At 46.6% G+C, this 144,179-nt stretch overlaps 2 protein-coding genes across 4 annotated transcripts; one reads left to right on the forward strand and one right to left on the reverse strand.

Moving 5' to 3' along the window:
• Positions 1-41,334: 41,334 nt before the first annotated feature.
• LOC139277528 (serine incorporator 1-like) lies at positions 41,335-62,843 on the forward strand. 2 transcript variants are annotated; one of them, XM_070896093.1, is made up of 10 exons: positions 41,335-41,515; positions 43,544-43,705; positions 48,584-48,777; positions 49,364-49,443; positions 51,303-51,440; positions 54,516-54,685; positions 56,620-56,710; positions 57,201-57,384; positions 60,148-60,378; positions 61,923-62,843. In XM_070896093.1, the coding sequence occupies exons 1-10, from the start codon at positions 41,477-41,479 to the stop codon at positions 62,059-62,061; spliced, it is 1,428 nt and encodes a 475-aa protein (XP_070752194.1). In that variant the 5' UTR covers positions 41,335-41,476; the 3' UTR covers positions 62,062-62,843. The 2 variants fall into 2 exon arrangements, with proteins under 2 accessions (XP_070752194.1, XP_070752193.1); XM_070896092.1 differs by lacking the exon at positions 41,335-41,515 and adding an exon at positions 41,724-41,813.
• A 3,717-nt stretch (positions 62,844-66,560) lies between these two features.
• On the reverse strand, positions 66,561-97,898 carry ttpal (tocopherol (alpha) transfer protein-like). 2 transcript variants are annotated; one of them, XM_070896095.1, is made up of 5 exons: positions 97,776-97,898; positions 84,574-85,051; positions 83,364-83,557; positions 73,758-73,868; positions 66,561-71,516 (listed from the first exon to the last, which is right to left on the reverse strand). In XM_070896095.1, the coding sequence occupies exons 2-5, from the start codon at positions 85,040-85,042 to the stop codon at positions 71,238-71,240; spliced, it is 1,053 nt and encodes a 350-aa protein (XP_070752196.1). In that variant the 5' UTR covers positions 85,043-85,051; positions 97,776-97,898; the 3' UTR covers positions 66,561-71,237. The 2 variants fall into 2 exon arrangements, with proteins under 2 accessions (XP_070752196.1, XP_070752195.1); XM_070896094.1 differs by lacking the exon at positions 97,776-97,898 and adding an exon at positions 97,680-97,769.
• Positions 97,899-144,179: the final 46,281 nt, after the last annotated feature.

The raw sequence follows: 144,179 nt of genomic DNA on the forward strand, positions 1-144,179 counted from the left end.
ATGATGACCATCTCTAACAAGAGAAAGCTCAACCATCCCCCCTGACCTTCAATGACACCATCATTGCTGACTACCCTACCATCAAATCTTGAAAGTCATCATTGGAACCTTAACCAAACCAGCCATCTCAACACTGTGAGTTCAAGAGCAGAAGCTGGGCACTCTGTGACAAGTAGCTTACCTCCTGAAAAGGTGAGGGAGACACTCATCTTTGCCTTGCTCCATTCCTGGTACCAGTATGTTTTTTCCTCCTTTGCAGCCCTATCAAGCATTGCACAAAGCCAAAATTCTAACTGCTGCACCCTCTGGGAAGTACCATTTTATACATTGTGCATATCCATTGCTTTTTTGTGAATGCTCTTTTGTTATGCCTAAGCAGTGTGGTACACTTTTATAGCAGGTGGAGGTGATAGCTGAGTAACAGCAGACAGATGCACCAATGCTATTGGGTTTATCAGTGAGCTCAAATGGACTGCTTTGTCCTGGATTCACCCATCCAGGTGAATGGAGAGTATTCCATCAGACTCCTGACTTGGGCTTTGTAGATTCTTCTTTTTCAGTTATCTTAGCCCTACTTTCTGGAATTCACTCATTAAATTCCTTAATTTCACTTCCTCTGTTCAAATGCTTTCTCAAATTCTATCTATTCAATCACACCGTTGGTCTCCTCTCTAAAACCCCCATTTATGCCCAATGCCTTTGACCCTTATGAAGCACCTTGGGACATTTTATCATGTTAAAAACACTATATAAATGCAAGTTTGTAATGTTAATTTTTTTTTGCATGATCTTCAGCAATTCAATGACTATATTGCTTGCATGTACAAATGTTTACTGACCAGATATAGTATCTTGCAAGACAACAAATATTGAGGAGGTGATTAGTTTGCAAAGCTATATGATTGTTTTCAGTTATAAATATTTTAAGAACTTTCCAAAATCTTTCATTCATTAAATATTCATTACAATATATCAATGCATAATATATTCATCTAGAGCAAGATTACATACATATGAACAATGATGTATATTTGCCACCAAGATTCAAATAAATTGGAATTAATTAAATTAAACTCTAGCACTGAAGTTGTTAACACATCAGCGTGTCAGTGAACTGTCCTGAATGCAAGATGGGCCCAGTTACGATATGAACTGACATCTTGTGGAATATTACTGTATTACAGTGGTAGCATGGATATGAAATTGGCTAACAACAACAACTTGTATTTATATAGCGCCTTTAACGTAGTGAAAAGTCCCAAGGCACTTCACAGGAGTATTATGAGATAAAAAAATTTGACAACGAGCTGCATAAGGAGAAATTAGGGCAGGTGGTCAAAAGAGGTAGGTTTTAAGGAGTGTCTTGAAGGAAGAAAGAGAGGTGGAGAGGCGGAGAGATTTAGGCAGAGAATTCCAGAGCTTATGGCCTAGGCAACACAAGGCACGGCCACGAATGGTTGAGTGATTGTAATCAGGGATTCAAAAGAGGGTTTCTATAATATAATTGCTATTTCACCAAGAGAAACCTTTAATTATCTTTGATTCTCTACCATTGAGCACTAGCTAATTCCTCCATTCTACAGAAACCTTATTTAAAAATTACTATTTACCCAGATAATTTCCTTTTGCAGGACTAACTGTTGTCCTTGCATTCATTCTATAGAATCATAGATTGGTTACAGCACGGAAGGCCATTCAGTCCATCTTTTTGATTACAGCTGCATGAAAATTAAAAAACAGTCATCATCATCATCATCATCATAGGCAATCCCTCGGAATCGAGGAAGACTTGCTCTCACTCCAAAAATGAGTCCTTAGGCGGCTGAACAGTCCAATATGAGAACCACAGTCCCTGTCACAGGTGGGACAGATAGTCGTTGAGGGAAAGGGTGGGTGGGACAGGTTTGCCACACGTTCTTTCCGCTGCCTGCGCTTGGTTTCTGCATACTCCCGCCGATGAGACTCGAGGTGCTCAGCGCCTTCCTGGATGCACTTCCTCCACTTAGGGCGGTCTTGGGCCAGGGACCCCCAGGTGTCAGTGGGGATGTTGCACTTTATCAGGGAGGCTGTCCTTGTAACATTTCCTCTGCCTATCTTTGGCTCGTTTGCCGTGAAGGAGTTCTGAGTAGAGCGCTTGCTTTGGGAGTCTCGTGCCTACATGCGAACAATGTGGCCCACCCAGCGGAGCTGATCAAGTGTGGTCAGTGCTGCAATGCTGGGGATGTTGGCCTGGTCGAGGACACTAATGTTGGTGTGTCTGTCCTCCCAGGGGATTTGCAGGATCTTGCGGAGACATGGTTGGTGATATTTCTGCAGCGACTTGAGGTGTCTACTGTACATAGTCCATGTCTCTGAGCCATACAGGAGGGCGGGTATTACTATAGCCCTGTAGGCCATGAGCTTGGTGGCAGATTTGGGGGCCTGGTCTTCAAACACTGTTTTCCTCAGGCGGCTGAAGGCTGCATTGGCGCACTGGAGGCAGTGTTGAATCTTATGGTCAATGTCTGCACTTGCCAATTAACTTCTCTCATTTGCAGGTGATTACTTCATAATAAAAGCTGTCGGTGGTGCAAGGTCAATCTCAGTTCAAAAGTTCAGTGGTCACTACTTCAGACTTGAAACATATTTAACAAACCTATTTAACAAACCCAGGCTAAAGGCTTAAAAAAAAATCAATTCCCGTATTACATTAACACACTTCAAGTCAGTCTAATTAACCCTTTCCTTACAACTTTGTTAAAACAGAAAACTTAGCAATTCCAGGCACCCAGTTGGAAAACATAATATGCTACACTTGAGTTAAATCTTACTTTCAAGGGGTTAAATTCACAGGACAGTGTGGCTGGGAAATATCAATTAACATTCAAGTGAATTGTCTGAATCTGCGTCTTTCTGACGATGAAAGTTAGTTTGGACATTTTAGTAATTGCTAATACCTATTTTGGTTGTGATGATTTAATTCATTTGAGCCCAGCAGGGTAGTTGTTAGGGTAGTCTGGTGAGTCTTCTTCCTTGGGTCAGAATTAATAAAAAGGAGAGGGTCAGTTGGGTCCAGCAAAAAAAACAGGTTAGCTGGGAATTAAGATACAGTAGGCACAAGCCAGGAATGTGATGGAATACTCAGCACTTGCCTGGATGAGTGCAGCTCCAACAGCACTCAAGAAGCTCAAATCATCCAGGACAAAGCAGTCTGCTTGATAGCTATCCCATCCACCACTTTAAACATTCACTCCCTCCACCACCGGCGCACCGTGGATGCAGTGTGTACCATCTACAAGATGCACTGCAGCAATTTGCCAAGGCTTCTTTGACAGCACCTCCCAAACCCGCTACCTCTACCATCTAGAAGGACAAGAGCAGCAGGCACATGTGAACACCATCACCTGCAAGTTCCCCTCCAAGTCACACACCATCCTGATTTGGAAATATATCGCCGTTCCTTCATCATCGCTGGGTCAAAATCCCTAATAGCACTGTGGGAGCAGGGAGGGATTAAGAGTGCCTCGGGCCCTGGGCTGTACCCTGGCCATGGGCCCCCTACTCCCATTTACATCCTGCAGTAAAAGACATTGGGGAGCTAAGTCACAGGGCATTATACTGAGTATGCATCAGGTCAAGGTCAGGTCAGGTCTACCTCCCAGGTTGTGTTTTCATTGATACTATGACGACACTCATTTAATATTTTATTATGTTTCCGAACAATCAAACCAATACATTGATGAAACCCTGTATAAACAGTAAACAACAACGCTTTAAAAAAAAGTCTTTACATTTTGAAACTAAATCGACAATGATAACAATTTAGAACAAGACAGCGCAATTATTTTGGAAGACCATCATTTGTCATTTGCATTCCATTTTCTCCACAGAGGCAACTACAATTTTAACAGTACATTGGTCTTTTCATAGATTTTTGTCAGCTAAATTCATCAATGTATTAGCATGGATCGATAATTGGCTGGCTAACAGAAAGCAGAGAGTCGGGATAAATGGGTCCTTTTTGGGTTGGAAATCGGTGGTTAGTGGTGTGCCACAGGGATCGATGCTGGGACCACAACTGTTTACAATATACATAGATAACCTGGAAGAGGGGACAGAGTGTACTGTAACAACATTTGCAGATGACACAAGGATTAGCGGGAAAGCGGGTTGTGTAGAGGACACAGAGAGGCTGCAAAGAGATTTAGATAGGTTAAGCAAATGGGCTAAGGTTTGGCAAATGGAATACAATGTCGGAAAATGTGAGGTCATCCACCTTGGAAAAAAAAACAGTAAAAGGGAATTACATTTGAATGGGGAGAAATTACAACATGCTGCGGTGCAGAGGGACCTGGGGGATCCTTGTGCATGAAACTCTTTTTGGAGTTTATCTGAAAACATAAAACATTAATCCGTGCCACCCGACCTGGATGACACACCAGACATTTACAAGGCCCTTTTTTTCCTTTTTTGTGTTTTTTTTTTATGTTTTTCTTTTTTTTTTTTTTTTTTTGGGCACTAAAATCAAATTTTTTTTTTTCCAGTGCCCCCTATAAAAGGGGAGGGGGACACTAAAAGCACCGGCAATTAAAACAAATTAAACTTTAAAACGTAAAATCAAATTAAAATTTGGTTGCCGGGCGTGATGATGCACTCCAGTCCCTCCGGTGCCCACCTCTCGCGGAAGGCCGCGAGCGTACTGGTGGACACCGCGTGCTCCATCTCCAAATACACCCTGGACCGGATGTAAGAGTGGAAGAGAGGCAGGCAGTCTGGTTGAACAACCCCCTCGACTGCCCGCTGCCTGGACCGGCTGATGGCACCCTTGACCGTGCCCAGGAGCAGTCCTACGAGGAGGCCCTCGGACCTACCCGCTCCCCTCCGCACAGGGTGCCCAAAGATCAGGAGAGTGGGACTGAAGTGCAGCCAGAATTTCAGGAGCAGCCCCTGTAAATAATAAAACAGGGGCTGCAACCTCGTGCACTCAATAAAAACATAGAACACGGACTCCTCCTTGTGCATGAAACTCTTTTTGGAGTTTATCTGAAAAACATAAAACATTAAACCGTGCCACCCGACCTGGATGACACACCAGACATTTACAAGGCCCTTTTTTTCCTTTTTTGTGTTTTTTTTTTGTGTTTTTCTTTTTTTGGGGGTTTTTTTTTGGGCACTAAAATCACATTTTTCCAGTGCCCCCTATAAAAGGGGAGGGGGACACTAAAAGCACCGGCAATTAAAACAAATTAAACTTTAAAACATAAAATCAAATTAAAATTTGGTTGCCGGGCGTGACGATGCACTCCAGTCCCTCCGGTGCCAACCTCTCGCGGAAGTCCGCGAGCGTACCGGTGGACACCGCGTGCTCCATCTCCAAGGACACCCTGGACCGGATGTAAGAGCGGAAGAGAGGCAGGCAGTCAGGTTGAACGACCCCCTCGGCCGCCCGCTGCCTGGACCGGCTGATGGCACCCTTGGCCGTGCCCAGGAGCAGTCCTACGAGGAGTCCCTCGGACCTACCCGCTCCCCTTCGCACAGGGTGCCCAAAGATCAGGAGAGTGGGACTGAAGTGCAGCCAGAATTTCAGGAGCAGCCCCTTTAAATAATAAAACAGGGGCTGCAACCTCGTGCACTCAATAAAAACATGGAACACGGACTCCTCCTTGTGCATGAAACTCTTTTAGAGTTTATCTGTAAAACAAAACATTAAACCGTGCCACCTGACCTGGAAGACACACCAGACATTTACAAGGCCCTTTTTTTTTTTTCCTTTTTTTTTTTGTGTTTTTCTTTTTTTTGGTTTTTTTTTTGGGCACTAAAATCAAATTTTTCCCCAGTGCCCCCTATAAAAGGGAAGGGGGACACTAAAAGCACCGGCAATTAAAGCAAATTAAACTTTAAAACGTAAAATCAAATTAAAATTTGGTTGCCGGGCGTGATGATGCACTCCAGTCCCTCCGGTGCCCACCTCTCGCGGAAGGCCGCGAGCGTACCGGTGGACACCGCGTGCTCCATCTCCAAATACACCCTGGACCGGATGCAAGAGTGGAAGAGAGGCAGGCAGTCAGGTTGAACGACCCCCTCGACCGCCCGCTGCCTGGACCGGCTGATGGCACCCTTGGCCGTGCCCAGGAGCAGTCCTACGAGGAGTCCCTCGGACCTACCCGCTCCCCTCCGCACAGGGTGCCCAAAGATCAGGAGAGTGGGACTGAAGTGCAGCCAGAATTTCAGGAGCAGCCCCTTTAAATAATAAAACAGGGGCTGCAACCTCGTGCACTCAATAAAAACATGGAACACAGACTCCTCCTTGTGCATGAAACTCTTTTGAGTTTACCTGCGAAAACATAAAACATGTATCCGTGCCACCCGACCTGGATGACACACACAAGACATTTACAAGGCCCTTTTTTTTTTTTTTGTGGTTTTTTTTTTTTGGGCACTAAAATCAAATTTTTCCTTTTTTCCAGTGCCCCCTATAAAAGGAGAGGGGGACACTAAAAGCACCGGCAATTAAAACAAATTAAACTTAAAAAAAACGTAAAATCAAATTAAAATTTGGTTGCCGGGCGTGATGATGCACTCCAGTCCCTCCGGTGCCCACCTCTCGCGGAAGGCCGCGAGCGTACCGGTGGACACCGCGTGCTCCATCTCCAAGGACACCCTGGACCGGATGTAAGAGCGGAAGAGAGGCAGGCAGTCAGGTTGAACGACCCCCTCGACCGCCCGCTGCCTGGACTGGCTGATGGCACCCTTGGCCATGCCCAGGAGCAGTCCTACGAGGAGGCCTTCGGACCTACCCGCTCCCCTCCGCACAGGGTGCCCAAAGATCAGGAGAGTGGGACTGAAGTGCAGCCAGAATTTCAGGAGCAGCCCCTTCAAATAGTGGAACAGGGGCTGCAACCTTGTGCATTCAATAAAAACATGGAACACGGACTCCTCCAGACCGCAGAAATTGCAGGCGGCCTGGGAGTCCGTGAACCGGCTTAAAAATTTGTTGCACGGCACTGCTCCGTGCACCACCCTCCAGGCCAAGACCCCGATGAATAGTGGGAGGACCCCTGCGTAGAGTGCCCTCCATCGGGGACCCCCGCCTCCTCCGGACGGCAAGATGGTACGCCATGGCGTGTCCGGACGGCCGGCGAGGATGGCAAAGTTGAGGGTGTGCAGGAGCAGCCCGTACAGGAAACCCCTCCGCGCGGAACTGAAAGGCACGGAGGGGATTTCCCCGAGGCGGCTCAAGTTGTGAGGCGCCGGCCCCCGAGGGAGGTTCCGAGGTTTGGCGCCGATGAGGAATTCCGTCCGGACGGGGGTCAGTTCGGACGGGATCTCCCCACGTGCTTGAGCCTCCTCGATGCACCTAGTCAGGGCCCAGAGCTGTTTTTAGCGACTCCTTGTGCATGAAACTCTTTTGAGTTAACCTGCAGAAACATAAAACATTAAAACCATGCCACCCGACCTGGGTGACACAGCAGACATTTTCAAGGCCCCTTTTTTTTTTTTTTTTTTTTTTTTTTTGGGGCACTAAAATCAAATTTTTCCTTTTTCCAGTGCCCCCTATAAAAGGAGAGGGGGACACTAAAAGCACCGGCAATTAAAACAAATTAAACTTAAAAACGTAAAATCAAATTAAAATTTGGTTGCCGGGCGTGATGATGCACTCCAGTCCCTCCGGTGCCCACCTCTCGCGGAAGGCCGCGAGCGTACCGGTAGACACCGCGTGCTCCATCTCCAAGGACACCCTGGACCGGATGTAAGAGCGGAAGAGAGGCAGGCAGTCAGGTTGAACGACCCCCTCGACCGCCCGCTGCCTGGACCGGCTGATGGCACCCTTGGCCGTGCCCAGGAGCAGTCCTACGAGGAGGCCTTCGGACCTACCCGCTCCCCTCCGCACAGGGTGCCCAAAGATCAGGAGTGTGGGACTGAAGTGCAGCCAGAATTTCAGGAGCAGCCCCTTCAAATAATGGAACAGGGGCTGCAACCTCGTGCACTCAATAAAAACATGGAACACGGACTCCTCCAGACCGCAGAAATTGCAGGCGGCCTGGGAGTCCGTGAACCGGCTTAAAAATTTATTGCACGGCACTGCTCCGTGCACCACCCTCCAGGCCAAGTCCCCGATGAATAATGGGAGGACCCCTGCGTAGAGTGCCCTCCATCGGGGACCCCCGCCTCCTCCGGACGGCAAGATGGTACGCCATGGCGTGTCCGGACGGCCGGCGAGGATGGCAAAGTTGAGGGTGTGCAGGAGCAGCCCGTACAGGAAACCCCTCCGCGCGGAACTGAAAGGCACAGAGGGGATTTCCCCGAGGCGGCTCAAGTTGTGAGGCGCCGGCCCCCGAGGGAGGTTCCGGGGTTTGGCGCCGATGAGGAATTCCGTCCGGACGGGGGTCAGTTCGGACGGGATCTCCCCACGTGCTTGAGCCTCCTCGATACACCTAACGGAGTCAGGGCCCAGAGCTGTTTTTAGCGACTCGATGGCATCGGCCGCGTGGCGGACGTTGGCAGAATTTAGGCGCCGCGCCAGCGTGTCTGGCGCCATCCAGCCCGCTCCTCCGCCATCGAGCAGGTCCCTGACCCTGGTCACCTCACCAGCCACAGCCCTCTCTTCCGACCGCCACATAAAGCCTCGGCCGTGGAGGTACGGATTCCCGAGCAGCGGTTCCTGCAGGACGGCCGCCACTCCAGCCGGCGGAGAGCTGCGCTTGGTGGAGACTTTGTTCCAGACCCTGATGAGTTCCCTGTAAAAGACAGGCAGCTCCCGGAGGGCGGTCCTGGCACCCCCCAAGTTCACAAACAGGAGCTGCGTGTCATAATTGAGGTCGAGCTGCTGGCGGAAGAAATACCTCGCCAGAGCACACCACCTAGGAGGGGGCTCGACGTAAAGGTATCTCTGCAGGGTCTGAAGACGGAAAGTCGCGAGCTGGGCGCTGACGCACACCAATGACTGACCGCCCTCCTCAAGCGGGAGACTCAAGACCGCGGCAGAGACCCAGTGCTTCCTGTTGTTCCAGAAGAAGTCCACCAGCTTCTTCTGTATCTTGGCGACAAACGCAGGGGGAGGGGTCAAAGTGACCAGCCGGTACCACAGCATTGCGGCCACCAGCTGGTTTATGACTAGCGCTCGACCCCTGTAGGACAGCACTCGGAGCAGTCCTGTCCAGCGCCCTAGGCGAGCGGCGACCTTGGCCTCCAGCTCCTGCCAGTTCGCCGGCCAGGCTCCCTCGTCGGGGCTAAGGTAGACTCCCAGATAGAGGAGATGGGTCGTGCTCCAGGCAAAAGGCCTGAGCTCCTCCGGCAGGGAGTCCACCCGCCACTGACCCACCAGGAGTCCGGAACATTTCTCCCAGTTGATCCTGGCGGAGGACGCGGCCGAGTAAATCTCCTGGCACTCACGCATCCTCCGCAGGTCAGCGGGATCCTCTATCGCGAGGAGCACGTCATCGGCGTAAGCCGAGAGGACGACCTCCACGCCCGGCCCTTGCAGAGCCAGTCCCGTCAACCTCGTCCGCAAGAGGCGCAGGAAAGGCTCCACGCAAACGGCGTATAACTGGCCGGACATGGGGCATCCCTGGCGCACCCCTCTCCTAAAGCGAAGGGGCGCCGTCAAGGACCCGTTAACCTTAATCAGACACTCCGCGGCGGCGTACAAAAGTCGGATCCGGGCGACGAAATGCGTCCCGAACCCGAAAGCGCGCAGAGTTCCGAGCAGATAGTCGTGATCCACCCTGTCGAACGCCTTCTCTTGGTCGAGGGATAGGAAGGCGACCGACAGACCAGCCTCCTGGGAACAATGGATGAGGTCCCGGACCAGATGGATGTTATCGTGGATTGTCCGGCCCGGGACCGTGTATGACTGGTCGGGGTGGATCATGTGGTCCAGCACGGCACCAAGGCGAGCAGACATCGCCCTGGCGAAGATTTTGTAGTCCGTGCTGAGGAGGGAGACCGGGCGCCAGTTCTTAAGGAGGCGGAGATCGCCCTTAGGCAGCAGGATGATGACTGCCCTGCGCCAAGAGAGGGGCATCTCCCCGGTCGCCAGACTTTCCCCCAGGACCCGCGCGTAGTCGCTCCCCAGGACGTCCCAGAACGCCCTGTGGAACTCCACGGTCAGCCCGTCCAGCCCCGGGGATTTTCCCCTCGAGAGCCGGGCGAGGGCACCGGTCAGCTCCGCCAGGCTTAGCGGAGCTTCCAGATTTTCGGCGCCCTCCGGGCCGACCTTCGGCAGGTCCTCCCACAAAACTCTACGCGCTTCCTCGCTGGACGGATCCGGAGAGAACAGAGCCCCGTAATATTCACGGACCCTGTTGTTGACGCCCTCCGGATCCGAGACGAGAGAGCCGTCGTCGGCCAGCAGCGTCAAGAGCTGCATACGGACACTCTGCCTTTTTTCCAGCGAGTGGGAGAAGGGGGAGCCGCGGTCCAGATCCCGCAGGAACCGGATCCGCGACCTCACAAACGCGCCTCGGGACCCGACGAGCTGCAGGTCCTTCAGCGCGGCCTTCTTCGCTTCGTACACCGTCCGCAGGGCCGGGTCCTGGACGACTTGACCGAGACGGGCTTCCAGGTCGAGCACCTCTTTTTCTAGGCGCCCGACTCTGGCCGCCCGCCTCTTGGTCGACCCCCTCGCGTACTCTTGACAGAAGACGCGGACGTGAGCCTTGCCCACGTCCCACCATAGCCTCAAGGAGGGGAAGCCTCCCTGCTTCCTTCTCCAGTCGGACCAGAATCGACGGAACGAGTCCTGGAACCGCACGTCCTCCAGCAGCCGGTTGTTAAAGTGCCAGTACGCGGACCCCGTCCTCGAGCGAAGCGAGCTCCGCCCACACCAGGTGGTGGTCCGAACACGGCACCGGCCGCATGGAGGCCGCCGGGACGCAGGAAACGTACGCCCGAGACACGTAAAGGCGGTCGACTCTAGACCATCCAACTCCAGGCCTCACCCAAGTAAAGGCGCTGGAGTCGGGGTGGAGATTTCGCCAGACGTCCACCAAGTCGAAGGACCCGACCAGGTCCCTCAACTTCTCCATCGCCGTCATGCACTGCGGGGCACCGGAGCGGTCCCTCGCCTCGAGGGTGCAGTTAAAATCCCCCCCGAGGACAATGCAGTCGCCGACGTCGACGGAGCCAAGAAGAGCGGACACCTCTTCAAAGAAGCGCGTTTGCTGCGGGCCGGGCTGAGGGGCGTACACGTTCACGAGATGGAGCGGCACGTCCCCCAGGCGAACCGTTACGTGCAGCAAGCGGCCTGGCACGGGCTCCTCGACCCCCAAGATCTCCGGCTGAAAATGCGGGCCCAGCAAGATGGCCACCCCACTAGAAATAGCGGTGAGGTGGCTCATGCGGACCTCTCCTTGCCATTCCAGGAGCCACGTGGCTTCGTCTCCCGGAACGGTGTGGGTTTCTTGCAGGAAGCACACCGCATATTTCCCCTCCCGCAGGAGCGAAAAATTGTCAAATCTACGGCGTGCCCCTCTGCCGCCGTTGATGTTGAGGCTGGCTATGGTTATCTTCATGGCAAAAGCATAGTGCAACCTCTACCTTAACCTATTGTGGGGGAGGGAGCGGAGTCTTTTGTTGAACTCCGCTCCCTCCGCAGCCCAGCGAGGAGTCCCTCGAGCTCACGCAGCTCAAGGTGTTGCGCCTTTGTCAGGGGCCCGCCCGCGGCCAAGGTTTTGACGGCGGCGCGGACGGACGCCTTGATCAGCTCTGGCTCGGACCATTTTTCCAGGGCCAGTCGGGCTTGGTCGCAGCGACCCCGGCTCTGGGCCAAAAAGTCCCGGAGTTCCTTTGCAGGAGTGAGGATGGTCTCGGCGGCGGCCGCGAGCAGATCCACCGCCTCGCTGGCGGTGGTCTCTAGGTCTTCAGCCGCGTCCCCCACCGAGTCCCCGTCCTCCTCCGGGAGGTGGCCGCCAGCAGCCGGCCCATCGACCGCACAAGGTACGGCAAATGAACCGGCCGCTCCAACCGGCCCTGGCACTGCCCCGATCCCACCCCCAGGATCGTCGGCAGAGGAGTCCCCACTGGGCTCTTTTAAAAATGGTGCTGGGTCGGGAAATGACAGCGGAAGGGGTTCCCCCCCCGCCCCAGGAACCGGAGAACAAGGAGAGACCCGGCCATAGGAAATCCCCAGGCTCTCCAAGTGCTCCAGCTCCACAGCAAGAGGCGAGGGTGGGTGTTCCTCCCCCTCCCCGCTGCCACCCCCCGGCCCAGCATTTACAGTGTCATATTTAATAGTTTGTGTTTCCGCCGGGTCGAGCGACTCCCGGGGGAAGTTGGGTATTGGCCGGGCGGGCTCAGGTTCGGCCTTTTCGGCCTCGCCCGCCTCAGTCCCCGGGACGCCCGGCCCGGCGGCTACGCATTCCTCCGCGGTCCCCACGCCCCCCACGACAGGCAGATCTTCCACTCCATCCCCGGGAGGCAGAGGCTGGGCAGCCTCAACTGTTTCACCCTCCCCGGGGACAGACTCCTCCCGCCTACGGCGCTGCTTGGGGGCGCTGGCTGGGGACGCGGGACACGCGGCGGGCACCAACTCCTCCACGGAGGGATGTTGTTCCCCCTCCGTCTCATCGGAGCCGTGCCTCCTTTTGTTCCTGGGGGCGCGCGGAGGCAGGGAGACCCCCATGTCTGCCGAGGCCTCCCGCTCCGCCCCCCCCTTTTTCTTTTCTTGCCCGCGCCTGGGCCCCTCTGTGGTGTTATTCAAGGGCCCGGGCACGGGCTCGGGGCACCCCGCGCTCGCCGGTGACTGTGTTGGGCTGAGCGCGGTGGTCAAACTTTCCGGCGCACCGAGGGGACCCGCCTCTAGATGTTTCTCCTTCTTCCGCGCCTTCTTTCCGCTCGGACGCTCTCCCTCCGCCCCGCCGGAGGCCCTGAAAACAAAGGCCTCCGACGATGCCCGCGCACCCATGGCTCCCGGCACGCGGACGCAACTAGGGGGAGGGGTGGCGGCGGCGCCAGCCTTGGCCGCCTTCGGTGGTTTGGCGGCCTTGGAGGCGGGGCAGTTCTTGCGAACGTGCCCCACCTCCCTGCAGGCATGGCACCGCACGCCGTCCGACGTCCAAAAGACGCGGTAGGCAGTCCCCTCGTGCACCACATTAAAGTTCCCCTCCGTCGTCTCCTCCCGCGCCAGCCGGACAAAGAGCTGGCGGCGGAAGGAGAACACGTGGCGCAGGCTGTTCTCCCTGAGGCCGAGCGGTATGGGGTTGATCCCCGACCTTACCTCCCCCAGTTGGTGTAGGTGAGGGAGGAGGAGCTCAGCGGGAGCAAAGGGCGGGACGTTTGAAATGATGACCCTCTGCGCGGTGGCCTCGAGAGGGTCCACCGGCAGGAACGTCCCGCCCACCGTGAGCCCCTTTTCAAACATAGAAACATAGAAACATAGAAAATAGGTGCAGGAGTAGGCCATTCGGCCCTTCTCGCCTGCACCGCCATTCAATGAGTTCATGGCTGAACATTCAACTTCAGTACCCCATTCCTGCTTTCTCGCCATACCCCTTGATCCCCCTAGCAGTAAGGACCTCATCTAACTCCTTTTTGAATATATTTAGTGAATTGGCCTCAACAACTTTCTGTGGTAGAGAATTCCACAGGTTCACCACTCTCTGGGTGAAGAAGTTCCTCCGCATCTCGGTCCTAAATGGCTTACCCCTTATCCTTAGACTGTGACCCCTGGTTCTGGACTTCCCCAACATTGGGAACATTCTTCCTGCATCTAACCTGTCTAACCCCGTCAGAATTTTATATGTTTCTATGAGGTCCCCTCTCATTCTTCTGAACTCCAGTGAATACAAGCCCAGTTGATCCAGTCTTTCTTGATAGGTCAGTCCCGCCATCCCGGGAATCAGTCTGGTGAACCTTCGCTGCACTCCCTCAATAGCAAGAATGTCCTTCCTCAGGTTAGGAGACCAAAACTGTACACAATACTCCAGGTGTGGCCTCACCAATGCCCTGTACAACTGTAGCAACACCTCCCTGCCCCTGTACTCAAATCCCCTTGCTATGAAGGCCAACATGCCATTTGCTTTCTTAACCGCCTGCTGCACCTGCATGCCAACCTTCAATGACTGATGTACCATGACACCCAGGTCTCTTTGCACCTCCCCTTTTCCTAATCTGTCACCATTCAGATAATAGTCTGTCTCTCTGTTTTTACCACCAAAGTGGATAACCTCACATTTATCCACATTATACTTCATCTGCCATGCATTTGCCCACTCACCTAACCTATCCAAGTCGCTCTGCAGCCTCACAGCATCCTCCTCGCAGCTCACACTGCCACCCAACTTAGTGTCATCCGCAAATTTGGAGATACTACATTTAATCCCCTCATCTAAATCATTAATGTACAGTGTAAACAGCTGGGGCCCCAGCACAGAACCTTGCGGTACCCCACTAGTCACTGCCTGCCATTCTGAAAAGTACCCATTTACTCCTACTCTTTGCTTCCTGTCTGACAACTAGTTCTCAATCCATGTCAGTACACTACCCCTAATCCCATGTGCTCTAACTTTGCACATCAATCTCTTGTGTGGGACCTTGTCGAACGCCTTCTGAAAGTCCAAATATACCACATCAAGGGCCAGGGACACCGCCCGCTCCGACCCCAGGAAGAACACGGCCTTCCCAGACATCTTGGAGGCTGCGACAATGGCCGAGGGGCCGACTACCCCAGCCATCGCCCACACGCACTCCTCGATGGTCATTGTGGGGTGAGTGTAGCTCTTGACCCCGTGTTTTTTAGTAATTAATCTAAATGGTGGCAGGGCAGCGGGTGGCGCAGGAGGTGCCGTGGATGTGGACACCGCCTGCGCATACGTCCTTGCTGGCCCTGCCACCGGCGTGGATGGGGTCGCCATCACGGGGTCCCTTTAAGGGCTACACCCACCCCAAAGTCACAGGCCTTAATGGTCTTAATTAGGCCTCTTATCTAAAAGACTGAAGCAGAGGAGCTCTTAACGAGGTACCTCTCCCCTAGTTGGCAATTGGGGAGGGGCCTTGCTCCCTCTGCTCAGTTGTCTTAATTGGGTTTTTTTTTAAATTAAATTTGGAAGGAAGGGCTCTCAGAGAGAGAGGGGAGAAACAGTGTAACAGAGAAAGAGAGAGGGGGGTGGGAAGGGGGGGGGGGGACTGCGAGGGCAGGTCTCCCCTCGCAGCTGTGGGTGGGTGCACTCCCCAGATGGCAAAACAAAAAGTCTTTGGGGTGGTCTTCAGGTGGGGGGAGAAGATGTCTTCACCTGGGGTAGCTGGAGCCACCAGGCACACACTACTAACGATCTTTAATTGGGTGATTAAGAAAACAATCTTCAGCCTGGTAGCTCCAGCTATCCCAGGCTAGGCAAATGTGGAGGGTGGGGGGGGTTCCAATTGTGGGGGGGGCCTAGTTGTAAGCACGGCCCTCAGTGGTCTTCTTTCCTCCCCCCACCGATACAACAAAGTCTTTTTGGGAAATGCACCAACACCCACCTGTTGAAATGTAGAGTCTCCCTCCTTCCACACTGGATGTTGTTTGTCTTTTCCCCCTCTCTCCAACTCCTTGCAGAAATGATAAAGATGTTAAATGTTTTCTGTTCTCCTCCTCTCCCTCTGGATAGAAGTTGTGGTGAAGCCCCTTTCTTCCTTCTCTTCCTGGGCTGGTCTCAGGGCTCTCCAGGCAGGAGCTCAAGTTGCTAGCAGCTTCTCTCACTGCTCACAGCTCCAACTGAGCAGGACACGCCTCCACTGCTCTACCATTGGTTCCTTGTGCATGAAACTCTTTTGAGTTTACCTGCGAAAACATAAAACATGTATCCGTGCCACCCGACCTGGATGACACACACAAGACATTTACAAGGCCCTTTTTTGTTTTTTTGGGGGGTTTTTTTGTGGGTTTTTTTTTTGGGCACTAAAATCAAATTTTTCCTTTTTTTCCAGTGCCCCCTATAAAAGGAGAGGGGGACACTAAAAGCACCGGCAATTAAAACAAATTAAACTTAAAAAACGTAAAATCAAATTAAAATTTGGTTGCCGGGCGTGATGATGCACTCCAGTCCCTCCGGTGCCCACCTCTCGCGGAAGGCCGCGAGCGTACCGGTGGACACCGCGTGCTATATCTCCAAGGACACCCTGGACCGGATGTAAGAGCGGAAGAGAGGCAGGCAGTCAGGTTGAACGACCCCCTCGACCGCCCGCTGCCTGGACCGGCTGATGGCACCCTTGGCCGTGCCCAGGAGCAGTCCTACGAGGAGGCCTTCGGACCTACCCGCTCCCCTCCGCACAGGGTGCCCAAAGATCAGGAGAGTGGGACTGAAGTGCAGCCAGAATTTCAGGAGCAGCCCCTTCAAATAGTGGAACAGGGGCTGCAACCTTGTGCATTCAATAAAAACATGGAACACGGACTCCTCCAGACCGCAGAAATTGCAGGCGGCCTGGGAGTCCGTGAACCGGCTTAAAAATTTATTGCACGGCACTGCTCCGTGCACCACCCTCCAGGCCAAGTCCCCGATGAATAGTGGGAGGACCCCTGCGTAGAGTGCCCTCCATCGGGGACCCCCGCCTCCTCCGGACGGCAAGATGGTACGCCATGGCGTGTCCGGACGGCCGGCGAGGATGGCAAAGTTGAGGGTGTGCAGGAGCAGCCCGTACAGGAAACCCCTCCGCGCGGAACTGAAAGGCACGGAGGGGATTTCCACGAGGCGGCTCAAGTTGTGAGGCGCCGGCCCCCGAGGGAGGTTCCGGGGTTTGGCGCCGATGAGGAATTCCGTCCGGACGGGGGTCAGTTCGGACGGGATCTCCCCACGTGCCCGAGCCTCCTCGATGCACCTAACGGAGTCAGGGCCCAGAGCTGTTTTTAGCGACTCGATGTCATCGGCCGCGTGGCGGACGTTGGCAGAATTTAGGCACCGCGCCAGCGTGTCTGGCGCCATCCAGCCCGCTCCTCCGCCATCGAGCAGGTCCCTGACCCTGGTCACCTCACCAGCCACAGCCCTCTCTTCCGACCGCCACATAAAGCCTCGGCCGTGGAGGTACGGATTCCCGAGCAGCGGTTCCTGCAGGACGGCCGCCACTCCAGCCGGCGGAGAGCTGCGCTTGGTGGAGACTTTGTTCCAGACCCTGATGAGTTCCCTGTAAAAGACAGGCAGCTCCCGGAGGGCGGTCCTGGCACCCCCCAAGTTCACAAACAGGAGCTGCGTGTCATAATTGAGGTCGAGCTGCTGGCGGAAGAAATACCTCGCCAGAGCACACCACCTAGGAGGGGGCTCGACGTAAAGGTATCTCTGCAGGGTCTGAAGACGGAAAGTCGCGAGCTGGGCGCTGACGCACACCAACGACTGACCGCCCTCCTCAAGCGGGAGACTCAAGACCGCAGCAGAGACCCAGTGCTTCCTGTTGTTCCAGAAGAAGTCCACCAGCTTCTTCTGTATCTTGGCGACAAACGCAGGGGGAGGGGTCAAAGTGACCAGCCGGTACCACAGCATTGCGGCCACCAGCTGGTTTATGACTAGCGCTCGACCCCTGTAGGACAGCACTCGGAGCAGTCCTGTCCAGCGCCCTAGGCGAGCGGCGACCTTGGCCTCCAGCTCCTGCCAGTTCGCCGGCCAGGCTCCCTCGTCGGGGCTAAGGTAGACTCCCAGATAGAGGAGATGGGTCGTGCTCCAGGCAAAAGGCCTGAGCTCCTCCGGCAGGGAGTCCACCCGCCACTGACCCACCAGGAGTCCGGAACATTTCTCCCAGTTGATCCTGGCGGAGGACGCGGCCGAGTAAATCTCCTGGCACTCACGCATCCTCCGCAGGTCAGCGGGATCCTCTACCGCGAGGAGCACGTCATCGGCGTAAGCCGAGAGGATGACCTCCACGCCCGGCCCTTGCAGAGCCAGTCCCGTCAACCTCGTCCGCAAGAGGCGCAGGAAAGGCTCCACGCAAACAGCATATAACTGGCCGGACATGGGGCATCCCTGGCGCACCCCTCTCCTAAAGCGAAGGGGCGCCGTCAAGGACCCGTTAACCTTAATCAGACACTCCGCGGCGGCGTACAAAAGTCGGATCCGGGCGACGAAATGCGTCCCGAACCCGAAAGCGCGCAGAGTTCCGAGCAGATAGTCGTGATCCACCCTGTCGAACGCCTTCTCTTGGTCGAGGGATAGGAAGGCGACCGACAGACCAGCCTCCTGGGAACAATGGATGAGGTCCCGGACCAGATGGATGTTATCGTGGATTGTCCGGCCCGGGACCGTGTATGACTGGTCGGGGTGGATCATGTGGTCCAGCACGGCACCAAGGCGAGCAGACATCGCCCTGGCGAAGATTTTGTAGTCCGTGCTGAGGAGGGAGACCGGGCGCCAGTTCTTAAGGAGGCGGAGATCGCCCTTCTTAGGCAGCAGGACGATGACTGCCCTGCGCCAAGAGAGGGGCATCTCCCCGGTCGCCAGACTTTCCCCCAGGACCCGCGCGTAGTCGCTCCCCAGGACGTCCCAGAACGCCCTGTGGAACTCCACGGTCAGCCCGTCCAGCCCCGGGGATTTTCCCCTCGAGAGCCGGGCGAGGGCACCGGTCAGCTCCGCCAGGCTTAGCGGAGCTTCCAGATTTTCGGCGCCCTCCGGGCTGACCTTCGGCAGGTCCTCCCACAAAACTCTACGCGCTTCCTCGCTGGACGGATCCGGAGAGAACAGAGCCCCGTAATATTCACGGACCCTGTTGTTGACGCCCTCCGGATCCGAGACGAGAGAGCCGTCGTCGGCCAGCAGCGTCAAGAGCTGCTTACGGACACTCTGCCTTTTTTCCAGCGAGTAGAAGAAGGGGGAGCCGCGGTCCAGATCCCGCAGGAACCGGATCCGCGACCTCACGAACGCGCCTCGGGACCCGACGAGCTGCAGGTCCTTCAGCGCGGCCTTCTTCGCTTCGTACACCGTCCGCAGGGCCGGGTCCTGGACAACTTGACCGAGACGGGCTTCCAGGTCGAGCACCTCTTTTTCTAGGCGCCCGACTCTGGCCGCCCACCTCTTGGTCGACCCCCTCGCGTACTCTTGACAGAAGACGCGGACGTGAGCCTTGCCCACGTCCCACCATAGCCTCAAGGAGGGGAAGCCCCCCTGCTTCCTTCTCCAGTCGGACCAGAATCGACGGAACGAGTCCCGGAACTGCACGTCCTCCAGCAGCCGGTTGTTAAAGTGCCAGTACGCGGACCCCGTCCTCGCGCGGAGCGAAGCGAGCTCCGCCTACACCAGGTGGTGGTCCGAACACGGCACCGGCCGCATGGAGGCCGCCGGGACGCAGGAAACGTACGCCCGAGACACGTAAAGGCGGTCGACTCTAGACCATCCAACTCCAGGCCTCACCCAAGTAAAGGCGCTGGAGTCGGGGTGGAGATTTCGCCAGACGTCCACCAAGTCGAAGGACCCGACCAGGTCCCTCAACTTCTCCATCGCCGTCATGCACTGCGGGGCACCGGAGCGGTCCCTCGCCTCGAGGGTGCAGTTAAAATCCCCCCCGAGGACAATGCAGTCGCCGACGTCGACGGAGCCAAGAAGAGCGGACACCTCTTCAAAGAAGCGCGTTTGCTGCGGGCCGGGATGAGGGGCGTACATGTTCACGAGATGGAGCGGCACGTCCCCCAGGCGAACCGTTACGTGCAGCAAGCGGCCTGGCACGGGCTCCTCGACCCCCAAGATCTCCGGCTGAAAATGCGGGCCCAGCAAGATGGCCACCCCACTAGAAATGGCGGTGAGGTGGCTCATGCGGACCTCTCCTTGCCATTCCAGGAGCCACGTGGCTTCGTCTCCCGGAACGGTGTGGGTTTCTTGCAGGAAGCACACCGCATATTTCCCCTCCCGCAGGAGCGAAAAATTGTCAAATCTACGGCGTGCCCCTCTGCCGCCGTTGATGTTGAGGCTGGCTATGGTTATCTTCATGGCAAAAGCATAGTGCAACCTCTACCTTAACCTATTGTGGGGGAGGGAGCGGAGTCTTTTGTTGAACTCCGCTCCTTCCGCAGCCCAGCGAGGAGTCCCTCGAGCTCGCGCAGCTCAAGGTGTTGCGCCTTTGTCAGGGGCCTGCCCGCGGCCAAGGTTTTGACGGCGGCGCGGACGGACGCCTTGATCAACTCTGGCTCAGACCATTTTTCCAGGGCCAGTCGGGCTTGGTTGCAGCGACCCCGGCTCTGGGCCAAAAAGTCCCGGAGTTCCTTTGCAGGAATGAGGATGGTCTCGGCGGCGGCCGCGAGCAGATCCACCGCCTCGCTGGCGGTGGTCTCTAGGTCTTCACCCGCGTCCCCCACCGAGTCCCCGTCCTCCTCCGGGAGGTGGCCGCCAGCAGCCAGCCCATCGACCGCACAAGGTACGGCAAATGAACCGGCCGCTCCAACCGGCCCTGGCACTGCCCCGATCCCACCCCCAGGATCGTCGGCAGAGGAGTCCCCACTGGGCTCTTTTAAAAATGGTGCTGGGTCGGGAAATGACAGCGGAAGGGGTTCCCCCCCCGCCCCAGGAACCGGAGAACAAGGAGAGACCCGGCCATAGGAAATCCCCAGGCTCTCCAAGTGCTCCAGCTCCACAGCAAGAGGCGAGGGTGGGTGTTCCTCCCCCTCCCCGCTGCCACCCCCCGGCCCAGCATTTACAGTGTCATATTTAATAGTTTGTGTTTCTGCCGGGTCGAGCGACTCCCGGGGGAAGTTGGGTATTGGCTGGGCGGGCTCAGGTTCGGCCTTTTCGGCCTCGCCCGCCTCAGTCCCCGGGACGCCCGGCCCGGCGGCTACGCATTCCTCCGCGGTCCCCACGCCCCCCACGACAGGCAGATCTTCCACTCCATCCCCGGGAGGCAGAGGCTGGGCAGCCTCAACTGTTTCACCCTCCCCGGGGACAGACTCCTCCCGCTTACGGCACTGCTTGGGGGCGCTGGTTGGGGACGCGGGACACGCGGTGGGCACCAACTCCTCCACGGAGGGATGTTGTTCCCCCTCCGTCTCATCGGAGCCGTGCCTCCTTTTGTTCCTGGGGGCGCGCGGAGGCAGGGAGACCCCCATGTCTGCCGAGGCCTCCCGCTCCGCCCCCCCCTTTTTCTTTTCTTGCCCGCGCCTGGGCCCCTCTGTGGTGTTATTCAAGGGCCCGGGCACGGGCTCGGGGCACCCCGCGCTCGCCGGTGACTGGGTTGGGCTGAGCGCGGTGGTCAAACTTTCCGGCGCACCGAGGGGACCCGCCTCTAGATGTTTCTCCTTCTTCCGCGCCTTCTTTCCGCTCGGACGCTCTCCCTCCCCCCCCGCCGGAGGCCCTGAAAACAAAGGCCTCCGACGATGCCCGCGCACCCATGGCTCCCGGCACGCGGACGCAACTAGGGGGAGGGGTGGCGGCGGCGCCAGCCTTGGCCGCCTTCGGTGGTTTGGCGGCCTTGGAGGCGGGGCAGTTCTTGCGAACGTGCCCCACCTCCCTGCAGGCATGGCACCGCACGCCGTCCGACGTCCAAAAGACGCGGTAGGCAGTCCCCTCGTGCACCACATTAAAGTTCCCCTCCGTCGTCTCCTCCCGCGCCAGCCGGACAAAGAGCTGGCGGCGGAAGGAGAACACGTGGCGCAGGCTGTTCTCCCTGAGGCCGAGCGGTATGGGGTTGATCCCCGACCTTACCTCCCCCAGTTGGTGTAGGTGAGGGAGGAGGAGCTCAGCGGGAACAAAGGGCGGGACGTTTGAAATGATGACCCTCTGCGCGGTGGCCTCGAGAGGGTCCACCGGCAGGAACGTCCCGCCCACCGTGAGCCCCTTTTCAAGGGCCAGGGACACCGCCCGCTCCGACCCCAGGAAGAACACGGCCTTCCCAGACATCTTGGAGGCTGCGACAATGGCCGAGGGGCCGACTACCCCAGCCATCGCCCGCACGCACTCCTCGATGGTCATTGTGGGGTGAGTGTAGCTCTTGACCCCGTGTTTTTTAGTAATTAATCTAAATGGTGGCAGGGCAGCGGGTGGCGCAGGAGGTGCTGTGGATGTGGACACCGCCTGCGCATACGTCCTTGCTGGCCCTGCCACCGGCGTGGATGGGGTCGCCATCACGGGGTCCCTTTAAGGGCTACACCCACCCCAAAGTCACAGGCCTTAATGGTCTTAATTAGGCCTCTTATCTAAAAGACTGAAGCAGAGGAGCTCTTAACGAGGTACCTCTCCCCTAGTTGGCAATTGGGGAGGGGCCTTGCTCCCTCTGCTCAGTTGTCTTAATTGTTTTTTTTTTTAATTAAATTTGGAAGGAAGGGCTCTCAGAGAGAGAGGGGAGAAACAGTGTAACAGAGAAAGAGAGAGGGGGGTGGGAAGGGGGGGGGGGACTGCGAGGGCAGGTCTCCCCTCGCAGCTGTGGGTGGGTGCACTCCCCAGATGGCAAAACAAAAAGTCTTTGGGGTGGTCTTCAGGTGGGGGGAGAAGATGTCTTCACCTGGGGTAGCTGGAGCCACCAGGCACACACTACTAACGATCTTTAATTGGGTGATTAAGAAAACAATCTTCAGCCTGGTAGCTCCAGCTATCCCAGGCTGGGCAAATGTGGGGGGTGGGGGGGGTTCCAATTGTGGGGGGGGCCTAGTTGTAAGCACGGCCCCCACGCACACTACCACACACACACACACACCCCCCGCGATGTTCCGGCCCTCAGTGGTCTTCTTTCCTCCCCCCACCGATACAACAAAGTCTTTTTGGGAAATGCACCAACACCCACCTGTTGAAATGTAGAGTCTCCCTCCTTCCACACTGGATGTTGTTTGTCTTTTCCCCCTCTCTCCAACTCCTTGCAGAAATGATAAAGATGTTAAATGTTTTCTGTTCTCCTCCTCTCCCTCTGGATAGAAGTTGTGGTGAAGCCCCTTTCTTCCTTCTCTTCCTGGGCTGGTCTCAGGGCTCTCCAGGCAGGAGCTCAAGTTGCTAGCAGCTTCTCTCACTGCTCACAGCTCCAACTGAGCAGGACACGCCTCCACTGCTCTACCATTGGTTCCTTGTGCATGAAACTCTTTTGAGTTTACCTGCGAAAACATAAAACATGTATCCGTGCCACCCGACCTGGATGACACACACAAGACATTTACAAGGCCCTTTTTTTTTTTTTTTTTTGTGGTTTTTTTTTTTGGGCACTAAAATCAAATTTTTCCTTTTTTCCAGTGCCCCCTATAAAAGGAGAGGGGGACACTAAAAGCACCGGCAATTAAAACAAATTAAACTTAAAAAACGTAAAATCAAATTAAAATTTGGTTGCCGGGCGTGATGATGCACTCCAGTCCCTCCGGTGCCCACCTCTCGCAGAAGGCCGCGAGCGGACCGGTGGACACCGCGTGCTCCATCTCCAAGGACACCCTGGACCGGATGTAAGAGCGGAAGAGAGGCAGGCAGTCAGGTTGAACGACCCCCTCGACCGCCCGCTGCCTGGACCGGCTGATGGCACCCTTGGCCGTGCCCAGGAGCAGTCCTACGAGGAGGCCTTCGGACCTACCCGCTCCCCTCCGCACAGGGTGCCCAAAGATCAGGAGAGTGGGACTGAAGTGCAGCCAGAATTTCAGGAGCAGCCCCTTCAAATAGTGGAACAGGGGCTGCAACCTTGTGCATTCAATAAAAACATGGAACACGGACTCCTCCAGACCGCAGAAATTGCAGGCGGCCTGGGAGTCCGTGAACCGGCTTAAAAATTTATTGCACGGCACTGCTCCGTGCACCACCCTCCAGGCCAAGTCCCCGATGAATAGTGGGAGGACCCCTGCGTAGAGTGCCCTCCATCGGGGACCCCCGCCTCCTCCGGACGGCAAGATGGTACGCCATGGCGTGTCCGGACGGCCGGCGAGGATGGCAAAGTTGAGGGTGTGCGGAACTGAAAGGCACGGAGGGGATTTCCCCGAGGCGGCTCAAGTTGTGAGGCGCCGGCCCCCGAGGGAGGTTCCGGGGTTTGGCGCCGATGAGGAATTCCGTCCGGACGGGGGTCAGTTCGGACGGGATCTCCCCACGTGCCCGAGCCTCCTCGATGCACCTAACGGAGTCAGGGCCCAGAGCTGTTTTTAGCGACTCGATGGCATCGGCCGCGTGGCGGACGTTGGCAGAATTTAGGCGCCGCGCCAGCGTGTCTGGCGCCATCCAGCCCGCTCCTCCGCCATCGAGCAGGTCCCTGACCCTGGTCACCTCACCAGCCACAGCCCTCTCTTCCGACCGCCACATAAAGCCTCGGCCGTGGAGGTACGGATTCCCGAGCAGCGGTTCCTGCAGGACGGCCGCCACTCCAGCCGGCGGAGAGCTGCGCTTGGTGGAGACTTTGTTCCAGACCCTGATGAGTTCCCTGTAAAAGACAGGCAGCTCCCGGAGGGCGGTCCTGGCACCCCCCAAGTTCACAAACAGGAGCTGCGTGTCATAATTGAGGTCGAGCTGCTGGCGGAAGAAATACCTCGCCAGAGCACACCACCTAGGAGGGGGCTCGACGTAAAGGTATCTCTGCAGGGTCTGAAGACGGAAAGTCGCGAGCTGGGCGCTGACGCACACCAACGACTGACCGCCCTCCTCAAGCGGGAGACTCAAGACCGCAGCAGAGACCCAGTGCTTCCTGTTGTTCCAGAAGAAGTCCACCAGCTTCTTCTGTATCTTCCTTGTGCATGAAACTCTTTTGAGTTCACCTGTGAAAACATAAAAAACAATAAACGGTGCCACCCGACCTGGGTGACACTCCAGACATTTTCAAGGCCCTTTTTTTCCCCCCTTTTTTTGTTTTTTTTTTGTGTTTTTCTTTTTTTTTTTGGTTTTTTTTTGGGCACTAAAATCACAATTTTCCCCAGTGCCCCCTATAAAAGGGAAGGGGGACACTAAAAGCACCGGCAATTAAAACAAATTAAACTTTAAAACGTAAAATCAAATTAAAATTTGGTTGCCGGGCGTGATGATGCACTCCAGTCCCTCCGGTGCCCACCTCTCGCGGAAGGCCGCGAGCGTACCGGTGGACACCGCGTGCTCCATCTCCAAGGACACCCTGGACCGGATGTAAGAGCGGAAGAGAGGCAGGCAGTCAGGTTGAACGACCCCCTCGACCGCCCGCTGCCTGGACCGGCTGATGGCACCCTTGGCCGTGCCCAGGAGCAGTCCTACGAGGAGGCCTTCGGACCTACCCGCTCCCCTCCGCACAGGGTGCCCAAAGATCAGGAGAGTGGGACTGAAGTGCAGCCAGAATTTCAGGAGCAGCCCCTTCAAATAGTGGAACAGGGGCTGCAACCTCGTGCATTCAATAAAAACATGGAACACGGACTCCTCCAGACCGCAGAAATTGCAGGCGGCCTGGGAGTCCGTGAACCGGCTTAAAAATTTATTGCACGGCACTGCTCCGTGCACCACCCTCCAGGCCAAGTCCCCGATGAATAGTGGGAGGACCCATGCGTAGAGTGCCCTCCATCGGGGACCCCCGCCTCCTCCGGACGGCAAGATGGTGCGCCATGGCGTGTCCGGACGGCCGGCGAGGATGGCAAAGTTGAGGGTGTGCAGGAGCAGCCCGTACAGGAAACCCCTCCGCGCGGAACTGAAAGGCACGGAGGGGATTTCCCCGAGGCGGCTCAAGTTGTGAGGCGCCGGCCCCCGAGGGAGGTTCCGGGGTTTGGCGCCGATGAGGAATTCCGTCCGGACGGGGGTCAGTTCGGACGGGATCTCCCCACGTGCTTGAGCCTCCTCGATACACCTAACGGAGTCAGGGCCCAGAGCTGTTTTTAGCGACTCGATGGCATCGGCCGCGTGGCGGACGTTGGCAGAATTTAGGCGCCGCGCCAGCGTGACTGGCGCCATCCAGCCCGCTCCTCCGCCATCGAGCAGGTCCCTGACCCTGGTCACCTCACCAGCCACAGCCCTCTCTTCCGACCGCCACATGAAGCCTCGGCCGTGGAGGTACGGATTCCCGAGCAGCGGCTCCTGCAGGACGGCCGCCACTCCAGCCGGCGGAGAGCTGCGCTTGGTGGAGACTTTGTTCCAGACCCTGATGAGTTCCCTGTAAAAGACAGGCAGCTCCCGGAGGGCGGTCCTGGCACCCCCCAAGTTCACAAACAGGAGCTGCGTGTCATAATTGAGGTCGAGCTGCTGGCGGAAGAAATACCTCGCCAGAGCGCACCACCTAGGAGGGGGCTCGACGTAAAGGTATCTCTGCAGGGTCTGAAGACGGAAAGTCGCGAGCTGGGCGCTGACGCACACCAACGACTGACCGCCCTCCTCAAGCGGGAGACTCAAGACCGCGGCAGAGACCCAGTGCTTCCTGTTGTTCCAGAAGAAGTCCACCAGCTTCTTCTGTATCTTGGCGACAAACGCAGGGGGAGGGATCAAAGTGACCAGCCGGTACCACAGCATTGCGGCCACCAGCTGGTTTATAACTAGCGCTCGACCCCTGTAGGACAGCACTCGGAGCAGTCCTGTCCAGCGCCCTAGGCGAGCGGCGACCTTGGCCTCCAGCTCCTGCCAGTTCGCCGGCCAGGCTCCCTCGTCGGGGCTAAGGTAGACTCCCAGATAGAGGAGATGGGTCGTGCTCCAGGCAAAAGGCCTGAGCTCCTCCGGCAGGGAGTCCACCCGCCACTGACCCACCAGGAGTCCGGAACATTTCTCCCAGTTGATCCTGGCGGAGGACGCGGCCGAGTAAATCTCCTGGCACTCATGCATCCTCCGCAGGTCAGCGGGATCCTCTACCGCGAGGAGCACGTCATCGGCGTAAGCCGAGAGGACGACCTCCACGCCCGGCCCTTGCAGAGCCAGTCCCGTCAACCTCGTCCGCAAGAGGCGCAGGAAAGGCTCCACGCAAACGGCGTATAACTGGCCGGACATGGGGCATCCCTGGCGCACCCCTCTCCTAAAGCGAAGGGGCGCCGTCAAGGACCCGTTAACCTTAATCAGACACTCCGCGGCGGCGTACAAAAGTCGGATCCGGGCGACGAAATGCGTCCCGAACCCGAAAGCGCGCAGAGTTCCGAGCAGATAGTCGTGATCCACCCTGTCGAACGCCTTCTCTTGGTCGAGGGATAGGAAGGCGACCGACAGACCAGCCTCCTGGGAGCAATGGATGAGGTCCCAGATCAGATGGATGTTGTCGTGGATCGTCCGGCCCGGGACCGTGTATGACTGGTCGGGGTGGATCATGTGGTCCAGCACGGCACCAAGGCGAGCAGACATCGCCCTGGCGAAGATTTTGTAGTCCGTGCTGAGGAGGGAGACCGAGCGCCAGTTCTTAAGGAGGCGGAGATCGCCCTTCTTAGGCAGCAGGACGATGACTGCCCTGCGCCAAGAGAGGGGCATCTCCCCGGTCGCCAGACTTTCCCCCAGGACCCGCGCGTAGTCGCTCCCCAGGACGTCCCAGAACGCCCTGTGGAACTCCACGGTCAGCCCGTCCAGCCCCGGGGATTTTCCCCTCGAGAGCCGGGCGAGGGCACCGGTCAGCTCCGCCAGGCTTAGCGGAGCTTCCAGATTTTCGGCGCCCTCCGGGCCGACCTTCGGCAGGTCCTCCCACAAAACTCTACGCGCTTCCTCGCTGGACGGATCCGGAGAGAACAGAGCCCCGTAATATTCACGGACCCTGTTGTTGACGCCCTCCGGATCCGAGACGAGAGAGCCGTCGTCGGCCAGCAGCGTCAAGAGCTGCTTACGGACACTCTGCCTTTTTTCCAGCGAGTAGAAGAAGGGGGAGCCGCGGTCCAGATCCCGCAGGAACCGGATCCGCGACCTCACGAACGCGCCTCGGGACCCGACGAGCTGCAGGTCCTTCAGCGCGGCCTTCTTCGCTTCGTACACCGTCCGCAGGGCCGGGTCCTGGACGACTTGACCGAGACGGGCTTCCAGGTCGAGCACCTCTTTTTCTAGGCGCCCGACTCTGGCCGCCCGCCTCTTGGTCGACCCCCTCGCGTACTCTTGACAGAAGACGCGGACGTGAGCCTTGCCCACGTCCCACCATAGCCTCAAGGAGGGGAAGCCCCCCTGCTTCCTTCTCCAGTCGGACCAGAATCGACGGAACGAGTCCTGGAACCGCACGTCCTCCAGCAGCCGGTTGTTAAAGTGCCAGTACGCGGACCCCGTCCTCGCGCGGAGCGAAGCGAGCTCCGCCCACACCAGGTGGTGGTCCGAACACGGCACCGGCCGCATGGAGGCCGCCGGGACGCAGGAAACGTACGCCCGAGACACGTAAAGGCGGTCGACTCTAGACCATCCAACTCCAGGCCTCACCCAAGTAAAGGCGCTGGAGTCGGGGTGGAGATTTCGCCAGACGTCCACCAAGTCGAAGGACCCGACCAGGTCCCTCAACTTCTCCATCGCCGTCATGCACTGCGGGGCACCGGAGCGGTCCCTCGCCTCGAGGGTGCAGTTAAAATCCCCCCCGAGGACAATGCAGTCGCCGACGTCGACGGAGCCAAGAAGAGCGGACACCTCTTCAAAGAAGCGCGTCTGCTGCGGGCCGGGATGAGGGGCGTACACGTTCACGAGATGGAGCGGCACGTCCCCCAGGCGAACCGTTACGTGCAGCAAGCGGCCTGGCACGGGCTCCTCGACCCCCAAGATCTCCGGCTGAAAATGCGGGCCCAGCAAGATGGCCACCCCACTAGAAATGGCGGTGAGGTGGCTCATGCGGACCTCTCCTTGCCATTCCAGGAGCCACGTGGCTTCGTCTCCCGGAACGGTGTGGGTTTCTTGCAGGAAGCACACCGCATATTTCCCCTCCCGCAGGAGCGAAAAATTGTCAAATCTACGGCGTGCCCCTCTGCCGCCGTTGATGTTGAGGCTGGCTATGGTTATCTTCATGGCAAAAGCATAGTGCAACCTCTACCTTAACCTATTGTGGGGGAGGGAGCGGAGTCTTTTGTTGAACTCCGCTCCCTCCGCAGCCCAGCGAGGAGTCCCTCGAGCTCGCGCAGCTCAAGGTGCTGCTCCTTTGTCAAGGGCCCGCCCGCGGCCAAGGTTTTAACGGCGGCGCGGACGGACCCCTTGATCAGCTCCGGCTCGGACCATTTTTCCAGGGCCAGTCGGGCTTGGTCGCGGCGACCCCGGCTCTGGGCCAAAAAGTCCCGGAGTTCCTTTGCAGGAATGAGGAGGGCCTCAGCGGCGGCCGCGAGCAGATCCACCGCCTCCCTGGCGGTGGTCTCTAGTTCTTCTCCCGCGTCCCCCACCGAGTCCCCGTCCTCCTCCGGGAGGTGGCCGCCAGCAGCCGGCCCATCGACCGCACAAGGTACGGCAAATGAACCGGCCGCTCCAACCGGCCCTGGCTCTGCCCCGATCCCACCCCCAGGATCGTCGGCAGAGGAGTCCCCACTGGGCTCTTTTAAAATTGGTGCTGGGTCGGGAAATGACAGCGGAAGGGGTTCCCCCTCCGCCCCAGGAACCGGGGAACAAGGAGAGACCCGGCCATAGGAAATCCCCAGGCCCTCCAAGTGCACCAGCTCCAAAGTAAGGGGCGAGGGTGGGTGTTCCTCCCCCTCCCCGCTGCCACCCCCCGGCCCAGCATCTACAGTTTCATTAAAATCAATATATTGTGTTTCTGCCGGGTCGAGCAACTCCCGGGGGAAGTTGGGTAATAGCTGGGCGGGCTCAGGTTCGGCCTTTTCGGCCTCGCCCGCCTCAGTCCCCGGGACGCCCGGCCCGGCGGCTACGCATTCCTCCGCGGTCCCCACGCCCCCCACGACAGGCAGATCTTCCACTCCATCCCCGGGAGGCAGAGGCTGGGCAGCCTCAACTGTCTCACCCTCCCCGGGGAAAGACTCCTTGCGCCTGCAGCGCAATTTGGGGGCGCTGGTGGGGGACGCGGGACACGCGGCGGGCACCGACTCCTCCGCGGAGGGATGTTGTTCCCCCTCCGCGTCATTGGGGCGGTGCCTCTTTTTGTTCCTGGGGGCGCGCGGAGTCAGGGAGACCTCCATGTCTGCCGAGGCCTCCCGCTCCGCCCCCCCCTTTTCCTTTTCTTGCCCGCGCCCGGGCCCCTCTGTGGTGTTGTTCAAGGGCTCGGGCACGGGCTCGGGGCACCCCGCGCTCGCCGGTGACGGGGTTGGGCTGAGCGCGGTGGTCAAATTATCCGGCGCACTGAGGGGACCCGCCTCTTGATGTTTTGTCTTCTTCCGCGCCTTCTTTCCGGTCGGACGCTCTCCCTCCCCCCCGCCGGAGGCCCTGAAAACAAAGGCCTCCGACGATGCCCGCGCACCCATGGCTCCCGGCACGCGGACGCAACTAGGGGGAGGGGTGGCGGCGGGGCCAGCTATGGCCGCCTTAGGTGGTTTGGCGGCCTTGGAGGCGGGGCAGTTCTTGCGAACGTGCCCCACCTCCCTGCAGGCATGGCACCGCACGCCGTCCGACGTCCAGAAGACGCGGTAGGCAGTCCCCTCGTGCACCACATTAAAGTGCCCTTCTGTCATGTCCTCCCGCGCCAGCCGGACAAAGAGCTGGCGGCGGAAGGAGAACACGTGGCGCAGGCTGTTCTCCCTGAGGCCGAGCGGTATGGGGTTGATCCCCGACCTTACCTCCCCCAGTTGGTGTAGGTGAGGGAGGAGGAGCTCAGCGGGAACAAAGGGCGGGACGTTTGAAATGATGACCCTCTGCGCGGTGGCCTCGAGAGGGTCCACCGGCAGGAACGTCCCGCCCACCGTGAGCCCCTTTTCAAGGGCCAGGGACACCGCCCGCTCCGACCCCAGGAAGAACACGGCCTTCCCAGACATCTTGGAGGCTGCGACAATGGCCGAGGGGCCGACTACCCCAGCCATCGCCCGCACGCACTCCTCGATGGTCATTGTGGGGTGAGTGTAGCTCTTGACCCCGTGTTTTTTAGTAATTAATCTAAATGGTGGCAGGGCAGCGGGTGGCGCAGGAGGTGCCGTGGATGTGGACACCGCCTGCGCATACGTCCTTGCTGGCCCTGCCACCGGCGTGGATGGGGTCGCCATCACGGGGTCCCTTTAAGGGCTACACCCACCCCAAAGTCACAGGCCTTAATGGTCTTAATTAGGCCTCTTATCTAAAAGACTGAAGCAGAGGAGCTCTTAACGAGGTACCTCTCCCCTAGTTGGCAATTGGGGAGGGGCCTTGCTCCCTCTGCTCAGTTGTCTTAATTGTTTTTTTTTTAAATTAAATTTGGAAGGAAGGGCTCTCAGAGAGAGAGGGGAGAAACAGTGTAACAGAGAAAGAGAGAGGGGGGTGGGAAGGGGGGGGGGGACTGCGAGGGCAGGTCTCCCCTCGCAGCTGTGGGTGGGTGCACTCCCCAGATGGCAAAACAAAAAGTCTTTGGGGTGGTCTTCAGGTGGGGGGAGAAGATGTCTTCACCTGGGGTAGCTGGAGCCACCAGGCACACACTACTAACGATCTTTAATTGGGTGATTAAGAAAACAATCTTCAGCCTGGTAGCTCCAGCTATCCCAGGCTAGGCAAATGTGGGGGGTGGGGGGGGTTCCAATTGTGGGGGGTGCCTAGTTGTAAGCACGGCCCCCACGCACACTACCACACACACACACACACCCCCCGCGATGTTCCGGCCCTCAGTGGTCTTCTTTCCTCCCCCCACCGATACAACAAAGTCTTTTTGGGAAATGCACCAACACCCACCTGTTGAAATGTAGAGTCTCCCTCCTTCCACACTGGATGTTGTTTGTCTTTTCCCCCTCTCTCCAACTCCTTGCAGAAATGATAAAGATGTTAAATGTTTTCTGTTCTCCTCCTCTCCCTCTGGATAGAAGTTGTGGTGAAGCCCCTTTCTTCCTTCTCTTCCTGGGCTGGTCTCAGGGCTCTCCAGGCAGGAGCTCAAGTTGCTAGCAGCTTCTCTCACTGCTCACAGCTCCAACTGAGCAGGACACGCCTCCACTGCTCTACCATTGGTTCCTTGTGCATGAAACTCTTTTGAGTTTACCTGCGAAAACATAAAACATGTATCCGTGCCACCCGACCTGGATGACACACACAAGACATTTACAAGGCCCTTTTTTGTTTTTTTTTGGTTTTTTTTTTTTTGTGGTTTTTTTTTTTGGGCACTAAAATCAAATTTTTCCTTTTTTCCAGTGCCCCCTATAAAAGGAGAGGGGGACACTAAAAGCACCGGCAATTAAAACAAATTAAACTTAAAAAACGTAAAATCAAATTAAAATTTGGTTGCCGGGCGTGATGATGCACTCCAGTCCCTCCGGTGCCCACCTCTCGCGGAAGGCCGCGAGCGTACCGGTGGACACCGCGTGCTCCATCTCCAAGGACACCCTGGACCGGATGTAAGAGCGGAAGAGAGGCAGGCAGTCAGGTTGAACGACCCCCTCGACCGCCCGCTGCCTGGACCGGCTGATGGCACCCTTGGCCGTGCCCAGGAGCAGTCCTACGAGGAGGCCTTCGGACCTACCCGCTCCCCTCCGCACAGGGTGCCCAAAGATCAGGAGAGTGGGACTGAAGTGCAGCCAGAATTTCAGGAGCAGCCCCTTCAAATAGTGGAACAGGGGCTGCAACCTTGTGCATTCAATAAAAACATGGAACACGGACTCCTCCAGACCGCAGAAATTGCAGGCGGCCTGGGAGTCCGTGAACCGGCTTAAAAATTTATTGCACGGCACTGCTCCGTGCACCACCCTCCAGGCCAAGTCCCCGATGAATAGTGGGAGGACCCCTGCGTAGAGTGCCCTCCATCGGGGACCCCCGCCTCCTCCGGACGGCAAGATGGTACGCCATGGCGTGTCCGGACGGCCGGCGAGGATGGCAAAGTTGAGGGTGTGCAGGAGCAGCCCTTACAGGAAACCCCTCCGCGCGGAACTGAAAGGCACGGAGGGGATTTCCCCGAGGCGGCTCAAGTTGTGAGGCGCCGGCCCCCGAGGGAGGTTCCGGGGTTTGGCGCCGATGAGGAATTCCGTCCGGACGGGGGTCAGTTCGGACGGGATCTCCCCACGTGCCCGAGCCTCCTCGATGCACCTAACGGAGTCAGGGCCCAGAGCTGTTTTTAGCGACTCGATGGCATCGGCCGCGTGGCGGACGTTGGCAGAATTTAGGCGCCGCGCCAGCGTGTCTGGCGCCATCCAGCCCGCTCCTCCGCCATCGAGCAGGTCCCTGACCCTGGTCCCCTCACCAGCCACAGCCCTCTCTTCCGACCGCCACATAAAGCCTCGGCCGTGGAGGTACGGATTCCCGAGCAGCGGTTCCTGCAGGACGGCCGCCACTCCAGCCGGCGGAGAGCTGCGCTTGGTGGAGACTTTGTTCCAGACCCTGATGAGTTCCCTGTAAAAGACAGGCAGCTCCCGGAGGGCGGTCCTGGCACCCCCCAAGTTCACAAACAGGAGCTGCGTGTCATAATTGAGGTCGAGCTGCTGGCGGAAGAAATACCTCGCCAGAGCACACCACCTAGGAGGGGGCTCGACGTAAAGGTATCTCTGCAGGGTCTGAAGACGGAAAGTCGCGAGCTGGGCGCTGACGCACACCAACGACTGACCGCCCTCCTCAAGCGGGAGACTCAAGGCCGCAGCAGAGACCCAGTGCTTCCTGTTGTTCCAGAAGAAGTCCACCAGCTTCTTCTGTATCTTCCTTGTGCATGAATCCCAAAAAGTTAGTTTGCAGGTGAAGCAGGTAATCAGGAAGGTGAATGGAATGTTGGCCTTCATTGCGAGAGTGATGGAGTACAAAAGCAGGGAGGTCCTGCTGCAACTGTACAGGGTTTTGCATGCAGTTTTGGTCACCTTACTTAAGGAAGAATATACTGGCTTTGGAGGGGGTACAGAGACGATTCACTAGGCTGATTCCGGAGATGAGGGGGTTACCTTATGATGATAGATTGAGTAGACTGGGTCTTTACTCATTGGAGTTCAGAAGGATGAGGGGTGATCTTATAGAAACATTTAAAATAATGAAAGGGATAGACAAGATAGAGGCAGAGAGGTTGTTTCCACTGGTCGGGGAGACTAGAACTAGGGGGCACAGCCTCAAAATACAGGGGGAGCCAATTAAAAACTGAGTTGAAAAGCAATTTCTTCTCCCAGAGCATTGTGAATCTGTGGAATTCTCTGCCCAGGGAAGCAGTTGAGGCTAGCTCATTGAATGTATTCAAATCACAGATAGATTTTTAACCAATAAGGGAATTAAGGGTTAGTGGAGCGGGCGGGTAAGTGGAGCTGAGTCCACGGCCAGATCAGCCATGATCTTGTTGAGTGGCGGAGCAGGCTCGAGGGGCTAGATGGCCTACTCCTGTTCCTAATTCTTATGTTCTTATGTTTATGTTTTGTTCAATGATTTTCAAGTCCTCTCAGTATTTCGCTCTCGATGCTCATGATTGAAAGAGTATTAAGTCAATCTTGTCCCATTCAGTTCCTGACCTCATACTTAATACATTTTAGTTGCGAGAAGGACCGCTCACCACTGCAATTTGATATCATCATCGACAGCTATATCCGAACAGCTATTTCAATGTGTGAGGGCGTGTGTATGGAGGAATTGGTACATTCTCAGCTCTGCTGACTTAGATGGTTTGACACAAATTGAGTTTGAAGCTCTGTTGAGGATGCCACCAAGCTAGCAAACTGGATTAATTCACTTTCAATCATAGGATCCAGATCTTTGGGATTGGAGCAGGCAAGATTTGCTTTATCTTATGAGTCGAAAGAACGGCTTGCTTGGACAGGAATCCAAACTTACAGTTGATTTCCTTGTACGCTTCAAGGCAGTGTTTCAAGGTACTGGTTAGTTGATCAATGATGACAAGGAACACTTCAGTTTTGAATTTCTCCTTGGGTGACAGCACATTGTTTTCAGCATCTCCATCGTCATAGTGGTGGTTGCGTACCTGGATGCACCTCTGAGCTGAATTGTACTCGTTCTAGCCACATAGTATAATCCCTAGGTTTTCCGTTGGGTCTTAACAAAATCGACAAGGAACTTGAGTAAGAACACCATGATATTCAGATTCAGACTCTTGAAGCGAGAGATTGGTCAGCTGAAAGCGCTTCAAGACTATGGGGTCAAGTTTCGGCCTGAGTTGCTCCTATTTTTTTGGAGCAACTAGTTTAGAATGGAGTATCTTAGAAATTGCAATTCTCGGCATTTAATTTGCTCCAGTTCTAGTGAGTTAGAACAGTTTCATTTTAGAACAGATTTTTTTTTTCAAAAGGCGGTGTGTCCGGCCACTTACGCCTGTTTTGCAAGGTTAGGCAGCGAAAACTTACTCCAAACTAACTTAGAATGGAGTAAGTGTAGATTTTTGTACGCTCAGAAAAACCTTGCCTAAATCAGGCGTAAGGAAGAGAGATGGGGGGAGAAGGGGGGTTTATAAACATTAAATACTTCACTTTTACAAATAAAGAGCCATCATCAATAATAAATGATAAATAAATCAATAAATCAACCAATAAATCAATTAAAAAAAAAAGAAAAAAAAATGTAAAAAATCAATAAATAAAAAATTACATTTCTATTTACTGACTGCAGCACCGGGAGCCCTCCAACAGCGTGCTGGGATGCCCCCCCCCCCCAGTGTGTCCCTCTCTCTCTGTCTCTGTCAGTATCTCTCTCTCTCTCTGTCTGTCTGTGTCTCTGTGTTTCTGACAGCGAGGGGTGGGGGGAGGAAGGGGGAAGGGGGAAGGAAGGGGGGAGGGGGGAGGGGGGAGAAAGGGGGGGAGGAAGGGGGATGAGGAGGGGGGAGAGAGAAAGGAGGGGGGAAGGGAGAGGAGCGGGAGAGAGGAGAGGGAGGGAGAGGAGGGGGAGGGAGGAGAGAGACTGGGGAGGAAAGGGAGAGGAAAAGAGAGGGAGGGTAGGAGGGAGATGAAAGGGAGAGAGGGGGGAAGGAGAGGGAGGAGAGGGAGGGGGAGAGGAGAGGGAGGGGGGGGAAGGAGAGGGAGGGAGGGGGAGAGGAAAGGGAGGGAGGGGAGAGAGGAGAGGGAGGGGAGAGGAGAGGGAGGGGAGAGGAGAGGGAGGGAGGGGGAAGAGGAAAGAGAGGGAGGGGGAAGAGGAGAGGGAGGGAGGAGAGGGGAGGGAGGGAGGGAGGAGAAGAGAGGAGAGGGAGGGAGGGAGAGGGGGAGAGGAGAGGGAGGGGGAGAGGAGAAGAGAGGAGTGGGAGGGAGCAGGGAGAGGAGAGTGAGGGAGGGGGAGAGGAGAGGGAGGGGGCGAGAGGAGGGGGGGGAAGAGGAGGGGGGGAGAGGAGAGGGAGGGAGGGGGGGAGGCTGAATGGGCCAGGTCGAAGACTTCAGGCGGGGCCCGCCCCCAGCAAGATGCTGGCGGGCGGGCTCCGACGAAGACGTGGGGTGTGGGGAGCGGACCGGACTGGACCTGAAGGGGGGAGGGAGCTGGAGCGGAGCGGGAGCTGAAGGGGAGGGGGGAGGGGGCGGATGCGGGAGAGAGCTGGATGGGAGCAGGAGCGGGTGCTGTGGGGGAGAATGCGGGAGAGAGCCGGACCGGGAGCGGGAGCTGAATGGCGGGGGGGGGGGGGCGGGGGCCGGAGCAGGAGCTTAAGAGGAGGTAGGTCCAGTCGATCTTCGCCGCCCCACTGAGCCCATTCGGCCAGGACTGGGACGGTGTGCTTCGGGGCCCTCCCACGCAGCCTCGGGCGCCTGGAGCTACTGCACCTGAGCACACACTCTAGCGCACATATGCAGAAGTCCCGGCACTGTTTTCAACGCCGGGACCTGGCTCCGCCCCTACAGCTTGTGCTGCGCTGTGCCGAGGGCCTGGAACGTTCCAGCAGCGGGGAGAATACCAAGGTCAGTTTTAGGCGCGGTTTTGAGCGTGGAAATCAGGCGTGGCTCACGGGGCTGGGGGGTGGCCCGAAACTTGACCCCTATGTTCCAAATATTAATGAGAATAGCTGAATCAACTGAGCTTCATTTCGGCATTCAACTTTCTGTTCCACGTCAGTTGCCAGAGATTCCAACTCTTCGCATTTGGGAGTGTTTGAGTGTATGACACTGCTTCATACCTTGCTGACCATCGAGTAGCAGAAAGTTGTTTGACAACAGACAGCCCTAAAGGCTTTAGTTTTTCATAATGCAGTCACCAGTGATACGTTGATGCAGATAGAAAAGTGTACAACTTTTGTACAGTGTAAAAAATCTGACGATCACTGGGTTGCATTCGGCATGATTTTCCCCACAAGGTTGAGTGAGTGCGCTGCGCATGGTATAAAAGTTGTATATGGGCATTGCTCTTTGATGATAGTTTGGACACCAATGTATTTCCCACTCATATTTGAAGCATTATTATAAGATTGTCCATGACAATTTTATATGTCGATCCCATTCTCATCCAGAAAGGCCAGTATTATTTCTACTATTTCTTGTCCAGTATGACCAATTATCAGCAAGAACTTTAGGGACCTTTTCTCAGGATTGTCGATAGAACATAGTGCATGACAAATATCAGCTAATCTGTCTAGTGCACAGTACTACCATGGCTTCTCTATGCTGGTGGCTGTTTTCATGAGATGAAATCCTCTCATTTCCATGCTTCCAGTCATTAAACCCATGATTAAAGTGGCTACTTGTTCGTGCTGTGACCTTGCAAGCAAAGCAGTATACTCTACTGTTTGAAGGTGAATAACAGCCACGTTCGTTCCACATGTTCCCTTGTGTGAAGAAGGGCTTCGAGCAGTATTGGCGACATCCCAAAGCAAGCATTCTACTCGGAACTCCTACATGGCAAGCGAGCCCCAGGTGGGCTGAGGAAACATTTCAAGGACACCTTTAAAGCTTCCTTGATTAAGTGCAACATCCCCACCAACACCTGGGAGTCCCTGGCCAAAGACCGCCCTAAGTGAAGGAAGAGCATCCGGGAGGGTGCTGAGCACCTCAAGTCTCATCGCCGAGAGCATGCAGAAAACAAGCGCAGGCAGTGGAAGGAGCGTGCGGCAAACCAGACTTCCCACCCACCCTTTCCTCCAATGACTGTCTGTCCTACCTGTGACAGAGACTGTAGTTCCAATATTCAGCTATACAGGTTGGGGGGGAGTCACCTGAGAACTCACTTTTAGAGTGGAAGCAAGTCTTCCTTGATTTCGAGGGACTGCTTATGATGATGATGATAACACGCGGTACCATGTGTACCGAAATAGGAGTATAGAACAAATATATGTGTGGCTGGAATGATGGTGCAGGAGGGAGGGTTTCAGATTCCTGAAGAATTGGGGACGGTTCTGAGGGAGCTGGGACCTGTACAGACCAGACGGGTTGTACCTCAATAGAGCTGTTATCAATATCCTCGCAGGGAGGTTTGCTACTGATGTTGAGGAAGATTTAAATTATGTTGGCAGGGGGTTGGGCACCAGGCTGTAGCATTAGAAAGGAGAAACAAAGGGAACAAAGGATTGGGAGAGACAGATTGCACTAAAGCAAGAAACAGCAAGGTATAAGGTGGGGTCAGACTAAGGGAGAACACAGGATGGTCTAAGATAGGTCTACAGTGTGTGTGTGTGAACGCACGAAGCATAGTAAACAAGGTTGGTGAGCTGCAGGCGCAAATAGCCACATGGGAATATGATGTCGTAGCAATAACAAAGACCTGGCTCAAAAACGGGCAGGATTGGATATGAAATTTTCCTGGATATAAGATGTTCAGGAAAGATAGGGAAGAAAACATAGGAGGTGGTGTGGCAGCATTGGTTAAGGAGAATGTTACAGTGCTGGAGAAAGAGGAGATCCTGGAGGGATCAAGAACAGAATCTATATGCCTAGAATTAAGAAATAATAGCGGTGCCATTACACTACTATAGGCCACCAACGTGAGAAAAATATGGAGGAGCAAATTAGCAAAGAAATTACAGAGAGATACAAAGACTATAGAGTAGTGATAATGGGGGACTTCAATTATCCTAATGTAGATTGGGATAATAATAGTGTAAAGGGCAGAGAGGGGGAAGAATTTCTGAAGTGTGTTCAGGAGAAATTTCCAGCCTAATGAGGAAGGAGGCATTGCTGGATCTGGTTCTGGGGAATGAGGTAGGTCAAGTCAAGCAAGTGTCAGTAGGTGAACATTTAGGGAACAGTGATCATAGTATAAGGTTTAGATTAGCTATGGAAAAGGACAGGAAGCAATCTAGAGTTAAAAATACTTAATTGGAGGAAGGCACATTTCAGAGGGATGAGAACGGATCTGGCCCGGGTAAATTGGAATCAAAGATTGTAGTGGAACAATGGGCTGCCTTTAAAGAGGAAATAGTTCGGGTGCAGTCAAGGTACATTCCCACTAGGGGGAAAGGTAGGGCAACTAAAGTCAGAGCTCCCTAGATGACAAAGGAGATAGAAAGATGAAGCAGAAAAAAAGCACGTATGACACACGTCAGGTCGAGAATACATCTAAGAATCAGGCTAAATATAGAAAGTTCAGAGGAGAAGTGAAAAAGAAAATAAGGGGCAAAGAGAGGGTATGAGAATAGAATGGCAGCTAACACAAAAGGTAATCTAAAAGTCTTCTATAGGCATATAAATAGTAAATGGATAGTAAGAGGAGAGGTGGGGCAGATTAGGGATCAAAAAGGAGAGCTTCGCATGGAGGCAGAGGGTATGGCTGAGGTACTACATGAGTACTTTGCATCTCTCTTCACCAAGGATGCTGCCATAGACATAATAAAGCAGGAGGTAGAGGAGATACTGGATGGGATAAGAATTGATAAAGATGAGGTACTAGAAAGGCTGGCTGTACTTAAAGTAGATAAGTCACCAGGACCAGATGGGATGCATCCTAGGATACGTAGGGAAGTTTGAAAAAGGTTGTAAAGATAAACCCAACAATTATAGGCTAATCAATTTAACCTCAGTAGTGGGGAAGCTTTTACAAACAATAATCAAGGACAAAACAATCACTTGGACAAGTGTGGATTAATTAAGGAAAGCCAGCACAGATCTGTTAAAGACAAATCATGTTTAATCAACTCAATCGAGTTTTTTGATGAGGTAACAGAGAGGTTGATGTGGGCAATGTGGTTGATGTGGTGTACATGGATTTCCAAAAGGTGTTGACAAAGTACCACATAAGGGCTTTCTAGCAAAATGGAAGCCCATGGAATAAAATGGACAGTGACAACATGGATACAAAATTGGCTAAGTGACAGGTGAACGGTTGGTTTTTGAGCTGAAGAAAGGTATACAGTGGTGTTTCTCAGGGGTCGGTTCTAAGATCACTGTTTTTCTTGATATATATTAATTACTTGGATGTGGGTGTACAAGGCACACTTTCAAAATTATAGTGAACAGTGAGGAGGAGAGTGATAGACTTCAAGAAGACATAGACTGGTGGAATGGGCGGTCACGTGGCACATAAAATTTATCGCAGAAAAGTGTGAAGTGATACCTTCTTGTAGAATCAGGAGAGGAATTATAAACTAGAGGGTATAATCCTAAAGAGGATGCATGAACAGAGAGACCTAGGGGTCTATGTGCCCAAATCGTTGGAGGTGGTAGGGCAAGTTTAGAAAGCAGTTAAAGAAGCTTATGGGATCCTGGGCTTCATGAATAGAGGTATAGACTTCAAAAGCATGGAAATTATGATTACCCTCTATAAAACACTGGCTCAGCCTGAACTGGAGTATTGTGTCCAATTCTGGGCATCGTACTTTAGGAAGGATGTGAAGGCTTCAGAGAGGGTGCAGAAAAGATTTACGAGAATGAATCCAGGGATAAGTGACTTCAATTATGTCGATAGACTGGAGTAAGCTGGGGTTGTTCTCCTTAGAGCAGAGAAAATTGGGATATTTGACAGAGGTGTTTAAAGTCATGAAGGGTCTGGACAGAGTAGAGAATCTGTTCCCATTTGCAGAAGGGTCGAGAACCAGAGGACACAGATTTAAGGTGATTAGCAAAAAAAACAAAGGTGACGTAAGAAAAAATTATTTTACGCGCGTGGTTAGGATCGGGAATGCACTGCCTGAAAGAGTGGTGGAGGCACCTAACTGTGGCTTTGAAAAGGGAGTTGCGTAAGTACCAGAAAGAAAATAATTTGCAGGGCTATGGGGAAAGGGCAGAGGAATGGGACTAGCTGAAGCGCTCTTGCAGAGAGCCAGCATGGACTCGATGGGCCGAATGGCCTTCCGTGCTGTAATCATTCTATGATTCTATGGGCAGTGTGAGTCAACTCTGGAGCTTGAGGAGTGTGGAATCCACTTACAATATGCCTTTGAAGTGTAGTCACTTTTGTATTGTGGGTGTGACTGATACCACTGAATCCATAAGGTATCTATGGCAGACCCTAAAACCTGTATTCAATATTTGCTTTGCACTTGCCTCACTGGTAACTAAATTTTACCCAGGTGTAGTAACAAAACATATTAATAGAGATAGGCGTAAATATGCAATATTATTTCCAACAATAGATGTTGAACCACGGGATCTCACACACGGGCATATGATAACCGCGCTCTGGACAAGCACCTCTGTCGCACCACCGCCCGTCAAAGCGCAGGAATGCGCAGAATCTTCCTCCGCGCCGTCTCGCGCACGACACAATTACGTGTCTGTACGCGATGACGTAAGGGGTGGTGCCACTTGCTCGCCGCTTCTGGCTGCCTGGTAACGCCGCTGTCATTTCGAAGAGGGGGAAAAGAGGCTGCTTGTCACGGCGGAGCGACGACGACTTTGGATTGTTGTCTTTCGGTAACGACGCAGACCATGGGTTCTGTTTTAGGAGTCTGCTCTCTCGCCAGCTTGGTAAGGACAGAATGTGAGCGGCGACGCCTCGGGTTTGGGGGCCGGGGCCCTGTCGGTAGGTCTGCCTCCGCCCAGCTCAGCAGGAGGTGTTTGCAGTGTCCGTGTCTGCCTCACACTTGGTGCTTGCGATAAGGTTTAATTTCCGGTGATGAATACGACAGCAGCCACCGCCCGTGCTTCCCTCCCGCCCCCCCCCAGCGTTTGTTCACTCGCCGATCACAGAGCTGCCGCGGGCGGATTTTGCAATTCCAGAAGTTTCGGATTGATGCCTCAAACCGCCTGGAAATTCAGAATGAAGGTGTGGCGGTGGCTGCTAGTTTACTCCTTCAAAGTCTATGTTTAACCAGCTACACACACCCTGCCAGCTGTCTGGACACACGCTTGTCATTATCCACATCTGAGCCTGTACTGACTGAGGAAGAAACGAACCCCCCCCCACCACGCTACAAATCATAGTCATTGCACAAGTATTTCCTGGTATCGTCTATGATCATGTGATGTTTGTAAGCTTGATCGAATTAAGCACCCAGTCGTAAGAAATGCGAGATTCGTTTGGCAAATATTTACAATTTGAAATATTTCCGGCTAAAAACCGTCTGCAAAAGCAGTGACATTGGGAGCAAGATGTTACCAGAATTACTACGAAAGCTGCAAATGACACTTTTTGAGAAATAATTGCATTTATATAGTGCTTTTCATAAATAGCTGCAAAATGTTCTGAAGTTAAGTACTTTTGAAGTGTAGTCACTGTTGTAATGTAGGAAACACGGCAGCCAATTTGTGTACAGCAAGATCCCACAAACAGCAATGAGATAAGGACCAGATAATCTGTTTTAGTGATATTTGAAGGATAAGTATTAGCTAGGATGCCAGGTATACCTCCACTGCTCTTTGAAGTAGTGCATGGGATATTTAAAATGAACCTCAGAGGGCATCTCCGTTTAATGTCTCATTTGAAAGATGGCATCCCTGACAGTGTAGCACTCCCTAAGACTGCACATGGAATGTCAGTCTAGACTTTGTGGATACACTGATCACAATAATTGGTAGGACCAGTAAATATATGTTTAAATGTATGAAAATTTAAAGCTTCAATAATAATTAGTGAGAAATGCATTTTTAATTTCATTTTAAATTTCAGTTACACTAACAAAACGGAACTGTTCCTAGTCTTAAATAAGCCCTCAAAGTATAACATGTGTCTTCATAGACATTTTCTTCAATGTTTTGAAGGTATAAATATATCGACCCAGAATTTGCTGGAATGGTGGTGCATTTGGCCCCAAACGCTGTTAGACAGGAGTGCCCTGATCCTCCACTGGTGAATTTATGTTAAACTTTGCTGGAGAACTCATGAGAATATGCCACACTTCCGCCACAGGTGGGCAGTGCAGGTATTGGAGTGTGTACTGGACATGGGTGGAAACATTATTTAAATTGTGAAGATTCCTTTGTCTTTTTTTATGATTTAGGTTTTACTAGTTGTGCCCCTCTACAAAGAAGGCACTTTTATTGGTCACCATCGCCAATCTGGTTGGGTCCTTAAGTGGCAGTGGCAATCACATCAGCATTAATACAGCAAATTGGATATCGGCATTGATTTTATAAGGGGTGGCGGAGATATGAAAAACAAATTTTCACTGTTAGCGAGGCTCACAGCACAAAAGGTGCCACGAAATTTTTATGTGGCATAAGTAATGCTTGACTTGCTCACGCCATAATTTTCTGTATCTCATCATCATATGATGCACCATTACTACTGTTTTCAGCAACTTCTGGACCATAATCACCATAAGCAGCAATTTAGGCCATGAGTTCATTGAAGCTTCAATATGCTGAGGTAGGATCTGAATTTGAGAGTTTGATCTCTGCAACCTGAGTTAGTTATTTCAGCTTTAAACGCTGTGTAACGTGCAGATGCATATCTTGATTGTCAAACTTGCTTTCTAAATTAATGTTGCAATTACTATAAGGGAATTATTGTCTTTAGACATTTGTAATATTTCTGTTTGTCATATTCCCCCATAGGTACCATGTCTCTGCAGCAGCGCTCCTTGTTTGTTATGCACCTGCTGCCCCAACAGCAGGAATTCCACAGTGACCAGATTAATCTATGCATTCATTCTGCTTCTGGGTACCATTGTGGCTTGTATTATGCTGGCACCTGGAATGGAAATCCAACTGAAAAAGGTATGTTTTATGTAATGAATCCTAAGTAGATGGAACTAGAAGGGAATAGCGCTGCAACCTCTTTTGATGGAAAGTCTTCATTTTTCCTTTTTACTACAGGTATTCATCTCCAAATGAATAATTACATTCACATCATCATTGTTTGGCAGATAAATATAATTTTAGTAGCCTAAGTTTAAATGTCCTTGGCATTCTTAGTTCCTTCACACAGGTTAAACATTAATTTGATATCTATAGTTAATCTCATTTGTGATAAAAATGTGAAATAGTATATCTTAAAGTTTGCTATAGATTAAATACATAATGATGAATTAATTATATCATTCATATCAATAACTTTTCTGGGTGCAGGTCTAAACACACAATGTAACACATTCCAAAAACTGACTAGTAATTGGATAATAAACTAGTGCGCTCCATTTTGGGAAGACCACCAAAGATGGGAATGGTATTCTGACTAGAAACATTAGTGAATATATGCGCTTGTAGTTTAGAATTCAGCTAATTCCAACAATGTATTTATTGCAAATTGTCCGGAAGCACACAAGTTACCCTTTTCCTCAGGAATTTAACATCGAATTGACAATATCAAACATGACGGTCCTTTAGTAACTCACTTGACAAAATCACAATATGGGTAGACCGTCTGAAAAATAAGAATCTACAAACCCTCATCCTGCCATTCAGTAGGCTCCTGAATGGCAAACGTTTTTACCTCTACTATTTGAAACTTATTCCAAGTGTTGATTACTCCTCCTATGAAGAAATACTTCTTGACATCAATATTAAATTTGCATTTCAGTTTGAACCTATGTCCCCATGTCTTACTCTTTGGTTTACCCTGAAATAAAGTCCCGAATAACCTTTCCTACATTGTTTAACGTGTATACTTTTATAAGGTTTCTTCGGTTATGTTGCTTCAAAGCTAAAGAGTCTTGTTGGTCTTTCTAAACTGCCTCCAAAGCCTATATATTTTGGTGTCTTCGTGTCCGAAAACTAGACACAGTACTCAAATGTGCAGTTTGAATAGAGTACTGTATCATTTTAGCTTAACCGCCTTTGATATTCCCTGCTGATTTGGCAATATAGTTCTGCAGTCTGTTTGCTTTATTTGTTGTTGCTCAGTTCCCTGACATGTTATGTACTGAATCTAATAATACCCATAGATCTCTTTTAACCTTGCCTTGAGCAAACTTTACAGCATTCATAGAGTATGTATATCAATTTTATTTTCCCTCTAATACCTTGTACTTCTCTCTCAAATTGAATGTGCCACTGTCCTGTCCATTTACAGATTCTCTAACTCTATAGGTGCGGGCTGCAGTCCTTGACACAAGTACATTGACCATTTTGGGTTGCGTTTGAATCCAGGTTCTGGATGTACATTAGAAAGAGTAAGGTCCTAGCTCTGGGTCCTGAGGCACTCCTCTTGGTAGTCGTTCTCCCCCTGCCCCCATTTCCACCCACTCCCAATATCACTTCCCTAACGAGCACTCACTGTTCCTTTCTTTCAGCCAGTTTCTTATCCATTTGCACGTTTTGCATTGAATGCCAACTGCCTGTACAAGAGCCTTTACAGCACTAAAGAAGACATTTCAACCTTTTCTCAATACGACACTTCTAGATTTCCATGCTCTAATGACCCTCTATGTGGAAAAAAAATCTAACTTCCCCTTAGTTCTTTTAGTAATAATCCTCATCTACGCCTCTTGTTATCTATTTGCCAACCAGTAGAATCAATTTTTCACTATTTACCCTCTCAAAAACTTTAATTAATCTCTGTTAGATCTCTAACTTTCACTGTTCCAGTTAAAAAATGTGTTCACATCTCTCTCTGTTGAACTGCATTTGCCACCTAACTGTTTACTCTGTTAACTTGTCTTTGTCCCCTTCCTGCAACTCCTGCATCCTTTTTCAGTTTGTCATGCCCCCTGATTTGGTGGTGTAAGCAAATTTCGATTTTGTTCCTTTTGTGCTAGTGTCCAAGTTATTTATATAAATGGAATACAAACATGGTCTCTGCACCATGATCCACATCCTCCCAATTTAAAAACATTATTTACCTCTATTTGCCTTTTGTTGCTTGGACATCACTCTATCCATATGGCTGCATTCCCTTTAATACCATGTGACTTAAATTTCATGTCTTTTATGAGCATGTTAATCAAACGGCTTCTGAAAATCCATACTTACAACATCCATTACATTCTCTTTATATACACTGTGATATCCTTGGAAAATGTCATTTAAAGTAATCAAGATGACATTGAGCTGGTTGAGAGTCTGGGTATTCTGAACATAAGAACATAAGAACATAAGAAATAGGAGCAGGAGTAGGCCATAAGGTCCCTCGAGCCTGCTCCGCCATTCAATAAGATCATGGCTGATCTGATCATAGACTCAGCTCCACTTCCCTGCCCACTCCCCATAACCCCCTTTCCCCTTATCGTTTAAGAAACTGTCTATTTCTGTCATAAATTTATTTAATGTCCCAGCTTCTACAGCTCTCTGAGGCAGAGAATTCCACAGATTCACAACCCTCAGAGAAAAAATTTCTCCTCATCTCAGTTCTAAATGGGCGGCCCCTTTTTCTAAGATCATGCCTCTGGTTCTAGTCTCCCCCACCAGTGGAAACATCCTCTCTGCATCCATCTTGTCAAGCCTCCTCATAATTTTATACGTTTCGATAAGATCACCTTATTTCAATGAGTAGAGGCCCAACCTACTCAACCTTTCCTCATAAGTCAACCCCCTCATTCCCGGGATTAACCTAGTGAACCTTCTCTGAACTGTCTCCACAGCAAGTATATATTTTTGTAAATATGGAAACCAAAACTGCACGCAGTATTCCAGGTGTAGCCTCACCAATGTCCTGTACAGCTGTAACAAGACTTCCCTGCTTTTATACTCCATCCCCTTTGCAATAAAGGCCAAGATTCCATTGGCCTTCCTGATCACTTGCTGTACCTGCATATTATCCTTTTGTGTTTCATGCACAAGTACCCCCAGGTCCCACTGTACTGCAGCACTTTGCAATCTTTCTCCATTTAAATAATAACTTGCTCTTTGATTATTTTCTGCCAAAGTGCATGACCTCACACTTTCCAACATTATACTCCATCTGCCAAATTCTTGTCCACTCACTTAGCCTGTCTATGTCCTCCTGCAGCCTCTATGTCCTCCTCACACATTGCCCTTCCTCCCATCTTTGTATCGCCAGCACTGATCCCTGCAGCACCCCACTCGTTACTGATTGCCAACCAGAGAATGCACCATTTATCCCGACTCTCTGTTTTCTGTTCGTCAGACAATCTTCTATCCATGCTAATATATCAACCCCAACTCTGTGAACTTTTATCTTGTGCAGTAACCTTTTGTGTGGCACCTTGTCAAATGTTTTCTGGAAGTCCAAATACACCACATCCACTGGTTCCCCTTTATCCACCCTGTTTGTTTCATCCTCAAAGAATTCAAGCAAATTTGTCAAACATGACTTCCCCTTCATAAATCCATGCTGACTTTGTCTGACCAAATTTTGCTTTTCCAAATGTCCTGTTACTGCCTCTTTAATAATAGACTCCAACATTTTCCCTTTTTGGCATCCAGTTTTGGGGAGAGTGGGGTGGAGGTGAGGGAAATGAATGGAGGCTTAATAGTCATGTGAGTGATTGGAGCAAAAGGGAGGGGAGGGTATAGGGATTGAGTGGATAGTTCAAAGAAACGGTAGGGATAGTGATGGGAGTGAGGGGATGATGTGAAGAGGAATGGATAGTGAAGAGGTAGGAGATGTAATGAGCGAAGGGTTCAGGCAGAAGATGTGAAGAGGAACACATTTTACCTGTAATCCTCACCCTAAATGCAGCCTACAACCATTAGTGGTTCCTTTTTCTGCCACACAATGTCATACCGCCCAGTCCCACCACCATCTACTCGGAAGGAAAGAAAAAGAGATGGAAGCAGAAAAGGATGCAGAGAGGAGCAGAATGAAGTGAGAAACAGCAAAGGAGAGAAATAGAGAGCTAGAAACAGAGAATCAGCAGCATGAAGGCTTCGCAGATAAGAGAATGACCATTAAAGCGGCATAACTAAAATCGTCTTTTTCCCCCTCCATAACATTGCCCGCCTCCGCCCCTGCCTCAGCTGCTGCTGAAACCTACAATCATGCCTTTGTTACTTCTAGACTTGACTACTCCAACTCACTCCTGGCCGGCCTTCCACATTCCACACTACGTAAACTTGAAGTCATCCAAAACTCAGCAGCCTGTGTACTAACCCGCACCAATCAAGATCACCCATCACCCCTGTGCTTTCTGACCTACATTGGCTCCCAGTTAAACAACGCCTCAATTTCAAAATTCTCATCCTTGTTTACAAATCACTCCATGGACTTGCCCCTCCCTATCTCTGTAATCTTTTACAGCCTCACAATCCCACAAGATGTCTTCACTCCTCAAATTCTGGCCTCTTGGAATATCCCTCATTATAACTGCTCAACCATCGGTGGACGTGCCTTCAGCTGCCTGGGCCCGAAGCTCTGGAACTCCTTCCTTAAACCTCTACGCCTCTCTACCTTTTCTTTCCTCCTTTTAAGATGCTTGTTAAAACCTACCTCTTGAAACAAACTTTTGATCATCTGCCTTAATTTCTTCTGTGGCTCGGTGTCAAATTTATTTGTTTGTTTGTAACACTGTTGTGAAGCGCCTTAGGACGTTTTACTACGTTAACAGTGCTATATAAATAAAAGCTATTATTTATTATTATTGTCTCATAATCTATGCAAAGCCATGGGAGATTGACTAGTATAATGAAAAATATGTAGAAGGAAAAAGATTCGGTTAACTTGTAATTTAGGTATAATTTGATCCTTTTTCTTGATAGATTCCAGGCTTCTGTGAAGATGGCTTTGGTACCCAGCTTCCAAATGTTCGTGGGTCCGTGAACTGTGATGTGTTAGTTAGTTACAAGTCAGTTTATCGTATCTGCTTTGGATTGGCTGTCTTCTTCTTTCTTTTCTCTTTGCTTTTGATCAATGTGAAATCCAGCAGGGATCCCAGAGCTGCAATACATAATGGGTAGGTGCTGTAAGTAATATATGTTGTTTGTTCAGAGTTTAGAAGTGAAGTAAAATTGAGATTGATAATGTCTTCAAATTGTTGCAGTTTTAGTGATCAGTTCTGCTGATCCAATTCCCAGCCTTGCAACTGCTAAAACTGTCTTGTTTAAATTACATCTTAAAACCGCCAGGGTCGAGGACCTGGTTTTAAACAAAAAAAAAAAAAAAAATATTTCCCAGGTTGACCCCCTCGAGGGGATCCGATCCCCAAACCCGGGAGCGAGGGGATCTGATGGTGCGGGGTGCTGGGGGAAGCACTTGTCTTCTCCACGAAGCAGGTGAAATCAGAGACTGCCAGCCCCTGGTTAGTTGCTCGCCCCTAGTCGCCCCTCCGTTAAACCCGGGAGTGGGCGATTTGGGACGGGTTTGAGATTTTTAAACTTTTAACATCTCATTGACCCTAACCCAACTAGTTTTGGAGTTAAGATTCAGTTCTTTGACTCTGCAAGATGTGATTGGGTTTGTCCATATGGTTTATCTGTATATTTTCAAAGTTGCTTTATTGGAAAGTTTTTTAATTGTTGACATCTTTTTGCTTTTGACAGATTCTGGTTCTTTAAAATAGCTGCCATCATAGCTATTACAGTAGGAGCCTTTTACATCCCTGAAGGACCTTTTACACGAGGTAGTGTAGCAAATTGTCTTTAAGGGAAAGAATACTGGTCATTGTGTATATAATTTTTCTTATCTCTGTCTCTGCCCTTGCCTCAGCTCATCCGCTGCTGAAGCCCTCATCCATGCCTTTGTTGCCTCTAGACTTGACTATTCCAATGCATTCCTGGCCTCCCGCATTCTATCCTACATAAATTAGAGGTGACCCAAAACTCGACTGCCTGTGTTCTAACTCGCACCAAGTCCTGCTTATCCATCACCCCTGTGCTCGCTGACCTACATTGGCTCCCGTTAAGCAATGCCTTGATTTCAAAATTCTCATCCCTCTGCCCTCGCCGCTCCCTATCTCTGTAATTTCCTTCCGCCCCAAAACTCCGAGATGTCTACGCTCCTCTAATTCTGCCCTCTTGAATTTCCCTGATTATAATCGCTGAACCACTGATGGCTGTGCCTTCTGCTGCCTAGGCCCTAAGCTCTGGAATTCCCTGCCTTAACCTCCCTGCCTTTCTTCCTCTCTTTACTCCTTCAAGACACTCCTTAAAACCTACCTCTTTGACTAAGCTTTTGGTCACCTGCCCTAATTTCTCCTTATGTGCCTTGGTGTCAAATTATTTGTCTTCTAATACTCCTGTGAAGTGCTTTGGGAGTTTCACTACGTTAAAGGCGCTATATAAATACAAATTGTTGTTAAAACAGATTTTAAGATGAACAAAAGAATGTTGTCTGAGAGTAGAAAGAACCTTAATATTTGACAATGCAGAACAGTACTGCTTGTGTTTAATCATTTGACTCGCTTGCAGTTGAAATGAGTTTGAGCCACAATTTTTGAAATAGATGTTTGTAAAATATTTCTTATTTATTGTTTGGAATTACAAACAACTGAATTTTCCTGTTTTGCTGGGGAACACATAATGATCAAAATCAGTGGAGTAACTGAGTTGTATTACAATCGACATTGCCACATAATTGCATGTTTTCCAATCTTTTGGTAAAATTTCTACACACTCTTGTTCCCTTTTTCTCTTCCCTTCTTGTTCTCAACAGGGAGAGCAGGAACATTCAAATTCAACTGTGGTGTTCCACTCCTCCAGTTGGATAAATCCTTCAGTTTTGTAGCTGGCAATTTGAAACTTATACATTCACCACCTAATCTGATCTCTTCCCCTGCACCATTCCCCCTCCCCCTAGAAAACTACTGGCAGAAATGTTATTCATCAGAATACATGGCTGATCTTTCTTTCTGGCTGATCCTTGTTATTATCTCTTCCCGCCCCCCCCACCTCTGATCCTGATTCTTCTTGTTAATCTTGTATATGCGCTCCTTGTTTTCCTCTTTTACTTTCCTCCTCTCTCGATCGATCTCATTTGCCCCTCTCTCTCACCCCCACCTCGCTCTGTTTTGCTTTGACCCTATTTACTCATTGTGATATTTTTCTGCTCCATACCTGTCTAATAATCTTTTTGACACTTAAAAAACAAATCTCTGGTTTGCTTCTAATCTCTGACTGATTGTTCTGTCACATACCCTGCTGACTTGTTATTGCCCAGAATGTCATTCATAGTGATCTGTAAACAACACGAGCCCAGTTGAGCCAGAAACCTGTCTTCATGTTTCACTGTGCAGATGCTTGTATGCAGGATGGTCCCTGTGGATCTGACTTTTGAAATTTATATGCAGAAGTGTAAGAATAGAGAAGAAAATGAAAACAAAAATGTAAGAGCAAGGAAGGGAAAGAGGAAGTAAGTAAGAGTAGAAGAGAAAGGAAAGTGCTGCCAAGTGAGAGGGTGACAGCAGGGGAGAGATGGAGTAGGGTTTTTTTTTAGATATTAAACATTCAGTTTGCTAAATTGTGTTCGTTTTTCCCCCATTAGCCTTGTTTGCCATTGGTACAGCTGGTGCATTCTGCTTCATCCTAATCCAGTTGGTTTTGCTGGTTGATTTTGCTCATTCTTGGAATGAGTCGTGGGTGGGAAAGATGGAGGATGGAAATTCCAAATGCTGGTATGCAGGTGAGTAGGAAATAAAAATATGTGCTTACAGCAAAAGTTATTAGCAAATACTCAGCAACTTTTACATCATGCTAGAGTATTTTTAGGAAGCATAATCAGTTCAATACAGTGTGTTTTCATAGAGAACTCTTTTCAAAAGTACCAGTTCATCACTAAGATTATGAATTGAAATCTGCTTAATCTATTTGTAACATTTTTGTTAATTTTAATTTCTGATAGCATAAATCTTTACAGGAAAATGTTTGATTTTTGTACATCATTTCCTACAATGTGCCCTGGTTTATTTAGATAATGCGCCATTCTTCAATAGCAAGAATAAGTCAAGATTTGAGCTGGCATATTTTTTTGTACATGGGTTATGGAAGTATTTTAGCTAAGGACATTGTTTGAGTATTATAAATGTTTATTGAAGTATGATTTTTTTAATCCAAAAAGGCTATCAAATAAGTTCTCCATGGGACACTATTAGAATGAAAGATACTGAATAACTACTTCTCACTGTACTTGATATAGAAAGCTCCAAAAGTGTTACTGGACGTGAAACTGAAACTCAGTTGAAGTCTCCTATTTAAGCATTAAAAAAAAATCAAATTCTGAAACTGAAACACTTTTTTTAAAGGAGTTGTGCAGAATGTTTTGAAATGTAGTCACTGCTGTGGTTAGGAAGGATACATATTGCAGCATAACTAATTATGTGCTTACTGCAAGAAAAGACACTTTTAATCAGTCTCTTGGACAGGTTTGAGCTCGGCTTAGATGCCAGTAACCTGCTGACACTCATTATCTAGGCTCTCGTGTGAAACATGGCCACTATGATCAGGCACCAGCTGTCGACCAGCAAGGAGTCCACGACCGAGATTGTGCGTGGCATTAGCGGGCAGGATCAGTGGCGGGTCGGGTGGGAAATGTTTTTTTTTTAACAGCGGATCGGGAAACCGCTGCAAAGCACTTTTCCCAATGTCGGGTCTGTCAGCGCTGAGCAGACCCGACCAGCAGTGGCGGGGGACCCAATTAAAATGATTAGCATCTAGTTGACAGATGCTTAACAGGCTTTTTTTATAATACCTTTTGACTTTAACTGCATGACCACGGGAACCACGCATTTTGGATACCACGGCTGTCAACCTGAGGCATGAGTTCAGTGGCCATTGCTCCAGCTGATTACTTGAAGGCTTCAAATGTACAGTAAAAGCTCCCATCTGACAGATCATCACTTTCCTCAGCCACAAGTTGTTTCTCAGTCCATTTAAAGCACAGATTCTGCAGGTTTTCCACTTTCCACTCTTACCTCATTGGAAGAACTCTCGCCATTGACGGAATGCTTCAGTGATCTCTACTTCACCTGCCATCTATTCCATCAACATGGATGCTGTTTATACTGTTTCACCTTGGTCCTCAGAATCTGACCACGATCAGCACCAGCAGCACCAGCAATAGCACCAACCTTCTCTGCAATCCTCTGAAGCTGCATAAGGTGGATGCAGAGAGGATGTTTCCACTGATGGGGGAGAATAGAACTAGAGGGCATGATCTTAGAATAAGGGGCCACCCATTTAAAACAGATGAGGAGAAATTTCTCCTGAGGGTTGTAAATTTGTGGAATTCGCTGCCTCAGAGAGCTGTGGAAGCTGGGACAATGAATAAATTTAAGACAGAAATAGACAGTTTCTTAAACGATAAGGGGTTATGGGGAGCAGGCGGGGAAGTGGAGCTGAGTCCATGATCAGATCAGCCATGATCTTATTGAATGGTGGAGCAGGCTCGAGGGGCCATATGGCCGACTCCTGTTCCTATTTCTTATGTTCTTGTGTAGGACAGAGGACAGCAGCACCCAAGCACATTACTGCCATGTTTTACATGAGTGTCGCAGGTTACTGCTTGTTGAGCATCTCAGCTGAGGTCAGTCCTGTCCAAAAGACTGATTAAAAGTGTCTCTCCTTACAGTAGGCACATAGTTAATTATACTGCAGTATATATCCTTCCCAACGATAGCAGTGATTACACTTCAATACAAGTCTCCAGAAACTGTGCTACGGCTTCATGATTCCTGTTGTAGCAGCATGCTTAGAAAACAGGGTTCAATAAAGATATATTTCCACTAGAAATGTTGCAAAAATGACCAACCGGACTGATCCCAAGTGTGAAAGGGATAAGCAAGGAAAGAGTAGAGATACTTAAGCTTTGCAGAGTTGAAAAGTGATGGCTAAGTGGGGTGGGGGTTGCGGGGTTTTCATTGATGTGTATATAAAATACTGTTAAGTGGTATAGTTAAGATAAACCCAAATCATTATTTCAAAGTACAGGAAGAAAATCAAATCAGACATCAGGAAAAAAGGCTTTAGAGTAAAATGTATTTTAAATAATGTACCAAAGAATGTAATAAAGGGTAAGATATGGTGGTTATTAAATTGAATGCCATCATGGGAGAAGCTAATTTACTTCTGGATGGAGCCTTGATGGGCTAATAGCCTTTTCTCATCCCTGACTTGTCATGTTCTTAACTTCAAACTCAGATGGGTCTAATAAAATAAGAGTTCTCTTTGACACTTTGTACCAGCCAAATGGACACACAGAATTGGTCAACTCTTTAAATTGTACAGGTGGAATTTATTTAAAGCCATTTGATGATAAGTGGGCTTAGAATAAGAATTGAGAAATAATTTTTTTTTGGTGCAAGCCTTCTAAAGGCCCTCTTCCTTGACAGCACTGTCAAATCCATTGTCTTTTTTCTCCTTCCTGCTCCGTGAACTATTCTGTCTACCACCCTGAAAAGTGCTCCCATGCCTCTCTAATTGAGGAGCACTATAGAAATATAAGTTGTCATAGTGCAGTTGCAGGATTTCAAGTTTGCAACAAACTATACAGCACACACTATGATTTCAAAATTGTTTCACAGTAGTTTAGCTTGCCAGAGAATATTGTGGCTTTTTCTTTTACTTAATTGACTAGAAGTATGGTGTTCAAAAAAACGGTTTGCTCTCCGAGATTAGCTTGCACCTTAGATACCTTAACTCATTGTTGGAGTTTATATTTTAAATTATAATACAGATTTATCTTTTTTGATTTCTTTTGCAGCCTTGATCTCCATCACTAGCCTGAATTACATTTTATCTTTCATAGCAATTGTGCTTTTCTATGTGTTTTACACCAAGACTGAAGGATGTGTTGAGAACAAGTTCTTCATTAGTTTCAACATGATCCTTTGCATTGCTGTGTCTATTACTTCTATTCTTCCAAAAATACAGGTAAGAATGAACAGTGTCTGTTTTCCTGATATTTTTGTTCCCATGCCATATACTAATCTAAGAGCATAGACTAAGTCCAAGTTCTCTTGAACCGGCTGCTTGGATACTCTTATGAGTGCCTAGATTGCCCATTTTTTCCTTATTTTCATCTCTCGTTTGAGAAATGTGTTTAAATTGAGAAATAATTTTAACTTAATGGGATGCATCCACAAGTCAAATAGTCCTGGAAAGCAAGGCAATGTTGTTCACAGTAAATACACCATCTACATGTAGTGTGCTTTTAGAAGCATTTTTTAATAGCGAAGAGGAAACTAGTGTGAATTTTGAAGCTTAACTACAAAGAGGAGTCACTACACACAATAACTAGTTAAAACAGTTTCCCAAAGTTCCTGTAACAGATTGGATTTTGCCTGAGCTGAACTTTTAAATATGTGTTTCTGTAATGCTAGTTTTGCCTTTAAAGGGTTTCTGTGCTAGATATTCTCTTGGGGTTCAGTGTCACCAGCACTCTCACAAGCTGATTTTAGGTTACCTAAGATCTGGAGTACACATTTCACTGCCTATTTCTAGTCAAATGATAGAATGACCCAGGGATTGTAACACAGAACCTTTGCTCCATATACTGAAATGTATCCATGTGCTGCCAAGTGAATTCTATTTATTACGAAAGGTGGATTGAAAAATACTCATTGAGTTGAGGCAGAACTTCAAATCAACAATTCCATTATTTTACATAAAATACACAAATGAGCTGCTTCACAATGAGAACAGCCAATTTCCCTGTGCTTCTTTGTTATGAAAAATAAAGATGCAACTTATTACTTCATTATGGCCGCTCATCTCCAGCTAAACTTTTCAAAGCCGAACTGGTTCAGACTTTTAAAACACTGATTGCTGCTGCAAGAATACTGCTAGAGAGAGAGGGAGAGATGGAGGGGCTTGGTTGCAACTTGGGTGAATTCCTATCATCTGATGTGTTAACAGCAGGTTTCCAAAGGTCTGTCTCAGCAATGTGATTGGAATGGAATGATTTATCACAAAGTGTGATCTGCTTGCAATAGCCTGAAATATTGGATATTCTAAATAACAGTCTTACCATTGTATAACTATTTAACACCTCCTGTGAGCTGAATGAATTTTCAAGATACTGCCTTATGTTTGAGAAAAATACTGCACGCAACACCTTCGGAGTTAAATCCTTATAAACTGGATCTAACATTACAGAAAAATTAAAATTAAAAATATCAACTCGGGCAAAATCCAGCCTATGACAGAAATGGTTGGGCAACTTTCCTGGCTTTGTCAGGATGTTGTTGTTAGTAATTCCACTTTTTAGTTAAGCTTCAAAATCTACCGTGGGAGTATTTGAAAATACTCCAGGGCAGGCTAATAAAGATCATATTTGGGAGTCTTACCCCAGTAACTCTAAATTTAGGAACTAAAATTAATTATTACCAGCTTTTATCTTTATGTGGCTTCCCTTCACACATGAGTACATTTTTGACTTCTGTAATATACAGCCTGTTACAATCTTGGGTTAAGTCAGACCATTGCAGCTGGGAAGTTACACTCGCTGACAGACTATAGGGGGAAGGTGCAGAAAGGAACTTGGAAAAAGAAGAATTTCTAATTTCAATGCATGGAAAAACAAAGCAACTTGGCTGCATTTGTTTAAATTATGTTTGTTCCTCTATCTCACATTTTCATGTTCATTCATGTTCATTCTCTGCTTTCTTGTTAATTGTAAACATTTTGTGACCTGTTGATGATCTTCCCACTCCACTGACTAATTTCTTCCAGTGTAGGATTTATTTGTTTTGGTTCCAGTAACTTTTATTTAAAAAAAAAAGTGAGAAGTTATTCTGTTGGGTTTAAAATGTTTAAGCACTGTTAGAATTATTTTTTCTAAACTATTTTGAATGTTTTATTTATAGGAAGCGCAACCTCGGTCTGGTCTCCTTCAGTCTTCAATCATCACGCTGTATACTATGTATCTCACGTGGTCTGCAATGTCTAATGAACCCGGTAAGCCCTCGCACGTTTTACAGAAGGGTGGCTAAATGTGATATGTGTTTGGTGTGTGGACTTAGTTTGTGACACTAAATTTGATATTTTTAAATAAAGCTGGTCTTTTAGAGTTGATATCACCATTCAAATGAAATAAAATTCCTAATTGCAAAATGGATTATGTGAATATTTTTCCAATAAAAAAAATGACCTTTATTGAAGCGGAGATCTAATTTTGCCTTTAAAGCATTGCTATAGAGACCATGTATGTAATGTCAATTTTTACACTTTTTTTCAGACCAGATAACTTGCCAAATATATTCTTTCTATAGAAAAGTTTTCTAGGGTGTTGATCATTGGAGCTCCTAACTAATGAAACCTAAACTGTAGAAGCTGAATAATCAGCTGTAAAAGCATTGCTCATGTGCACATCCACCTAAAATTAAAATAATTTGTAGACCAAGACATTGCAGTGTTTTAAACTAAGATCTCGTGCTTTATTTTTCAGACCGACAATGCAATCCTAGCCTTCTGAACCTTATTCAACAAATAGCCTCTCCTACATTGAGTCCAGCCAATAGAAGTGAACCTTTAGTACATGTAACGCCTTCACCTCCAACCTCAATGCAGTGGTGGGATGCACAGAGTATTGTTGGACTCGCCCTCTTCATTCTGTGCCTACTATATTCCAGGTATAGTCTGAACAGGAATGCTTCAGCCACATTATTATTGGAGATTGTTTATACTAGGCAGATTATTTCATATGTTAACTTATTTTTCATTCAGTTGTTTAATAGTATATGTGACTAGAATTGGGTTGGATGCGTTATGCAATTGGCCCTTGACTTGAAGCAATCTAAATTTCCCAATTCTTAGCGATGATCATTTAGCTCAAAACCTTTGGTTGCAGGGATTCCAGCTGTGGCAGAACATGAAGGAAAGATATGTTCACACCAATAGGCCTGTAGTTACCTGGTTTCTCTCCCACCGTTTAAAAATAATGGAGAGATATTAACAAATTTCCAATCTAATGGCACAATTTCCGTATCAAGAGAGCTTTCAAAGATCATGACTAACTCTTCTGAAATCTCTTCACCTGCTTATTATAGAGCCTGGGGTGGAAACCATCAGATCCTGGAGATTTATCTGTCCAAAGTCCAATTTATTTTCTCCATTATCATTTTTTTACTTTTATTAAATCCAGTTAGTTCCTCGCCTTGGTTTATTTTTAGTTTCCCTTCTATCACTGATATTTTATCCTCTTCCTCTATTGTGAAAATGGATATACAAAATATTTGTTTAATAAATCTTCCATTACCAGGTCTATTACGGTATCACCCGCATCTCTGTCTTTGATGGGCCCATATCTCCCTCAGCCACTCTTACTCTTAATATATTCATTAAAACTTTACTATTAGCTTTGATAGTACTTGTGTTTTTTTATATTCCCTTTTTGTAGCTCTTAATATTTTCTTTGTGTCCCTTTGTTGATTTTTAGATTTCTTCCAGTCTGCTGGATTACCACTTTTCTTGTCATTTGTGTAAGCCACTTCCTTTAACTTTATACCGTGTCTGTTTTTCTGTAGGTTTATCTGTTAACAACTCAGCCAAGTTTAATGTGTTCAGTTTACGGCTCATTTCTTCAATGTCACTCTTATTTATGTTTAAAACCTTGGTTTGTATGTGATCTTTCCCCATCTCAAACTAAATGTCAAATTCTTAGCATGTTATGGTCACTGTTTGCAAGATGCTCCCTTATTGTCACATTATTAATTAACTCTGGCTCATTGCTCTTTACTAAATCTAGCATGGCTTGTTCCATCCCTTGTTAATTCTAAAACATATTGGTCTTGATATTTAAGGGGTGGAGGGAAACTTGGAAATCCTGGGAATGAAGAGGTCTTGCCAAATTTAGCAGCAGAACCTCATTATCATTTTTTTTACTCCCTTTTTCTACCTGGCATCCAGCCGGATTGACAGGTGGGCCAGCTGCTGGGCGGGAAAGCCAACAGTAGAAGACTGCAGCTGCAGACCGTCCCCAATGGCAAAGATCGCCGGGTTGGTTGGTGGGTGGGATGGGACCAGCAATCTGGAGGGAGGAAGCCTCGGGAAAGATTGTGGGCTTGGAGGGTTGGTTAGACAGGCGATTGCAGGTTTGGAAGAGTGGGGGGAGCGGTGTCATGACGGGAGATTTGTTTGAGGGGCTGGGAAAATCAATCCTGCTACTCCTGGCCCACAAGCTATAAAAAAGCCCTTGCCTGCTGGATCCGGCGCCTCCAGCCTCCCTTTAGCTGCCAGGTTTTCCAAGCCCTGGGTAAATTTAAATCACCGCCACAGAGCCTCATTTAAATGTAATTGCAGAGCGTGTTGGACGCCCTGAAACCCAACGCGGTCAAAGCAGAAACAGGAAGTTGGTGGCGTGTTACCGAATGTGACGATTTAACTGCTCTTTTCCCCCCCACCCCCAATTCTCTCCATCCCATTGTAGAGGGGCTAAAATTTCCCCTCATGGTTTCAGAAAACTGTCCTGGATATGCTCTAGAAATTCTTGCCTTTGCGACTTGAGCTATTGAGCATCTCCCAGTCTGTGAAAATTAAAATCTGTTGCTGCGGCATGTACTCTGGAGATGGAGGGGTGAATATTGAGGTGAGTAGCAGGGCACCAGTCAGGCAAACTGTTCTTTCCTGGATGATGTTGAATTTCTTGAGTGGTTTCAGTTGTACCCATCCATGCCATTGATGAATATTCCATCCACTTTTGACTTGAGTCTTATAGCTCGTGGAGATGCTTTGGAGATTAGGGGATGAGCCATTCATTAGAGAGTATCCAGCTTATGTCCTTGTAACTACAGTGTTGACATGGCTGGTCCAATTAAGCTTCTGGTCAATGGTGACTCCCAGGAATTGATGATGTTGGACTTGGCAATGATGGTGCTGTTGAAGGTCGGGGGAACTAGTTGGGTCTTCTCTTGATAGAGATGGGCATTGTCTGACACTTGCGTTACATGCTACCTGGAACTTGTCAGCCCATACTGGATGTTACCTGTCCTGCTGTAGGCCGCCATGGAATGCTTCATTATTTGAATGGAGCTGAACACTGGATCATCGGCAAACAGCCCCACTCCTGACCTATGATGGAGGTATGAGGAAACAGCTGAAGATGGTTGGACTGATCCCTGAGAAACTCCTGCAGAGATTTCCTGGGACTGCAGTAGTTGGCCTCTGACAACCGCAACCATCTTCTATTTTGAGTTCGGTATGACTCTTAACGATTGGAAGGTTTCCCTTTGACTACTACTGACCTTATTTTTACAGGGGTGCCTCGATTCTATACCTAGTCGGAAGCTCCTTTGATGTCAAGAGCCGCTAATCTCGGCTCTCTTAAATTGGCTTAGTTTTATATTGGGGCTGTTATACATGCATTCAAGCTGAAATTAGTAATTTTATATTTGCAGCATTCGTTCCTCGAACAACAGTCAGGTGAATAAGCTAACACTCTCGGGCAGTGAAACAGTCATGTTGGATGACTCCTTGGCTGGAGATGCTGTTGATGTTGAGGAGGGAGATGGAGCACGGAGAGTCCATGACAATGAGCAGGATGCCGTCCAGTATAGCTATTCATTCTTCCATTTCATGCTTTTTCTGGCTTCACTCTACATTATGATGACACTGACAAACTGGTACAGGTAAATAATTGCATTACAGCAAAGGCCCTCCACTTTTTCCAAAGGGTGAATTATTTCTAAGTATTACATTTAATGCAGTTAATTGGTCTAGATACTGGGAGGTTGTTTGATGCTGAGAGGTTGTTTCCCCCGGCTGGAGAGTCTAGAACTAGGGGGCATAAGGAGTCGGCCATTTAAGTCTGAGCTGAGGAGGAATTTGTTCACTCGGAGGGTTGTGAGTCTTTGGAATTCTCTGTCCCAAAGGGCTGTGGATGTTGAGTATATTCAAGGCTGAGATTGATATATTTTTGGACTCTGGGGGAATCAAGGGTTATAGGACAGGAGCCATGATCTTATTAAATGGTGGAGCAGGCTCGAAGGGCAGCATGGCCTACTCCTGCTCCTAATTCTTATGTTTTTATGCTGTAAAGTAATTGGTAGAAGGTTTAGAGGGGATTTGAGGAGACATTTCTTCATGCAGAGGGTTGTGGGGGTCTGGAACTCACTGCCTGAAAGTGTGGTAGAGGCAGAAACCCTCACCACATTTTAAAAAGTACTTGGATGTGCACCTGAAGTGCTGTAAATTGCAGGGTTACAGACCTAGAGCTGGAAAGTGGGATTAGGCTGGATAGCCTCTTGTTGGCCGGCATGGACATGATGGGCCGAAATGGCCTCCTTCTGTGCTGTAAACTTCTGTGATTCTGTCTATTTTGGTTGGTTTTCTTCAGAAAATATTATGTTGGTGTTGGGAATAAAATGTGATTCACAAATACTGTTTGTGGTTGTCCAAAAAATTCTTCAGACAATCCAAGACTAAATATCCCATTTGCAAATAACTTGATTGAAGTTTATTGAGATCATTAGTTACTTGAAAGTCTATATGGTGTAAACATTATCCCCCTTTTAGCTCTGGGACTTAGGCTCGTGGCCTTTACCCCAGGATGGTTTCATACACTGCTGATCTCTGATAGATGGAAACACGCTACGCTAGCAGACCATGTATGCTCAGGCTAAAACTACTAATTGAAGCTGATTACAAAAAATAAATTGTACACAGTTAGAACAGCAAATGAAAATATAAATTCAGTATTTAATTTAGTTCGAGTCCTTATTTCCAGGATTTCAAAGAAAGCAAAATAGGAACTCTCTGCCCAGAGTCCTTACTCACTGCAGTTTCCCAAATGTATGAGGGCTGGCACATAGATATATCTGGTCCAGGCAGTTTCCTCACACCTCAAAATAAGAGAGTAATTTCCTCATTTAGCAAGTTTCTTTTAAAGAAATCCCCTATCTCAAGCTAGATAGAAAGAGTTTTCAATAATGTTCAGTGAATTGCTACCTTTTAACACCTGAATGGATGGATATTGAATCTTCTAACACTTGAACACTTTACTCTATCTGACCAAGCTATTATATATTATTTGTAATCTTGTTTTGGTAACATTGGATATGCAGAGTGGAAATGTTCTCCTTCTCCAGTGGTGACAACATCCCTTTGCTTGTTTTCGAAATGAAAGCTACTAGCAACTTTTGATTTTTGCTTTTGATTTTTCTTCCCTCTGCAGCCCTGATGCTGACTACAAGACAATGACGAGCAAATGGCCCTCTGTATGGGTGAAAATCACTTCAAGCTGGGTCTGCCTTCTGTTGTATGTCTGGACATTGGTGGCACCTCTTGTTCTTACTAACCGTGACTTTGAGTAGAGTGCTGCGTTCTTGTTTGACCATGGTTGCTGAATTAAACAAAATCCATCAAACGTGAAACTAAATGGTATAGCTATTGATTTTTTAAAAAGCATTGCATACCGAAGAACATTTATGGGGCCTTTTGCACTGAATCATTGCATAAAACAAGAAACAATGTTTTTAGCCTTAATGTTATTATCTCCAGATGAGTAATATGCACTTTGTTGCATCTTATTGAAAGCTATAAGGGGGACGGGTGGGAGGGGGACGAACAATTTTAAAACTCTTAATTTAGGTGTCTATCATATATTGTAAGGCAGTGTTGATTAGAAGCTCTTTACAGTTTCCACATAGCATGTAATACTGCTTTTCAGAGGCTAGCTGTTATGTTCCATGTGTTCATGCTCCACTTGGCCCTTTTTCTTAAATTGAAGCTTTTATTGATGTATCATTAAAAATTGTGCCCTTTATTTTTGTGCATTACATAAATTGCGTAAGTGTTAGTTAATAAACATGTCACTCCTCTGTCCCTTCAAGACCTAAAAAAATTATCAAATAATGACTCATATGGAATATTTAACTTGTCTTGTATGGCTGGTAGTAAACATTATGAATAGAAATAGGCCAACAAAAGAGTGAGCATAATGCCTCATGCATGCTGCAAATGAAGCCTAGTCCAAATAATCTTGTCTGTAATGAGTTTATATTAAAAATTGTATAGAAAGGATGAATGCTAAATTATCCTAACCAAAGCTGTATTAAGTATTTAGCACTATTAAAGTACTGGAGAATAAATGTGATTGTGTATGTCATTTTCTCTTTTTTTTTTCCCCTCAAATTTATAACTTTGGAGAAGCTTGTTGAATGTTATTAGTAGTAGAGACTGAAAAATTTGAGGCAGGATAATTTTGACACAACAGTCTGTTATTTTTGTAAAATTAAACTGGAATTAAAAGCCCTTCTTATGAAGGTTAAGAAAAAAGGTACCTTTCCCCATCCCATTTTTAGTATTTTTAAAGGAGAGAAATGAAAGGGAGTTGAAATATTTTGTCTTTCTATTGAGAGGCTGTAAAAGAGCTGGCCAAGTCAGTCAACGTCGTTATTTTTATTTCAATATACCTGATTGACAGCAGTGCTGTGTATACTCATGGTTGGATAACAATAATAACACAATTTATAAAGTGCTTAAAGTTTAACATAACGAAACATCCAAAGGCGCTTCACAAATAGATGCAAGGAAATGGATGCCAGGCTAGGAAGGAAGAGCTAAGGAAGGATGACCAAAAGCTTGGTTAAAGAGATGGACAGTTAAAGATTTGGAGGTAGAGAAGTTTGGGGAGGGAGTTCCAGAGAGTAGGACAAAGGCAGTTGAAAGTACCATTAATGTTGCAGCACTAGGATGGCGGGTGGAATATACATTAGTTTGGAGTCTAAAGAATGCAGTGTTCAAAAACTGATGTCAGGTAGAGGAGATTGCAGAAATGGGCTTGTCTATGAAGGGATTTGTGTGTTGGGAGATGGTGAGCCAAATGTAGGTCAGCAGGGTGATGGGTGAGTGAGACTTAGTGAAGGATGTGCAATAGAATTTTGAATAAATTGGAGAGTGGAGGATGGAAAGCCAGCAGGGAGAGTGCTTGACTAGCTGAGTCTGAATGTGTCAGATAGGAACTACATTGGTGGAGGTGGGGAAAAGTTGTGGTAGAAGTAAGTGGTCTTGGTGATGGAGCTAAAACCCAGGGTCAAACACGACGCTAACAGACAGCATAAGTTTGAGAAAATGGCAAGTTAGGAAGACATTAGTAGCCAGAGCGCAGTGTCTGCTGGTGCCTGAAGACAATAGGTTTGTTTTCTCAATGTTGAAGTGGAAGAAGTTGCAACAATTCTAAAACTACACAAATGCAGTTTAGAGGTTGAGAAGTGGTGAATGGGTAGAGCTGAGTGTCATCACTTGCACATGAAGCTGCCAAGGGACCACTCTCAATATATTTCCAAAACCTTCACTGTTAGCTTTGATAGCCTTTGCAGGTTGTTTTTCAGATTCTATTTTTGCACCTAATTACTTTCTTTATATCCCTTTATTTTATAGCTCTCCCAGTTTGTTGGATTTCTACATTTCCTTGCATTTATGTTTGCCTGCCTTCTTTGCTTGATACAGGTACAGCGTCAAAAAATCCGGAGTTCCGGAATCCGTATTGTTCTGGAATTCGGACACCGGGACAATCTATGACGGGGTCGTCCGGAATCCGGAAAATGTTCCGGAATCCCGGCCCCCGCCTCGGGCCACCAGACTTCTTGCCCCCGCCAACCTCTTCCCCGCCAACTTCTTCCCCTACTGCCGCCGGCCTCTACCCAGCCTCGGGCCGATCTCTCACCTCCCTATCTAGGCCGAGGACTTCAAAACGTCTGTCCGACATCTAGAAGTCCGGAAAGGCACGAACCTGGACTTGGACATTTCCGGATTTGAGACATCAAAGGCGTTCCGAAGTCCAGAAATACACAGAATCCGGAGTGGCTTTGGTCCCGAGACTTCCGGATTTGCAACGTTGTACCTGTACTGTCTCTTATGCCATTTGTAGACCATGGTTTCTTAACTACTCAAGTGGTATGTTTGCATTTTCAGGGTATATACTGGTTTTGTATTGCATGAAATACTTCACTATGTTTGAAGCTTACAGAACAGTAATGTTACAAATGTGCTATTTTTAAAACTTGGTTTTGCTGCAATGTCAAACATGGGTAGCCATGAGTCATATTAAGGATTGATTCTTTGAGAAAATAGGAATTTGGTTAATAAGGTTGAAAAGATTTTGTTAAGTGCATCTTGAAATGACAAATTTATGCTGAATTAACATGAATTTAGAGGGAGCTGCTGTGTTCCATTGTGATGTATGTAATGCATTTGAGTTCTGCTTTGTATACTAAATTAGATGTCAAGATCATCTACCTATTAATTGCTTTTACATTTTTAATCCCATCTAATAAAAGTGTAAGTACATAAGGTAAATTAGGGATGGCTTATACAACACAATTTGGGAAAATCTGTCACAACTATTTTAAGCTTGCAGATGGTATTAATACCAATTGTGGGAGTGATTTTTTTTTTGAACTCTCAACCTCTAATCTGGATTCAGTTACTCAATCTCAACTCATTCAAAGCATCATAGATTCCTGTATTTTTTTGTATAAAATATATTCTAGTGGGCGAAGTCGATACTCATTTTGAATATATTCATTGTGTCATTAAATATATAATTAATCTCGTGAAAGTACATTCACATTTGCAATTAATTGTAAAACAGACGGTTGAGTATTTTATATACACCAGTAGTGTGGTATAAAATAGATGTGGTTTTAATTTAATTTCTATGTACAGTACTTTAGTTTGGACTATAAATGTAGAAAATTGCTTTACTGGCCTCGTGTCTTGCTGTGAAGAGATGTTTGCTACTTTCTAGCATTTGTCTACTAAAGTGAAAACCTAGCTGTGGGTTTCCAGTTAGAAATTGTAGGTAGGTGCAACCAACATCTGTGTTTGAGAGCTCCTTTACGCTCCTCTATATCTCACCATCACCTCGGTATGATCAGCCAACTTGGCACAAGCCGGGGATTGAATCCAAGATCAAGGTTAAACCAACGACCTCCTTGGTCTGTATAGCTCAGTTCTATGTGAGGTGCATTAATCAACTGAGTGAGCAGGGCAGGGAGTTGCAGTTCTCAAAATTGTGAATTTACCCCATTTGAATAACAAATGTATTCAAAGGTCTGTATCCCTGGTTGAGCTGTTCATTTATTTATAATTGGAATGAATTGCATATTAAATATAATCCATACAAGAATCACTTTCTCTACAGCAAAACACTGTTAGACTGCAGTGCAAAGGGGTAGTGGGTTATGGAAACTAAGGTTGGAAGCTGTTACAAGAAATGCTGTTAAGCTGCCTTGGTTTTCTATACATTGGGGAAATGATAGTGACATATCTAGTATAAACCACACAAATACAAAGAAACAAGTTTCTAATTCAATTACTTGTACTTTCCAGAAATTCAGTCATACTGTCAAGGAAAACATGCCTTATTTCTATGATATTTTATTTAGGCATGTTACTTCAATTTAGATTGGCTTAGATCCTAGAAGAAATTACTGTTTAAAAGGATGTTGCGATGCCAGCGAATAGTTGTATTTATGATAGTGCAATGCAGATAGGGTTAGTAATAGTGACCTGTAAGCAGCACTTTTATCCTGTGGCTATATGCACAGTATCTGTTAGATCACCAAAGAAGTACATTGGACAGATTTTTGTGTAACCATATCACAACATTTTGCAAAAATCCTGTAATTTGAGCTTACTCAGGGCTGGTGTGAATAAGTTATCACATGCCTAGCCCCAAAAGTGCGATTCAGAATTGAAAAACTTTGTTTGCAAAAAGCTTTAACCTAATTGAATACATGAACTCTACCTGTATGCATGCACTCAAAGAAAACTAAGATTTTTAAAACATTTTATTGACAATTGTAACAGTGGAATAATAATCCAATAACATTCAGTTTAGAAAAGTCCTAATAGTAATGGTGAACTATATTTTTTGTTCCTATTTAGGCCTGTGTAAATATATTGTGAACATGACTTAAAACAAAATGAACCACCTAGTCCAACATTTAATACAACTAGTTCACATATCCTCTTATGCCAAATAACTTTAGTACAAAAGACACAATATAAAACAGTTATTAAAATAAACATTTCTTCATCTCCAATTTTCTCCCCTGAAGGTGTTGTTGACTCTTTCCTAAGGTAGGGTTCTATAGGACCATTATTTGTGAACACTTTTCATAGGTGGTTGAGGGAGATGCATAATATATCCAGGTCTAGTGTTATCCCTACTCAACATTCACACACATACATTTACAGCAGGAGCTGTTGGATAGTGATCAGGAGCAGGAACCCAGGCTGAATTTCCACCCACATTAACTCTTGACAATTACAGTGCAGCTGCTATCACCTCAGTGCAGGTCAGACCAGGAGTCAAACTTGAAAACTGCTCGGTAGGGTTTAGCTAATCACTGGATAAGCAAGCTAGTCCCACATGGAGACTTTTGCTCTTTACATATGTAATATGCATACTTTTAAATTATTCCATATTTAAAAATGACTTTCAATTTTAAATACTCCTTGACTGAACTATGGTTGTACAGCAGAAAACAAACTGTTATTACCAGCAAAAATGCAAACTTTTAAAAAAATACCTGTAAAAACATTTAAGTGCTTGCCCTCCAGCTTTGTGAATTACAATAAGAGAATAATTATTCTATAATATCTGGTTTGGCACAAAGTAATTATAATGGCATGTTAACAACAGCTGAAAGGTTTGTAGAATCAAACAGCTAGGAGTCCTTTTTAACCCTACCTGCCCAGCAGAAACCAGGGTAGGAACAAGGGGCTTACTTACCCAGACACAACTCAACACTTTTCTGACATTGCTAATTTTAACCTGCAGGGTTCTGTGGGCCCACCTAAACCAGGCAAGGATCTCATGAATTTATGCAAATTAGGGTCCAATTGCATTTTAACCTAAGCCTGAGTGGGAACACCGCCATGGCTTTCCGGTCAGGTGAAAGCAGGTCAGGAAGGATGTACAGGCCCTTCACGCCAAGTGAAATCATTCCTTTGTGGGGCCAGGAGGAGCAGGAGTGGAAGGTTGTGGCCTCCGATGCCCCAGACTCACGGCTTACCTACTTGCCGGACAACCTTACTTTGGTGCTGGTCGAATTTTCTTTATCACCTACCTGCCAGCTACCACTCTGTTCAGGCATACAGCTGATTTGGCAGCATGCCAAACCTCATCTGCCACTTGCGAGTAAGAAATTAACTCGCCAGAAGCCCGCAATCCCCGCCACAATTCAATTGTAGAATGTGAATCATGCCTTTGAGACTGGCAAATAATCCAGTGTTTATCAGCTTGATTGTTTAACGCTTAATAGCTCCACAATTAATTTATTTCTGAAACTATATACTGAAACCACAACTGGCTTTTGTAAATAAAAAGCATCGAGTGGTTTGTTTCCTAAATTATACAGATTTAAAATAACAATTGTGTTTTTAGTTTTGAATCAATTCTTCTACTGGCTGAGAATCATTAAATGATGTAATTTAATAATGTGAGCAGTAAGCTAAACCGACTTTGGCAACAGTTTGAATAACATTCTGGTCAGATTGCAACTTTGCTAAACTCTGATCATCTGAGCATTTTGCATAGACAAATCCAATGTGTCAAATTTAGCCACAAAGGAAAGCCCAAGATCAAGATTACCATAAAGTTGTCAAATTAATTGGTAAACTGAATTTGAGGTGGGAAACCAGATTTTGTTAGTGGAACTTTTGGATAGTGCAGTGCATTTAGTTCAGACACTAACATGTAGGTAGGTATGGTTTGGAATCTTGCTAGTGCTGTGCAAAATTCAAATTTTTAAAGTTATTCTTAATTTAAAAAAATGCTCCTCTTCCAAGTGAACTATTTGTACTATTGGCTTTTAGAAAACTGCTATTGCCAATGTGCCAATTACAGTTGATGAGGATTATTGTCAGTTTTTGTCAATTTAAAACTTACTTGGTTGTATTTTAGGTTCTATTTTTAGTATTTAAAAAAATGATAAAATCAGGGGTCTCAAAAAAAGCCAAGGTAAAATCAAGAGTGTATCTTGCTCCATTGGGAGAGGGAGGAATGGTTGCTGTAGGGACTTGTGACTTAGGATGAGCAATGCCACAGGAGATGCACGAATACAAAAGCATCCAACCATTTGGAGCAGTGGGCCAGAATCAGTAAGTAGGCAGTGCACTTACAGAAACTTACTGTTCTCCTCCTTTAGTTGAGACCTGCTGTACTGTGAATTCCTGAGGTCTTAACTGAATGAAAAGTGCGGCACTGCTGGGAGCAGGAGCTGACAAAAGCTATAGCACTGGCAGAGTTATTTTAATTTCCCATGAAGCTGCTGGCAGATTAACATTTTCCACCAGTGGGAGGGACTAAAATCTGGAAGTCTGAGGCAATATCCCCGCCCCCCACCTCCCTCAAGGTGAATCCGCGTAGGTCGCTTACCAGCTGCCGCTGCTGAAAGAAATGCAGCACATGCGTAGCAGCAAATTTAAAGGGCCTGCGCAGGAAAGAAAAAATTTGAAGGGTCAGGTAAGATCAGGGAGTATGATGGATTTGGCCCAAGGGCTGCGGTTTGATCAATGCTGCAGTAGCGACTTTTACTTAAACCTTCCTTTCCTCTCCATTGTCCCCCCACCCTGCAAAAGGGATACAGTGAGTGTAGTTGGTCTTTGGCATAAAATATTAAACTAAGCCTCAAAACTAGTCATATTAGAAATAAGCCAAATAGTAGACTTTCCTGAATGGAGAACTGTAATAATTCTCTGTCAGCCTTGCAATTTGTTTCTGCTTTTATAAATACAGTAACGTCTCATTAGAATACTACAATACAACACTTAGTTTCATGGCTCTCAGCAATTGAGAAACCTCAAAATATTTTAGGACATACTTTTCGTAAAACTCTCCAAACAGGAGTGATCATTGGATTTTGCACTTTACACCACCACATAAAATACTGAAAAATAGCTGAATGAAGACTAGTTGAATCCCAGTCTCTAACGATTCTGCAATACTGTTGACTTTTGCAGCTGCTTTTTTCATTATAAGTTAAGTGTCTATGATGTTGACAATATTAGTGGAACTGATGCTTACCTCAATTTCTTACAAATGGTCGTCTTTATATCCCTATGCTGGCTTGCTATGATATTACATGCCAATCTTTGATGCTAATCATTTTTCTTTGACAAATACTGCTGTTTAAACAGAGGGGAGAATCAGAAGTGTAACATTTTGATCCAGATTTTATCCTGTCATACTTAAGTCCATATACTATGATAATGTATAATGCAATGACAAAAGCTGACTGTACCATTTTGTTGTAACTTGTATGTAACATTTACCATAACATGCAGGCTGTGCATTGTCTGTGTTCCTTTCTTTGGGCTAAAATATATTAAATATACTTCTAGAGGCAACAAAAAGTACTTCTATTAAACTACTATATAATGAACAAAAAGATGGGGATTTAATTTAAAAAATCTGTAATTCCTTATTAACCCAATTTAGTGTATTAAAAAATACATTGCTTGTGATATATATTGCTGAAGCCTACTGTAATACTTTGTTCAACAAGCTCTGGACATCTCCAGGTCTAACTGGACAATATTAATACTGATCAGCCAGATGTGATAGCTATGCTGAACTCTACTGTTTTATTATTTTATTCAACAATACTGCCCCCATATCTTAGATACAATGGAAAGTTCTTTTTTGTATTAATTTATCTTGAGCAGTTGATAATGCAGGTGTGAGAAGGATTACACACACTGCTGAATTTTTCTATTTAATGCTAAATACAAATTGTTGGGTTATTGCAGATTGAGTATAATAATTCTTCTTCAATAGGACATTGTGTTAAACTTTGTATACTGTTTAGTTATACTTCAGGTGGACAGCTATTAGTAAAAACTGTTCTTCCCCCTCATCCCTTTAAGGCCCACAGCAACATTTCAGTATCAAAGTGTGTAGTTACTGAGTGAATATTTTTCTGGCTCCATACATCTTTCTGTAATACTTAGCAGATCCACATAGTGACTATACTGGATGAAGGAAATTATGTGACTATTTTATCAACTCATAAGGTTTAAGTTGAGGCCAGTATTTTCAGTTAAAAATCAGGCCTTAATTTCTATACAGTTGAAAAATATCTAGCTCCAACCAAAAATGCCTGTTTTGAGATATTACCAATAATATGGCAGCAGACAGCTCAGGACTGCTCAAACTGTGCGTTATTTTGACAGTCTACCAGCTGAGGTTTTGTATAAACTGATTATCAAAAATTGAGACTATCATGATATTTCATGTAGAAATTGCAGAAGGTTGGGTCTGTCTGCTACCATTTTTTTTTTTAATTGCTGCTGCTAGATCAAGAATATTATAATGCATTGAATTTCTGTAAGTAGGAAAGTACAAGTCAGAAATTTCTGACAATACAGTCTGCAAGGTCTAAAATAATCAAGCACGTTAAGTGATCACACTGTTCATTTTGAATAAACACCCCAGTACAAAAGAAAAATACTTCCGGGCAAGTATCAAACAGTCTTATTAATAACAGTAATACAGCTGTGACCTCACTCCTCTAAAGGAATCATCACACTGTTGGCCCGATTGACCATTAGCCCCGACTGCAAACTGCGGATGTGAATTATCCGTCGGTGAATGCATCTGACGAAATTCTGCTACAAATTCCTCCTCAAATGCCAGCAAAGACTCGGCCCAGGCTGTTGTGTTAAGTTTTCCCATTGTACCTCCATACTCTTGAGGAAGGGTGTTAGGTGGAATATCCTTGTGAAGTGAGCTTAGATCTGAGCCATGAAGAACAAACTAAAAAAGAGGGATAATATATTCAGATCTTTATTAATAAATAATTACTACCAATGTTAAACATTTATGCCGTGCATTTTTAAATTGGTAAAATTCAATTCTGTAATGCTAGATTTTAGAAAGGTAAGCCAGACAACAGGAACAACCTTCCATAAAAGAAATGTGGAAAGATATGAAATATACTGCCAAAATAAACACCACCTTTTAAAATGACAGAATTTTCCTCCATCAAATGTATTATTTTTCTTACTCCATCACCCCAAGAGACTTTTGTCCTCACTCTCAGCAAAACAGACTAATTCAAAAAAAAAGTATGCTTCATAATGGACGCACACCAAAGTGAACAGGCCAACCAAGAAATGACTCGAGTTGTCACAAATAAGAATTAAATAGTACAGTGGATTCTGCTCAAATGAATATCCCATTTGCCAATTATGCTTATTTATTTGTTCGGACTATTCTACTTTTCCTATTTTCAGCGCTCAGACAGACCAAGACTTAGGGTGAGAGTGGAGGACTTGGGCTGGGCAGGATAGGGCTCCGGAAACTTAAATGATTTGCAAGTCATTAAAAAATTTGTGCAGCAATATCTTCATTGAAGCAGGTTATTTATTTTGGTGATTAAGTGGGCTTTACCATACTTGTTATCTGGTACTATGGCAGAATAAACCGTAATCTTATAATCACTGACCTATTGGCCAGGAATCCTTTCATTTCCAATGAAATAATTGATCAACTTAATAAGAATGCTAAACCATGGAATGTAGGGTATGAGGTCCAAGCTCATATCACCCCCCCCCCCTCCCCTCCCCTATTTTGTGTACAATATAGAATTATAGAATAGCACAGCACAGGAGGCTGCCATTCGGCCCATCAAGTCTGCACTGGCTCTTTCGAAGAGCAATCCAGTTAGTCCCACTCCCCCGCTCTTTCCCCATATCCCTGCAATTTTTTCTTCTTCAATTATTTATCCAATTCCCTTTTGAAGGCTACTATTGAATCTGTATCCACCACCCTATCAGGCAGTGCATTCTAAATCCTAAACACTCATTGCATAAAAAAGCTTTTCTCATGTCACCTCTGGTTCTTTTGCCAATCACCGTGCCCTCTGATTATCGACCCTTCAGTCATTGGAAACAGTTTCTTTTTATTTACTCTATCTAAACCCTTCATGATTTTAAACACCTCTATCATATCTCTTCTTAGCCTTCTCTGCTCAAAGAAGAACAACCCCAGCTTCTCCAGTCTACCCATGTAACTGTAATCCCTCATCCATGGAACTATTCCAATATATATCTTCTGTACCCTGTCCAAAGCCTTCACATCCTTCTTAAAGTGCAGTGGCCAAATTTGGACACAATGCTCCAGTTGGGTCCAAACTAGTTTTATATATATGTTTAGCATAACTTCCTGGCTTTTGTACTCTATGCCTCTATTTATGAAGCCTAGGATCCCATATACTTCATTAACTGCTTTGTTAACCTGTCCTGCCACTTTCAAAGATCTGTGCACAAACACCCCTAGGTCTTTCTTCTTGTCTCCAACCACCCCTTTAAAATTGTACCATTTAGCATGTATTGTCTCCTCATTCTTCTTATCATCTCTCACTTTTCTGCATTGAATTTCATCTGCCATGTGTCAAGAGTGTTGGTCAGTGACAGGGATTTAGTGTAGATGAGACATATCACCAAAGGAACATCTGGGAGAGTGGGTGGAAGAGTTAGCCTGTGTGACTCTCATACACCTCCTACAATTTAGTTATAGAGCAAACCTGATACATTACAGCTTGTCTTCTTTATTGGAAATGAAGATGAACTCAAGGCTCTTCAAATACTGCTCTAAGATGACAGAGATTGACATAGGTATCCTCTGCCTTCCCTAACCTCCAGATAATTTTAGTGCTGAAAAATCAACCCCACAACATTACCAGTCATTGCAAAATCCAACTGTCAGAAAATCTAGCCTTAAGTGAAATACAACAAATCTGCATCTAGGTGTCTCAATTTACAAAATGCCAGAAATATGTTTTAAAATACAGTGTATATAATGTACTACACTGAATATTTAATAACAGTTTAAAATGTAATATGGAAGGTTTGGAGCAAAAGTGTACTGGATTTCTAAAAGGTGGTAGTACAACTAAAAACCTCTTAAAGACCTCTTAAAGACATACAAAGCATTTAACAGGTTTACACATACAATTCCAACAACTGAACCAAGAAAATAATCTAAAGTACATACCCTTTCTGTCATCTTCTCTTTTAGAAAAGGTTTTATGATGGCAAAAATACCCTTAAAGATAATGGGCTCGTTGATGACATTGACTGTTTTTATTCTCATTGGAAATCCATCCTGAGAAGAGAATTGATTTATGAAATATGGTAGTATTGTATTTGTATAAAGCAGACATGATATACACTGGTTAATAGCAATGGTACATTTTCTACAGTAGTGATCCATATATCACATTCAGCACCATCTGCTTGATAGGAATGACTGGATAAAGGGTACCACCCATACTGCCCCCAAAATATTAGTTCTGATGGAAGGTCATCGACCTGAAATGTTAACTCTGTTTCTCTCTCCATAGATGCTGCCTGACCTGCGGAGTATTCCCAGAATTTTCTGTTTATAATCCCAAAAATATTATATAGTACCAGTTGATCTTTCATGGAGTCCACGGACAATATATATATATTTACAAGTAAGTATATGTATTATCTCGCTACATTTCCTGTTTTCCTTTGCTCACTTGCTGTGCTACATACCTATTCATGAATAGGAAGACATCTTAGACAATAATTTATATTCTATACTTATGAGCCTGCTTAGACATTTTTGAAGGTTTTTTTGTCACGAAGAAAATCAGTTGAAATTCATGCCAATTTGTGATTGTGATGCTATTATTGGTTAGCTCTGCAATTACCAAGGACCAATGAGCAGCAGTTACTTTAGACCAATAACAGATGATGATTTTTCAGTTAAGCACAGGGTGTGTTTAAATTTGTATATTATAATACATCAATTTTAAAAGCTGCATTAAACTTTTAGCCAGAGGTCATCAAAATCATGATGTAAAAAAATAACAAGTGAGTCGGATTGAGAGAGTAAGCTCATGATTGTGTGTAATATACATTATGTGGGTTACCCTGGATCTAGAGAGGAAACCCTGAAGGGTACCAATACATTAAGATGGTTTTGTTGTTGGGTGGAGGAATGCAGAGCTTAAGAACCAGCTGATTACATTGTGCAACACAGGGTTGGACTTTAAGTAACTGAAGGTGGCCACTCCAGTTTGTGGGCCAAGTTGAGATAATGAAGCAGAGGAAAGGGACTGGGTGACCAGATGCAGGAAAAGTAGGAGAGGATACGAATCACCATTATAAGAAACCCCCGAGGGTCCTGATGCGTGCAGTAGATATACAGTGCTTGATAATGTAATATGTACAAATACTGACACAGAGGGGGATAATCAGGAACAGCACCACAGCGACTGGTTGCCCATAGGAACAAAAGTGAGCAATAAGCAAGTAGTAATTGTGGGAAAGAGACAATATAGATATAGCTATGAGTCACAAATAATGTGTTGGCTCTTGGGTGAAGGACATAATGAAATGGTTAAAAAACTAGGAAGGAGAAACAGTTGGAACGCATGGTTCATGTAGGAACCAATGACATAGTAAATAGTAGGATGGACTTTGAGGAGGTATGTACTAGATTAAAGAATGAGCACAAAAATAGTAATTTCAAGATTACTTTGTGGTTTAAGCAGGGATCAGATAGGTCAATGCAGGGCTTGAGAGATGGTGCAGAAAGGAAAGTTTCTGAGAATACTGGGATGAATTCTGTGGCGAGGGGAATCTCTTCAGATTAGTTAGACTTCAACTGAAATGGACTGATAATGTTTTTGCAGAGAAGGTACATGGGGTGGAGGGGAAAATATCAGACTATAAACAATGGAAAATGAATGTTGCAACTGGAAATTATATCAACGCTAGATGTTATGGAAAAGTATGTTGATAGGCAGCAGTTTGATTGCAGTGTTCGAACAAGAAAGTGGGCAGAATATGAACACATGGGAGAGTAATGACAATGAAAACCAGCTTAAGTTAGGGAATGGGAGGACTCAAGTACCTGAAGTCTTGAGAATAAAATCGGGAATCTAGAGGTTTATGTTTGGAAGAACTTGTATTTATATAGTGCCTCACTATGTCCAAAGCACTTTACAATCAATGCATAACTTTTAAAGCGCAGTGACTGTTATGTAGGAAAACATGGCTGTTAATTTGTGCATAGCAAGGTCCAATAAATAGCAAATGAATGAATGACCTGAGAATCTGGTTTTGGTGATGTTAGATGAAGGAGGAATGTGTGAGATTATCATGGATTAGATAGTTTTTAGAATACTTGTTTTAATATCTTCGAATCATTAACATTCTATAGTCATCAGTAATGGATTTATAATTGTGTGTAACAATTAAATGTAGAAGATTTCAGAAAGAGTAGAAGATTTCAGGAAGAATCAAGGAGTCACCCAGAAGACAAAGAAAGATGAGAAATAAGAGACACAGGGTGTAGCTTACTCATGGCTGAACTTCTACCCAAAGGATAACTGGGTAATACAAGTCTTAATTATTCTCTGTAAACTGCTGCTCGAATACTGTAATATATTAAGTCTTGCTTGTGCTGAATAAAGTTAAATCACTGTCCCCAATACATAAGAAACAGGAACAGTAGTAGGCCATACGGCCCCATATGGCTGATCTGATCATGAACTCAGTTCCACTTCCCATAACTCCTTATCCCCTTATTGTTTAAGAAACTGTCTATTTCTGTCTTAAATTTATTCAATGTCCCAGCTTCCACAGCTCTCTGAGGGAGCGAATTCCACAAATTTACAACCCTCAGAGAAGAAATTTCTCCTCGGCTCCGTCTTAAATGGGTGGCCCCTTATTCTAAGATCATGACCTCTAGTTCTAGTCTCCCCCATCAGTGAAAACATCCTCTCTGCATCCACCTTGTCAAGCCCCCTCATAATCTGATACGTTTCGATAAGATCACCTCTCATTCTTCTGAATTCCAATGAGTAGAGGTCCAACCTACTCAACCTTTCCTCATAAGTCAACCCTCTCATCCCCGAAATCAACCTAGTCAATCTTCTCTGAGCTGCCACCAAAGCAAGTATATCCCTTTCGTAAATATGGAAACCAAAACTGCATGCAGTATTCCAGGTGTGGCCACACCAATACCCTGTATAGCTGTAGCAAGACTTCCCTGCTTTTATACTCCATCCCCTTTGCAATAAAGGCCAAGATTCTATTGGCCTTCCTGATCACTTGCTGTACCTGCATACTATCCTTTTGTGTTTCATGCACAAGTACCCCTAGGTTCCGCTGTACTGCAGCACTTTGCAATCTTTCTCCATTTAAATAATAACTTGCTCTTTGATTTTTTCTGCCAAAGTGCATGACCTCATACTTTCCAACTTTATACTCCATCTGCCAAATTTTTGCCCACTCACTTAGCCTGTTTGTCCTTTTTCAGATTTTGTGTGTCCTCCTCACACATTGCTTTTCCTCCCATCTTTTTATTGTCAGCAAACTTGGCAACGTTACACTCAGTTCCTTCTTCCAAATCGTTAATATAGATTGTAAATAGTTCGGGTCCCAGCACTGATCCCTGCGGCACCCCACTAGTTATTGGTTGCCAACCAGAGAATGAACCATTTACCCCTACTCTCTGTTTTCTGTTAGTTAGCCAATCCTCTATCCATACGGGTCAACCTCACATCATTTGCAACCAGAGTCCCTCTTAGATTTTACTAATGGTAACTCCCTGCTCTTCTTTAATTGATGTCAAGGGAACTTTTATGTCTACCTGGTCAGGCAGACAGATCCTCGATTTAACATTTCAGTTGAAAGATAGCACCTCCATCAATGCAAAACTCCCTCCGTACAACATTAAGATTCTAGCCTAGATTATGCGCTCAAGTCTGTGGTGGGGCTTGAATCCACAACTTTGATTCAGAGGCAAGAGTACGACCAACTGAGTCAAGTTGACACTCGAGGACAGGAAACCATGATAATACGCATGTCACGGAACTTGATAAAATAAGGACTTGGGTTGGGGTTGGGGGGTAGGGAAAAAGGTATTTATAGTGATGTAAATTGCTGTCTGTAAACAGAAAAAATGAACTGGGAGGGATGTAGCTTTTGAGAATGTGGACACGTCGGAGAATAATAAATCCATATCCGATTCAGACAAAGTCCAACATTGTAGAGTAAAGTAAATGACATTGAAAGGAAAAAATAACTACTGGGATCGATTACAAGCTCCCAAGTCAAGGTGGAAGGTTAGACCTGGAACTTTATAATAAGGGAAAGTTGTCAAAGATTAAACATAATTCTTGTAGTTGGCTTAAATTTACCAGGGATAAATTGTGGGGTTTATAAGGGGAGCAGAAGCTGTTAAATGTGTTTTTGGAAATGATACTGGACTGCTCTGCCTCAAATGGGGTTGGGGCTAATATATTAGCATGGATAGAAGATTGGCTAACTAACAGAAAAGAGTGTCGGGATAAATGGTTCATTCTCTGGTTGGCAATCAGTAACTAATTCAGTAACAGAGAGGATGTTTCCACTGATGGGGGAGACCAGAACTAGGGGGCATGATCTTCGAATAAGGGGCTTCACATTTAAAACGGAGATGAGGAGAAATTTCTTCTCAGAGTTGTAAATCTGTGGAATTCGCTGCCTCAGAGAGCTGTGGAAGCTGGAACATTGAATAAATTTAAGACAGAAATAGACAATTTCTTAAACGATAAGGGGATAAGGGGTTATGGGGAGCAGGCAGGGAAGTGGAGCCGAGTCCATGATCAGATCAGCCATGATCTTATTGAATGGCGGAGCAGGCTCGAGGGGCCATATGGCCTATTCCTGTTCCTATTTATGTTCTTATGTAAATGTTTAAAGAATCCACACAGGAGAGAGAAGACACTGGACCTCATTCTATGTAACAGAGGATGATAAAGGAGGTTAACGTTAGAGAGCAGCTTGGAATCAAATGAGCACATCGGTGCTGAATTTAAGGTTTGACTTATGACAAAGGAAGGAGTACAAAAGAGATTTAAAACTTTAGGAAGATAGATTTTGTGGCAGTGAGGAGAGAACTAGAGTGGAACAAACAGTTAAGGTAAATTAAATTTTTCAAAAATATGCTATTCAGTGTACAAAATAACGATACACTGGGAAAGAGGTATAGCAGAAGACTTGGACTACATCCCGCAGCATGCTACCCGCCACCATCTCAGCAAAACCCAAGCCCTGACCCGAGGTAGAAAAGGCCATCCATTAACTCAAGAGCAACAAGGCATCAGGAGCAGATGGAATCCCCGATGAGGCACTAAAGTATGGCGGAGAGGCACTATTGGCTCGAATGCATTACCTCATCTCTCTCATCTGGAAGGAGTATATGCCTGGAGATCTGAGAGATGCCGTAATCATGACTATCTTTAAAAAAAGGGGACAAGTCCGACTGCGGTATCTAGAGGAATCTCGCTCTTGTCGGCTACTGGGAAAGTCATCGCTAGAATCCTCAACCATCTTCTCCCTGTGGTTGAGGAGCTCCTCCCGGAGTCACAGTGTGGATTCCGTCCACTACAGGGTACAACAGATATGATCTTCATGGCGCGACAACTGCAAAAGAAATGCAGGGAACAGCACCAACCCTTGTACGTGGCCTTCTTTGACCTCACAAAGGCCTTTGACACTGTTAACTGTCAGGGACAATGGAGCGTCCTCCTCCGTTTCGGCTGTCCCCAAAAGTTTGTTGCCATTCTCCGTCTGCTCCACGATGACATGCAAGCAGTGATCCTGACCAACGGATCCACCACAGATACAATCCACATCCGGACCGGGTCAAGCAGGGCTGTGTCATCGTGCCAGCCCTCTTCTCGATCTTCCTCGCTGCAATGCTCCATCTCACGCTCAACAAGCTCCCCGCTGGAGTGGAACGAAACTATAGAACCAGTGGGAACTTGTTCAACCTTCGTCACTTCCAGGCTAGATCCAAGACCGTCCCATCCTCTGTTGTCGAACTACAGCACGCGGACAACGCTTGCGTCTGCGCACATTCAGAGGCTGAACGCCAAGCCATCATCAACAGCTTCACAGAAGCATATGAAATCATAGGCCTTACACTAAACATCCATAAGACAAGGGTCCTACACCAACCTGATCCCGCCACACAGCACTATACCCCGGTCATCAAAATCCACAGCCCAGCCTTGGACAACGTGGACCACTTTCCATACCTCGGGAGCCTACTACCAGCAAGGGCAGACATAGACGACAAGGTCCAACACTGCCTCCAGTGTACCATCGCAGCCTTCAGTCGCCTGAGGAAGAGTGTGTTCGAAGATCAGGCCCTCAAATCTGGCACCAAGCTTATGGTCTTACAGGGCTGTAGTGATACCCGTCCTGCTGTATGGCTCAGAGACATGGACCATATACAGGACACACCTCAAATCGCTGGAGAAATATCACTAATGATGTCTCCGCAAGATCCTGCAAATCCCCTGGGAGGACGTGTCAATGTACTCGAACAGGCCAACATCACCAGCATCGAAGCACTGACCACACTCGACCAGCTCCGTTGGGTGAGACACATTGTTCACATGCTCGACACAAGACTCACAAAGCAAGCGCTCTGCTCGGAACTCCTACATGGCGAGCCCCAGGCGGGCAGAAAAAATGTTTCAAGGACACCTCAAAGCCTCCTTGATAAAATGCAACATCCCCACCGACACCTGGGAATCCCTGGCCAGTGACTGCCCTAAGTGGAGAAAGAGCATCCAGGAGGGCGCTGAGCACCTCGAATCTTATCGCCGAGAGCATGCAGAAAACAAGCGGAAGGAGCGTGCGGCAAACCAGACTCCCCACCCACCCTTTCCTTCAACGACTGTCTGTAATTCCCGTATTGGACTGCAGTCACCTGAGAACTCAGAATGGAAACAAGTTTTCCTCGATTTCGTGGGACTGCCTATGATGATAATGATAGCAGAGGAAGGAGGAAACAGATGCACGTAACAACTGAAGCAATGCAGGGGTCAAGGTGGGGAAGGGAACTCTCTTCAACTGTTAGGTCATTGACAATGATGAATAGAATAAGGAATTTAGTGCACAAGGATTGGAGGAGGAGGAATACAAGCCTAATTTATAAATTGAGGCATAAAGATGAGTCTTGGAGTTACATGTCAGTGGGCTTGATGTGTAGTGAGTAAAAATGAGCATCCTGAGATTTGGAGGAATGACGAAGCACTTGGAGAAATGAGGACTGCTTAGAGGGAGTCAGCATGGGGTGTCAGACACAGAGGAATAGAGAGGAATTTAGATACACCGGGGGATTGGAATCACAAGTGACAGATGTTGTTTAATGTGGACAAATACAAGGTTGTGAGGCAGTGAAACTGAGGAGAGAAAAGACTTGGATTTATATAGCATCTTTCATGACCATCGGACGTCTCAAAGCACTTTACAGCCAATGAAGTACTTTTTTGGAATGTAGTCACTGTTGTAATGAGGAAGGAGAATAAGCAGTGCTAATATAAAATGAATGGTTCTAGATTACAGGACAACATATGGAGTTCACAGCTACTGGTGAATTATCATTGAAATCATCACCACATTTTACAACAGCAAGTAAAAAAGACAAACAAGACCTTGGGGTGTATGATTAAAGGGATACAACATAAATCACAGCAGTAACAGTATAGCACTGCTTTGGTCTCATTTAGAGTATTGTTCACAGTTCTGGTCACCATCTGAAGAAAACATCTTCAACCAGATCTTCCAATTCTTGTACGCACATCATATTATATACCCTTGGTGCAATAAATAGAGCAAAATCAGATGAAAGGGATCTGATGTCCATGAGGAAGCCTGCCTGATTTTCCATCTATTTAAGTTAATCTTTTCAAATGTTTACTACACCCAGGTGATCTAATATGCCAAAATGCAAGAACAGGAAAATCATCTGCCTTGGCTGTGGAAAGGTTCACAGGAGGGCAATTAAACTGAAGAGAGACAAGGAGCGATTAACTTGAGATACAAGGAGAGAAGGTAGCTCAGATACTTTATTCTATGGAGTATAAATAAATTGAATCCGAATAAATTGTTCGATATAACCACAAACTGTAATTTGGGGGACTGACTCAAGCTCAGAAGATAGAAGGCAAATGGACAGTGTAGATTTAACTATGGAACAGCCTGTCCTGGGAGACAATGGAAGTGAATAATGCCAGCAAATTTGAGTGAGCTGAATAGAGAAATGGGACGTGTATAAGAGATAGAGTACAGTGTGTTTTTAAAAAAAAAATTAGGACTGGCTCTCTGCTTTGATATAAAATATGATTTTAAAATTAGGGACAGAATGTAGTCATAAAAGGCCCAAGTTTCCACATGATTTGCGCCTGATTTTAGGAGCAACTGGTGGAGAACGGACTATCTTAGAATTCGCAATTCTCCACATTTTTTTTTCTGCAGTTCTAGTCAGGTAGAACAGTTCTACTTTGGAACAGAATTTTTTCTTCAAAAGGGGGCGTGTCCGGCCACTGACGCCTGATTTGAAAGTTTCCACAGTGAAAATGTACTCCAAACTAAAGTAGAATGGAGCAAGTGAAGATTTTTGTAGAACTGAAAAAACCTGTTCTACACATTAAAAAATCAGGCGCAGGTTACAAATCAGGCGTCCAGAACGAGGTTGGGGGGGGGAGGGAACTCATTAAATTCTACAATTAATCCTTATTTATACTTATACAAATATTATACAAATAAATCCAACCTGAATAAACATTTATAAGCAAAGAAAAGATTAAATAAACCATCTTCCTACCTGTGTGAAAGTGCTTCAGCCAGGAAGAATGGTGCAGCAAGCCTCACAAAACGAGGGAGCCGACCGAACGCGGGGGGGGGGGGGGGGGGGGGAGGAGGGAGCCGACCGAACGCGGGCGGGGGGTGGGAGAGGGAAGGGAGCCGACCGAATGCGGGAGGGAGGGAGCCTACCGAACGCGGGGGGGCGGGGGGAGGGAAGGGAGCCGACCGAACGCGGGGGGGGGGGGGTGGGGGTGGAAGGGAATGGAGCCGTTCCAGACGGCTGGCGGGAAAGAGAGAAGGCTGCAGGAAGCCTCAGAAATTGAGGAGCCATTTCCCGACGGCAAAAGGGGGAGGTCGTTGGGAAACGGCTGCCTCAACTTTCTGAGGCTTCCTGCACCCTTCTCACTGCTACAAGAAGCCTCTGTGCTGATGGCAATGTACTTTTATTAAAAAATGTTCAAAAACTAAACAGCTACAAAGAACTACAAAAATGGCCGAGTGCCAATGTTTTTTTCACACTGAGCATGCGCAAACGCTCCAACACGCACGCGCAGCGTTGCCGGCAGGAAAAAAACTAATTTAAATAGTACCCGCCCCCTCCCACTTACAAAATCGGCGCGAGTGTAGGCTCCACCCCCCTGGGCGCCGCGCCAAACAGACAAGGAGCTGCAAAGCGCTCCAGAATTGCTCGTTTTTTTTCCGGCGCCATTTTAGGCGCGAAAAACGGGCGCCCAGCTCGGAGGGGCGCCCGTTTTTTATCATGTCGAAACTTGGGCCCAATATATGCAAGACTCAAATTGTTATTAAATTGCAGTGATAGATACTGCATCCTCGTGACTCCATTTCTTAAGAACGGTTAAATTTTATATGTCATATTGACAGAAAAGAGAAACAATATGAAAATCCATGGCAGCTCTGCTTAATGCTGGAAAAAACCATCAAAGCCTTGATAACAGTTGATCTATTCTATATTTACCTGAAGAATTCCAATGACCTTTTTGGCCATGAATGGACCAAGCTGTGCAGCTTGGGACAAGGTAACTCCACTGTAGTCTGCAAGGATGACAATTCCATTCACCTGATTCTCTTCTGACTGAACAAGCTTCTCTAATGTTATATAAATGGCACGAATGTTTTCTGTGATGGGATAATCAGCAATCTTCCATTTTCCTAGAACAACGTAAAAGAGGCATTTAGTGTTATGTGTTTAAGTGTAAAGCACAACTTACACTTAAGAATACAGCATCCCTTTGGTTGGCAAACATATAATTTAAGAAACCCAAGACCATGAACATTTCCTAAATAGTCCACATGGAAAGACAATATAGAAAAATGTATAAACAAAATTGTCACACTTAGATCTCTAATTTTCCATGTAGTTATGCAGTATATTAAACAAGAATCTGAGCTAAAAAAAGACAAATATAGAAAGACATAATTTACAAAGATAAAATTAAACATTTAGACAGCAGATCATAATTTGAGAAAACAAAAAAAAGTATAGGGATCAAATGTCTTTGTATATTTAAAAACAAACTGGTTGTCATTGCTCCCAAGGGAACTGCTTCAATAAAGCATTTAGTTCTTTTTAATCTAAAGTGGTTAAACCAGCATACTCTCAATTGCCCTACAAGCGTCTGTGATGCCTCCAGGTCAGTAAGAATAACAGATGTAACAATGATCCTATTACATCTGTCCTTGTAAATCACAGCCTTGGAAAGTGAATCAAACTGCAAATAGGAAGAAGCACACAACCCACCCACAATGAAAGTAGAGGAGTGCATCTCTGCTTTTAATTATTGTTTTCAAGTAAAGAGTAAACAGAAAGGACGATGTAGAATTATACCCGCTATTGTACTACTGAAGATTCTACCACCAATGAATGCCTGAGGCACACTGCTGATCTGTAGTTAATAATCCTATAAATTTAACTATATAAAAGTTTCATCAGCTGGTAGTAATGTCACCAAGTGCTATTCTGGTTCAGCACAAAGATCCTCTCCTTATTTATAGGACTGCAATCACAATATCTATTCAATCCAATTAACTTTATCGAAATCCTGCCATCGCACATCCTGGATTTTTTGGTTAAATTTAAGACTGAATAATGATATGGTCTTCAAGAGAACATTAACATTCTGCTTCATGTTTTTTAAATAAGTCCTCCCTCAGTTCTGTTAATTTACCTGGTCGAATTACCAAGATACATCGACCGAGTGGATCAGGATAAGGCAGAACAGTAAGAAATCCAGAGTCTAGCACATGTTTTATTGCAGATGGCCTCAAATTTGTAAACACCTCAGGCCAAGTCCTTTGGCTTGCATGGTAATTCACTAAAAGCTTCAACGCTCTGTCATAATCAAACTTGCGAGCTCGGAGAAAACGCAGTAAGAAGGCATCGTCCAAACGGGTCTTTAGATTTGGTGCTTCCTTTAAAATCATGTCTCTCAGGGCCTGCACATCCCGGAGTCTCCATTCAGGTTTCTCCTGAAGTTCTTCTTGTGCCTTAGCAATCAGATGTGGACTCAATGTGCATACATACGTCTGTACTCTGGGGGAGGCTTGTAATTGAAGCTCTGCTGCCTTTGAAGGGGCATCGCCATCGCAAGAGGCATTCTCTTCCGCCATTGGTAACTTGTGGGATTCTGCCTCCATTATATAATGCTAAAGGGAAAGAGTAGACTGTCACTACAGTTGTTTATTTTTGATATACCTCATTGTACATCAATATTTATTGATAAAAGTAAACCTCCTCACCTGTTAACATTTTGTGGAATAATAATTATGCTTCACGCAATTATTTAAAATTTCTATCAAGAACTTCTAGAACTGATTTTCACAGGTATACTCGCAAAGCTTGAATTAAATTGGCTTTATTTTGTTCAGTGGTTGCAACAGGACTCAACTTACTGTGTCTAAGATTTTCACCTAACATGTAACAATTCTTCCCCCAGTTACCACAGGCACCCAGGTTCACAATGACCTCCGATGTTACATATCTGGCTCCTTTTATTTTTAAATATATAACTGACTGCTGAAAATGGTATTTATTGGAGTTAGGTGACCCTAAACAGTGACTTGAAATAAGTCTATTTGAAATAAATAAAAACAACATTTCTTGCAGTTGATATTGTACGAAATGCCAAAATAAATAACTGTTTTTATCTTGCGGTTTGAATTTTGTGCTATCAAAACTCTGGGCATCCCACTAAGTTTTTGGGTTGACCACTGAAAATATTCAGCTGGAAGCCACATGCTAATGTTTGAAAAAGAAGCTTAAAGCTTTGTAGAATTAAAGTTTTGAGCTGAAGCAAGTTCATTTACTGGAACAGCCTGCTTGGAAATCTCAGTTTCCACAACCAACATATTAGCTGCCAAGAAGTATGGAAATGCAATTTCCATTAGAAATGTTTTTTTTTAATACCTTTTCTCCTAAAGATAACTTTTCCTGAAGTTAAGTTTACAGGCACCGGTCGCTTTACGATATCTTGTCCAAGTGGCTGTTTTTCATGTTTGAACTAAGACAGTGAGGATCAGCAAGCTACTGGACCATAGGGAGCTTCAACAGTAGCCCGATCCTGTTCTTACCCAATGCCCCTATTTGCATTTACAAACAAGGATCACTTGGACAATAATTGGGAGCAGAAGCCTCTTAATGTCACTTGCACTGAAGCAAGCCGATTTAGCTGGTCCTTCTAACATCCAAGCCAGTATCAGCTAACTCAACACACACCAGGAATTAAACCTGGGGCCTCCTCATCTGCATGGCATAAAATTGTTAAAATTAAATATTGTATCAAACATAATTGGTGACAATTCTAGCTGCGATTACACTATTGTGTATTTCTTATTTATGAACCTGGTATAATCATTTCACAATCATTTTACTCGAATGGGAGTTTGACTTCAAGTCAGCTCATATAGGCTACAATGCAAGATAATCATTACAGAATACCTCAATATAGAGGAATAATTCCAGCAGCTATTGTAAAATCTGCTTCCCCTCATTTCCCAACACCACAAAATTATAGTTATACCTACATCTCTTTTTGTGTGTTTTAGTGCTCATCTACCTGATGTGGCCTAGTTTAGAGCCACAGTAATGTCTTCTCTACTCCAACAATGTTCCTTGATTCCAATCTGAGTTTGGGCATCCAAGCGAGTCAATTCAGTGATAACTTGTGCCACATTATGAGTAGTTTTGTGTTGTAAATCTGTGCCCAGTAGGAACAAAGTTGAAATTGAACTCAACTGGCCTTAATCTAATACCCATTAGTATCACTGGCCCAGAATTTGCAGTTGTAATGATGGCAAAACTGTCAGCACTCGCTGTCATTACTCTGTAAAACTGGCAGCAACTTCTGGAGTCTGCACTTGGCATATTTAAATGCGAAAATCCTGAAGTTGCTGTCAGTGATTTCCCGTTCCTCTGCAGCGTGAAGTCCTCACAGATGGAATCAGTTAGAAATCACTTGATTTCACATGAACTTCCACTTTTTACGCTCTATTCTCACTGTAAAAACCCATGAAAAAGTTAAGCCTTGTTGATTGAGGTGTAACTGAGTTTTTAATGGCGTACTGAGTCACAATTACTGCTAAACAACCCCTCTGGCCGTGAAAAACTAATTTTATATTTGTGGGATGTCAAATTTCTATAATGTAAACATTCTATATTTTTAAAAATAACATTTTGTAAAGTTTGTTTATGATATTTCAGCTTTGACCTGAATCCCACATGTATATCCTGATCTTTATTTTGCTTTTTGTAAAATTTTTTAAAAGTGCATGATAAAACCTGCTTGTTACTTCTTGGTTTGCTGTGTGTGAGAATTCTTCAATGTAATTGGTTGCCTAGCCTGCTTGATGACATCACTGTTGCTGGACACCAGAGATCCCCTACAGATGGCACCGGAATGAAATTAACATCGGGTAAGAGGAAATCCACGCTACAGAGACTGCTAAAAGTTTGTGGACAGCTTTCTTCGAGGTCAGCGATGAGGCGCTTTCACTTCGCAGGTGACCGCAAAATCCCGGCCATTATTTCTTATGCAACTGTGTATATGTGCTCTACACGCATAGCAATGATATTACCAGGACAGGAAGACTTAGAAGCAATATGTGAACAACTGTCTTTGTTAACTACTAAATATTTTGTTTACTCATTCTTTCAAAAAGGAGCAGATTTGTAGTTTTTCAGTTGCTGCTATTTGTCAGCATTGTAAGGCAGTGGGAGACATCAAATCAGTATTACTGTAATTGGCTGAACTGATTTGACAAATTCAGCATAGCTCTTTCAACAAAACTTAGAAAGATCAGTATACTATGTGAATTAACAAAAACAAAATCCTCGTTCACCAACACTCCCCGGAGGAGGCATCAGACCTGAGCGAGATCTGAGTGAGAGGAGAGCGGGAGCAACTCAACAGAGGTAGAATTCGAAAGAGTGACATTAGAGTAGAGAAAGTGACATTGGCACAAAGGAAGGAGGTGATTGGTGAGTAGCTGGTGAGTATTTCTTGTTAGGTTTTAAATTTATTTCTGCTTAAGTTTAGTTCTTAGTCTATTAATTAGAGGCATGGCAGGGCAGCTCAGTCCCATGGAGTACACATCCTGTGCCATGTGTGAAGTCCTGAACGACCACATGTGCAGGAAGTGTTACCAGCTGCAGCAACTCGAGCTCCGGGTTTCGGAGCTTGAGCAGCGGCTGAAGTCACTGCAGTGCGTCCGCGAGGCTGAAAACTTCGTGGATAGCACGTTTCTAGAGGTGGCCAAACCGCAGTTTAAGAGCGTGCAGGCAGAGAGGAAGTCGGTGACCGCCAGGCAGATAGTGCAGGAGTCTCGAGTGCAACTCGCTCTCCAACCAGTATCCTGTTCTGAGTACTGGTGAAGATGATGGTTTCTCTGGGGAGTACAGCCAGAGCCAAGTCCACAGCACCATGGGTGGCTCTGCTGCACATGTAGGGAGGGGGAGAAAGAAGCGTGGAAGAGCAATAGTGGTAGGGGATTTGCTAGTTAGGGGAACAGATAGTCATTTCTGCGGCGGCAGACGTGACTCCAGGATGGAATGTTGCCTCCCTGGTGCTAGGGTCAAGGATGTCACCCAGTGGCTGCAGGGCATTCTGGGGGGGGGGGGGGGAGAAAGAGGGTGAACAGCCAGAGGTCGTGGTCCATATCGGGACCAATGACATAAGTAGAAAGAGGGATGACGACCTGCAGGCACGTTTAAGGGAGCTAGGAGAGAGATAGAAAAGCAGGACCTCAAAAGGTCCAGCAATCTCCAGATTGCTCCCAGTGCCATGTGCTAGTGAGTACAGAAATAGGAGAATAGGACAGATGAATGCGTGGCTGGAAGAATGGTGCAGGAGGGAGGGCTTTAAATTCCTAAGGCATTGGGACCATTTGTGGGGGAAGTGGTACAAGCCAGACGGGTTACACCTCAACAGAGTCGGGACCAATATCCTAGCTTGGGGCGGGGGGGGATTTGCTAGTGTTGTTGGGGACATTAAAAATAGCTTGGCAGGGGAATGGGAACCTGAGAATAGATTCAGTAGCGAGAGAAGCAAAGCTGGAATTGGAAAGCAAAAAGGTAGAAAGTGAATTTGGAAGACAGAGGAAATAAAGGATAGAAAATAGACAACAAGGAAGTTTGGCAGTGTTAAATGGTATATGCTTCAATGCAAGGAGTAAGGCAGATGAGCTGAGAGCACAGATAGACTCTTGGGAGTATGATATTATAGTTATTACTGAGACATGGCTGAAAGAAGGGCAGATGTGGTAGCTCAACATTCCTGGTTACAGGGGTTTCAGATGGGATAGAGAGGGGGGTAAAATAGAAGGAGGTGTTGCAATATTGATTAAAGAAACAATTACAGCTGTGAGGTGGGATATGATGTTACAAGGATCATCAAATGAGGCCATATGGGTCAAAATGAAGAACAAAAAAGGGGTGATCACACTGCTGGGCATGTACTATAGATCTCCAAACAGTCAGAGGGAGATAGAAAAGCAAATATGTAGCAAATTTGTGAGAAGTGCAAAAACTATAGGGCAGTAATAGTAGGGGATTTCAACTAACTTATTAACTGGGATAGAATTGATGTGAAAGGTATAGAGGGTGCAGAATTCCTAAAATGCATTCAAGAGAACTTTTTTAGCCAGTATGTAGCAAGCTCAACATGGGAGGGGGCAGTCCTGGATTTGGTTCTAGGGAATGAAACTGGGCAGGTGGAAGGGGCATCAGTGGGAGAGCATTTTAGTGCTAGTGATTATAATTCAGTTAGATTTAGGGTAGTTATAGAAAAGGATAAGGATTGACCAGGAATACTCAATTGGTGAAAAGCCAATTTTGATAAGCTGAGAGATGATTTAGCCATAATGGATTGGAAACAGCTATTTGAAGGTAAATCAGTGTCAGAGCAGTGGGAGGCATTCAACAAGGAGATCCGGAGGGTTCAGAGCAAGTATGTTCCCTTAAAAGAAAAAGGGTGAGACTATCAAATCTAGAGCCCCGGATGTCAAGGGACATACAGAGTAGGAGAAAGGAAAAAAAGGGAAGCTTATGACAGATAACGAGGGCTAAATACTGCAGAAACTCTCGAGGAGTATAGAAAATGCAGGGGCGAAATTAAAAAGGAAATTAAGAAAGCAAAGAGAAAGCATGAAAAAATGTTGGCAAGTAAAATCAAGGAAAATCCAAAGATATTTTATAAATACATTAAGAGCAACAGGATAACTAAAGAAAGAGTAGGGCCTATGAGAGACCATAAAGGGATTGTGTGTGTGGAGGCGGAAGACGTGGGTATGGTTCTTAATGAATACTTTGCATCTGTTTTCACAAAAGAGAGGGGCGATGCAGACATTGCAATCAGGGAGGAGATGTATTAGATGAAATAAACATAGTAAGAGAGGAAATGCTGAGGGGTTTAGCAGCTTTGAAAGTGGATAAATGCTCAGGCCCAGGCTGTTAAGAGAAACAAAAGAGGAAATAGCAGAGGCTCTCACCATCATTTTCCAATCTTCTCTGGCTGCAGGTGTGGTGCGGAGCACTGGAGGACTGCTAACATGGTACTTTGTTTAAAAAGGGTGAAAGGGATAGACCGAGCAATCTAATCAGCCTAACCTCGGTGATGGGAAAATTATTGGAAACAATTCTGAGAGGGACAGGATAAATCTTCATTTAGAATCACATGGATTAATCAACGACAGTCAGTATGTATTTATTAAGGGAAGGTTGTGCCTGACTAATTTGATTGAATCTTTTGAGGAGGTAACACGGAGGGTTGATGAGGGTAGTGCGTTTGATGTAGTGTATATGGATTTTAGCAAGGCTTTTGATAAGGTCCCATATGGCAGACTGGTCACGAAAGTAAAAGCCCTTGGGATCCAGGGCAAAGTGGCAAATTGGCTCAGACGCAGGAAGCTAAGGGTAATGGTTTTTGTGACTGGAAGGCTGTTTCCAGTGGTGTTCCACAGAGCTCAGTTCTAGGTCCCTTGCTTTTTGTAGTAAGTATATATCAATGATTTAGACTTGAATGTAGGGGATATGATTGTAGATGATACTAAAATCGGCTGTGTGTGTGGTTGATAATGAAGAAGAAAGCTGTAGACAGCAGGAAGATATCAATGAACTGGTCAGGTGGGCAGAACAGTGGCAAATGGAATTCAATCTGGAGAAGTGTGAAGTAATGCATTTGGGGAGGTCTAACAAGGCAAGGGAATATACATTAAATGGTCGGACACTGAGAAGTGTAGAGGAACAAAGGGACGTTGGAGTGCACAACGTCCACAAATCCCTGAAGGTAGCAGGTCAGGTAAATAAGGTGGTTAAGAAGGCATACGGAATGCTTGCCTTTATGAGTTGAAGCATAATACAAGAGCAAGGAGGTTATGCTTGAACGACCAGTGAGGCCACAGCTACAGTACTGCGTACAGTTCTGGTCGCCACATTACAGGAAAGACTGGAGAATATTAGCTACGAGGAAAGATTGGATAGGCTGCGTTTCTTTTCTTTGGAACAGAGAAGGCTGAGGAGAGATCTTATTGAGATGTATAAAATTATGAGGGGCCTAGATAGAATGGATGGGAAGAACCTATTTCCCTTAGCAGAGGGGTCAACAACCAGGGGGCATATATTTAAAGTAATTGGTAGAATGTATAAAGGGGATGTTAGGGGAAATGTCTCCACTTGAGGGTGATAGAGGCAGAAACCCTCATCACATTTAAAAAGTACTTGGATATGCACTTGAAGTGCTGTAACCTACAGGGCTACGGACCAAGAGCTGGAAAGTTGGATTAGGCTGGATGGCTCTTTGTCAGCCGGCATGGATACGATGGGCCGAAACGGCCTCCTTCCATGCTGTAAATTTCTATGATTTTATAAACCCAGTAAAAAAAAAGTCATTGAAGAAAATAGTAACTTAAATTTGCTCCTTTTGAAAGACTGAATATACACAAACTCATATATAGGACTGAGCAAAACATACTTCAGATGGTATAGGTTTGAATGTTGTTAACACAATATATCAGCACAGGCACAATTTGCAACATAGGGTCTGGGAGAGGATGATTTTTGTCTCATCAGATACCTACATTTAGAAACATAGAAATTTACAGCGCAGGAGGCGGCCATTACGGCCCATCGTGTCTGCGCCGGCCGACAAAGAGCCACACGGCCCTTCGTCAGCAGCCCTAAAGGTTACATACAAATCCATGAACAATGGAAAGGCAAAGAGCACCCAGTCCAACCAGGCTGCCCCACACCACTGCAACACCCCTTATACTAAAAACATCTACACTCCACCCCAACTCCTGGAAGAGGCAAAAACCAGATAAAAATTCAGGCCAATTTATGGAGAAAAAAAATCTGGGAAAATTCCTCTCCGACCCATCCAGGCAATCGAAACTAGTTCAGGAAATCACCCTGGCCGTATTCTATTCCCTGCAGTACTGACCATTATATCTGCACCGACCAACAAAAGGTCATCTAGTCTAATCCCAATTACCAGTTCTAGGTCTGTAACCCTGCAGGTTACGGCACTTGAAGTGTCCATCCAACCATCTCTTAAAAGTGGTGAGGGTTTCTGCATCCACCACTCTTCCAGACAACGAATTCCAGATCCCCACAACCCTCTACGTAAAGAAGCCCCCCCATCAAACCTTCCACCAACCACCTTAAAACTATGCCCCCTCCACCAATGGAAATAGACCCTTACTATCCACTATGTCCAGGCCCCTCAATATTTTGTACACCTCGATGAGGTCACCTCTCAACCTCCTCTGTTCCAATGAGAACAAAGCCAGCCTATCCAATCTATCCTCATAACTAAGATACTCCATTCCAGGCAGCATCCGAGTAAATCTCCTCTGCACCCTCTCTAGTGCAATCACGTCCTTCCTATAATACGGCGACCAAAACTGTACCCAATACTCCAGCTGTGGCCTCACCAAAGTATTATACAATTTAAGCATAACCTCCCTACTCTTATATTCTAAGCCTTGACCAATAAAGGCAAGCATTCCGTATACCTTCTTAACCACCTTATTTTCAGGGATCTGTGGACAAGCACTCCAAGGTCCCTTTGTTCATCTACACTTCTAAGTGGCCTACCGTTTAATGTTTATACCCTTTTCTTATTAGCCGTCCCGAAGTGCATCACCTCACACTTGTCTGAGTTAAATTCCATTTGCCACTGCTCTGCCCACCTGACCAGTAGATTGATATCCTCCTGCAGCCCACGACTTTCCTCTTCATTATCAACCATACAGCCAATTTTAGTGTTGTCTGCAAACTTCTTAATCATACTTCCTATATTCAAATCTAAATCGTTGATATATACCATAAAAAGCAAGAGACCCAGTACTGAGCCCTGTGGAACCCCACTGGAAACATCCTTCCAGTCACCAAAACATCCATCAATCATTACCCTTTGCTTCCTACCTCCAAGCCAATTTTGGATCCAACTTGCCACTTTGCCCTGGATCCCATGGGCTTTAACCTTCATGACTAGCCTACCATGCGGGACCTTATCAAAAGCCTTGCTAAAGTCCATATATACTACATCATACGCACTACCCTCATCGACCCTCTTGGTTACCTCCTCAAAAAATTCAATCAGGTTACTCAAACACGATCTTCCCTTAACAAATCCTTGCTGATTGTCCCTAATTAATTCTTGCCTATCCAAATGCAGATTTATCCTGTCTTTCAGGATTTTTTCCAATAACTTTCCCACCACTGACGTTAGGCTGACAGACCTGTAATTACTCGGCCTATCCCTTTTTCCCTTCTTAAACAAGGGTACCACATTAGCAGTCCTCCAATCCTCCGGCACCATGCCCATATCCAAAGAGGACTGGAAAATGATGGTCAAGGCCTCTGCTATTTCCTCTATTACGTCGCCTGGGATTATTTCATCTGGGCCTGGGGACTTATCTACTTTCAAAGCTGCTAAACCCCTTAATGCTTCCTCTCTCACTATATTTATTTCATCCAGAATATCTCACTCCTCCTCTATAGCAGTATCTGCATTACCTCTCCGTTGTGAAAACAGATGGAATGTATTCGTTAAGAACCCTACCAACATCTTCCGCCTCCTCACAAAGATTACCCTCACGGTCTCTAATAGGTCCTACCCTTTCCTTAGTTACCCTCTTACTCTTAATATATTTATAGAACATCTTAGGGTTTTCCTTAATTTTACTGGCCAAGAATTTCTCATGCTCTCTCTCAGCACTCCTAATATCCTTTTTAATTTTACCTCTTATTTTTCTATATTCCTTTAAAGATTCGAAAGTATTTAGCCGTTGATGTGTGACATGAGCGTCCCCTTTTTTCTTAATCCTCCCCTGTAAGTCCCTAGACATCCAGGGGGCTCTAGAATTATTTTTCTCAGCTTTTTCTTTAAGGGTACATGTTTGGCCTGAACCTTTCGGATCACCTCTTTGAATGCCTCCCATTGTTCCGACACCGATTTACCCACAAGTAGCTGTTTCCAGTCCACTATGGCCAAATCACTCCTTAACTTAGCAAAATTAGCTTTTCCCTAATTCGGAACTTTTATTCCAGGCCTATTCTTATCCTCATCCATAACCAACTTGAATCTGACTGAATTATGGTCACTGGCATCCAAATGCTCCCCACTAATACCCCTTCAACTTGCCCAGCTTCATTCCCCAAAGCTAAATCCAAGACCGCCCCCTCTCGTGTTGGGCTTGCTACATACTGACTAAAAAGGTTCTCTTGAATGCGTGTCAAGAATTCCACACCCTCTATACCCTTCACACTAAATTTGTCCCAATCAATATTTGAAGAGTTAAAATCCCCTACGGTTTTTAGACTTCACAGCAATTTGCCTACACATTTGCTCCTCTATCTCCCTCCCACTGTTTGGGGGTCTATAATACACTCCCAGCAGTGTGATCGCCCCTTTATTTTTCAATTCGACCCATATGGCCTCAGTTAATGATCGCCCTAACATATCATCCCTCCTCACCGCTGTAATAGTTTCTTTAATTAGTACCGCAACCCCCCCCCCTTTTTACCCCCCTCTCTATCTTGTCTAAAAATCCTGTAGCCAGGAATATTAATCTGCCAAACCTGCCCCTCTTTCACCCATGTTTCTGTAATGGCCATAATGTCATACTCTGTGTCTACCTGTGCTCTTAGCTCATCCGCTTTGTTCGCTATATTCCTTGCATTAAAGTATATACCATTCAGCACAGGAAGACCTCCTTGCTTACTACATACTAAGCCCTGTTTCCTCTGTCTTACAGATTTGCTTTCTAGATTCTTGCTATCCAACTTCTGCTTTACTTCCTTCCCTTTTGAATTCGTTCTCGGGCTCCCATCCCCCTGCCAAGCTAGTTTAAACTCTCCGCAACAGCACTAGCAAAACTCCCCGCGAGGATATTAGTCCCAGCGCTGTTGAGGTGCAACCTGTATGATTTGTACAGGTCCCATCTACCCAAGAAGTGGTCCCAATGCCTCAAGAATTTAAAGCCCTCTATATATCTGTTGCTAGTATTTTATCTCTTTAGAAACATTTTGCAATGAAATAAAACATTTTTTTTAAGTGAATCGACACTGTTTTTCAGAACCTAATACTAAAGCAAAATACTGTGGATGCTGGAAATCTGAAATAAAAACAGAAAATGCTGGAAATACTCAGGTCAGACAGCAAACTGTGGAGAGAGAAACAGTTAACATTTTAGATTGTTGACCTTTGGCAATGTGGGTTACTCCAGGATTCTTATTTCAATCTTTGCTGAGACAAAAAGTAGATCTGTCTAGATTTTCCTACCACAATCATGTGACCAAGGTATGATCCAAAAGCTCCAGACATAAATGCTCCTTAAGCCGTTATTTGAACAACTCAATTTACATCTTTTAATTCATGTGAAGTTATCACCTTTTAAGGTTTGTAATTTTACAGTTTTTGAAATGATGTAAAATGTGTATAACAACATAGGTCCATTATTTTCAAGTGTACAGAAAGCATCCTCTATAAATTTCTATTATTTCAATCCTACCACCAAAAGACTAGCAAAAAAAATAATCTAAAGCAGAAATACATTCTTGATTTCTCATCAGGACCACATTTTAAAATAAGTGGACGAAATGAAACTGTAGCTACACACTCTGGTCCTACTGTGGCCTGGCCTTGTTTTATTGACAATGAAAGGTACAGTGATAGATGTGATGGATTTATTATCACACCTGTTGCTCATTCCGAGCAGAAATTTTCTCCAATTGAATATTGGGAAGACCGAAGCCATTGTTTTCCGTCCCTGCCACAAACTCTGTTCCCTCACCACTGACTCCATCTCTCTTCCCAACTCCTGCTGAGGCTGAACCAGACTGTTCGCAACTTTGATGTCATATTTGACCCTGATATGAGCTTTCGACCACATATCCGCAGCATAACTAAGACCGCCTATTTCTACTTCCCATAACGTCATCCATTTCCACCCCTGCCTCAGCTCAGCTGCTGCTGAAGCCCTCATACATGCTTTTGTTACCTCTAACTTGACTATTCCAACTCACTCCTGGCTGCCCTCCCACATTCTACCCTACATAAACTAGCGGTGATCCAAAACTCGGCTGCCCATTTCCTAACTCACACCAAGTCCCGCTCACCCATCACCTCTGAGCTCGCTGACCCGCATTGGTTTCCAATTTCAAAATTTTCATCCTTATTTTCAAATCCCTCCAATGCCTCACCTCTCCCAACTGCCCTATTACCAAAATCACTTTCCACCTCCACCTCTCTGCTGCCTAAACCCCAGACCATGCCTGCATCACCTCCAAGCTCAGCTTCTTGAACACACTTTAATCAAAGAAATTCTTGAATAATTTCTTTGGCAGCCTTCCTGCCTCAATCTTCAAATCATCCAAAATTCCATCTCCAGCTCCGTACCGCACTCTCATCACCACTGTCCTCCCCAAACTCTGGTAGCTCCCCGAGTCTGAATGAGTTGACTTGAAAATTCTCTCACTCACTTCAAATTTCTCCAGTCTTGCCCCATCTTAATGATCGCCACTTACTTTATGTTTTCACACCTCAAACACCTTATTTCCTTCCATTGTGTGAGCCCATTCAGCCACCATACTGCTGTCCTCTGCAACTTCCTGCTTCCATCCACCTACTTTCAAAAACCTCAACTGTCCCATCTTTGGTCCCCTAAGCTAACCCTCTTTATTTTTTCGCTTTTCTCCTGGTTGGTGTCTATTGGTTTAACATTATGGAAAGCCCTTTGAGACTTCTTCCTGCAAGTGAGGAAATTATGTAGAAATGAAAATTGTTGTACAACTGCTTATTTCTAATAGGAAGGGCATTCAAATAGAGCAAAACTTGACGAATCTACAGTAGGAGCAGCTCCTGGCTCACATACAAATGAGAGTCTGTTTTGGGTATAAATCTGTGAGTTTGTATCTTTAGGCCTCAGATAGCACTGACTGGCCTTTGGAAAGATTCGACCATTATGTTCGGGGAGAGAAGCGCCAATAAGGCAGGTTCTGCTGTACACCTTGTCTGATAAGGGTCAGCCGTTTGCCAGTGACTGAATATATCGAATGCAATGATCAGGCCACAACCGGGAAGTGAGTTTGGACTGAGACACATATTGCATCATTGGTGCTGCAGAGCAGGAAGCCTGGCAGCACAGTACGTACAGCACTAAAACAGGAATTATCAACTGAATGAGACCATTCAGTCCCGCTGTCTGATTTTGGGCTGAGAACAAATGTAACATGTTTGTAACAGATGAATACAACAACGTAACAAAGGTGACCTACGTAGCTGGAGAGTCCGCCTGCATGACCAGGGCTGTTCCCGTGCCCGCGCGAAGAGGCAATTGCTACCACATGCAATCTAGAAGCGCGTTAACTAACCTGCCCGGTCGGCGGTACTGGGGTGAAGGTGGGAAACAGACTCGGAGGGGGAGGCAGGAACACTGAGAGACGGGGAAAGGGGAGGCGGAGGGGCTGCACGGCACCGCTTCACCTCCAGCTGCAGCTCCGCGGGCACCAGCGCCGCCAACAGCTCATCCAGAGCAGCACACACTCGGGCAGGAGCCGTGCAACATTAGCAGCCAGCGGCCGGGACTGTGAAATCATGCACTTAGCCGCAGCTCCAGTGGTTGGGCGTTAACTCAACATGCAAACCTAATAATGAGGCATGTGGACGTAAAATACAAAGGTCCAGTCAGGCCTGTCACTGACAATATTAGTCGTGAGATACATCATTAGAAAGAGTGAAAAAGTTTGCAAACCCAGTTAAACAGGAAAAGCTGTGTTTACTTTTAGGTTGAAATGTATCAAAGGGTTACATTCTAAACAACAACAACTTGTATTTGTATAGCGTCTTTAAGGTAGTAAAACATTCCAAGGAGTTTCACAGGAATGTTATAAAACAAAATTTGACACCGAGCCATATACAGAGAAATTAGGGGAGATGACCAAAAGCTTGATCAAAGAGGTAGATTTTAAGGAGCGTCTTAAAGGAGGGTAGAGAGACGGGAGGTTTAGGGAAGGAATTCCAGAGCTTAAGGCCTTGGCAGCTGAAGGCACGGTCACCAGTGGTTTAGCGATTAAAATTGGGGATGCTCAAGAGGCCATAATTAGAGGAGCGCAGATATCTCGGGTGGTTGTAGGGCCGGAGCAGATCACAAAGATAGGGAGGAATGAGGCCATGGAGCGATTTGAAGACAAGGAGGAGAATTTTAAAATTGAGGTGTTGCTTAACCGGGAGCCAGTGTAGGTCAGCAAGTACAGGGGGGAGTTAGGACATGGGCAACTGAGTTTTGGATGACGTCAAGATTACGTAGGGTAGAATGTGGGAGGCCAGCCAGGAGTGCATTGACATAGTCAAGTCTATGAGGTAACAAAGACATGGATGAGGCTTTCAGCAGCAGATGAGCTGAGGCAGGGGCGGAGTCGGGCAATATTACGGAGGTGGAAATAGGCGGTCTTAGTTATGGCGCGGATATGTGGTCGGAAGCTCAGGTCAGGGTCAAATATGACACCAGGGTTGTGAACAGTCTGGTTCAGCCTCACACAAATACTAGAGAGAGGGAAGGAGTTTGTAGCTAGGGAATGGCGTTTGTGGGCAGGGACCGAAGACAATGGTTTCTGTCTTCCTAATATTTAGTTGGTGGAAATTTCTGTTCATCCAGTACTGGAAGTCAGACAAGTAGTCTGACAATTTAGAGACAGTAGAGCGGTCGAGAAAAGTGGTGCTGAGTTAGAGCTGGGTGCCGTCAGCGTACATGTGGAAGCTGACACTGTGTTTTCTGATGATGTCGCTGAGAGGCAGCTGTAGGTGAGAAATAGGAGGAGGTCATGGATAGATCCTTGGGGGATACCAGAGGTCATGATGTGGGAGCGGGAAGAGAAGCCATTTCAGGTGATTTTCTGGCTGAGATTAGATAAATAAGAATGGACGAATGCAATCCCACCCACCTAAACCAAAGGGTCACCTATAATGAATAAGACCTCCAAATTTTATTCCATCTAGAGCTAGATATATTTTCTCTTGCAGCATGTAGCTTTAAGGTAGAGAGTATGTTAATCTGTGACAAATATTTTCACAAGTTTGGTTGATAGGAAAGTTGAGACCAGTAAGGTTGGTAAGCATGGGACAGGCTGGTGCGTGGGGTCGGGACCCTATGTCAGAACACCATGTGGTGGGGAAGTCTGGTAAGGAGCTAAATTTTGCCATTCATTCTTGCAGGGTTGTGCAGATTAGCCCAGTGTGTTACGTGCTACAATACAGTTACGTGGAGCTGAGAGGTTACAACGATCAGGAAATAATGAACAGGCTGGGGCTCTTTTCTCTGGAAAGGAGAAGCCCGAGGAATGACCTGGTAAAGGTCTTTAGAATTATGAAGGGGTTCGATGAGGAGACGTAGCGAAGATGTTTCCACTTGTGGGGGTCCAGAACTAGGGGCCATAAATATAAGATAATCACCAATAAATCCAATAAGGAATTTAGGAGAAACTTCTTTATCCAGAGAGTGGTTGGAGTGTGTAACTTGCTACCACATGGAATAGTTGAGGCGAATAGCATAGATGCCTTTAAAAGGAAACTAGATAAAGTACATGAGGGAGAAAGGAATAGAAGGTTATTCTGATAGGGTTAGATGAAGTGGGCTCTTGTGGAGCATAAACACCAGCTCAGACCAGTTGGGCTGAATGATGTGTTTCTGTGCTGTAAATCCTGTGTAATTCTATGTAATATTAATGAAGTGACTCCAGGTGGAAGCCTCTATAAACATCATAGCTGCCAAACCTCAATACATTATAGTGAGGGGGACTTCACAAGCACAAGCCCCAGACATATTGAACATTTGCTGACATGTAGACCGGGTAAGGCAGGTAAAAATGGAACTGCAAAAAACTGGCAAAGTGGAGCAAGCTCCAGCAGTCCAGGAAACTGGAAGAAGAAAAGAGCATCTTGACATCAAAGGCGCAGACTTCCCCACCACATGGTGTTCTGACATAGGGTCCCGACCCCACACACCAGCCTGTCCCATGCTCCCATCAAGGAAACGCTGGCATTTTGATTTCAATACAGTTGGGTTTTAGAAGGAGTAGGAAGAGTATGTGGAAGAGGGGAAAGTCCAGACAAGCACTGAGCAGAGTAGAATTGATAAAGTAGAGCGAGATCGTAGGCTTTCGGTTGAGAGGACTCTCCTATCGGGTGCAAGAGCCTTGCAATGGGGGCGGTATTCAAGTCGGGAGCAGATAACATTTGGCATAAAAGAAATCAAGCTTCTCTGACACACCTTTACCATTGGAGGAAATGTGGGAGTTTTATTCGAGAACAGATGTGATAATGAGGCTGAGAAGGTTGGTAGTTGGGAAGGATTAAGGGTGGAGTCAACAAAGGTAAGAGGTGCTAGCAGTTGGTTAGAGTTTCAAGAGACATAATAGTGCAGCTACGAGGAAGAGCATCCGGAAGGGCGTTGAGCACCTCGAGTCTCGTCGCTGAGAGCATGCAGAAATCAAGCGCAGACAGCGGAAGGAGCGTGCGGCAAACCAGGCTCCCCACTCACCCTTTCCTCCAACCACTGTCTGTCCCACCTGTGACAGAGACTGTAATTCCCATATTAGACTGTACAGTCACCTGAGAACTTACTTTTAGAGTGGAAGCGTCTTCCTTGATTTCGAAGGACTACCTATGATGATAATGCTACATGCTGCTGTAATTAACTGAGGAAATATGTCACTTCACTTATGTGCCTTAACCTTGCTATGCATCTTCGAAATCCTTATCTTCAGTTTTCAGTTTTATTCAGATGGTTGTGGATTCAAGCCCCATTTCAGGATCATCATAACCTAGGCTGACACTTTGGAGCAGCACTAAAGGAGGGAGTATGACATTGTCTTCAAACACTGTCTTTTGGATGAACTGTTAAAATGAGGCCCTTCCTGACAGTTTAGGTATAAAAGGTCCCATGGCATTGTTTGAAGAAGAGCAGGCAGTTTTCCTGGTGTCTTAACCAATATTTCTCCCTCAACGAACACCACCAAAAACAGATTAACTTGCCATTCATCTCATTTGCTATTTGTGGGGTCATGCTGTGTAGAAATTGACTGCTGTATTTACTTACATAACTAACAGAATTCATAAATAATTCATGGTCTGTGAAGTGCTTTGGTACATTCCGAGGATGCAACAAGGTGCTATATAGATGTGAGCACTTTGTTTTTCTTTCAAAATAGTATTGCAGCATTTTATCTGTTTTTGCCAGTTACGCTTAAAATTTATGATGTACCTTCAATGCAATCATTACTCTTTCCGTTCCCACATTACAACAGTGACATTCGGTGGTCATGAAAGGCGCTATATAAATGCAAGTCTTTCCTTTACTTATGAACTAGTAAATAAGTTTAGAGCATAGTTCACAATATTAATATTTATAAATTCTAATTACATTTAATAACAGACATTTCATGTAAATCCATTACTTATGTACTAGTAAACCACACGTTGCAAAGTCTGAGATAAATATAGATTCCGTCTCTTAATTTTTGCTTTCATTTCTTACTGTTCCTCATAAGTACCACACTCAGAGCTCCAAAAGCATCCCATTTTAATAATTTTTTAAGTAACTAGTTTAACTTTCTAACTCTGAGACTCACTAGGGATGTCAGTATAAATAGAAACACATTGTAATTGCAGCATTGTAACAGTATCAGGTATGCACTTCTGACTTCAGATCAATCAACTATAGGTAGTTGGAAAAATACACTGAATTCAGAACTGAAATATGAGCCATCTTCCTGATTTTGTACATAGTGATAAGACTGTGATTAAAACTGTCCATACTATTTTAAAGTACTTACATGGCCAATGAACTACAGAACTGTAAATTGAAACCAATTTGTCCAGGATCTCTATTCTGACAACACTGGTGTTACAGAAATCATGCAACATAGGAGGCCATTCGACCCACCATGTCTGTGCCGGTTAGAGATGTGAAAATCTGTCTGACTGGAGGAAAAACATTAGAAATTGATATGCAGTGTTATGTTATTTAGGGAAAGAGTTTAGAGCATAGTTCACAATATTAATATTTATAAATTCTAATGACATTTAATAACAGACATTTCATGTAAATCCTTGAATTTGGCTGATTTAGGTGTGTGTTTTTTCTGTGTTTCGTTTGCTTTGTGACGTTTCGTGTCTCACATCTTACCTTTTGTCGTTCTTTAATATCATATTTCTGCCTCCATTCTTTCAAGCTTCTTTCCCGGGACTGCCTTATTCATCATTCTCCAAACTCTGTTCTACAGCCAGTCTTTCAGCTACTCATGTGCCCTGATCTTGATATGGGTGCTCTCTAACCTCTCTCATTGATGTTAAACATTCCCTTAACATCGTTATTGATGCTTAAAATTTTGAATCTGCTCCAGTCCATTTGTCGGTCTTCACTTCTCTCCAAACTGTAAGATGTGCGTTTCTAATTATGGAATTCTTTTTATTTCGGTATCAGACAATAGAGTCACCGACATTATAATAAATCCAAGTATAGCATTGACAATATTAAATGGCAGCATACAAATGGAATAATATTGGACATGTAATGATATTTAATTTTATGAAAGTTTATAGTTCTGTTGTTTCTGTTTTTTGTGTAAATGCCTAAACATTTAAGTTGGATTTTCGTCAACTTTGTGACTGTGTTTTCGCTGCGATTTGCCCCTCCGCAGCGAAAACCCGGTCGGCGGAATGCTCGGGCATTTCTTTGCGGCGGCACTTTCAAGTACCGCTGGGGAGCGATGCGCCGACATGAAACTACATGCAACGCCGCAGATTACGTTGCCGTCGTACTTTCGGCACCCTCCCGACCCGTACGCTGCGCCCAGAATACCGCCAGGGTCAAACCTGTTGGTGTAGCTCTGCTAGCAGTGGTAAATATGAAGACCTGCAAAAAGATAAGTTATGGGGTTAGAATTCAATAAAACCCGCCACTTTAGAAGATAACCTTTGACATTGTCACCCAAAAAGATTGCAAAGATTCTTAAATTAACGCCGGCGAAAAATTGCACAAAAAAGGAAAAGATACCGCCCGGTGAGAAAATAGATCTTACACGCAGATTCTCGGCAGTTAAACGCCATCTTGGGCAAATTGGGCGGTTCTTAAACAAAATGGGTGGCAATTACTCAAATTTAGACCGAGACTGCGGTTGGGCCTAGGGAGAAGGAAAACACAAAAATTATTTTTTCCAAGAAACAAAAAATAAAAAAATCAGAAAACATTCTCAAGACCCTTTTTAACTCAATCGTTGTAAAAGAATTTTGAAAGAATTATAAAAAACACTTTAACTTACCTACTGACGCAGATCGTCGGGGGCCAGCATCGCGAGAGGAGTGGCGCGGAACTACACAGGGCGGCGGCAGCAACTGGAAGCAGTGGCTGATCGTCGGGGACCAGCATGTGAAGAGGCCGAAGGTAAAACAAAGAAGTAAAAATAAATCAAAGTGTTTCGTCACAGCCAAGCGGGTAAGTGATTGGCTGGTGGATAGGTGAGTATTTTTTCTTTTTCTTTTTATTTCCTTATCAGAAGATAACCTTTGACATTGTTGCCAAATTAAGTTAATTTAAGGGTTAAGTCATGGCAGGAGAGCCCAGACCCATGTCATGCTCCTCCTGTGCTATGTGGGAAGTCAGGGATGCTCCCAGTGTCCCTGACTGCTATGTGTGCAGGAAGTGTGTCCAGCTGCAGCTCCTGACAGACCACATTGCGGCACTGGTGCTGCGCATGGATTCACTCTGGAGCATCCATGATGCTGAGGATGTCGTGAACAGTGAGTTGGTCACACTGCAGGTAAAGGTTACTCAGGCAGATAGGGAATGGGTGACCATCAGGCACAGCAGTGGAAGGAAGGTAGTGCAGGGATCCCCTGCAGTCATCTCCCTCCAAAACAAATATACTGTTTTGGGTGCTGTTGGGGGGGAATGACTCATCAGGAGAAGGCAGCAGCAGCCAAGTTCATGGCACAGGAGGGCAGGAAAAAGAGTGGGAGAGCTATAGTGGTAGGGGATTGTATTGTAAGGGGAATAGATAGGCGTTTCTGCGGCTGCAATCGGGACGCCAGGATAGTATGTTGCCTCCCTGGTGCAAGGATCAAGGAGGTCTTGGAGCGGCTGCAGGGCATTTTGGAGGGGGAGGGTGAACAACCAGTTGTCGTGGTGCATATAAGTACCAACGATTTAGGTAAAAAACGGGATGAGGTCCTACAAACTAAATTTAGAGAGCTAGGAGTTAAATTAAAAAGTAGGACCTCAAAGTTAATAATCTCAGGATTGCTGCCTGTGCCATGTGCTAGTCAGAGTAGAAATAGCAGGATAGTTAAGAGGAATACATGGCTTGAGTGATGGTGCAAGAGGGAGGGATTCAAATTCCTGGGACATTGGAACCGGTTCTGGGAGAGGTGGAACCAGTACAAACCGGATGGTCTGCACCTAGGCAGGACCGGAACCCACGTCATGGGGGGAGTGTTTGCTAGTGCTGTTGGGGAGGGTTTAAACTAAAATGGCAGGGGGATGGGAATCTATGTAGGGAGACAGATGGAAGTAAATTGGGGGCAGAAGCAAAAGGTAGAAAAGAGATAAGGAAAGGTGGAGAGCAGTGAAATCAAAGGCAAAAATCAAAAAGGGCCACATTACATTATAATTCTAAAAGGACAAAGAGTGTTAAAAAAACAAGCCTGAAGGCTCTGTGTCTCAATGTGAGGAGCATTCGTAATAGAAACACAGAAACATAGAAAATAGGTGCAGGAGCAGGCCATTCAGCCCTTCTAGCCTGCACCGCCATTCAATGAGTTCATGGCTGAACATGAAACTTCAGTACCCACTTCCTGCTTTCACGCCATACCCCTTGATCCCCCGAGTAGTAAGGACTTCATCTAACTCCCTTTTGAATATATTTAGTGAATTGGCCTCAACTACTTCCTGTGGTAGAGAATTCCACAGGTTCACCACTCTCTGGGTGAAGAAGTTTCTCCTTATCTCGGTCCTAAATGGCTTACCCCTTATCCTTAGACTGTGACCCCTGGTTCTGGACTTCCCCAACATTGGGAACATTCTTCCTGCATCCAACCTGTCCAAACCCGTCAGAATTTTAAACGTTTCTATGAGGTCCCCTCTCACTCTTCTGAACTCCAGTGAATACAAGCCCAGTTGATCCAGTCTTTCTTGATAGGTCAGTCCCACCATCCCGGGAATCAGTCTGGTGAATCTTCGCTGCACTCCCTCAATAGCAAGTATGTCCTTCCTCAAGTTAGGAGACCAAAACTGTACACAATACTCCAGGTGTGGCCTCACCAAGGCCCTGTACAACTGTAGCAACACCTCCCTGCCCCTGTACTCAAATCCCCTCGCTATGAAGGCCAACATGCCATTTGCTTTCTTAACCGCCTGCTGTACCTGCATGCCAACCTTCAATGACTGATGTACCATGACACCCAGGTCTCGTTGCACCTTCCCTTTTCCTAATCTGTCACCATTCAGATAATAGTCTGTCTCTCTGTTTTTACCACCAAAATGGATAACCTCACATTTATCCACATTATACTTCATCTGCCACGCATTTGCCCACTCACCTAACCTATCCAAGTCACTCTGTAGCCTCATAGCATCCTCCTCGCAACTCACACTGCCACCCAACTTAGTGTCATCCGCAAATTTGGAGATACTACATTTAATCCCCTCGTCTAAATCATTAATGTACAATGTAAACAGCTGGGGCCCCAGCACAGAACCCTGCGGTACCCCACTAGTCACTGCCTGCCATTCCGAAAAGTACCCATTTACTCCTACTCTTTGCTTCCTGTCTGACAACCAGTTCTCAATCCACGTCAGCACACTACCCCCAATCCCATGTGCTTTAACTTTGCACATTAATCTCCTGTGTGGGACCTTGTCGAAAGCCTTCTGAAAGTCCAAATATACCACATCAACTGGTACTCCTTTGTCCACTTTATTGGAAACATCCTCAAAAAATTCCAGAAGATTTGTCAAGCATGATCTCCCTTTCACAAATCCATGCTGCCTTGGACCTATCATGTCACCATTTTCCAAATGCGCTGCTATGACATCCTTAATAATTGATTCCATCATTTTACCCACTACTGAGGTCAGGCTGACCGGTCTATAATTCCCTGCTTTCTCTCTCCCTCCTTTTTTAAAAAGTGGGGTTACATTGGCTACCCTCCACTCGATAGGAACTGATCCAGAGTCAATGGAATGTTGGAAAATGACTGTCAATGCATCCGCTATTTCCAAGGCCACCTCCTTAAGTACTCTGGGATGCAGTCCATCAGGCCCTGGGGATTTATCGGCCTTCAATCCCATCAATTTCCCCAACACAATTTCCCGACTAATAAAGATTTCCCTCAGTTCCTCCTCCTTAATAGACCCTCTGACCACTTTTATATCCGGAAGGTTGTTTGTGTCCTCCTTAGTGAATACCGAACCAAAGAACTTGTTCAATTGGTCTGCCATTTCTTTGTTCCCCATTATGACTTCCCCTGATTCTGACTGCAGGGGACCTACGTTTGTCTTTACTAACCTTTTTCTCTTTACATACCTATAGAAACTTTTGCAATCCGCCTTAATGTTCCCTGCAAGCTTCTTCTCGTACTCCATTTTCCCTGCCCTAATCAAACCCTTTGTCCTCCTCTGCTGAGTTCTAAATTTCTTCCAGTCCCCAGGTTCGCTGCTATTTCTGGCCAATTTGTATGCCATTTCCTTGGCTTTAATACTATCCCTGATTTCCCTAGATAGCCACGGTTGAGCCACCTTCCCTTTTTTATTTTTACGCCAGACAGGAATGTACAATTGTTGTAATTCATCCATACGGTCTCTAAATGTCTGCCATTGCCCATCCACAGTCAACCCCTTAAGTATCATTAGCCAATCTATCTTAGCCAATTCATGCCTCATACCTTCAAAGTTACCCTTCTTTAAGTTCTGGACCATGGTCTCTGAATTAACTGTTTCATTCTCCATCCTAATGCAGAATTCCACCATATTATGGTCACTCTTCCCCAAGGGGCCTCGCACAATGAGATTGCTAATTAATCCTCTCTCATTACACAACACCCAGTCTAAGATGGCCTCCCCCCCTAGTTGGTTCCTCGACATATTGGTCTAGAAAACCATCCCTTATGCATTCCAGGAAATCCTCCTCCACCGTATTGCTTCCAGTTTGGCTAGCCCAATCTATGTGCATATTAAAGTCACCCATTATAACTGCTGCACCTTTATTGCATGCACTCCTAATTTCCTGTTTGATGCCCTCCCCAACATCACTACTACTGTTTGGAGGTCTGTACACAACTCCCACTAACGATTTTTGCCCTTTAGTGTTCTGCAGCTCTACCCATATAGATTCCACATCATCCAAGCTAATGTCTTTCCTAACTATTGCATTAATTTCCTCTTTAACCAGCAATGCTACCCCACCTCCTTTTCCTTTTATTCTATCCTTCCTGAATGTTGAATACCCCCGGATGTTGAGTTCCCAGCCTTGATCATCCTGGAGCCACGTCTCCGTAATCCCAATCACATCATATTTGTTAACATCTATTTGCACAGTTAATTCATCCACATTATTGCGGATACGCCTTGCATTAAGACACAAAGCCTTCAGGCTTGCTTTTTTAACACCCTTTGTCCTTTTAGAATTTTGCTGTACAGTGGCCCTTTTTGTTCTTTGCCTTGGGTTTCTCTGCCCTCCACTTTTCCTCATCTCCTTTCTGTCTTTTGCTTTTGCCTCATTTTTGTCTCCCTCTGTCTCCCTGTATAGGTTCCCATCCCCCTGCAATATTAGTTTAACTCCTCCCCAACAGCACTAGCAAACACTCCCCCTAGGACATTGGTTCCGGACCTGCCCAGGTGCAGACCATCCGGTTTGTACTGGTCCCACCTCCCCCAGAACCGGTTCCAATGCCCCAAGAATTTGAATCCCTCCCTGCTGCACCACTGCTCAAGCCATGTATTCATCTGTAATAAGGGATGTAATAAGGGATGAATTAACTGTGCAGATAACTGTTAACGGATATGATGTAATTGGGATTACGAAGACATGGCTCCAGGGTGACCAAGGCTGGGAACTCAACATCCAGGGGTATTCAATATTCAGGAAAGATAGATGGAAAAGAAACGGAGGTGAGGTAGTGTTGCTGGTTAAAGAGGAGATTAACGCAATAGTAAGGAAGGACATTAACTTGGATGATGTGGAATCTGTATGGGTAGAGATGTGGAACACCAAAGGGCAGAAAACGCTAGTGGGAGTTCTGTACAGACCACCAAACAGTGGTAGTGAAGTTGGGGATGGCATCAAACAGGAAATTAGTGATGCGTGCAATAAAGGTACAGCAGTTATCATGGGTGACTTCAATCTACATATAGATTGGGCTAACCAAACTGGTAGCAATGCGGTGGAGGAAGATTTCCTGGCGTGCATAAGGGATGGTTTTCTAGACCAATATGTCAAGGAACCAACTAGAGAGCAGGCCATCCTAGACTGGATCTTGTGTAATGAGAGAGGATTAATTGGCAATCTTGTTGTCCGAGGCCCCTCGGGGAAGAGTGACTATAATATGGTAGAATTCTTCATTAAGATGGAGAGTGACACTGTTAATTCAGAGACTAGTGTCCTGAACTTAAAGAAAGGTCACTTCGAAGGTATGAGATGTGAATTGGCTAGGAGAAATTGCCAAATGATACTAAAAGGGTTAACGGTGGATAGGCAATGGCAGACATTTAAAGATCACATGGATGAACTTTAACAATTGTACATCCCTGTATGGCGTAAAAATAAAACGGGGAAGGTGGCTCAACTGTGGCTAACGAGGGAAATTAGAGATAGTGTTTAAATCCAAGGAAGATGCATATAAATTGGCCAGAAAAAGCAACAAACCTGAGGACTGGGAGAAATTTAGAATTCAACAGAGGAGGACAAAGGGTTAATTAGAAGGGGGAAAATAGAGTATGAGAGTAAGCTTGCCCTAAACATAAAAACTGACTGCAAAAGCTTCTATAGATATGTGAAGAGAAAATGATTAGTGAAGGCAAATGTAGATCCCTTGAAGTCAGAATCAGGTTAATTTATAATGGGGATCAAATAAATGGCAGACCAATTGAACAAATACTTTGGTTCTGTCTTCACCAAGGAAGACACAAATAACGTTCCGGAAATACTAGGGGACCGAGCGTCTAGCGAGAAGGAGGATCTGAAGGAAATCCTTATTAGTCAGGAAATTGTGTTAGGGAAATTGATGGGATTGAAGGCCAATAAATCCCCAGGGCCTGATAGTCTGCATCCCAGAGTACTTAAGGAAGTGGCCCTAGTAATAGTGGATGCATTGGTGGTCATTTTCCAATATTCTATAGACTCTGGATCAGTTCCTATGGATTGGAGGGTAACTAATGTAACCCTACTTTTTAAAAAAGGAGGGAGAGAGAAAACAGGGAATTATAGACCGGTTAGCGCGACATCAGTAGTGGGGAAAATGTTGGAATCAATTATTAAAGACGTAATAGCAGCACATTTGGAAAGCAGTGACAGGATTGGTCCAAGTTAGCATGGATTTATGAAAGGGAAATCATGCTTGACAAATCTTCTGAGGATGTAACTAGTAGAGTGGACAAGGGAGAACCAGTGGATGTGGTGTATTTGAACTTTCAAAAAGCTTTTAACAAGGTCCCACATAAGAGATTAGTGTGCAAAATTAAAGCACATGGTATTGGAGGTAATGTATTGACGTGGATAGAGAACTGGTTGGCAGACAGGAAGCAAAGAGTGGGAATAAATGGGTCGTTTTCAGAATGGCAGGCAGTGACTAGTGGTGTATCGCAGGGATCAGTGCTGGGCCCCCTGCTATTTGTAATATGGATTAATGATGTGGACGAAGGAATTGAATGTAATATCTCCAAGTTTGCAGATGACACTAAGCTGGGTGGCAGTGTGAGCTGTGAGGAGGATGCTAAGAGGCTATAGAGTGACTTGGACAGGTTAGGTGTGTGGGCAAATGCATGGCAGATGCAGTATAATGTAGATAAATGTGAGGTTATCCACTTTGGTGGCAAAAACAGGAAGGCAGAATATTATCTGAATGGTGACAGATTAGGAAAATGGGAGGTGCAACGAGACCTGGGTGTCATGGTACATCAGTCATTGAAAGTTGGCATGCAGGTACAGCAGGCGGTGACGAAAGGCAAATGGCATGTTGGCCTTCATAGCAAGAGGATTTGAGTATAGGAGCAGGGAGGTCTTACTGCAGTTGTACAGGGCCTTGGTGAGGCCACACCTTGAATATTGTGTACAGTTTTGGTCTCCTAATCTGACGAAGGACAATCTTGCTTTTGAGGGATTGCAGCGAAGGTTCACCAGACTGATTCCCGGGATGGCAGGACTGACATGTGAAGAAAGAGTGGATCGACTAGGCTTATATTCACTATAATTTAGAAGAATGAGAGGGAATCTCATAGAAACATATAAAATTCTGACCGGATTGGACAGGTTAAATGCAGGAAGAATGTTCTCGATGTTGGGAAAGTCCAGAACCAGGGGTCACACTCTTTAAAGATAAGGGGTAAGCCATTTAGGACCAAGATGACGAGAAACTTCTTCACTCAGAGAATTGTGAACCTGTGGAATTCCCTACCACAGAAAGTTGTTGAGACCAGTTCGTTAGATATATTCAAAAGGGAGTTAGATGTGGCCCTTATGGCTAAAGGGATCAAGGGGTATGGAGAGAAAGCAGGAATGGGGTACTGAAGTTGCTTGGTCAGCCATGATCATATTGAATGGTGGTGCAGGCTCGAAGGGCCGAATGGCCTACTCCTGTACCTATTTTCTATGTTTACTGCCCTGCTCCGGCTGCTTTTCGTGGGTGTTTTTTTCAATCTTACCTACGGGTCACCGCTGAGCCCAAACTTGGACGGTATCGGGTTTTTTCGGTGGTCCACTCCCCAGTGAGATTTCGGAAACGCCGGCGGAATTCTTTGAGAAATGGAGTGGAAATTTTCGCTGGGTGGTTTTCCGCCGAAAACAAGCAGTACCACCGAGAAAACCGCCGGAAATGGAGTGGAAATTCTAACCCAAAGTTTGTTATTTTTAAATAATTTTTCAGCGATTTAGTAGGTAAGGGTTTTTTGAATGTTTTTTGCAATTTTTTGTTGTTTTTCCCCCCTTCCAAGGCCTCTCTAGCAGCGCTATCAGCCCCGGACTAAAGTTGCCGAAACTCGCGGTTTGCGCCGCGAATCCTCGTGCAACGCTGACTTCACCAATCCGCCCATGGCGCAGATGTAAAAGCCGAAAGTTATGCCTAAAAACAGTAGCGCAGCAAAAATGGTAATTTCGACGAAAACCAAAAATCTAGCTTTGACTCAAACTGCATACTTAAAAAATAATACAGATTATACTGAGCCTCAATACACTATGCCAGGGTGTGGCAGGTCCATGCCCTCATTCTCAATGCATTGTGTGAGAACTTATCAACCAGAGGCTGAGGGCATCCCTATAGCGGGAGGGAAGATTGGAGGGAGAGTCACAGCAAACTATTTTCACACACCAGTGACCAATTTTTGAGTAGCATTGCCCGAAGTCTGTGAGGGTGTCATCTGCTGACACTCTTGACTGAGAATTGTTTATGACATTCGGAGATTTAAGGAAGGGAAAGAAAAAACTGTTGTATGGATTCTCATTAAACAATTATTGTTGCCACAATGGACAGTATATTGGTCAGCTAAGTTTCTGCAACAGTTGGTCCATGTTGGCCATTGTATAACATTCATGCTGTATATATGCATCATGCGTATAAGAATATTTTATATCCATTGCATTGTGAACTTTAGCCATGCCGTTTTCCTGTTATTATTTCAGTATTTAGTTGAACTTCATACAACGCTTACTAGTTGTAGAAGCACACTTCCGTCTTTATAAATCAAACCTAGAACTTGACTAGACAGTACATTATATTACAGTAACAAATAAACAATGTACATTTATATAGCACCTATTACATAGAAAAGTGCTCAAAAAGCTTCACGTAAGTCTAAACAAAAAAATGAATGCTGAGCCAAACAAGGAACTATTAGTTGGGTTGATTGGTCAACGAGATGGCTTTTAAACAGAGTATTAAAGCAGGAGGAGAATAAGGTGAAGAGACAGAGGGCTAGATTTTCCACTTTTGTGCTTATCGCCCCAAAATGGGCATTATTTCCGGACTGGGCGGAAAAAAAGGGTTTTCAGATCGGCAGCTTTTCGCCCATTCTCAAAGCACCTAGTCTCCATTTTTTTAAATGGGCGTTACCGGGAGCGATATGAAATGGGCGGTAGCATTAAATCTCGCTGACCTTCTGCCGTAAAGTGTCACTGTCCTTAGCAACGGCATGGCAATGCTCGATTCCCGCGATTCAGGAGGTCAAGGGTCATCGTGACATGTGCAGAAGAGGAGACAGAGAGAGAGAGGGAGCTGAGAGGGACTGAAAGTGTGTGTGACTGTGGTGTGTGCTTGTTTGGCTGTTGTGGGAGGCATGAGGGAGATTCATCATAAGCAAGAAGCCTACTAAGCACCAAGAACATAGTTGGTACCGAGTTTTTGTCCAACAAATAAGATATAACATGGAAGGGATGGTGGAGGCCCTGGAGCTGGTAGCCAGGAACACTGGTAGCAGAGGGTTCCCAAGGTGCCGCACCCCCATTGCCAACCACACATGAGAGCCAGCAGCAACATCTTGCTTCTGGCTCGGAGCACATTCCCACCTCAGGACCGTCCTCTCCCGTATCCATCCAAGCAGCGTTTCAGCCATCATCCCTCCTCCCCCAATGAAGCATCACCTGAGGAGCTCCTCGGCCAGGCGGCTTGGAGTCAGGAAAGGAAGGGGTAGAGATGAGGAGGAGAAGCGAGGGGTGGAGGGGGGGGTGGCGGGGATGCAAAGGGTTGGTTTTTACAGAAATACTGATGATTTCAGACAAATGTTCGGTTTAACTTTCTTATTTAACAAAACCTTGTTGTGCATTGGCTCAGATAGCTGCACCATTACACGCTGGTGATTCCTTAACATCAAAGAGTATAATGACACTTAACTTGAATCAACTTAAACTTTAATTGTCACTAAGCTGATGCCCACCATTGATATATGACCTGCACACCCAGCAGTGTGTCAGCCTTGTAAATAACAGCAACGTTCTTTCAGGCAAAGCGATCATTGATGAGCTCCTGATGTAAGGCTCTTGCAGCTATCATGCCACCACGGGCCCTTTCATACAGTGTACAGGGGAACGGGGGCATAACTTCAGCGTCAGCCTGATTGTCTGGGCCGATGTCAGCGTCTGCCTCATCGTCCTCCTCTTCCTCTCTCTGATGAGGTGGACTGTCAGACTCATCAGGCAATTCTTGTCCCCTCCTGAAAGCCAAGTTGTGCAGCATGGATCATACCACCACGAATTGAGCTATCTGCTCAGGGTGGTATTGGAGGTCGTCTCCTGAGTGGTCCAGGCATCTAAAGCGCTGCTTAAGCACTCCAATGGTTTGCTCCACGATATTGTAAGTGCTCTGTGGCTCTTGTTGTATTGCCTCTCGGCTTCGGTGTGGGTGTCACGCAGCGGGAGTCATCATCCAGGTGGCAAGACCATACCCTTTGTCACCAAGCATCCAGCATTGGCCTTGTGGCTGATTGTTAAACAAGTCAAATACAGTGCTCTCACGCAGGATCTGAGCATCATGGATGTGAACACCATGGATGCTGCATGGAAATTGAGCATTCACTGCCAGTATCATTTGCTGGTAGTCGACAACGAATTGGACATTCAGGGACTGGAATCCCTTGCAGTTCCTGAAAACCTCTGCATCCTGAAAAGGTGCCCACATCGCAATTTGTGTATAGTCTGTTGGTCCCTGCACCTTGGGTAAGTTTGCAATTCTGGAGAATCGTAGAGCCCTCTCACTCTGTGCCTCCCTGTTCATAGGGAAGCTGATTAAGTCCCTCCTGCGACATACAGGGCTTAAATGATATGTCTAATGCAGCAATGTGTGGCATGCTGAGAAAGTCCGCAAATATCGCCAACTGTGGCCTGAAAAGAACCCGAGGCATGGACCTCGACAGACAGTGCAGTACTGATGATGCTGTCAGGCTGCAGATCTTCCCTGACCAGCTGGCATACCTCAGTGATAACCTCTTTGTGGAAGCGCAGTCTCCGAAGGCAGGTGGTGTCGGGCAAGTCGAGGTAAAACTGCTTCTCCCTGTACTTGCGTGGGGTGCAATGTCTGGTCCTCCTCATCAGTCTGGCATGTCTTACATTGGGCACATAATGCTGTGGAGCGTACTATCAGCGATCTCGAGTCTGCTGCATGTAATTGGTCATCAAGAGAGGGTGACAAAGGACAGGCCCCATTGCAGTAGCTCTCTGTTTTCCACTGATTGGTCACAAACAATGAATATCCCGACGAAGACACCTATTCAATACCAATCGGTCACAGTATTGTCAAGATGTTTGTACAGATGTTCACATCAACTCCAACAACCTCCAGAGTACATCCGAACTCCCCTGAGGTTGAAGCACAGCAGCCTTTTAAAGGATGTGACATGTGATGTAGAACATGGCATCCATCACGCTATGATTAGTTCCCGTTAGTTCCACTTTTTCTGGGTGTTTTTTTGGGTGAGTGATATTGTGGACGATATGTGTACGAGGTGGTGAAAGTGACAATGGGCAATCTCATGGCTGCTAGTTTCGGTAAATATGCTCTTTACGACAAAAAAAAGTGGGTGGGCGGTTTTATGGAATCTCGGCGTTAAATCAGTGCGGAAATTAACACTGGGCGATATTATGGCCGTTGATTTCTCCCATTCTGATGATTCTGCCCCAAAAAAGTGGGCGAGCGGTATTAATTTTTCCCGGCGTTAAGCACATGGGGAAAGTAACGCTCAGCGATAAGTTTCCGAAAAATGCCCGTCAGTTTCCATTTTGTGGCTAAATGGGCGATATATGGGCATTATATGTCATTTCAGCAGTAAAATGGATGTTAAGTGGATGCTAAGCGTGCAAAAAAAGTGAAGGTTCTAGCCCAGAGGCATTTTAGGGAGGGATTTCCAGAGTGTGTAGCCTTGGCAGCTGAAGGCAGTCCTCCAACGGTAGGGTGAAAGGAGGTTACACTTCTTGTGTGTAATATAAGGCATTGTGGCTGAAATTTGCTTTCACTGGTGAATGTATGTGCAACATCCATTCAATTATTACAACTTTTTAAAAAATCAATGTATTGTTATATTTGGTTGTGCTCCTAGATAAATATGATTATCTCTAAAGTTATTGAAGGAGATTCTTGGACTCTAACAATGGAGGTGATTATCCTGAAGGAGGTGCTCATAGACCAATTTGTCCCTTTTTCTTTCTGAATAATAATTTAAAATGACTGAAAAGTAACAATATAGTGTGAATAAACGCCCCTGTAATATTATTTAAGTATCAAAACTGGAAAGTATGCTTTCAATGTATTTTGTAAGTTCGCCACTAGGTAAACACTAGAAAAACAAAATCTGTGCCAAAACTGCAGTAACACAATACAAAGCAATCATGTACCTTGTATCCAGGGCGTTCCCACTGATCACCAACAGTCCTGGAACCACATTTGGTTGGTAAGGGTGAAGTAGCAGAAGAACATGACAGTTTTCAGGTTTATGTTCCTCCAGCAGGTGGAACATGTTGACTGCATTAATCTAATCAAGTTACCCCAGTTGCTGCCAAACCATTAAGACAAGGAAAACATTTATTTTACAACTTGTGGTGGACAGTGGTAATGAAATAGCTGTGTGTGGGAAGTGAAACACACGTGGATACCCCTCGAGATCCTAATCCTGCATTATTCATTAATCTATTATGTAGCTTATCGAAGGCCTTTTGAAAATCTAGATGAATTACATCTATTGCATTACCCTTGGCTACTCTCTTTGCTACCTCTTCAAAAAATTCGATGAGGTTGGTCCAACAGGATTTTCCCTTTTGAATCCTTATTGACTATTCATTATTATATTTTTGGTTTCTAGATGTTCTTCTATTTTCTCAATTATTTTTTGTACCACCGATGTTAAGCTGAGTGGTCTATAATTCTTTGGACATGTTCAATCTCCCTTCTTAAATATAGATATTACATTAGCAATCCACCAGTCTTCTGACACTACATCATAAAAGGAGCGGCGAACGGCTTTGGCCTCGGGAGCAGCGTGGAGGCCCCGACCTGCGTGAGAACACCAGCAGCAGATTTGGGCCATAAAAGGAGCGGCGAGCAGCGTGGAGGCATACCATTTCAGGGAGCAGCACGAGCTGGTGCAGGAGGGCGACAGCAGCGAAGAGTGACGTCATCAAGTCCAGGTCGGTGATTGGAGCGTGGGCAGGTACAACAGGAGTGGCAAGGTTAGGGCGAAGGAGTGGCGAGAGATTGTAGAGGGATGTGATCAGGGCCCAGGAGAGGCATGAGTTCGGGGCCCAGAAGAAGCAAGGGCCCAGGGGCAGCACAGGCCAGCCCACACTGCGATATGTATGCGCAGTGGGTCCGTGCAGCAGAGCAGGTCTCCAGTTGTCTTGGATAATCCTTGCAACTGGACCAAGACCTAGCTCTGTCAAGCCCGTGTGGGGGCTGGTGTGCAACGGGCACCCCACGTTAAAAAAATCCACGCACAGGCATCTTCCACCCTTCAGAATGTAGTTCAGGACCTGGAATATTAGGTCCTTCATTGAAACACCTGTGAACTCATCTATTTTTGGCGTGGAAGCAAGTCATCCTCGTTTCGAGGGACTGCCTTTGATGATGATGAATCCGGGCTTCAGATTGTAACCTCACAAGTTTAACTGTGATGGTGGGTTATCTCCTAAGCTATCTGTTATGGCCTCTGGAGATATACCCTTTGACAATTGTCAGCTGATGTCCCAAATGGAACGCGAGATCACATCATATTATACAGTTATGATCTTTGAACCAATCGGTTATCTCTTGCAGTTTCTGATAATCCTGATACGCCAACTACCTCCGAATTGTTCTTCTTAGGCCTAGCCATCAGCAGGGTATATCCATTTCCAATTGTGATCTTTCTCAGCAGGACTTTGGCATAGTTGTTTATGACAACTTCCTATAGGCATATTTATAATCAAGAATCTTTTAAAACATTTTCAACAAAAGCACTTTTACCATTTGGTAACAATCGCTGTTTGATGATTGCCAGTTATTTTTGAATGTACCTGTCAGATACCACCAACAAAATTTAACCAACAAGGGCATATCCAAAGCTTCTGAGCATAATATCTAATTGAATACCGATGCACTGATGTTGGTTCAGTGCCCTGGTTAATGGCCCGAGGGAAAGAGTGTTTGAAGACCAGGCCCTCAAATCTTCCACCAAGCTCATGGTCTACAGGGCTGTAGTAATACCCGCCCTCCTGTATGGCTCAGAGACATGGACCATGTACAGTAGACCCCTCAAGTCGCTGGAGAAATACCACCAAAGATGTCTCCGCAAGATCCTACAAATCCCCTGGGAGGACATACGCACCAACGTTAGCATCCTCAACCAGACCAACATCCCCAGCATTGAAGCACTGACAACACTTGATCAGCTCCACTGGGCAGGCCACATTGTTCGCATGCCAGACACGAGACTCCCAAAGCAAGCGCTCTACTTGGAACTCCTTCACGACAAACAAGTCAAAGGTGGGCAGAGGAAACGTTACAAGGACACCCTCAAAGCCTCCCTGATAAAATGCAACATCCCCAATGACACCTGGGAGTCCCTGGCCAAAGACCGCCCTAAGTGGAGAAACTTTCCATACTTCACAATCCCTATTCAGCAAGTTTGCATCTTATGTTTGGAGACCCAATGTAATGGGCCCTATGTAAACAAATTCCACATGCACAGCCATTGCTGCCATGCAATAAACTTAAGTGCAGCAGATATCCATTTCCAGCCATCAATTTACCCCACTGCTAAAACATTGATATTGTAATGTTTTATTGAATTTAATTTGGAGGTATAAATGATCAATTACTATGAAGCAAAAAATTTTTATTGCCACAATATTCTGGGAACCCCCTCCGAACCCCCTTAATACATGATGGAGGTGGAGTTGGAGGATCTGCAATTGTAAGGAGTATGTACAATTTAAAATTTGCTGCCTAAACCTATGTATATAGCAGTGTCTCCCCAACACACTTTGGTCATCCTGCCTTGGAAACCTCATGGTAATAAAGGATGCAATTTTTAGCCAGGGTCATTGCCCTGTCCTCATAACTGCAACCATTGGCCGGAATCTTCCCAGCCCTGCGAGTGTGGGTTTGAAGGCGTTGTCAAACTAGCCCTGTTTGACAGCGGGGCGGAAGCCCGCTCCGAACCCGCCTCCGTGTCAGTTTCTCAATGGTTGGGTATGCCTGCAGCTCACAGATCTGACAGCAAGTGGCAGGCCAGTCAATTAAGGTTCTTACAGGTAGTTTAAAGGTATTTAAGAGGATTATAACCAAGCACTTACCGTTTTACCGACTTTTTGACGAGTTTGCCGCCCCTCGGGAACACACCAAGTAAGTGTGTCGGGTTCTCAGTGACTCTCCATTGCTTTCAATAGATGACAGCTATAAAAGGTACTATTTCACAGCTGTCCTTTTCCAATCTCAGTCTTTTCAACTTCATATATTTCAGCATTGTTTGAAGTGAACTCTACCTTCATCATCATCATAGGCAGTCCCTCGGAATCGAGGAAGACTTGCTTCCACTCCCAAAGTGAGTTCTTTGATGGCTGAGTAGTCAAATACGAGAGCCACAGACCCTGTTACAGGTGGGACAGACATTCGTTGAGAGAAGGGGTCGGTGGGGCTGGTTTGCCGCGCACTCCTTCCGCTGCCTGCGCTTGGCCTCTTCCGCTGCCTGCGCTTGGCCTCTTCATGCTCTTTGTGTTGGGACTCGAAGAGCTCGACGCCCTCCCGGATGGACTTTCTCCACCTTGGGCGGTCTTCGGCCTTCTTGAAGGAACATTTCTGACCTTTGACAGATTGCTTCTATCAACTCAAATGGATGTGGCATATCAACAATCAAAATGAGTATGATCTATACTCTCTCATGTTGATTCCCAGAGTCTGATGAGGAACAGCTGCAGGAGCAACAGAACCATCCACATCAGCAACAATAACAACAAAAGCGCCAACCTTCTCCTGAGCCACCTCATGCTACACAGGGTGGAGGGTATCACCGCAGGGCTGCACCACAGCGCATTACCCCCAGCACAGGGGCTAGAGGCAGAGGATGAGCTACCTCAACATGACGGAGCAGCAGTGCCGAAGGAGACTCAGGCTGTCACGCCAGGTGGTCACCGACCTTTGCCCATTGCTGAAGCAAGACCTGCAGCCCAGAGGAAGGGATGGGCACCCATTACCCGTGCCTGTCAAAGTCACCCTTGCCCTCAATTTCTTTGCCTCAGGCTCCTTCCAGGCATCTGCCGCAGACCTTAGCGGAATTTCCCAGTTTGCCGCCCTCAGATGCATCGTTCAGGTCACTGATGCCCTGTTTAACAAGGCAGACAACTATATAAAGTTTGCTACTGATCAAGCCAGTATGACTGAGCGGGCGATTGGCATTGCCACTCTGGCTAGCTTCCTATGGGTCCAGGAAGTGATTGACTGCACACATGTGGCAATCAGGGCACCCCATCACAATCCGAGAGCTTTTGTGAACTGCAAGGGTTTCCACTTCCCAAACGTTCAGCTGGTGTGTAACTACAGTAAAATCATCATCCATGTGTGCGCCAAGTTTCCTGGCAGTTGCCATGATTCATACATCCTGCGCCACATCACCAACCCTCAGCTGTTCGCACCGCCAAACAGTTTTTCCGGCTGACTGCTTGGGGACAATGGCTATCCCCTCAAGTTATGACTGATGACACCTTTTGAGGAGGCCAGCGAATGAGGCTGATGGAAGGTACAATCAGAGCCTCATCTCCACGAGCAGTATAATCGAGCAAACTACAGAGGTTTGCTTAAAATGCGGTTCAGATGCCTGGAGCGACGTCTTCAGTGTGCACCAGCGAGAGTGCCCATAATAGTTGTGGTCTGCCGCGCCCTGCACAACATCGCCCAGCACCGAGGACTGGCCCTGGATGATGAAGTTGTCGCAGAGTGAAGAGCCTCATCAGAGGAGGAGGAGCAGCAACATAAGGTTGGCAACACCGATGAGGAAGACCTGGAGGAGCCAGCGCTGCCATTAAGACCAGTACGTGAGAACGTTGCTGCTTGTAATGCCAGGGACGTCCTCACAAATGTCAGGTTCCAGTAACTTTGTGAATGTCACACAGGCGCAGGTGTCCACATGTTGGCATCATCCCACACCAGCAACGTAACTCATGACTACTTCCTTCTTTTCATCATCAGCACCATTGCTACATGTCAAATCAGCCCTGACCCTACACTCTGCCTAATCCTCTAAAATACCTTTAGACTCCATTCTATCCCACGCATCTGGCTGTGGCTGCAAAGTGTGACAAAGAAATGATTTAATTCCATAGCTCCATATTTGACAACCATTATAATGATACTGATAAACTGCACTGGCGCACTGGAGGCGATGTTGAATCTCCGGATCAATGTCTGCCTTTGTTGACTTTATCGGCCGCCTGAGGAAAAGAGTGCTTGAAGACCAAGCCCTCAAACCTACCACCAAGCTCATGGTCTACAGGGCTGTAGTAATTCCCGCCCTCCTGTATGGATCAGAGGCATGGACGACTTACAGAAGACACCAACGATACCTCTGCAAGATCCTGCAAATCTTCTGGGAGGACAGACGCACCAACATTAGTGTCCTCGCCCAGGCTACATCTCCAGCATTGAAGCACTAACCACACTAGATCAGCTTCGCTGGGCAGGCCACTTAGTTCGCATGCCAGACACGAGATTCCCTAAGCAACTGCTATATGTGGAGCTCTTTCATGGCAAATGAGCCAAAGGTGGGCAGCGGAAACATTACAAGGACACCCTCAAAGCCTCCCCGGTGAAGTGCAACATCACCACTGATGCCTGGGAGACCTTGGCCAAAGACTGCCCTAGGTGGAGAAAGTGCATCCAGGAGGGCGTTGAGCTGTTCGAATCTCAACGCTGCAAGCTTGAAGAGGTCAGGCCCAGGCAGTGGAAGAAGCGTGCGGAAAATCAGTCCCACCTCCCCCCCCCCCCTTTCCCCGACGAGTATCTGTCCCACCTGTGACAGGGTCTGTGGCTCGTGTGTTGGACTGTTCAGCCACCAAAGAATTCACTTTAGGAGTGAAAGCAAGTCTTCCTCGATTTCGAGGGACTGCCTATGAATGACTGATAAACACACCCAAGTGACTACCTTTGTGACTATTTCTGTGGGATCTTTCTTTTCCAGGTGCTTCTACATGGTGCTACCCATGTGGCTTCAGCAGAGGTAGCGGCAGCCTCATCTCCCTGCTGCAACTGCTTAGACACCTTTGGTCGTCCTCTGGGTTTTGGGGCCTGTGCGGGCCCCGCCAAAGTCTGCTCCTCCTGCAACTGTGCAGGGGCAGACTCAGCCATCACACTCCGGGGAGGCATCTGGGCTCTGACCAAAGGGCTGGCAAGGGGATGAAAGTCTGAGTGCTTGGAGAGGAGCACCCACTTCCATGTCCCCTCTTACCATCATCCCTCTCAAGGGACACCTGCACTTCCCTGCTGGCAAGTAGCTGGAGAACACCTTGCTGCACTTCAGTGCGGACATTAGGGCCCACGTCTATCTTGACATCCCTCCTAAAAAGGATGTCTATGAGCCTCTGGTTTCTCTCCTCCATAGAAGCCCACCTATTTAGAAGTGAAACCATGTTGTTATTATACTGGCGCTGTGATTCCTGCATGCAGGGGGCCATCCGATCCTTCAAGGAAGCTATAGATGCCAGTGACTGCATCACGGCACTGCTCATGTTGGAGATGGACTCTTCCACTCTCTGTACACTCATAGTCAGCACCGTCACAAAACTAGTCAGAGTCTACTGCACTTGTTCCTGCAGTTCCACAATCGCTCTCTTCTTCAATGGCCCCCGAGGCTCAGCGTTTGCATGCAGTCGAACAGACAAGGAGACTCCTGCGTCCTCCGATGAGGAGTTTCCACTGCTGACCAGTCTCCATCATCTGTTCTTGTTCACTTGTGATTTTTGAGACACCAAGTGATAACACTATTCTATCTCGTGACAACCCCACCGAGGTGTGCGTATCTGCGCGGGTGCTGGTTTGTGTTTTGTGAGGTGACGCTGCGCCCTCAGAGGCAGAAGGCTCCTCTGAGTTGTCGTGTTCCTCTTGCTCTTGGAAAGTGTGGGGGGGGCTCCTGATGGATCTGTGGGAGAGTAAAGACATGATGTAAATATATGACATCTCAAGTGCAGACACACCATTATTCACATCATCACGATTAATTTTCTGATCATATATGAGTGACCGATGAAAGGCATGCAACGGTATGGATAATAATTCTGTCACCAGTTTCTTCCATTGAAACCCTCTCTCCGGGCTCCACTTCCGGAACCTCCACCACACCAGCAATATCGAATGTGGCCTCCTCCGCATTTATCAAATGAATCATCAATTGAGGGCCTCCTGCCATTCTCTCCTTTTCCCTCTTATTGTGAGCAACCTTTTCATGCAGAGAGGTAAAGAAGAGAAGGTTTAAAGATACTGATGGAATGACCATCAGGAATGGCATACAGCTTCATAGGGAGACTCTGATGGAGTGGCTTGGCGATACCTAGTTGCCACCTTTTGTGCTGTTACTTGCTTTCATTGCATAACGATGATGCTGAGTGTGAGGGGTGGAAATTAAGATGGTGACCTTATAATGTAAATAGAGAGAGAGGGACGGATTAAGGTCCAAGGTATCTTGGGTTGAGTAATGTTGTGCAGGAGTATGGTTGGTAATGTACAGTGGTGGGGATGTGATGATTGGCACAGCAGTATCAAGGTATCAAAGGTTTATACTTACCTTTCCTGATTTTAGAAGATCATTAAACTTTTTCCTGCACTGTACCCAGGTGCGAAGCACCACTGAATTCACTGTAATCTCTTCGGCTCTATTAAGCCACGCTGATTTAGTCTGTTGGGAAGGCCTCGTCCTGCCATCCACAGGGAAGAGAACCTCCTTCCGTGTCCTCACTCCCTCAACAAGATGCTGGAGTGACTCAGCATTAACATGAGGTGCAGATCTCTGCCTTTCAGACGTGATGGTACAGACCTTCACTCACTTACACAAGCTTCACGAAAGAAAATCCAACTGTCAGCAAATGGGTCCATGGACTCTTTAAATATACTGGCAATAAGCACGTCATCAGGTGACATCACCAGACCCGCTCCCATTAGAGTCAGATCTTATTTTTGGCCGGGATCGCCACAGGAGCGGGTTCATCGCCATCTCCCGCCTTCACCTTGCCCAGGTGGGGGAAAGTGTGGCAAGAGTTTCGACTGGCAATAAATGTACCACTGAGTGGCATGTGACCTTGATCAGCACTGCTTAACTGGATCCTGCCAGTTCTGGTTAGTTGAATAATATATTTTATACTAAATAATCAGGCAATCTCTTAGCAATAATGGCTACTTAATTTAATATCATTAGAATTTCTTTGAGAAAATCATTGGCTGGTAATTTACATACGGTGTCACCTCCACTGAAGTGCTGGCAGATACGTAAGCGGCCTTTTTTCATAGTATTTCAGAGTGGTGAATGGTAACCTGTGTGAATGAATGAAACCCTAATATTCGGATTTGATAATTAAGGTAGAGCGAGACGAGGTGAATTGCATATGGTGCTACCACCACTAAGAAGTGTCAGCAGGTATGTCAGCCGTTGCCTTTTTTATAGTAATATCTCCAACAATCCAGTACTGAATTGCTTGTTTTACCTTCCCACCAAAACATACCAAGAACCTACAAGCAGTGTCGGCCAGGAAGAATAATATGCCCCTCTGAAATGCTATGAAATAAAGGCAGCTGATTTATCTGCTAGCACTTCTAAATGTTGGTGAGATCAGAATTATTAGCCTATGATTCACTCAAAGACATTCTAACAATGTAAAATTAAGCAGCCATTATTGCCTGACTATTTTAAAATATATTATTCAACAAAATCACAACTGGCAGGGTCCAGTTACGCAATGATGATAAAGGTCATGAACCACTCAGTGGTACATTTTCATAGTGAATAAATAGAAATAATTGATTAAACAATAACTGAAAGATAATATCTATTGGGTTAAATATATAAATAGATGCGGTAGCATTAGAGTCTAAAGTGATGGCAGACAGGGCAGGAAGCACCAAAGCTGGATTTGTGGCAACAAAGGGTGACACAGAAGTGGGTAATCATGAGTGACTACAAAGCATTGAGAAGCAAGACTCATGGGACAGGACCGGCAGTAAGAGTAGACGAGTAGTGATTGGGGGGATTCTGCAAGAAAATACCATTCACTCATGGAGCTGATTTGCTGAAAGCTTGCAATAAAACCAATGCAGCTGTGCTCAATCTCTAGCTGAGATTCACACACTGGGACAAGATTATGGGCTCAATTTTCCCCAGTGATTTGTGCCATTTCTTTGGCCTAAATTTAAAAATCCAAGTTTCCCCAATCTTTGTGTGCCAGCATAACTCATTTAGTTACGATTTTTTTAGGTTAGTTCTTTTTGAGTCATAGGGGGCATAACCTGATGTCTGCGCCAGTTTTTTCCACAATTATACAAGTTTGGCCAATTTACATTTCTCCTAGGACGACGTATGTGACCAAACCCGAAAAACCTTCAGGGTGCTTAAGAAAAACCAGCGCACATTAAAAAATCGGCGCAGAAAGACGCCATTGTTTTTATCCGAAGTTTTGGAGTGAGTCAAGAACACATTAAACACGCAACAGCAAGCTTAATTTTTTCAAACTTAAAATGCAGGAAATGGAAGTTTAATGGAATTCTTTAAGTTTTCATTTTTTAAAAACTGACACACCACCACCAAACGTCTCCAAACTGGGCTCGAGGGGCGGAACATCAGCTGGCAGAATCGGTCCCTCGCCTGGACACAGGAGCTCGGAGCTTGGCTTCAAATGAAGCCCGGGGGCTGTGGAAGGCAAACGGAAGGCATGAGCACTATGCATTAAATGAAGCCGGGGGGGTGGGGGTGAGGTGGGCGTTTCCCAATCATTGCACCTATTCAGAGCTGGGTCCATACTAGAGTGTCGACCTTGGGGAGAGAGAACAAAGAACCTTGTCCTGCCTGTCATTTTAAGCTTTTTGCAAAGGTACAATTTAATCATGGGGGCAATACTAACAATGCCATACCTTGTGCAAGTCTTCTGCATGATGGTGCTGCGGAGGAGACAATTGATTCGATGTCATCGCATGAGAACCCTCAGAGCAAGTAGGGTGATGGGCAGGAGGCTTTACCCACGTCAGGTATATGGAGACAGGCATTCATACCTGCACCTGAGTGATGCAGACTGCGTGAGAAGGCTGTGTTTCCGCAAAGAAGTTGTAACTGAGATCTGTGAGTTAGTAAAAGCAGACCTTCAGCCGATACATGTCAGGAGGACTGCTTTGTCAGTTGAAGTGAAGATTACAGCTGCACTTTCATTCTATGCTTCTGGATCGTTCCAGGCTAGAACTGGGGATGTGTGCACCATTTCTCAACATGCAACACATATCTGCATTCATCAGGTGACTGCTGCACTATATGCCTGGAGGAATGACTACATAAAGCTCCCCATGACCGCCCACGCAATGCATGAAAGGGCTGTGAACTTCTCTAGGATTGCTGGCTTCCCAAAGATACAGGGCTGTATTGATTGTGTCCAGATTGCCTTGCGAGCATCTTTGGGGGATTCCGAAATGTACAGGAACAGAAAAGGCTTCCACTCCATTAATGTGCAGCTCGTGTGTGACAACATGCATCGCATCATGTCAGTTGATGCAAGATACCCTGGGAGCACCCATGATGCGTTCATCCTATGTGAGAGCGTTATACCTGCCATGTTTCAGCAGTAGCAACCCTGGCTAACAAGGGAAATTAGGGATAGTGTTAATCCAAGAAAGAGGCATATAAATTGGCCAGAAAAAGCAGCAAACCTGAGGACTGGGAGAAATTTAGAATTCAGCAGGGGAGGACAAAGGGTTTAATTAGGAGGGGGAAAATAGAATATGAGAGTAAACTTGCAAGGAACATAAAAACAGATTGCAAAAGCTTCTATAGATATGTGAAGAGAAAATGATTAGTGAAGACAAATGTAGGTCCCTGGCAGTCAGAATCAGGTGAACTTATAATGGGGAACAAAGAAATGGCAGACCAATTGAACAAATACTTTGGTACTACCTTCGCTAAGGAAGACAAATAACCTTCTGGAAATACTAGAGGACCGAGCATCTAGCGAGGAGGAGGAACTGAAGGAAATCCTTATTAGTCAGGAAATTATGTTAGGGAAATTGATGGGATTGAAGGCCGATAAATCCCCAAGGCCTGATAGTCTGCATCCCAGAGTACTGAAGGAAGTGGTCCTAGAAATAGTGAATGCATTGGTGGTCATTTTCCAACATTCTATAGACGCGGGATCACTTCCTATGGATTGGAGGGTAGCTAATGTAACCCCACTTAGAGAGAGAAAACAGGGAATTATAGACCAGTTAGCCTGACATCGGTAGTGGGGAAAATGTTGGAATCAATTATTAAAGATGATATAGCAGCGCATTTGGAAAGCAGTGACAGGATCGGTCCAAGTCAGCATGGATTTATGAAAGGGAAATCATGCTTGACATATCTTCTAGAATTTTTTGAGGATGTAATAGTAGAGTGGACAAAGGAGAACCAGTGGATGTGGTGTATTTGGACTTTCAAAAGGCTTTTGACAAGGTCCCACACAAGAGATTAATGTGCAAAATCAAAGCACATGGTATTGGGGGTAATGTATTGACATGGATAGAGAACTAGTTGGCAGACAGGAAGTAGAGAGTCAGGATAAACGGGTCCTTTTCAGAATGGCAGGCAGTGACTAATGGTGTACCGCAGGGTTCAGTGCTGGGCCCCCTGCTATTTACATAGAAACATAGAAACATAGAAAATAGGTGCAGGAGTAGGCCATCCTGCCCCTCGAGCCTGCACCACCATTCAACAAGATCATGGCTGATCATTCCTTCAGTACCCCGTTCCTGCTTTCTCTCCATACCACTTGATCCCTTTAGCCGCAAGGCCCATATCTAACTCCCTCTTGAATATATCCAATGAACTGGCATCAACAACTCTCTGTGGTAGGGAATTCCATAGGTTAACAACTCTCTGAGTTCCTCCTCATCTCAGTCCTAAATGGCTTACAATATACATTAATGATTTGGACGAAGGAATTGAATGTAATATCTCCAAGTTTGCAGATGACACTAAGCTGGGTGGCAGTGTGAGCTGTGAGGAGGATGCTAAGAAGCTGCAGGGTGAATTGGACAGTTTAGGTGAGTGGGCAAATGCATGGCAGATGCAGTATAATGTGCATAAATGTGAGGTTATCCACTTTGGTGGCAAAAACAGGGAGGCAGAATATTATCTGAATGGTGACAGATTAGGCAAAGAGGAGGTACAATGAGACCTGGGTGTCATGGTACATCAGTCTTTGAAAGTTGGCATGCAGGTACAGCAGGCTGTGAAGAAGGCAAATGGCATGTTGGCCTTCATAACAAGAGGATTTGATTATAGGAGCAGGGAGGTCTTACTGCAGTTGTACAGGGCCTTGATTAGGCCACACCTTGAATATTGTGTACAGTTTTGGTCTCCTAATCTGAGGAAGGACATTCTTGCTATTCAGGGAGTGCAGCAAAGGTTCACCAGACTGATTCCCGGGATGGCAGGACTGACATATGAAGAAAGACTGGCTCGACTAGGCTTATATTCACTGGAATTTAGAAGAATGAGAGGGGATTTCATAGAAACATATAAAATTCTGACGGGACTGGACAGGTTAGATGCAAGAAGAATGTTCCCGATGTTGGGAAAGTCCAGAACTAGGGGTCACACTCTAAGGATAAGGGGTAAGCCACTTTGGACCGAGATGACGAGAAACTTCTTCACTCGTGAACCTGTGGAATTCTTTACCACAGAAAGCTGTTGAGGCCAGTTCATTAGATATATTCAAAAGGGAGTTAGATGTGGCCCTTACAGCTAAAGGGATCAAAGGGTATGGAGAAAGCAGGAATGGGGTACTGAAGTTGCATATTCAGCTGTGATCATATTGAATGGTGGTGCCGGCTCGAAAGGCTGAATGGCATACTCCTGCACCTATTTTCTATATTTCTATATGTTTCTAAGGGTAGAGCTGGCTACTGGGAGACAAAGGTACAGCCTTGCCACCTGGCTCATGACGCCACTACGCGTAATCCGGACAGAAGATAACCGGGAATATAACATGACACACATTGCAACACGCAGCATTATAGAGAGGACTATTGGCATCTTGAAACAACATTTCCAATGCCTGGACCATTCCCAAGGCTACTTACAATACTCCCCTGAGCTTGTTGGTCAGTTCACTGTTGTGTGTTGCATGCTTCATAATTTAGCCATCATGAGGCAGCAGCAGCTGGTAGTAGAAGACCCACCTGAGGTGAGAGTGGCTGATGATGATGAGGAAGATGCAGATGACGAGGAGGAGGAGGATGAGGACGAGGAAGCCATGCAACTACCTGAACCCGGAGCACGACGGCGGAGGAGGGCGGGCCGTCATGCCCCTTCAACGATTCATCGCGCCAGCAGTTCATCCGTGACGCTTTGCTACCTGAAGGCTCACCGGCAACTATTCCATCTTTACTGTTTGGACCTGTCCCATAATGTTGTTTTGTGTTAATGGAACAAATAATGGAAATGATTCTTGTTTACTTCAAAAAGTTGTGTTAATAATGGAACAAATAATGTAAATGATTCAGTTATAATTTAAAATATATCTTATTCAAAAGTTTAACAAACATTTAATAAAAATATTCTTGTATCAAACTTTAAAGTTTTCAGTTAAGATCACTTACAAACTTTAAGATTACTTACAAACTTCTAAATTTACATAACTTACAAAAAACTTTTAATTTGAGAAGTTACCAAAGTAACAACAATAACAACAACAACAGCAGCAAAGAAAGGCTCCACCCATCTCTCCTGCACCTTATTCTAAGTCCGCCCGCTGCACTTGGTCTTGGTGACTCCACCACTGCCCACAGGCGGTGGCGCAATATTTCTCGGGTTCGTACCAAGCTTATTCTTTCGAACATCTCGGGTAATGCGAAATTCTTAATGGGGGAGGCAGGCGGTAATTTAGAGGGCCCGGCTTGGGCATCTTCAGAGGCTGGTCTGGGGATTGGCGTGGGAGCGGCAGTTGATTTTGTCAGTGGGTGCAAGGTCTGGGCGTGTTCCCTTATTGCAGCAGCTAACTCCGACATTCCCTCCCTCAGGTGCCCTGACAGTGTGTCAACTACCTACAATATTCCCTCCTTCATGTTCGCCGACAGTGTCTCAGCTACCTGTGATATGCCCTCCCTCATGTTGAGCAACAGTGTGTCAACTAACTGAAATATCCCCTCCCTCATGTTCATTGACAGTGTTTGAACTACCTACGACATTCCCTCCCTCATGTTCACTGACAGCACATCAGCTATCTGTGACATTCCCTCCCTCATGTCCACCGACATTGTTTTAGCTGACCGAGACATTCCCTCCTGCATGTTACCAGACAGTGTTCCCATTTCTTGTGAGAGTGTTGTTACTTCCCCCGACAGTCCCGATACCTCATCACCCACCCCACTGATGGTGTCCAGAAGTGATCGCGTAAGGTCAATGCTCTCCGCAGTGATTGCCATCATCTGAACTGTTATGTATGTAAACATTACCAATGTGTAAGACTTGCCACCAGGGGGTGCACCTGTGGCAGATCCAAGAGTCACCTGCACACGCACACACTGGGCAAGCAGGTATAAAAGGCAGTCCAACATGCTGCTTCCTCACTCTGGACTTACATTAAAGAGATCAAGGTCACAACAGTTTGAACTTACAGTATACAGTCTTGTGGAGTTATTCTTAACACAACAATTGGGGACGCGTAACATATCACAAACTTTCACGCGGTTATGGCTGCCATTGGTATTCTTGAGAGATTTGTTGAGGGTGATGATTGGGAAGCCTTCGTTAAGCGTCTTGACCAGTACTTTGTGGCCAACGAGCTGGAAAAGGAAGAAACCGCGGTCAAGCGCAGGGCGCTTCTCCTCACCGTTTGCGGATCCACGATATATGGCCTCATCAAAAATCTGCTAGCACCGCGCAACCAAAAGAGAAGACATATGAAGAGTTGTGCACGCTGGTTCGGGAACACCTCAAGCCGAAGGAGACCATCTTGATGGCCAGGTATCACTTTTATACGCACCACAATGGACTGTTCATATATCACAGTTGCTCCTTTGGGATTCTCTCAGCTGCGGCTATCTTCCAGAGGAAAATGGAGAGTCTGCTGAAATCAGTTCCGCGCACTGTGGTGTTTCAAGACGACATCTTGATTACCGCAACACCACCGAACATTTGCACAACCTGGAAGAGGTTCTCAAGCAACTGGACAGAGTGGGACACAGGCTGAAATGCTCCAAATGTGTTTTGCTGGCACCAGAGGTCGAATTTCTGGAGAGAAAGATTGCGGCGGACGGCATCAGACTCACGGACTCCAAGATGGAGGTCCTCAAAAATGCACCCAGACTACAGAATATGATGGAGCTGCGTTCGTTACTGGGACTCCTCAACTATTTTGGTAACTTTCTACCGGGGTAGAGCACTTTGCTAGAACCATTGCATCTGTTGCTACACAAGGGTGATGACTGGTTTTGGAATAAATCTCAAGAGACAGCCTTTAACAAGGCCAGAAACCTGCTATGTTCTAACAAGTTACTTGTATTGTATGACCCGCGTAAACGTTTAGTACTGGCTTGTGATGCATCTTCGTATGGGGTCGGTTGTGTGTTACAGCAAGCCAATAGGTCAGGCAAACTGCAACTGGTTGCATATGCGTCCAGAAGCTTATCTAAGACTGAAAGAGCCTACAGTATGGTTGAGAAGGAAGCATTAGCATGCGTATACGGGGTTAAGAAAAAGCACCAATACCTATTTGGACTCCGGTTCGAGCTCGAAACCAACCACAAGCCACTCATTTAGTTGTTTTCAGAAATCAAAGGCATTAACACCAATGCTTCGTCAAGCATCCAAAGATGGGCACTAACATTATCCGCGTATGATTATGTAATCTGCCACAGACCAGGCATTGAGAACTGTGTGGATGCCCTCAGTCGGCTACCATTGCCCACCACCGGGTTGGAAATGGTGCAACCCGCAGACTTGCTTCTTGTAATGGATGCTTTTGAGAGGAGAGGTCACCCATCACGGCTCGCCAGATCAGGACCTGGACTAGCCAGGACCCTGTGCTATCACTAATTAAAAGCTGCATCCTCAATGGGAGCTGGTCGGCAGTTCCAGGGGAAATGCAAGACGAAATTAAGCCATTCCACCGACTCAAGGATGAAATGTCCATCCATTCGGACTGTCTCCTATGGGGGAATCATGTAATTTTGCCAAAAAAAGGCAGGGAAATGTTTATATGCGACCTTTACAGTAGTCATGATGAAGGCTATCGCCAGGTCGCACGTTTGGTGGCCCGCCATTGACTCGGAATTGGAGTCATGCGTACACCAATGTAACACTTGCTCATAGTTGAGCAATGCACCAAGGGAGGCCCCCACTGTGGTCATGGTCCTCCAAACCATGGTCCAGGATCCACGTAGATTTCGCTGGCCCCTTTCTAGGAAAGATGTTCCTAGTGGCAGTGGACGCTTACTCTAAATGGATTGAAGTATAATAATGTCGTCATGTACGTCCACTGCCACTATTGAAAGCCTCCGGACCATGTTCGCCATCCTTGTGACAATGGACCATGTTTCATCAGCTCAGAATTCAACAAGTTCATGACCCACAATGGCATCAAGCATGTCAGGTCTGCGCCGTTTAAGCCTGCATCCTATGGTCAAGCGGAACGGGCAGTCCAAACCATCAAGCAGAGCTTGAAACGCGTGACGGACGATTTCCTGCAGACCCGATTATCTCGGATTCTGCTCAACTACCGCATGTGACTCCACTCGTTTACCGGGGTTCCCCCTGCAGAATTGTTAATGAAGAGAGCAATCAAAACCAGGCTCTCCTTAGTCCACCCGGATCTCAATGATCATATAGAAACCCGGCATCACCGACTTAACGTGTACCATGATCGTGTGGCTGTATCTCGTGACATTGAGGTTAATGACCCTGTGTTTGTTCTTAATTACGGTCATGGTCCCAAATGGATTGTTGGCACCGTGTTAGCCAAGGAGGGGAATAAAGTGTTTGTTGTCAAACTTTTGAATGGACAAATGTGCAGAAATCACTTGGATCAGACCAAACTGCAGTTCACTGACGACCAAGAACAGTTTGAAGAGGACTTTACCATCAATGATCCACCCACACACACCCAACCAGCAATTGACCTCGCGGTCAACCATGAGGATGAACCCATCATGCCCGACAGTCCGATCAGATCAGCCACACCGCAGTGCAGCAATGATCCGACCGACTCACCCATGCCAGGACTTCAGCTCAGGCGATCAACCCGGGAACGCAGAGCCCCGTATCGCCTCAACTTGTAAATAACTTGTATCTAAGACTTTGCGGAGGGGGGAGAGAATGATGTTATGTATGTAAACATTACCAATGTGTAATACTTGCCACCAGGGGGCACACCTGTGAGAGACCCAAGGGTCACCTGCGCACCCTGGGCAAGCAGGTATAAAAGACAGTCCACCATACTGCTTCCTCACTCTGGAGTTACGTTAAAGAGACCAAGGTCACAACAGTTTGTGCTTACAACATACAGTCTTGTGGAGTTATTCCGAACACAACATGAACCACATCTGTTAGATCCTGCACTTCAGGAGAGCGCTGTCGAGCTTTCCTTCCCCTCCTCACCCTGGGTGTGCCTTGCTGCATCCCACTGGGACCCGCAGCCTCGGCAGGTAGGGCCCTGGGTGAGGCTCGCTGCATCCCACTGGAACCCGCAACCTGGGATGGTGGGACCCTGGATGTGCCTCGCTGCACCCCACTGTGACCTGCAGCCCTGGACAGTGGGGCCTTTGGTGTGCCTCGCTACACCCCACTGGAATCTGCAGCCTTGGACGGTGGGATACCATGGAATTTCCCACCATCACTCAAAACACTCGGGGAAGGGGCTGGCACTTCAATGGGCGGCACCTGCACCTCCTCCAGAATAAGTACAACAGTGGAGTCTTCATCCATCTCCTCCCCCTCCCGTTCACCCCCATGCTCTTGGTCTGGAAGGTGGGATTGGAAGATGTTCTACTCTTCAGGCTCATCCGCATCTGAATCTTCTTCTGCATCGTCATGGTTTGGGCTCAAGTTCTGCAAAATATAACAGAACTGACAAATTGTTAGCAGCAGAGGAGGAGGCAGAGTGGGTGGCATAAGTAGGCTCACACAGCGCAGGCAGCAGGCTTATTTGAAGGACTACGATGAATGCTAGCACATTGCATCAACTGAAACATAGCTGACGGAGATATCCCCATGAGCCGAAGCATGGCTAGCCTGCGCAGTACTTAACATTTAGCAAAGCCAGACTGTGGAATTTGCAAGACTTACCCTCTCCCTCGAGTGTGGGCCCAGCTTGTGCAGTAGTGTTTGCTTTTCTCCAGGCAGGACCCATCAAAACAGCGACCCTGTCTTCCAAGGGTATCAGTCGGTGCAGATTTTCCGGGCCTCCTCCTGTTCAAGCTCTTTCCCATTTGTTGTGTGCCACCTTCCTCGACAAAGATGAAAACATAACTTTTTTGAGAGGGTGTCTTTCTGCTGGGTGGGCCATATACAGATGGTCACATTTACAATTGCAATTCCGTTGAATAAATGAAAATATTACTTACACTAACTACTTGACCAAGGTCCTGCCACTTCTTTTTGTACTGGCCCCCAGACCTCAGGTTGTCACCACTGCACAGTAATCTTCTGCAAGTTGGTTCCAGTTTTTCTTCATTTCTTTTGGTGGAACTTTTATGTGACCTCTGTTGGTGTCCAGCTCGTGCCATCTGCCCTCAATCACAGTAACCAGTGCCTCCACTTCATCCTGTAAGAAATTCTTGGAGCTAGAACCTCCACTTTTTTGCCCACAATGCCCAATTTTACCGCTGAAATGATGTATAACGCCCATATATCGCTCATTTTGGCACAAAATGGAAACTGGCGGGCATTTTTCAGAAACTTATCGGCAAGTGTTACTTTTCCCATGTGTTTAACGCTGAAAAAAAATATTACTGCCCGCCCACTTTTTTTGGGCGGAATCAGCAGGATGGGCGAATTCAACACCCATAATATCGGCCAGCGTTACTTTCCACACGGAATTAACACCGAGATTCAATATTAACGCCCGGCAATTGTTTTTTTGTCATAAAGAGCATATTTACCGAAACTAGCAGCCATGGAGATTGCCCATTGTCAATTTCACCACCTCGCACACATTTCACCCACAATATTGCTTGCTTAAAAAAACGCCCACAAAAAGTGGAACTAACCGGGACGAATCACAGCGTTATGGACGCCATGTTGTAAATCACATGTCACGTCCTTTAAAAGTTGCTGTGCTTCAACCTCAGCGGAGTTCGGATATACTCTGCAGGTTGTTGGAGTTGATGTGAACATCTTTAAAAACATCTTGACCACACTGTTGGAATTGAAGAGGTGTGTTCATCGGGACATTCCTTGTTTGTGTGCAATCGGTGGAAAACAGAGAACTACTGCAATGGAGCCTACCCTTTCTCACCCTCTCTTGGTGACCAAATACATGCAGCAAACTCAACATCGCCGAAGGAACGCTGCACTGCATTATGTGCCCAATAAACAAAGTGACAGACAGATGAGGAGGACTAGACATTACACCCCCAACAAGTACAAGGAGAAGCATTCTTACCTCGTCTTGTCCGACACCACCTGCCTTCGGAGGCTGCTCTTCCACAAAGAGGTTATCACTGAGGTATGCCAGCTGTTAAGGGCAGATCTGCAGCCTGCCAGCACCATCAGAACTGCACTGTCCGTCAAGGTCAAAGTCACCATGGCACTGTCATTCTATGCCTCGGGTTCTTTTCATGCCACAGCTGGCGACATTTGCAGACTTTCTCAGCATGCCACACATCTCTACATTAGACAGGTCATTGATGCCCTGTACAACAGAGTGAGAGGGCCCTAGGTTTCTCTAGAATTGCAAACTTGCCCAAGGTGCAGGGAGCAATAGACTGTATGCATATCACGATGTGGGTACCTTTTCAGGATGCTGAGGTTTTCAGGAACCGCAAGAGATTCCACTCCCTGAATGTCCAGCTGGTTGTTGACCACCAGCAAATTATACTGGCTCTGAATGCTCAATTTCTGGGCAGCATCCATGATGTGCACATCCTGCGTGACAGCACTGTAACTGACTTGTTTAACTATGAGCCACAAGGTCAATGCTGGATGCTTGGGGACAAAGGATATGGACTCGCCATCTGGCTGATAACACCCCTGCATGACACCCACACGGAGGCCGAGAGGCGATACAGCGAGAGCAACAGAGCAACTCACAATATCGTTGAGCAAACTATTGGATTGCTGAAGCAGCACTGAGATGCTTGGACCACTCAGGAGGCGAGCTCCAATAACACCCTGAGAGGTAGCTCAATTCGTGGTGGTCTGCTCTGTAAAGTCCTGTCCCCCCAGTACAGATTCACACGAGGCATATAGTGAAGTCAAGGTTACTCTGGACCTGCACCTTTATTTAACAGCTCTGGAATGCTGCACTTGCCTGAGACCTGTCCTTATATACCTGTCTCTTGCAAGTGCACCCCTGGTGGTAAGGTATGCTGGTGGTTACAGGTCATATCTTATTACAGTCATGTATAGCATGTTAGGATATAGTTATAAATAATAATGTAAGATACATGACATCACCCTCCCCCAAGGTATTATTGTCTTTATAGGTTCAGTCTCTCAGGTGGTCTACGCTCTTGCGTGGAGCATCTGAGTTGTGGTTCAGTTGTTTGCCTTGGTGTCTGTTTTTCTTTGGGTGCGGTTGCTGGTATCTCGCCTGGGATGTCTGTTTCGATTGGTGTGATTGTTGTTGACTCGCCTGGGTTGTCTGTTGGGATTGCCCTTTCCTCAGGTTGTTCCCTCTGTCTGTCCACCAGGTGTGGTGCGAGTTCCACATTGTAGTCTGCCTCTGGTTCCGCAGTGTTGTTGGTAAATCTGCTTTTGACTTGGTCTACATGCCTCTGGCAGGTTTTGCCAATGTCCATTTGTACTACCAGTAGCCTGTTTCCTTCCTTGCCCATTACTGTCCCTGCAAGCCATTTGGGACCCCTGCCATAGTTTAGTACAAACACTTTGTCCCCTATCTCATTCCATCTTCCCTTCGAATTTCTGTCATGGTACTCAGTCAGCTTACGGCGCTTTGCCTGAACGATTTCGTGCATGTCTGGGAGGATTAATGAGAGCCTTGTCTTTAAAGTCCTTTTCATCAACAGTTGCGCGGGGGGGGATGCCAGTCAATGAGTGCGGACGAGATCTGTATGCCAGCAGCAGTCGCGACAGGCGACCCTGCAGCGTGGGACCTTGGATTTTAAGCATGCCTTGTTTAATGATTTGCACTGCTCTCTCCGCCTGGCCGTTGGAGGCCGGCTTGAACGGTGCCGTCTTGACGTGATTTATGCCGTAGTCAATTATAAAATCTTGGAATTCTGCACTGGTGAAGCACGGACCATTGTCACTGACCAATATGTCAGGGATTCCGTGCGTTGCAAACATGGTTGCAAGGCTCTCCACAGTGGTGGAGGTTGTGCTCGAGTTTAAAATAGTGCATTCGATCCACTTTGAAAATGCATCGACAATTACGAGGAACATTTTGCCCATGAATGGGCCCACATAGCCTACGTGCACCCGCGACTACGGTTTGGTAGGCCAGGGCCAGGGGCTCAGGGGAGCCTCCCTGGGGGCATTGCTGAGTTGGGCACAAATGGTACACCTTTGGACGCAGAGCTCCAAGTCCGCGTCAATACCAGCCCACCAGAAGTGGGATCTGGCTATGGCCTTCATGAGAACGATCCCCGGGTGCTCGCGGTGGAGCTCCCGGACAAATGCCTCTCTGCCTCGCAGAGGCATGACTACTTGGCTGCCCCACATCAGGCAGTCTGCTTGTAGTGATAGCTCATGCATGCGCCTGTGAAAGGGTTTTAATTCCTCGGGGCAGGCATCGCGAACCTCTGCCCAGTCACCGGTTAGGACACACCTTTTTACTAAGGATAACGTGGGGTCGCTGGCCGTCCAGGCTCTGATTTGGCGAGCCGTCATGGGCGAGCCTGTGGACTCAAAGGCATTGATTGCCATGACTATCTCACAGTCCTGTTCGTCAGATCCTTCCGTGGTCGCCAGGGGTAGCCTGCTAAGCGCGTCGGCACAATTGTCTGTGCCTGGTCTGTGCCTTATGGTATAGTCGTAGGACGCCAGCATGAGTGCTCACTGTTGAATTCACGCCGAGGTGTTGGCGTTTATTGCCTTGCTCTCGGATAGGAGGGACGTGAGGGGTTTGTGCTCGGTTTCTAACGCGAACTTGGCCCCGAAAAGGTATTGGTGCATCTTTTTGACACCATACATGCACGCGAGCGCCTCCTTCTCTACCATTCCGTACCCGCGCTCCGCCCGCGAAAGTGACCTGGAGGCATAAGCTATGGGTTGTAATTTGCCCGCACTATTGACATGTTGCAAAACGCACCCGACGCATCGCATGTGAGAACTAGCTTTTTACCTGGATCAAAGAAAGTCAAAACACTGTTGGAACACAGAAGGTTGCGTGCCTTATTGAAGGCGTGTTCCTGGGCAACCCCCCAAAACCAATCGCACCCCTTCCTGAGTAGCACGTGGAGAGGCTCCAGCAGCATGCTTAAGTTCTGCATAAAGTTCCCAAAGTAATTGAGTAGCCCGAGAAAGGCGCGCAGTTCTGAGACATTCCGGGGCCTGGGTGCCAGGCGAATTGCTTCTGTTTTGGACTCTATTGGGCGGATTCCATCAGCGGCAATCCTTCTGCCCAAAAATGTAACCTCGGGTGCGAGAAACAGGCACTTGGATTTCTTGACTCATAGGCCTACCCGATCCAAATGCTTTAGTACTTACTCCAAATTATGGAGATGGGAGTCGGTGTCCCTGCCCGTGATAAGAATGTCGTCTTGAAATACAACCGTCCCCGGGATGGACTTGAGCAGACTCTCCATGTTGCACTGGAATATGGCAGCTGCCGACCTGATGCCGAATGGGCATCGATTGTACATGAAAAGGCCTCGATGTGTGTTGATGGTGGTGAGTAGCTTGGATTCCTCGGTCAATTCTTGCATCATATATGCAGATGTGAGGTCTAGTTTTGAGAAAAGTTTACCTCCAGCCAATGTGACAAATAAGTCCTCCGCTCTGGGCAGCAGGTACTGGTCCTGTAGGGAGACTCTGTTTATGGTAGATTTGTAGTCCCCACAGATTCGTACAGATCCATCAGGCTTCATGACTGGGATGATGGGACTTGCCCAGTCGCTAAATTCCACAGGTGATATAATGCCTTCCCGCAGAAGCCTGTCTAGTTCGTGTTCAATCTTTTCCCTCATCACATAGGGTACTGCTCTGGCCTTGTGATGGACCGGACTAGCATCCTGTGTGATGTAGATTTTGACTTTGGCCCCTTTGAAAGTGCCCACACCTGGCTGAAAGAGATGTTCAAATCGCTTTATAACTGTTGAGCAGGAGGTCCGTTCCTCTAATAACATGGCATGGACATCATCCCATTTCCAGTTTAGTTTTGCCAGCCAGCTTCTCCCCAGCAGTGCTGGGGGGTCTCCGGGGACAATCCACAGGGGAAGTCGGTTCACTGCCCCTTTGTGTATGACAGAGAGCATGGCACTGCCGAGGACTGGTACGATTTCTTTGGTATAGGTCCTTAGTTTGGTGTCGACCCTTGTGAGTTTCGGTCTGTCTCTTTTATGCGGCCACAGTTGTTCAAATTGTTGAGCGTCCATGAGAGATTGACTCGCTCCCGTATCCAGCTCCATGTTGACAGGTATCCCATTGAGTAGGACCCTCATCATTACAGGAGGCATCCTGTTGTAGGAGCAGCGGACATTGATCGTGTTGACTCGCTGTGCATCGTGTTCCGGGTACTGTCCCCACCGTCTTCTGGTCTGCTTTCCGACCCATCCGATTCGTATACCAGCCAAGCTACCTTTTTTTTGCACATGCGGGCCAAATGCCCTGTATATTCACAGTTCCTGCAAACAGCCTGATGAAATTGACATCCCCTTGATGAGTGCCCACCCCCACACCTCCAGCACAGACTGCTTGCAAAGAATGAGCTGTGTCTGGATGATCTCTCTTGAGCTTCTCTCAGTTTGTAGTTGATTGCTCGCATTGTGGATAGATGAGGTGTGAACAGCCGTTCCTGTGGCCCTTGATGGCTTCTGGCGCCACTGCCTGCTGTTGAGAGCCTGTTCTCCCGGTTTTGTCTGTGTGTGGGGGTTGCAGCTTGTTTAATGCTGTGAACTTCTTGTTCCGATATTTCGTTAGTTGTCGTACCTGCATTGTAAAGCAACCTCGTTTCTTCTTCCCCTACCAAGAATGTCTGTGCAACCAGTGCTGCTGCCTCTAAGGTCAGGTTCTTGGTCTCTATGAGCTTTCGGAATATGCCTGCGTGGCCTATTCCTTCAATGAAAAAGTCTCTCAGCATTTCTCTCCTCAGTTCATCGGAGAACTCACATAAACTAACCAACCTCCGAAGTTCCGCCACGAAGTCAGGTATGCTCTGGCCCACACAGCGTCTGTAGTTGTAGAACCTGTGTCTGGCCATGTGTAGGCTGCTCGCTGGCTTCAGGTAGTCTCTTACCAGTGTGCTCAATTCTTCAAATGACTTGCTTGCTGGTTTCTCAGGTGCCAGCAGATCCTTCATTAAAGCGTATGTTTTCGAGCTACAGCTGGTCAAGAGATGGGCTCTTCTCTTGTCTGCTTTGTCGTCTCCTAACCAGTCTTTGTTTACAAAGCTTTGCTGGAGCCTTTCTATAAAGTCCTCCCAATTGTCTCCAGCATTGTACTTTTCATCTGATCCGTTGTTCGCTATTCTGTGGATTCTGTAATCCCGTAACTCGTCGCCACTGTAAAGTCCTGTCCCCTCAGTACAGATTCACACGAGGCATGTAGTGAAGTCAAGGTTACTCTGGACCTGCACCTTTATTTCACAGCTCTGGAATGCTGCACTTGCCTGAGACCTGTCCTTATATGCCTGTCTCTTGCAAGTGCACCCCTGGTGGTAAGGTATGCTGGTGGTTACAGGTCATATCTTATTACAGTCATGTATAGCATGTTGGGATATAGTTATATATAATAATGTAAGATACATGATATGCTCCATGCTACACAACTTGGCTATCAGGAGGGGACAAGAATTGGCTGATGAGCCTGACAGTCCACCTCACCAGAGAGAGGAAGAGGAGGATGAGGAGGCAGATGCTGAAATCGGGCCAGACAATCAGGCTGACGCTGAAGCCATGCCCCTGCCCCCATTGTAGACCGCATGAAAGGGCGCATGGTGGCATGATGGCTGCAAGAGCCTTACGTCAAGAGATCATCAATGATCGCTTTGCCTGAAAGAACATTGGTGTTATTTACAAGGCTGACACACTACTGGGTGTGCAGGGTCATACATCAATGGTGGGCATCACCTTGATGACAGTTAAAGTTTAAGTTGATTGAAGTTAAGTGTGATGTTAAGCGATCACCAGCGTGTAATGGTGCAGCTATCTGACCCAATGTGCTGTAAGGTTTAAACCGAACAGTCGTCTGAAATCATCAGTATTTCTATACAAACCAACCCTTTCCCCTGCCCCTCCCCCCGCTTCTCCTCCTCACCTCTACTCCTTCCCCTTACCCTCCTGATTCCAAGCCGCCTGTCCGAGGAGGTCCATAGGCGATGCTTCATTGGGGTGGGTGTGAGGGATAACAGCCGAAGCACTACTTGGACGGATACGGGAGAGGATGATCCCGAGGTGGGAGCGTGTGGCACCTTGGGGTGCAGTGCGGTGCTCTGGGACCACTGGGAGCTCTCTGCCACCAGTGTTCCTGGCTACCAGCTCCAGGGCCTCCTCCATCCCTTAAATTTTATATGTTATTTGTTGGACAAAAACTCGGTGCCAACTATGTTCTTGGTGCTTAGTGGGCTTTTTGCTGCTGGCGAATCTCCGTCGTTCCTCCCACAACAGCCAAACAAGCACACATCACAGCCACACATGCTTTCAATCCCTCTGAGTTCCCTCACTCTCTGTCTCCTTTTCTGCACATGTCATGGTGACCCTTGACCTCCAGAATAGCAGGAATGGAGCATTGCCATGCCGTTGCTAAGGATGGCCACACTTTACAGAAGAAGGTCTGAAAAATGTAACGCTACCGCCCATTTGATATCGCTTGCGGTAACTCCCATTTTCCAAAATCTAATCTAAGCGTTTTTAGAATGGGTGGGAAGCCGGCGATCTGAAAACTCTTTTTTAATTCCCACGCCAGAAATACCGCCCATTTTTAGCCACTAAGCTCCAAAGTAAGGTTCTAGCCCTTGGTCCTTGAGCTGCGTTGCATCTTTTATTGCAGCTCCGATTTTCCCAATGAGAATTAAAGTTCTCACACACAACTGGCTCTTTAAAAATGGCTGAATGCAGAGCGGGATGTACTGGGCACGTGCGCCTATTGGAATCATGTCAAAAATGTCCTTTTTTTTCCCGTGCATGCGTAGAAAGGGCGGCATCGTTCTTTCGGCGCAGACATTAGGCTCCACCCCCCGAGGCTACAGTACAGGCTGCGTGGCGCCAATTTCAAAAAATGGAACGGGGAAACTTGCTCTTTTTTTTTGAAGTAATCGTGGCCAAGTAAAACGGGTGTAACTCTGGCAATACGCAAAAAAACAGCATTGGGGAAAATTGAGCCCTATGAAACAAAGCAAAATAATGCTGGAATTTTTTTCAGAGTCCAAAAGTGCACAATATTAAATCTAATACTTTTAAAAGCAGAATTGTGCAATATTTTGATTTGATTTGAGGTAATATTAGGCACAATGGGCCAAATGGCCTCCTTCCATACTGTAAGATTCTATGATTCAATTTATTATGGAGATTATTGTACAATTTATAAACTTTGCCTGGAAGGGTCAATACACGCTGGAACTTAAGATATCTGCCTCAGCAATGTGACGTCTCCCATTCATTTTATCAGAGATTTTATGGTTATGTGTGTGGGTGGAGTTTATAACAGTAATTGCCCTCACCCAATCTTTTTTATTTGATACTGTAAACTAAAATGATTATACTCCTTCACAATCATGGCTTTTTCAGCTATCTTTTGATATCCAGAAAATGCTTTCATTAGTTGCACCATTTTAGTTATAGTTGGCTCCTTTTCACATTGGCATAACATATTGTTATTTATGCAATAAAGATTCAAACTGAGTACTGTTTAACTAAGCAAGGTACAACCTTGGCTCTGCATTCTGATGGCAAGGTACCGGTTCTACACCTACAAAAGGTCTGAAGGCCAGGAAGTGGCGAGTTATGTCGCCGAGCTAAGACGCCTTGCAGAACATTGCGAATTTGAAGGACATTTGGAACACATGCTCAAAGACTTTTTCATACTTGGCATTGGCCACAAAACCATACTTTGCAAACTTTTGACTGTAAAGACGCCAACTTTGAGTAAGGCCATAGCGATAGCCCAGGTGTTCATTGCCACCAGTGACAATACAAAGCAAATCTCTCAGCATACAAGTGCTGCTACAAGTATTGTGAACAAAGTGATGTTGTTTTCGAATCGTAACGTACAGGGCAGGTCACACATACCTTCAACTACACGTCCGCAGATGTCTCAGAGTCCACCATCAAGGGTGATGAATGCAAGGCCATTAACACCTTGTTGCGGGGCGATCATCGTTTCCATTCATGCCAATTCAAAAGGTACGTTTGCAAGGGCTTTGGAACAATGGGACACCTCCAACGAATGTGCAGGCGAGCTGCAAATCCTGTTAAACCTGCAAACCACCATGTTGCAGAGGAGGACAGATCCACGGAGGATCACAACGAACCAGAGCCTCAGACCAAGGAGGCAGAGATACATGGGGTGCACACATTCACCACGAATTGTCCCCCGATACTGCTGAATGTTGAACTAAATGCACTCCCGGTGTCAATGGGGCTGGACACGGGCACGAGCCAGTCCACCATGGGCAAAAAGACTTTCAAAAAATTGTGGTGCAAGAAGACTTCAAAGCCAGTTTTAACTCCAGTTCGCACGAAACTAAGAACTTGCACAAAATAATTTATTCCTGTAATCGGTGCACAAGCTATCACTCTGGGTGGTACCGGGTGATAGTTCCATGCTGCTCGGCAGGAGCTGGCTGGGAAAGATACGCTGGAACTGGGACGACGTCCGAACGCTATCGCCCGCTGATGACACTTCGTGTGTCCAGGTCTTAAACAAATTTCTTTCACTGTTCGAACCAGGCATTGGGAAATTCCAAGGAACAAAAGTGCAGATCCACCTAATTCCGGAGGCGTGACCCATCCATCACAAGGCGAGAGCAGTACCTTACATGATGAGAGAAAGGGTAGAGATCGAG

Source organism: Pristiophorus japonicus, chromosome 12, assembly GCF_044704955.1.
Source record: "Pristiophorus japonicus isolate sPriJap1 chromosome 12, sPriJap1.hap1, whole genome shotgun sequence".
NCBI lineage: Eukaryota > Metazoa > Chordata > Chondrichthyes > Pristiophoridae > Pristiophorus > Pristiophorus japonicus.

Coding starts and splice junctions, on each gene's coding strand:
- ttpal (XM_070896095.1), bottom strand. CDS start 85,042: ATGGAGGCAGAATCCCACAAGTTACCAATGGCGGAAGAGAATGCCTCT. Junction 83,558..84,573: donor TATCTTGGTAATTCGACCAG/GTAAATTAACAG, acceptor ACGTTGTTCTAG/GAAAATGGAAGATTGCTGAT. Junction 71,517..73,757: donor AAGAGAAGATGACAGAAAGG/GTATGTACTTTA, acceptor CCTCTTTTTTAG/TTTGTTCTTCATGGCTCAGA.
- LOC139277528 (XM_070896093.1), top strand. CDS start 41,477: ATGGGTTCTGTTTTAGGAGTCTGCTCTCTCGCCAGCTTG. Junction 56,711..57,200: donor TGCAATGTCTAATGAACCCG/GTAAGCCCTCGC, acceptor TTTATTTTTCAG/ACCGACAATGCAATCCTAGC. Junction 60,379..61,922: donor ACACTGACAAACTGGTACAG/GTAAATAATTGC, acceptor TTCCCTCTGCAG/CCCTGATGCTGACTACAAGA.